Raw genomic sequence first — 144,179 nt, 5'->3', positions numbered from 1 at the left:
TTTGGGGCAGGGGGTTGTGGTGGAGGAGGGAGTGAGGGGCACAGGCTCTGGGAGGGAGTTAGGGCACAAGATGGGGTTCCAACCTGCTGCAGGAGTGGGTTTGAGCACTGCCCAGAGCCTGCACCCCACCTCAGGCGGCTCCCAGAAGCAGCTGATGTGTCCAGCTCCTAGGCGGAGGTGCTTCCAGGCAGCTCCTGTCCACTGCTCCTGTCCACAGGATTAGGGAGGAAGGTGGTGGCATTCTTCACAGCTCCCCCGTGAGGAAGATACTTGTTAAACTTTTGACAAGTAAGGAACATGAGGCACAGAAGTTAAGGCTCCCCCCCTCCCAGCCCCCACCAAAACTTGAGCCCCTGAAATTAGACAAAAGCTTGCTTTTTTTTTTCCAGAGGGGCTGAACACCCCCACCTCTCATTTGTTTCCTTTATTTAATTATATTACCATAGCAACTAGGAGCCCTAGTCATGGACCAGGACCTCCTTGTATTAGGTGATATACAAGCAGAAAACTAAAACAGTCCTGGACCAAGGAGATTACAATCAAAGTATCTGACAGGAGATAAGTAATTGACACACATGGGGGGCGGGGAGGAGGGAATACAAGACCTACAGGTGCCATGGATCTATGAAAATTGAGCCACTGGTATTTAGTGCTGTGGAAATGTAAGCTTCCATGTGAAGAGCTGCTCATCATGGACAAATGTAAGCTTCAAAACTAGACACCTTTTTAATGGACTCATTTCTAATACCTCGTTCTTGTTAGGGTATGGGGAAAGTATATTTACACAGGCTTGTGCATGCACGTTGAGTACTCTTATGAAGAAATGGCCATTTAGTCCTACGGGTAAGTGAGACTTGTGTTCCTCGTACGGGATTTCAATAGTGCCCTTCTGGGCATTTGTGCACCCACATGTAGAGTACAGATGGACCTTTTCACTTGCACCTTGAGAACCCTGTCTCAAACACTTTTTTTTTTTTTTTTTTTTTAAATAGCACTGTTGGTACTGCATCCTGTGTCAGAGTACAGTTAAACACCGAGTGATCTCTGCTGATGAAACTTCACTATGTCAATGGAGTTAAGCAGCAGAGATCTGGTCCCCAAGCCTCCCTGTGAGTATTGAATTCATAGGGCTCTTCTGACTCAGAGCTCTCTAGGTGACCCACACAGACAGCCAGATTATTATTATACTCTCACCTTTCAGAGCTAAATCAGCATATTTTGGTTATAGCAGTAATTGCAATAACACATAAAGGAACTCTTAAATGACTAATAAAATATTAAACTGTTGAGATGTCCATTAGTGTTAATAGCTAATCTTTAGCACTTCTTGTAGCTGTCATTTTCAAACAGACTAATGCAGTGCAGGAGCCTAGGCTACAAAAGGCAAATACTTTTACATTATACTACATCCATCTGTTGTATTATTAATGTCATTACGGCAGCAAGTTGATTTATTAACATGATACTTAGAGGCATTGAAGGGAAATGCTCTTGTGACATATTGCACTTACAATTACAGTAATATTAATCGCTACGTGTCCTAATGTTGTTGTGCTGTTGCACAGAAGTATAAAAGTATAACCTCGGAAGACTAAATCTCACCTTGCTTACAGATTTCCCCCCCCCCCCCAAGAGTTCAGCAGCACCCAGTGAGAAGAATAGGAGCTAAGTACTGATTTCTTCTAGAAATTTTTGTCCCATTGGTGGGTGCTGAGCATTGAAAATCTGGTCCTGAATCAGCAGTAGTTCCACTCAGGAATGGATGTCTTGGTCTTCTCAAGATGAGTGCTCAAATCAAGTGCTGTGTAATTGGAATGAGAGGGGTTGGGGAGGTGAAATACCCCTTTCCAACCCCCCCACACAGCAGGGTCAATGCCCAGGGCCGCTGGAAAGATCATTTGTAGTGGCTATCGGCCCAAGATATGGGGCATTCCAGTTTAGTAGGTGTGAAAGAAACTGACCCTGTTTAAATGTGGATCCCATGCTCCCTGTTTCCCTTTGGTTCACCTCTCCATGGCCTTTCCATGGCACATAAGGAATATACATAGCCATTCCACCTGCAGTTCTCCACACATGAGCAAGGCTGTAGGGTTACAGAGTTGCTTTATGCGGGTCCTCCACACCAGAAATGAATGCTGCACATTATTACCCATTTATTTAAGATAAATGGAGTCATTCAACATCTAACCATTGCTTGAGGAAGAGAGAAGATTTTGGAGGGACCAACAGGAAAGGGAAACACTAGTACAGAAAGAGGAACTGAGGAATGGAGATGTTGTTATGGTTCTGGAGAAGGCAGAGAAGGGGCAATAGACACTTATCACTCAGTCAATTTAAAAAGTCTGGTCAGCTGCTGAATATTTTCTTCCTGCTGAAGAGAACACTTTAGTGTCAAGTCTTTTCCTGAAGCTCCTCAAACACCCAATGAGAGCATTCACCAAAGTTCAAAATGGACATTGTTAGCACAAAATAGATCCTAGCAAACTAACACATTATGGGAAACAAAAGCCTGGGGGAGAAGAGAGCACATTGAGATTCAGATTGTGGAAGTTCCTTAGTTTGCTTCCCTGGAAGTAGAAGGGATTAGAAACAGGGAATGAGGCCTAGATACCATGTGAAGCCTGAAACCAGCTTCCATGTTTAAGGGAGCCTAGAACCCTCCAGACTCTTGACAGTGCTCATACAGCTGCTCCTCTTATAGAAAGCATGCTCCTAACTGGGACTTGAATACTCGTGACTGACTTTGCACTAATCCTGCTCAATTGGTGTCAAATTGTGAGCAAAGAGGAATAATACAAAGGCGCTTTGGGCTGATCCAAACCCCACTGATGGGAGTCTTTCCGTTGACTACAGTGCAATTTGTCTGAGGCCCAATGGGAGATTAAAAGCTTGAGCAAAAATGACACAATGAGATCACCTTGGGAAAAGGTAAGTTAATACATCTCAGCTGGGGTTGGTGTGAATAATGTGAAAGATACCAAATCATGAATCTGCAGTGAGGTAAAGCAGCAAAAAAGACAATGCAAGTGTTGGCTGTATGTAACAAATAAAAACAGGCAAGTGATGATAGTCCTGCTCTATTTGCCACTGGTCTGAGCATGTCTGGAATATGGAGTTCATTTCTCAGCATCTCATTATCTGAGAGATACTGACAAACTAGAGGGAGCTCAGAGAAGATTGAAGTAAGAAAAATAATGAAATATGTACAGCTTGGCAAGAGACCACTAAATAGGAACACAAGCCTGTAACTATTGGAAGGGTGGAAACACTATACAAAGATTTAGTATGGTATATGGTGTGAAATTAGGAAGAGAGATTTTGGCATTATTGAAACTTCCTGATGGCTTGATCTCTTAGGCGGCAAAATCTCCAAAAGACAGAGGTAGAGACCTCTGGCTCTAGACACTTAAAACGATACTGGAGCAAATCCTAGTGTACATTTACTAGGAACTTACTGTGAATGTACACAATCCTGCAATAGCAAGGAGATGGCTCAGACTCACAGTACAACTTTTCTACAAATATTTATGGTTCTGCCAATGTCCTCTCTGTATTAAGAGGATCTGTACAAACTCCATAGGTAAGATTTGCATTCAAAACACAATAAACTCTATCATTAATGAGTTTTTTTCTCCAAATTTGTCAGTTACTCCTGAGAGCCATTGAATTTTTTAAAGAAAAATATTTTCAACTTTTTTTATTATAAATAACATGTTGGAAAATTTTACCAGTACGTGTATGTCTACAACCCCAGTCAAAGTAAAATAAATATAATGGAGTTCAGATTTGTTTCCTTACTCATTCATTAGAATCCTACTCCCTAAATAGTCCCTGTCATAAATTATAAAGGGAAGGGTGCTGAGGTGGGGGTGGGGGGGGGGGGGGACAAAGGGTCTGTCTGTGGGATGCTTTTGCTGGGAACAGATCAGGAGTGCTCTTCAAAACTTCTGTTGAATTAGTAAGTAATCTAGCTAGAAATGTGTTAGATTTCCTTTTGTTAAATGGCTGGTAAAATAGGTTGTGCTGACTGGAATGTATATTTTTGTAACTTAAGGTTTTGCCTAAAGGGAGTTTCTGTGTTTAGAATCTGATTACCCTGTAAGGTTTTTACCATCCTGATTTTACAGGGGGGATGCTTTTACTTTTTCTTTTAATTACAATTCTTCTTTTTAGGTCCTGATTGCTTTTTCATTGTTAAGATACAAGGGTTTGGGTCTGTTCTCACCTATGCAAATTGGTGAGGATTTTTATCAAGCCTTCCCCAGGAAGGGGGTGTAGGGCTTGGGGGGGGGGGGGGGGGGAATATTTGGGGGGAAGACGTCTCCAAGTAGGCTCTTTCCCTGTTCTTAGTTTAACACGCTTGGTGGTGGCAGCATAGGGTTCAAGGAGAAGGCGAAATTTGTACCTTGAAATTTTTAACCTAAACTGGTAAGAATAAGCTTGGGGGCAGGGGGTCTTTCATGCAGGTCCCCCCCATCTGTACCCTAGAGTTCAGAGTGGGGAAGGAACCTTGACAGTTCCATTGACTTTTTTTTTTTTTTTTGGACTGGTTAAATGTAGTGATGAGCAGGAGAGCCTGTGGCTCAGATTCTTAGCTGCTGAGGCCTTGTGTACACTACCATGTAAGTCAACATAAATTACATTGCCTGGGGTTTTAAACAAAAAAGCACTCCCCTGAGCAATGTAACTTACATGGACTTAATGCAGTGTCTACACCGTGGTATGTTGGTGGGAGATGCTCTTCCATTGACATAGCGTCCGCCATTACATTGAGGGGAGAGTGTTCTCTCATTGATTTCACTAGACCCGCTAAATCAACACCACTGCATCAATTGCAGCCATAGTGAAGACAAGCCCTATGATGAGCTGCTGCTGGGTGAAGTTCAGATGCAAGAGAACCACTAGCCCCAGCTCTAGCATACATTAGAGCAGCTCTTGTCCTCTAGCCAGGGAATGCTGGAGTATAGCGTTCTCCAGATACAGCCTTGCCCCACCACAGATACTTCCCTTAAGATGGGGTTGCAGCAGTGATGGAATAGGAATGGGATGTCCAGCTAAGGATCTCTTGACGACTACATATTTCATTTGTGCCACCGGTGCACTGAGAGTTGAGCACTGATTAGAGAAATAGTTGAACAATGTTAACTCTAAGTTGTGGATGTCTTCTATAGGAATAGAAACTGGAAGAGTCCAAAAAGACAGAACCTTCTCTCAGTAACCAATCTGAACTGCTGCAATTGTTGAATCTACTATTTTTAAGTTAGTAGAACTACATTTGACTACAACATGAGGCAATTTTAAAACGAATTGTGGCTGGAAAGGGAGAAGACATCATGTGTCCCAACAGAAGGGAGAATTTATCCATGTAAGTTACAGCTGTGAAAATAACCCATTTTTTTTTTTCCATCACTGAGAGGTCCCGGGAGTAGTACAAATATACAACACCAGAAGGAATAGAAAATTACATTTAAACTATTATCTATGCTTATTATGACTGTTTAAACAACTTGCTGTGTATGCTGTTTTGAAATTTTAAAATCCGGGGTGGGGGAAACACAGATCCAGTCACTTTCTCAGATGATAATACTACGTCAGAGGGAATAAGTTAAATACCATGCAATGTGGCCTTGTGTATGTTCATATAAACTTGTGTCTGTACAGATCTTGAACAATTACTTAACCAATGTAAGTGTTTCTTTTGGAAAGTCATGGGAGAGAATGTGATCTCATAAGTAGGGGATGTCCATGTATTGCTGAATTGTTATGTGCACTAGGTTCTGTCTTGACTGGTAACTTAGACGTGTGTATTAATAATAAACAAAACACAGATGAAAACATTTGATCAAGAGCCCGATGAACTCCTACCTACTTACTGGGGATGCCAGGGGTCTTCACTAGCAAACACACATTTCCCCAGAGAAGACTGCATCCACTAAAAGACTTTGCTTAGCAGCATGGACACTTCCTTTATCAACAACTCTTCCTGGTTTGTAGCTGTTCAGGGCTGAGTTGAAAGTCCACGATCCCTCTATATTCTAAAGCTTTAAACAGACCTTTGGAATGGAGTGAAATTCCATTTCACTCCAACCACTTGTTCGTTATTTAGTTACAGAACAATGGTGAGAGAAATCTCCTCCTGAAAGGGTGGGACATCCCTGCTCAAATAATTCCTAGAGCAGAACTCTTAGGAAAAACATTGTCTTGATCTTAAAACTCCTCCGTGATGGAGAATCCCAAGCTCTTGGTAAATTGCTCCAATGATTAATTTATTCTTCCTGTTAAAAATGTATGTGTGCCTTAGTTCCAGTCTGAATTTGTCTAGCTTCAACTTCCAGCCATTGGATCATATTAGACCTTTCTGTGCTAGATTGAAGAGCTGCCCATTATTAAATATTTGTTCCCCATGTAGGTACTTTATAGACTGTAATCAAGTCTCCCCTTAATTTTCTCTTTGTTAAGCTAAAGAGACTCCAGGAGAGAGACTAAAGAGACTCCTATCATTATGAGGCAGGTTTTGTATCCTTTAATCATTCTCCTGGCTTTTCTCTGGAGCCCCTTCAGTTTAACTGGACACAGGCTTCCAGCAGTGGCCACACCAGTGCCCAGTACGGACATAAAATAACCTCTCTACTCCTACTCCAGAGTTTCCCCTGTTTATGCATCCCAGGACCACATTTGTTCTTTTGGCCACAGCATCACACTGAGCTCACATTCAGCGGATTATCCACCATGACCCCCAAATCAGAGTCACTGCTTCCCAAGATAGAGTTCCCCATCTTCTAAGTATGGCCTACATTCTCTGTGCCTAGATGAATAAATTTACATTGAACCATGTTAGAACATATCATTTATTTGGTTGTACCAAGCTTACCAAATGAGCTAGATCCTTCTGTTAATGACAAAAATTGGGGCAGTGGTAAATAATGAAGAGGACAAGTCATCTGCAGACTTTATCAATTATTTGTTTTATTCCCAAGTAATTGGTAAGTATGTTAAATAGCATAGGGCTTCAAACCAATCCCCGCAGGACCCCACTAATAACACATCTACTTGATGATGATTCCCTGTTTACAGTTACACTTTGAGACCTGTCAGTGAGCTGGCTTTGAATCCATTTAATGTGTGCTATGTTCATCAAAATGTCATGCTGTACTAACTCAAATGTCTGTCTGTCCTTAATTTCTGTATGTTACATCAACATTATTAGCTTCATCAACCAAGCTTGTAATCTCATCCAAAAAAATATTGTTTGTCAGAATCTATTTTCCATAAACCCATGTTGACTGGCATTAATTGTTACCCTCCTTTAATTATTTATTAATCAAATCCTGCCCAGGATTGGTTTAAGACTGACAGGCCCATAATTACCTCAGTTGTTCCATTTACACTTTAAAAAAAAAATTGGCACATTAGCTTTCTTTCAGTCTCCTGGAACATCCAGTGTCCCAAGACTTACTGAAAATCAAAATTAATGGTTCAGCAAGTGAGCCAGCTCTTTTAAGACTCTTGGGTGCAAATTATCTGGACCTGCTGATTTAAAAACATCTAACTTGAAAAGCTCTGTGGAAGCCTGAAAGCATGTCTCTCTCACCAATGGAAATTGATCCCAATAAAAGATTATATCAGCCACCTTGTCTCTAATAGCAACTGTTCACTTGTCTCCTGAGGATACTAGTGGAATAGAAAGTGTTGTTCTATTATGATATTACCTCCTGTCTTTCCCAAATACATAAATATTTGTGGAGCTCTTGTAGGGTGGCTTCTACTATTTCCATCTAGTAATGGACCAATACCATTGTGAAGATGAATAAAATCTGAATCTGGTCCTTAATCCAGTGCATCTCGGAACTTTCCTGAACTAGGGCCTCTGCAACCCAGTTTACCAACAAACATATTGTACACAAGAAATTATTAACTGGGCCTCCTATCTAAAAGTTAGGCATGTGCTGAAAAGTCTTCCAAAATAGTTGTCTCATTTCATAAAACCTGGAGTAACCGTATCACCTAGGAAAGCTAAATTTATTTTAAGCACGGAAAAACCTATACTCCGTTTAACTTATTTAAATAACTCCACAGTTACTCTTTTTCATGATGAGCTCAACACTTTAATTGCAGACCTTTACAGGTTTTTTTTTTTAGACTTGAATGGGGCATCAGCTGCTGTGTACAATAGTTTAGAAATAATACTTAAAAAGAAATTGTCCCAAGAGAAGCATCTTGGTCTTGTAAAGATGTCTGCAGTCGGCTCAGATTTCTAGCATGGCAGCTCATTAAATATAAAATATAGGCATAGGAGTACACACTTTATTTGCAACACTTAAAAAACAAAATTAGCAATCTGTTCTGGAAAACCACCAGGGTCAGCAAAATTTGGATCCTGTACACTTTTTTTAAAGCTAGATTACAACAAGTAACACATCTCAATATAAAATAGTTTTCCAGCAGCATGTCCTATATTCTTAAATCATTACCTGCATATATTACATGTGTATATATTGATAGCAGCATATCAAGTCTTGGTGAAGTCTGAAATTAAGTTAAGAACGTCTATCTCATTCTCTTCTCTCTTTCACCAATTTTACACCATATTAATTCTATGTAGAGCAGTGTGAATAACAGATGCTTTCTGGTTTGCTGGGAATTCTGAATGATCAAACTATTTTGGGTCAAACTGAAGAAAACAATGTTTCAAAAATTTTGGTGAATCAAAAGGTTAAGTGCATTGGTGTGATGGGGTATACAAACTCCCATAATGGGCATCAAGGGCTACAGGAGCTTCTCTGGGCTCACCCAGCCCTTCCCTGATCCACCTGCAAGAGATGCACAAACTGGCAGAGGAGTTAAAAGGGAGCAGAACAGCTCACTTGTGGGCAAGCCAGGGAAGAGAGAGGACTTTGATGTTGCATCTTCTGAAGAAAGGCAGGATCTCCCCAATTAACGGTCTGAAAGTCCCTCCTTGAGAGAAGGGAGGACCTTCTGATAGACTGACTTTCCCTTTTTGAATGTAGGCCTAGCCAAAGTGATCTGTGCTCTTGTCACCTCCAGAATAGATCAATGATATGCTCTACTTGAGGTTAACTGTGAAGAGCACACCAAAGGTATCGCTGTTTCAACTGTCAATTGGCGTACCTACTAGGCAAGGCAGACTAATGAGTAAGCACAGTACATATGGGTTGTAAGCTCTATAGTAGCTGCCTGTCCCATTGTGGATCTATATCCAGGTCCTAACTCCAGTACGTACAGCTCCCAGTGGGCTGGTGTCTAGTTAACTCGGAGGCTGTCACTTTCTTTTAAGTCCCCACCAGCAATGTTGCATTCCCCTAACAAATACCCAGGGCCAGGGTATTCTGAGAAGAACCTGGGCTGTGGAATTCCTGCTGCAGATAAATATAAACCAACTTTGGGGGATAATACAAGGCTCATTGGCTTGCTTCAACTGTCTGTCATTCGTGGTAGCCCCAAGATGACTGACCAACATTTCTTCTGGAGGAAAAACAAGAATTATTCTACTTAAGATAGCTAAGTAAAAAGAGGGATGATGGAAAGGATGTGCATGGTACTGAGAAACAGTACTCTGACAGAGCTATGGAAATACATTAAATCACTTGATCTGGGGAGAAGAGAATGTATGTTCAGTGTGTATTTGTTTTGCTTTGAGCGTCCGTTTGCAGCAGTCAGCTTGCTACAATGCCTTCTGTGCACAAACCCAGTGGCACACTTTTTCCTGCTTTTAAAAGAATGCTTGTGTAACCTTTCCTGTCTGCTTTTGACTATGAAAATGTTACCTTTCTGTCTCCCTGGCAGAAAAACAGTGGATGCTAATATTTGCTAGCAACAGGTGTCACATCAATCAAGGAAGAATATCTGCCCATAACCCTCAAGTATGCATGAACCTGGCAAGTTCTCAGCTCTCATAGGATGACTGTGATCTTGAAAGATAATTGCTGGGGAAGGAGCCACTCTTGAATTGGTGAAGGATAGGATCCGGTTGTCCTTTCTTCAAAAGTGTTTGTTTTTCTATGCAGATTGGTAATATTTCAATGTACTATGACATTCATTCAGCTTGTGCCACATCTTGGTGTACAAGGATTCTCATTAAAATGTTATACAATAGGAAACATGGCAAATAGAAATATAGGTGCTAAATATAATTACAATTATCAATCACCAGAAACTTTTAAATTCTATTTGACTCATAGCCTTCCTTACTCTCATGATCTTGACTAAAGAAGGTTAACAAATACTCTTTACTAGCCTGGTTAGTAATGTGAAGACAGGAAGTGAGTTAAGTTCACTGTAGATGTGCTAAAAATGATTAGTTTGGGGCTGTTTAAGATGCTACTTCTGCTCCCATTAAAGTAAATACCAAAACTCCCACTCGCTTTGGAGCCAATGAACTATAAGTGAATTTAGTGTGTGATCAGTGCTAGACTCTAGAGACTGATGGCCATTATCCACAGAATAGATATTGCCACATACAGCAGAAGACAAGCTTCTCTAGTCTATGACTCAGCTTTGTCAGTAAAGCTTATAGCTCTAAGTGGGTACTTGAGTTTGAATGCTGATGAAATGCAGGGTCTTTGTGCTAAGACTTCCAAAAAAGTGCCAATGAGCCTGGTAACTTCTGTGAATGAGCTAGAATGAGAAACCACACTAGACCATTCACATGAGAGAGAGCACAAAACTCCACTCTCCCCCAACAAATGTAATGCCCTACCCCTAGGTGGGTGTTCAGCAGCAGGGATCTAACTTCAGACCTATGGAATCTCTGTTGCTTAAGATAAAAGACCTACCTCTGTGTAGCTCAAAGCCACTTGTAGACTCTCAACTCCAGGTGGCCTAGCCACTTTGGAGAGTGGGCAATGGACAAAGACCCACACTGTAAGTGTGGGTTATGTAAACATTATTGCACGTGGGAGGAATATTTACGATGGAAGGATTTTTGACCGAATATGCCGGTTTTCACATACAACATAAAAATGGAACAAGAAATAAAATTTTGAATGTTACTGCAATTAAATTTCTATTTGTATTTAAATGTTTTGGTTTTGATTGGTCACATAAGCCACAGGTCTAGGTTCAGACCTGTGGCTTATGTGGTTTGTGAGTTTCTTGTTGGCTAATTGTTGGCTTGTTGCGTGGTGTGTTTTTTTTTTTTTTTTTTTTGGCTCAGCTTCTGGCAAGGGTGGGTAAAGGTGGGAAGAGAGTCAGGGGTGCACAGCGGGCGTACCACAGTCCCAGACTGCACACCTGTGTGATCTAGTCACAGAGTGTTGGGGGTTCTTAGGGATTGGCTTCGTTTGGCCTTGTGTTTGAAACGGGATTAGCTTGATTTTTCGTTTACTGTGAAAGTCAGGGTGCTTATTTACGACATGAAAGTTGGAAACTGTGTCTAGGTTCTGTTTCTCTGACTGGTAGAATCTATCCCACAGGTCAGCCACTGGAGGTACTCCTTTTCTCGTAGGAGGTGGCTATATTGTATATGAGCACCCTCATATTCTCTCTCTCTCTCTCTCTCTCTCTCTCTCTCTCTCTCTCTCTCTCTGGTCCAGTCAGAGGAAACTGAAGGAGAGCAGTTGTATACTCGTCCAGGAGTTGGGGGAAGGGTGTGCATCTGTGTTTTGTTTTGGTTTTTTTAGGGGCAGCTTTAGTTTTTTTGTTTTTTTTTTTGTTTGTTTTTTTTGTCAAGCCTGTGACACCAATCCACCATCCTTTCACCCCTGCCCAGGATATACAGTCGTACGTACATATGTACAAATTTGTTTCCTCCCATGTACCCAGAACTGAGTCTTTTCTACCACATTCTCATAGTACCATACATTAATATACATAAAGAACACAAACACAATTTTTATACATTGTTTTTGTTTAAATAAGCATTTTCTCAGACTACTACATTAAAGACTACTGTAAATGTATTCAGAAACCAACTTTCATTTTTTTCAATACAAAATCACCATCATGCACTTGTATTTGAGACTTTTTGACTAGTCATGTTGTAGTGACATCACCACAAGTCCCGAGGGTCTCTTGAGTCATTGGAGATGTCAAGTAGGACTTGATCTGTTGGAAAACACTAGGTTCTGCAAAAAACATAGGTTACATAATCAAGAAGTATCTGTTCCAGCACAGGTGGGTGGGTAAATCTGCAGTGAAGACATTGTCTGTGTCATCTGAGCAAGATTTTGTGGCAGGTTTGTCAGGCTGCGCTCCTCAAAGCCAGCATGATTATTTGTGAGGTTTAAGGTTTGAATGCTCAATTACTCTACACAGTTAACCACAATCACTATGATAGGGAATCTTATGGTTTACTTTAAAATTATGGGCCAGATTCTCAGGGAGTAAATTGGCATACCTCCATTAAATGCATTCCACCAAATTGCAGTAGTTTTGCTTTAGACATAGGCTCACTGAGAAGGTAAGTTGGTGGGAGGGATCTGGGCAGATAATTCTCTATAATAGAGGAGTCGCATTTTCTTCTATTACATAATCTGCCTCCTTTGGAGCTGCTATGCAATTGCTTCAGTCAAAGGGAAGCCAAAGTTGGGGCACGGAGAAGAACATGGTAGTCATTAGAGGTATGTTGAAACAGACTCATTTCTGATGTGTATAAGAGTGGTTTCTGCCAATGGAATTAGAGGAAGTCTTTAGTGTTTAAGAAGAGGAAAAGAACTTGCAATATACCTCTGGCAGAGCCAGGATAGAGAGGACAGATCTTGGTTCCCAAAGGGTAATGCTATACTGCAGCAAAACACCTGCAGCTGGCCCACGCCTGCTGACTTAAGCTCAGGCTGCAGGACTACAAAATTGCAGTGTAGATGTTCCAGCTTTGGGAGGAGAGCGTCTCAGAGCTTGGGCTCCAGCCCAAGTCTCAGACCTTGAGCTCCAACCCTAGCCCAAACAAGTAATTTTGCAATTTTATAGCCCCACAAGACCAAGTCAGCTGACATGGGCCAGCCAGGAGTGTTTTATTGCAATGTAGCTGTACTGTAAGGGGCTCAGCTCCATACCACCTTACTGCTCTTCCTCCATGAAGCAGCTTGTGTATTACCTAAGGTGCAAGAGCACAAGCAGTAAAGGTGACAGTAGCATTGATAGGGCTCCCCAGGATCTGGGGGCCTGACAGTGTGGAAATCTGGCAGCACTGTCTGAACTAGCCCTAAACATTTTGTAAATAAAAGAGTAAAGGATGAGAATTGGAAGTGGTTTTTTGTTGATGTTGGCAAATCAAAGGTATTGTTCATGTGACCATCTGATCAATGCCCTTTACACATTATTACCCTGGGATGATTCATAGATACTAAGGTCAGAAGGGACCATTATTATCATCTAGTCTGACCTCCTGCACAACACAGGCCACATAATCTCACCCATCCACTCCTGTGAAAAACCTCACCTATGTCTGAGCTATTGAAGTCCTCAGATCATGGTTTAAAGACTTGCTGGAGCAGAGAATTCTCCAGCAAGTGACCCGTGCCCCATCCTACAGAGGAAGGTGAAAAACCTCCAGGGCCTCTTCCAATCTGCCCTGGAGGAAAATTCCTTCCCCCCCCAAATATGGTGATCAGCTAAACCCTGAGCATATAGGCAAGATTCACCAGCCAGATATTCCAGGAAAGAATTTTCTGGGTAATTCTCAGATCCCACCCCATCTAACATCCCATCACAGGCCATTAGGCCTATTTACCATGAATATTTAAAGATCAATTAATTACCAAAACCATGTTATCCCATCATACCATCTCCTCCATAAACTTATCGAGTTTAATCTTAAAGCCAGATAGATCTTTAGCCCCCACTGCTTCCCTTGGAAGGCTGTTCCAGAACTTCACTCCTCTGATGGTTAGAAATCTTCATCTAATTTCAAGTCTAAACTTCCCGATGGCCAGTTTATATCCATTTGTTCTTTTGTCCACATTGGTACTGCTTAAATTCCTCTCCCTCTCCGGTATTTATCCCTCTGATATATTTATAGAAAGCAATCATATCTCCCCTCAACCTTCTTTTAGTTAGGCTAAACAAGCCAAGCTCCTTGAGTCTTCTTTCTTAAGACAAGTTTTCCATTCCTCGGATCATCTTAGTAGCCCTTCTCTGTACCTGTTCCAGTTTGAATTCATCCTTCTTAAACATGGGAGACCAGAACTGCACACAGTATTCCAGGTGAGGTCTCACCAGTGCCTTGTATAACTGTACTAAAACCTCCTTATCCCTACTGGAAATATCTCTCCTGATGCATCTCAAGACCACATTAGCTTTTTTCACAGCCATATCCCATTGGCAGCTCAGTCATCCTATGATCAACCAATACTGTAAGGTCCTTCTCTTCTGTTACTTCTAATTGATGCATCCCAAGCTTATAACTAAAATTCTTGTTAATCCCTAAATGCATAACCTTACACTTCTCACTATTAAATTTCATCCTATTATTATTACTCCAGTTTACAAGGTCATCCAGATCCTCCTGTATGATATCTCGGTCCTTCTCTAAATTGGCAATACCCCCCAGCTTTGTATCCTCCGCAAACTTTATTAGCGCACACCCACTTTTTGTGCCGAGGTCAGTAATAAAAAGATTGGTCCCAAAACTGATCCTTGAGGAACTCCACTGGTAACTTCCCTCCAGCCTGACAGGTCACCTTTCAGTAGGACCCATTGTGGTCTCCCCTTTAACCAATTCCTTATCCACCTTTCAATGTTCATATTGATCCCCGTCTTTTCCAATTTAACTAATAAATTCTCATGTGGCACGGTACCAAACACCTTACTGAAATCTAAGTAAATTAGATCCACTGCGTTTTTCCTTTGTCTAAAAAATCTGTTTCCTTCTCAAAGGTGGAGATCAGGTTGGTTTGGCACGATCTACCTTTTGTAAAACCATGTTGTATTTTGTCCCATTTACCATTGACTTCAATGTCCTTAACTACTTTCTCCTTCAAAATTTTTTTCCAAGACCTTGCATACTACAGATGTCAAACTGACAGGCCTGTAGTTACCTGGATCACTTTTTTCCCTTTCTTAAAAATAGGAACTATGTTAGCAATTCTCAAATCATACAGAACAACTCCTGAGTTTACAGATTCATTAAAAATTCTTGCTAATGGGCTTGCAATTTCGGGTGCCAATTCCTTTAATACTCTTGGATGAAGATTATCTGGGCCCCCAGATTTAGTCCCATTCAGCTGTTTGAGTTTCGCTTCTACCTCAAATATGGTAATGTCTACCTCCATATCCTCATTCCCATTTGTCATGCTACCATTATCCCTAAGATCCTCATTAGCCTTATTAAAGATTGACTCAACTTTGAACATTCCCAGCCACTGAAAAGCAGTACACATTTTTTCCAAAACTGACTCTTGTTTTTAAGAGCTTGCTTCATATTTAATTAAGATTATTAAAATCATTCTAAAATTTGTCCTGGATGGGGATGCCAAACTGGAGATCTGGATTCACCTTGGAGCAGAATCATTCACAAGCAGAAAACAGAGCAGCCAATGAAGCATAACATATAGGAAGTCTGGTTTATTTGTATCTTTTTAGGCCTACGATTTTAAACATTACAAGTAATTTGATGTAAGATACGTTGAAGGCTCTCCAAGTTCAATCTCCCTTTTTACCTTTCCCCAAACCACTGGCAGCTTTAAAAAGTATGTCTCAGAAAACCACTTCTTTGAACCTAGTATTTTGGTATATGCTTAATTTAATAAGGAAAGTGGTAAGTACAGCATGCTCAACACATCGTCTTAAAATGTTTACTGCTTTGTTTCAAAACCAGATTCCTTCTTTAAAAAAAAGAAAAGAAAAGAGAACCTCCAAGCTCACCTTTCTGCATCAATATATTTTTAGCTCTCTAAGGGGAGGGGAAAAGTACTTGAATAATATTCTTAATGGCTGAAAACTCATTCATGCTCCAACAAACTACGTAAAACCAAAAAATGATCTCTGAGCATGGATAAATTGGGCCAGATCCTCCACTTCTGTAAACTGGCAGAACCAGAGGAGCTATGTCAATTTGTCAGGCACTTTCAAAAAGTTTTAACTTGCAAGACAGTGTTTTGATAAAATAATATGTAATTTTAGATTTTTTAAAAATGGAACTGCTGCCTTATGGGTACAGAGTTGCAGTTATACACTGTAATGCTGTTACAGTTCTCATTCTGTCTATCAATCAACTACAATTTTGTATCCAATTAAATATTTGAGAAAGCTACTAGTTTTCTTGTCTGTGTGCATATGGTAATTTAGTATTGATTTTGGTAATGGAGAGTATGCATACCAGTTAATTAGTGGCTCTCAAAAGTATTGTTATTTATGAAGTCTGATTTTGGTCAACAATGTAACTGCTGTCATTTTGGTGACCCAAAGATCCATATAATTGGATAATGATGGATATCACAGCACTATATGAAGGGTAGAAGATTCTTTTGAGGCTGGCTGCTAGTTTGTTTCGTGTTTTGGTTTTGTTTCCCCCCTCCCCCACTCCTCTTCCACTGTGACAGTGTCAACTGGCCCATCCACATTGCCTGGGAGACACCTGCTACTAAAAAGAGAAGATGATCATGTTTGTCCTCTGTCAGTTTTTGGTAGACTTCAGAGACTGTCTATTCAATGAGATCCTTTTTTCCCTGTGCGCTTTCCATTATGAAGTGGGATTCAGTTTACAATAGGTCATATGTGAGTTGCCACATGCAAATTATTTTCAGTCTGCTGTGAATATAAAGTCATTATGTGATGGGGCTGTTCAGTCTGGAAGGGGTTATGGTGGCAGAGAAGGGGCCAATTAAACTTATAGGCCGCAAGAGGGGGGATGAAGCCCAGCTGCACAGGAGCAGGCTGGGCTAGCTTAAAGCCAGGAAATGGAGAGCACAGAGAAGTGGGTAGGAGGAAACCCAGAGGAGGAGTAAGTTCTGGGAGCCAAGCCTAGCCCTGCAGGAAGGCTTTACCCAGAGGAGTGGGAAGGAAGGTTGTGGAAGACTGAATAGGAAGAAACCCAGGGGAAGAGTGATGGGGATTGAAAGTGTCGACCTTAGATGCTGATGATAGGGTCCTTGAGCTGGAACCCAGAATAGTAGGTGGGCAAGCCTGCGTTCCCCTACTAGCCACTGGGAAAATGGCACTGAAGTAGACCCGAAGACTGCCTGATACGACATGTCAACAGCTTGTGGAGGGGGACTTTGATACCCTGGAAGGGGAAGACTATAAAGTAACCTAGCTGGAGGACTGAGTCATGAAGAGAGCACCCTCAGTCCTGGAGAGCAAGAGGGGCTGTGGGGTGAGTGACTCACTGGAAGGGGATGCTAGACTTTGGATGAGATCTAATCCCCCCAGCCCAGAGGGGTACCATTACAGTCCCAGTCCCTAGGATGAAAAAGTAAATACACTCTAATTTTACCTGTTTCTTCATGGATCCTATTCATTTCCAAATTACCCAGACTGAATTTGGTGCTGCAACTTTGATCTAACACTCCCCTGGTTTCTCGGAAGCAAAAACGTTACAATTTTTATCGTTTTTATCATACAAATTTTATCACTTTAATATGAAAATGGGTCATTCTCCACTAAACCACTGCCAAAGCATGACATTTTTACTATCCCCATTACTTCTGCAGTACACTTAAATTTGATTTATGAGAACATTTTATGGTATGTTTGTCCTTAGGAGGCTCTGAGCAATGAGATAAAGAATATTAATGTGATTTGCTTCAGAAAAGGAGAATGTGTTGCATGTTGATTGGCTGCAGCTGTAACTTAACAACAACAAAAGAATCAAACTTCAACTGTAGGGGGGGAAACCACCCAGAATTCTTTATTCTGAGGCATCCCTGCAATAGTTAGAAGAAATAACAGGAGGGAGGAAGAGGGTGGGGAGTGAAAGGATCTCCCCGTAACCATTTCAGTACTAGAAATCCAAGAAGGTGGCATTGGATAATGCACAAAACACCAAGAACACTTGCTTAAAACCAATTTTTGGATTGAGCCCTGCAGTGTCAGCCTTCACCCAAAGATGGCCAAGCCTATCATTTGATTATTGGCTTTTTTTTCAAATGAGGTGACCGTAACTGAAGAACATGCAGTGTATATTCTGTAAGACTACGTTTTCAGAAGTAACTGAGACACCCAAAATTATTAATCTGAGTGCTCAACCTGAGACCTCTTAAGGGGACATGACTTTCTGAAAGAGTTGAACACCGACTCCTTAAAAAATCAGGCTTCTTTAAAGGTGTCTGAAGTTGGGTATGCAAAATTGAGCCCCTCGGAGTCGCTTGTCACTCCTTAAAATATGGGCCACGATGTGTCTGCTGATTCTCTGAACTTACATTATGGAGTATGTCTGCAATACAGTCTGTGTGGAAGCAAATGTGGAGCTTTTGTTTAATTTTACCTTTCTGTCTCTAGGGGTCACTGGTCACTGAAATGTTTGTTGTTATTGACTGACTTAATTGTTCCTGGCTCCTTAAAAAGAGGACTTTTTGAAGCTGGTTGGGAGATGGTGGGGAAACAACTAGATTTTTAGTGGAAAACTGAAAGTAAAGAGTTAGTATTTGGTCATGAGCTTTTATAAAACCAAAAGCATAAGTGTGTCTTTAGGGTTCATGGAAAATGCCAGACAGAGTGCTTGAGGCCATCATATATGTAAAGGGGTTTTTTTTCCTCTAAGAATGAATTAGATCCGTGCTTCACTTGGAGTGTTTATAGTAGTTAGAATTTACATCATGTGTCCTTCACAAATTCTATGAATAAACAAAATGAGCATGATCTTAAAACAAAAGTACATGGCAAATCTGTGTCGGGTTCAGAATGCTGTGCATTGTTGGCCAAACAATAGCTTTCCACTGCAAAACTGATTTATTTATTTTGGCATCATTTGGCATAGACAACCTTCCATACAGTGCCTTATGTTTTATTCGATTAAGAATTAAAGTTGAATTTGTTTGAAAAAAAAAACAAAATATTGTAATATCAGTGGCCACCTAGGACAATATGGTTATTCCTATGCTGCATACACATTCTGTCCATTTGTAACTTAATGCTGGCAGTAGAGAGAGAATCAGCATCATCTTGATCTAAAAAGTATCCTTACCACTTGAGTTAATGGAGAATCTCCTTTTAACTGTGAGAAATATAAGCCCTATGATGCATAGCAAAGCAGCTGTGATGCTCTCCATTAGTTGGCAGTGGTATAGACATTACACTATATGTGGGCTTCTGTTATGTAGGCAGTTCTTATTCCTGTGAGTAGTCGGAATGAAATCCACAATCCTACTTGTGAGCTAGGACTACTCATGGGAATAAGGGTTTGCAGAGTCAAGCCTGTAGTTTCTCAAGAGACTGATATGGAATTCTAGAAATGGAAGGGAACTCAAGAGGTCATCAATTCCAGCCTGCTGTGCTGAGGCAGGGCCAAGTGTACCAAGACCATCCCTGACAGGTTTGTCTAACCTGTTCTTAAAAATCTCCAGTGATGGGGATTCCACAGCACCCTATGGAAGCCTATTCCAGTGCTTAACTACCTTATTGTTAAAAGCTTTTCTTAATATCTAACCTAAATCTTCCTTGCTGCAGATTAACTCTATTACTACTTGTGCTACTTTCAGAGGACACTGAACACTATTTGCCCAGTCCTCTTCACAGCAGCCCTTAACACACATCTGAAAATTATCAGGTCTCCTCTGTCTTTTCTCAAGAATAAACATGCGCTCTCTGTGTGTGTGTGTGTGTGGTTTTTTTTTTTTATAAAACCTTCCCTCATGTGTCAGGTTTGCTGAAACGTATCCTTTTTGTTGCTGTCCTCGGGACTCTCACACTTCCTGAAGTGTGCTTCGTTTGATTTATCCTTTTATTGATGCAAACATAAGCAAGTAGTAAGATTGCCTTGTAGGCATACTGGTGCATTCTGTGGGGCAGGGAGTGTCATTTACTAAATATCTGTACAATGAGGCTTTGACTTGGCTGGCTCTATACACTAACTCAGTACGAATGTTAAATGATCATAAATGCAGAGATGTGCTCAATAAAATGAGAAGGCTTTGTTCTCATTATTGCTTCTGGAGGGCTCAGACTTGCCCATCCGGACCTTACCAGTTGCTTTCTTCCCTAGATGTTCCAATTCTTCTCCGGCAACAAAAGCACTCGCAGAGACACACAAAGGTTGAATGCCTCGAAACCCCCCACGAATCAAGATCCCAGTATGTAGCAAATGTTAAACAGTGACTATTATGAGCCTTTCTTTCTAGTATATTAAATGCAGAAGGTCAGGACTCATCTTTATTTGTTATATCAAGCATGTAATTATTTCAGTGGAGGTTGAGATCTGATTAGTGAATATGCTGCAAAGATGTAGGGGTTTTTATTAAGTGCAATTACACTAATCAGTACAATGTTCATGCTAACATAGAAAGAAGGAGCCTATTTTGATCATGCAATATTGCATTGTTCCAAGTCTGTTAAATCTACTTACTTTACCAAGAGGAAAACCATGTTCCCAGGTGATGCTAAAATTCTTCATATTGGCTCTGATTCTGAAATAAGTTCTGTGGATTCGGACTCCTGTTAAAGGGGTGTCTATGGGGGGGGGGCGTCAGAGTAATACAAAGAGGGCTTTGTGAACATTGGTTCTAATAAAAGCTACAAATGTTCTCATTTGTCAGGTCTATTCATGGGAAAGTGTTGTAAATCTTTGTATTTGTGAGAGTATCTGTCAGAAATGCTCACCAAGAGGTCAGCTTGAAAGGCGCTGTAAATAGCATTTTCTTGCTATTCATCCATCAATGAGTGCTGCATACATGGACATTGGTTTGGTCCTAAGGATTTTGCTGTGAATTAAAACGGGCACCTTATAATTCTTCTGAACAAGCCATATCATCCCGCCAAGGGGCCTGGAAACTGAGGTTCTTGTCTGATCTTCCTCTCAAGTCTCCCAGGAGGGGAAGAATTGTTGTTTTTCCTTTCTGTGGGCTGTAGCCGGAATTTCTTTGACGTCCTCATACCTCAATCCTTGAATACGCTGGTGGAAGTCATTATGGGGAAAAGTCCTATAGACTTGTTAATAGGATTATAGAGACAGTAAGAGGTTTCTATAGAAACCTTTCTAAACATCTATAGGATTCAATAGAACACAAGATCTTTGAACCATCTTATAGAATCCCATAGCAGTGATGCAGTTAAATTCTGTAGGATGGCTTGAGGGAAGTAAAATTAAAAATATTACTCCTGATGCCCATAGAATTTTTCCATAGGGGAAATCCATCCATGGAGAGGCCCTGGGCCTCTGCAGTCACTTTTCAGATCTCTTCAGAGACCTAGGACAGAGCTGCAAGTGTAGCTCAGTTGGACCTGCCATATCAGCCATTTCTCTGCCAGTGCTTGGACCTCTTAAGAGGGATCCCCAGTATAGAAAAGGCTCTGCAATATTAACTTTACTCAGTTGTGGGGCTGGTTGCAGCGTGGAATAATGCATGTTGTCTCAGCCCAACCTTCACTGCCACTTCCCCTCTCCTAGATCCTCAGACTTAGGGAGAAACGGCTCTGAGCTCCAGGGAAAGGGGTGGGTGGATGATGCTCTGGAGGTAGTTGATCTCAGTTTATGTGGGGTTGTAGGTGATTACATGTGAAGGGTTCCATCTGCATGCAGTTCTAAGGGTACCATCTGGGCCTGATCCAAATCCCACTGCCATTAATGGCAGTCTCTTTAGTTACTTTATACAAAGACTACCTGGACCACAGCTTGCTAAAGATTTGAATTCCACAGGGCCTGGAATTGTATTGTCTTTATTTGGAATATCTAGATATACCTAGAATATCGTGTGGGTGGTAATATAATCTTCTCTTACTGTGTGCGGAGCAAATATCTCTGTCTCCCTCCCTCCTGTAGGAAGTGCAGCATGCGTACACCCACTAATTAAAGATGGAAAACTGAAAACATATTTTGTGGAACTGCCTTCCTAGTACTAATTTGGAAGTTCTGCTGCAGGGGATCCTGAAAGAGTGAGCTTGGCAGCACCTTGATGACTTCTTTAGTCAATCTGTTGACCAATCAGCTTTTTAAATAGTTCCTTGTGGAGTTGGATTCTCCTTAGGTAAAGGACCCACTGCATCTGAAAATGAAGTGTTGTTTACCCTATGAAGTAACATTAATATAGCAGTTTCTGTATTATTGATGAAAACAATTGGTTCCTGTACCAATGATTTGACCATGTGTTTAAAAACAAGCAAAAATTCCTAATTGTGACTCAAATACTAGATGTATTTCAAGTGACACGGTCAATCTAAAATTAGTCAGTTTCACAAAAATGAACTGAGCTTCGTACACAGCATTTTTTTGAAAGTTGAACTAGCCAAGGGGCTGTGTCTGCCATCGGTACTGCTTGCTCTGACGTGCTATATTAGGTTGTGGTGTCTTTTTTTGCAGCAGGCATAGAAGCAGGATCTGCCTCCGGAAAGCGATGAGATCATGAGGCTTGATTTCCCCCTGCTGCTAAGACAGACCCCACTGCCAGCTCTCTGCTCTTCAGTAGTCAGTGATATTAGTTGGATGCAACTCAGTGGCTAGCTTTAGCAACAGCAAACTCAAATAGAGCATTAAGGTTCTTCTCTACCCCTTCCATCTGCTTTTTATTGTTTCCCTTTTCTAGGCAATGCCTTCAATTCCAGGGATGATATTCCCTCTTCACCCTTGCGTTTGTCAGGAGTAGATCTTGAATCTCTCTCATAGATCTGAGAGTTGTTTTAAGTCAATTTGCTTTTACATTTTTTAGTTCAACGTAAATAAAATTACTTTTAGTCTGAAAATATCAAAATGAAAGTTTTGACAAGCTTTTAGTTTTTCGGCTGAAAAAAACTGGAATTGAAACAAATTTGAACAGTTTCGATGTCAGTGGAGCTGCATCTTTCACACAAGATTAGTGCAGGAGTTTTCACCCAGCTCTGCCCAACATCAGCAATTGCTTATATGTAATGTTTTGTTCACATTTTGTCCCAAATAATTATCTACATTTCTTCCCCCCCCCCCCCCCCCATAAACCTACAAAACGATTTCTTGCAGCATGCATGTGCAAACGCCTCTGGCTCAAAGCCTTGTGCAAGCAAAAATTAGACAACCATTTTCTATCAACATTTGTGTCAATGAAGCTCACTTGTTCCAATGTTTGTGGAAAGCAAAATGTAACTACTGATCTCTTGGTGGTCAACAGGATTGAACTCCAATGCCATTGTCAAAAGCGGGCGCATCTACAGCATTGGATAAATATTGACCTTGCATCACTGGTAGCTGAAGCAGACTCAATCTTCATAGATCAGACCCGGATGGGAGATTGGGTGTGTGTGTGAGGGAAATGTAAGGGTACATCTATATTACAAAAACAAACCCTGCAGCACTGAATCTTAGAGCCTGTGTCCGTTGGCTCTGGCTTCTGGGCTAAAAAGAGCAGTGTAGATATTCAGGCTAGGTCTGGAACTCAGGCTCTGAGACCCACCTCTTGCAGTGTTTCATAGCCCAGGATGCAGCCTGAGCCTAAATGTGTCTACACTGTTTGTTTTTTGTACCCTTGCAGCCCAAGCCCTGAAAGTCAGCTGACCAAGGCCAGACATGGCATGCCATGGATTTCTATTGCAGTGTAGGCATATCGTAAGATGAACTGAACAGTCAGTTAAATAAACAAGGACGTATGAAGCCAGTTCCCTTGTAAATTCAAATGATGTTCAAAGACACTACTTTTAGCATGTATCCAGGTCTAGTGCTAGGCATAGATCATGTAGGGCAGGATCCAAAGCCCATTTAAATCAATATGAATCTTTCCATTGACTTTAGGAGAGGCCTGTAGAGAGTTTTCAAACTCGTAGAGAGGCAAAAAACCCAGTGAGCTTGCAACACTTCTGGCCAGATTATCTGCCCCTAAGATGAGTTAGTGAGGAGTCAGCCACACATTCTGAAAAGATGCCCAGTAAAGGAACAAATCACGGCCGAGACAAACTGCACCTGCTGTAAAACAAAACAAAACACACAAGACAGACCCAGAAATGTAGTCCCTGTAGGGGCTTTTCGTGTCCTGACAACCAGGATTGCTGGTTTGAGTGTAGGAAAGAGCACAGGTGCAAAACATATATTGTAAAATTGGTTCTGAAATTATATATACACTGTGTGATAGTGCTCTGGGTGCTATAACCAGGCAGAGCTTTTCCCCCAGCTCCCAAACACACTGCCACATGCACAGTCTCTCTCTCAGGCTATTTTACTGTCTCAAACTTAAGCAAAACAAAAGAATTCTTCAGTTCACCCTGGGCTATTACTCCCAGGGGATTTTTTCAGGAGTCAACGTCTTTGTTTTAAAATATATAAAATGTTGAACCCTTTATCTGTCCTCATTGGCCTCTGCTATGCATAATCTCTTCTTAAATGCTAAAGAGTTTCTTTGCTTGAATTTTATTGCTACAATATCTGTTGCTGCCCCTTTGTAAGCTAATGTGCTTTAAAGCGATGAAAGGAAACAATAAAACTGAATACAAGGTTATTATATTCAATCCTTTTCTCACTTGGCTCCTTTTATTATCTTGATGGTATCTACTCATGCATGACTCATCATGCAACTCAGTCACCAAAATGCTCTTGTGTGTCCCGCAGCAGCCAGAATACTACTTAATCCTTTAGCAATAGAAATGTGTCTCTGCATCACACAGAAACATTTGAACTCTTAGAACTGTCTCTCCCTGTTTTCTTTCCCTGTCATTGGAAGTGCACTACTCCCATGTACAGGTGGCTCACCATTGCCTTATCAGCATTTCAATCCTTTCTCTAACAGGGAGGTAAGACATGTGGGGCTGATTCCCTGGAAGGAAGTGGGATATGGTATTGGCACGAAATATGAATTAGAACTGGTAAATAGTTGGAAAAGTTGTTTGGATGAATTAGAAATTTCCAGGGTTAGGACACTAGCCTGGACAGGGGATAACTGGATTCAAGTCCCATCTCCACCACAGATTTCCTGTGTTACCTTGTCCATGTTACTTAGCTGTCTGTACCTCAGTTCCTCATATGTAAAATGGGGATAACCCCAACCACACAGGGGTGTTGGGAAGATAAAGCATTAAAAGACTCAAGTGCTCAGATACTATGGTAATAGGGGCCATATAAATACCATAGATAGAAACTACACTTTGATTTGCCATTTTCACATGCCATTTTTACAAGCTTCACACAAACATTTGTCTATTGTAAAAAGGAAAGAAAAATACTAGATGTTAAGGGGCTTATTCCTTCACCTACTTACTTCCCTGGACCTTCTCGCATGAACAGAGAGCAACAATACCCAAAGTCCAAAGGTGCAAACAATTTGATGTTTATTAGGGTGAACTTCCAGCAAACATGATTCCAGTTTCCTTCCTTAGTGTTCCCCTTCCCAGCTCTGACGCCCCAGAGCCTTACTTATGTCCCTGTTCCCATATTCCCCCCGCCCCTTAGCAAAACATGATTCCAATTTCCCCACCCCCATTCCCTGTTCCCATTCTCCCCACCATTACTTCCTGATTGACTGCAGACTATATAGTAAAACTTGAGTTCTGCTTAGCTATACCTTAACCAATCATTTTCCTGAAATTTAACTAACCAATCCTAACAGATTGTAACATGATTATGTAACCAATTATATCCCATCACCTTAATTTGTTTGTCTGCTGTATAATTAATTTTGCTGGGTGTAAACTATCACAGAACCAGACAGAGATTATACAGACAAACAATAGGAATGGGGACTACAATGATAGAACAACACAGAAATGAGGATTTCACATCCCAGCTATTGATAAGTGAGTTCTTGCCAGACAGGATGCTATCAAACTAAGTTTCCTTTTACATCTTCTAGGCACTTCCCTTTCTCTGGAGGCGATAGGCATTATCAGGACAGGATTGTATTCCTAACAGCCCAATAGCAACTTATTTCAATGTGACTAGGTTGGAATGTAAGGATGTGACCGGTCGCTTCCCAGCTTATGGCTGCCTCTGCTGCTTAGCCAAAGGCCTTAGCCTAAGAACAGGGCCTCAGACTGTCACGGTAAGAGAAGGCCCTTACACCGACAGACAGTGATTTTGATTCTTTCTTTTATACCTCTGTAACTAGCTGAGTGATAAGAATACACCTAAATTCTTAGAGTATAGGCCTTTACAGACAGGCCTGAATATCTATATCCTAACACTAGAGCGAACGTTCTTTTCCAATCAATTTGTCCCAAAACAACACTTCCACATTGCAGATCAACATGGTCTTTAACGAGCAGAAGTGTCAAGTTTGAGACAATGAAACATGTTCTCCCTCTACCACCACGAGCACCTCTTGCTCTTTATGCGAGATGACTGATAAAAAAGCAACGACATATAAAACAATGCTTCATCAGCACCTCATAAATAGTTCCCCTGGGACCTGACACGAAGAATACAAACCCACCCTTCTCATGTAAGACTACATACATATATGCATACCATAATTATTTATTGACCAAAAACTGAATCCTAGTAAATTAATAAAATTCCTTTTTATAGGAAATGTGTTTGGGTCCTGAGAGAGAGCGTAATGACCAGACAACACGCAGCCTTCTAGCCAGAGCTGTGGTGAGCAAAGAGGCTGTTTTGGGGGATTTGACCACATACTTCTCAACTAGAGTCATGAACACACAGATGAACAGCATCACTAATTTGTTCTATTGACTAATTGAATGGACATTAGTGAGAAATTGGTAGCGCCCATCCACTTGATATCCACGGACCATGTTTGCGGATTGGGTGCAGATACAAATTATGTATCTGCTCAGGGCTCTAAAAATTGGAGACCAATTTCAATACAGTACCTTTATTGCTAAACGTAGGCTGGGACATAATGCTAAAAACAATATTAACAAGGTTGGTCGGCATCCACCTATACCAGACTCCAGTCCTCAAATTAACCATTGAAATGAGATGGACAATACTCTGACTACATCATTTTCATCTAGGACCTCAGAACTCCTCTGGCCAAAGATCTGTCACAAAGACAACTAAATAATCTAGAGAAGTATTTCTCTGTGACCTTTACAGCTGGAATTGTGCACAAGTGGAGCACGCACAATTATTTTGTGTTAATCTGATCAGAGAAAGCTGATTTTATGTGTTGACAACCTCTAAGATTACAATACCATGATTCTTTTTGTTTTAGACAAAGTGCTGTTTTAGGCAAGAATGGCTAGAAGTAGTCCAGAAATTCCTTAATTGTGCAAGGGAGAAGGAATAGTTTGTAAAGTTAGCAGGTGGTTTTTCTTAACTCTTAAATAACTTCCCCCTGAAAGAATCAAAGGCCCACTGATTTGCTCAGACCACCACCCAGGACAGCTTCAACATCCAGTCAGAGAACATAAATAATACTATGTGACTAAGGATCACCTAGAGATCCGGCCGATGGCTATATATGATGCAAACAAGCCATAGAAATTCATTTGGATGTAATAATGGAAATAATTAAAATAACTCATTGATATAGCTTACACTGTGAATTTCAAAGGGAGTGAGGTTCTCATCTCTCATTGAAAGTCAGTAGAAACTGGCCATCTAACTCCTTTTGGTTCCATTGACAATCACAGCACGTCTGTTCAAAAACAATTCATGCACAGAAATAAGGTAGAATCCAACCAATTAATTTTTCGCTACAAACGGTTTGCCCAGCTCTAGTGGAAACGCTGTGGGAACGTTCCTTTATCTAGCTACGGTGCAACGCCAAAGGAACCCTAACTGCTCCTGCCTTGTTCTTTTTAATAATCATAATCTCATTTTAATTGACATCATTGTGTATTAAATAACAGGTGTTTCTAGTATACTTAGTTCTGGTTCCCTAATGAATCATACCATTTACGCATTTTGGTATTACAACAAGATTTTTGTTTTCATGTGAAAATGTATTCTTTAGCTGTAAAATCTGTTTTAAAAAAAAAAAGTGAAATCTTTAGCTGAATCTCAAGTGATATGCTGCCAACAGCTCTTTCTGCAAAATTGAAGTATTCAGAGCTAACCTGTCAAAGTGCTACTTACAACACCTGCATGCAGAGAGAAGGAAATGACTGCCCATATGTATCCACAGACAACTATGCAAAGAATTAGATACCTACGGCCTGATTTCTGTTGCCCCGCCACTCCTGCCCAAGAAGTGCTGTGCACTCACTACTCCAGCAGAAATCAAAGACAGTTGCTTCAATTTTTCAGCAGTTCTGAAAATCACACCTGTACTACCGTATGGACTCCCTTTTGCAGAGTTGTACAATGGTACAGCTATGCAGATCAAGGGAGGGTGCATATTTGGTGCCGTTTGCACTATCAATTGCTTTAATGGCAATTGCGGTGGCATAAATAAGTGTTTAGGTGCCAGACCTAAATTCTGCATGGTAGAAACGTGGAGGAAATGAAAGGAAAATTGCCACAGAGAGCTTTGAAGTGGAGTGCAGAGTGAAAAGGCACTTGGTAAAGATGGAAGGGGTATGTGTGTCCTGTGGGTAAACATTTATATTCCAAAGATAAATGTATGGGAAGGAGTTGGTAATTAGGAAATGATGAGGACAACCTTAATCATGAGACAGTGGTGCAGAAACTGTACTAGGTGTATACAAAAAAACCTGAATGTTTGAGCTGCTGATGTAAATAGATGGGATGTTAGGCAATGTAGGACAGTGCAGGGGAGGAATATAAGAACCAATATACAGAAGGAAAGGGGCAAACCCTTAGACTCTCTTGCCCACAGACTTGGCATTCATTTATTATTTACAAAGGAGAGTCAGATCAGATATTTGCCTACCAACTTATTTCACTGCTCCTAAGGAATAATTTTGGCAGAGATTAAGACAGAAAAGGAAAAGAGATCTAAAGATTAAAATAGAAAAGGAAAGGCAATTTAAATAATATAAACAGGCTGATGAAGCAGGCTCCTTGGCTTAAAATGTGACTTAAAACTGGCTTGACTGTCTCCAGTGTAAATTAAGCAAGTTGAGATAGAAATTATAATGGCCTTCAGCATTCATACCAGTAACCTGTGGCTTTCCCCACTAGGTAGGGGGAAGTTAGGGTTCCTCATTGCTATGAGGGTAGTTTGGGTTCTAACATAAGAACATCAGCCAGTTTTTAATGCTAAAATCATCATCACTGGAGTAGTTAACAATGCTGATATTTAAAGGGCCATACTTAATATCCCATTGAGATGGATGGAACAATTCACACTTCTCAGAGCAATAACTTCTAGCTATATACAGAGTCAGGGGCATAATTGTGCATTAGTTGACTTTTTTTTTTTTTTTTTCACATTCACTGTTATCTGCCTAAACATAATGGCTAGAAATGTTTGGTTTGGGGTTGTTTTTTTGGGGGTGGGGGGCAGTTAAATGAGGCGCATTTCTGTTGCAGGTGCTGAAATCATACAATGCATAAGGCACTGATAATGCCATATGAAGGCATAATGCCTTCTGAAACCCCACTTTGGCCTGTGCACCTTTTCTGAGCATAACTGTGTCTTGTAAAATACATCTTTACCTCTGTGAAATGCAGCCATCTGAATACAAAGACCACAATTTATCGAGCACAGTATTTCATCAGATGTTTATGCATGCCACCATTCATTCCAGAACCTGAGTACCGAACAAGGGTTCAAAATGTGACATATGTGACACTGAGAAATAATGTATAAATGTTGTGGCTTTTGCTGTATATTGGCTGTGGGAAACAGCTTGGGAGGGTCAAAAGTTTACTTTCATTTTCTGTTGCTGCTGCTTGCCTCTAGGCAGAATACGGTGAGCTATTTGAAGCAGTACAATGTTCCAGCTTTAAAAATAAAAGGAAATCAAAGCTCTCGGAAAAGCTTGCAGTTTACTGCCATGGTTCTCCAACTATGTCACGTGCATCACCAGTGGCCCATAGAGTGTTTCTGCAGGTCTGCAAAATGAAACATTTGGACACTTAAGTAGAAGGGAAGGGGAAGTTGGGAAGGGAGATGGTTGGCAGTTGCAGCTTGCTCATAAGTGGTCTGTAAATGGGAAAAGTTGGCCTACTGGATCTGTAATTTATTAAATAATGTATACCGTATATTCTGTACAAGAACTGCCTTGTGTTCCTCGTGCTAAAATACTTCATATTCTGAAAATAAACTACTCTGTTTCATAAAGAGGTACTTCAAACTGAGGAAAAAAATCAAATACGATGTAAGATGTACAAGAGATCATCTTTAATAAGAAACCTCCTGTCTTAAGAGGCTGCTACAACATTTTATAAATGCTATCAAGTACTATATTCTCCCCAGTACTAGGAAACTGCTTCTGTTAAACAGCACATTTTGTCTGTGTGGTTGTTTTAACACAAGTTTCACGACACACAGGGTTTAAACGTGAATTCATTTACATTTAATTTGTGTTCATGATTTTTACTTTTATTAGCAAACTACAGACTTATTTCTGATTTAAACAAGTTCCCCTCACCACTATCCTCTCTTACCATATTTCAACTTACAGGAAATGTGCTGTTTCCATATGTGCACTGCCACAGTACCAGACTGTGATGTTCCAGATGTCAGATTCTGTTGTTACATAAACACTAAATTAGATTTTGTTTCAGGATCAAGAAGAAAAAGCTGAGGGATGGAAATTAAGGGTATGTCTACACTTCGAAATTAGATCAAATTTATAGAAGTCAGTTTTTTAGAAATCGTTTTTATATAGTCGATTGTGTGTGTCCCCACACAAAATGCTCTAAGTGCATTAAGTCGGCGGAGTGCTTCCACAGTACTGAGGCTAGCGTCGACTTTCGGAGTGTTGCACTGTGGATAGCTATCCCACAGTTCCCGCAGTCTCCACTGCCCATTGGAATTCTGGGTTGAGATCCCAATGCCTGATGGGGCAAAAAACATTGTTGCGGGTGGTTCTGGGTACATGTCATCAGGCCCGCCCTCCCTCCCTCTGAAATCAACGACCAACAATTGTTTTGGTGAGGTCTGTCAAGGGCACCTTGAAAACTTTAATGGAGATTCAGTCCTGCCTGAAATACCAGAGGGAGGGCTAGCTTTAGTGGGTTGAGCATTGGCCTGCTAACCCCAGGGTTTTGAGTTCAATCGTTGAGGGGGCCATTCTGTGTGACAGTTGTTTTTTGTTTCTCCTTGATGTAAAGCCACCCTCTTTGTTGATTTTAATTCCTGTAAGCCATATCATCCGTCACCCCTCCTTCTGTCAGAGCAACGGCAGACAATCGTTCTGCTCCTTTTTTCTCTGCAGACGTCATACCACGGCAAGCATGGAGCCTGCTCAGATCACTTTGGCAATTAGGAGAACATTAAACACCACGCACATTATCCAGCAGTATATGCAGCACCAGAACCTGGCAAAGCGAAACCGGGCGAGTAGGCTACATCAGCGCAGTGACAAGAGTGATGAGGACATGGACACAGACTTTTCTCAAAGCACGGGCCCTGGTAATGAGGGCATGATGGTGCTAATGGGGCAGGTTCATGAGGTGGAACGCCGATTCTGGGCCCAGGAAACAAGAACAGACTGGTGGGACCTCATAGTGTTGCAGGTCTGGGACGATTCCCAGTGCCTGCAAAACTTTTGCATGCGTAAGGGCACTTTCATGGAACTTTGTGACTTGCTTTCCCCTGCCCTGAAGTGTATGAATACCAAGATGAGAGCAGCCCTCACAGTTGAGAAGCGAGTGGCAATAGCCCTGTGGAAGCTTGCAACGCCAGAGAGCTACCGGTCAGTCGGGAATCAATTTGGAGTGGGCAAATCTATTGTGGGGGCTGCTGTGATGCAAGTAGCCAGCACAATCAAAGATCTGCTGATATCAAGGGTAGTGACCCTGGGAAATGTGCAGGTCATAGTGGATGGTTTCGCTGAAATGGGATTCCCTAACTGTGGTGGGGCCATAGATGGAACCCATATCCTTATCTTGGCACCGGAGCACAAAGCCGGTGAGTACATAAACCACAGGGGGTACTTTTCAATTGTGCTGCAAGCACTGGTGGATCACAAGGGACATTTCACCAACATCAACGTGGGATTGCCGGGAAAGGTACATGACGCTCGCATCTTTAGGAACTCTGATCTGTTTCAAAAGCTGCAGGAAGGGAATTTCTTCCCAGACCAGAAAATAACCACTGGGGATGTTGAAATGCCTATAGTTATCCTTGGGGACCCAGCCTAATCCTTAATGTCATGGCTCATGAAGCCATACACAGGCAGCCTGGACAGTAGTCAGGAGCTGTTCAACTACAGGCTGAGCAAGTGCAGAATGGTGGTAGAATGTGCATTTGGGTGTTTAAAAGCACGCTGGTGCAGTTTACTGACTCGGTTAGACCACAGTGAAACCAATATTCCCACTGTTGTTACTGTTTGCTGTGCGCTCCACAATATCTGTGAGAGTAAGGGGGAGATGTTTATGGAGGGGTGGGAGGTTGAGGCAAATCGCCTGGCCGCTGGTTACGTGCAGCCAGACACCAGGGCGGTTAGAAGAGCACAGGAGGGCACGGTGAGCATCAGAGAAGCTTTGAAAACCAGTTTCATGACTGGCCAGGCTACGGTGTGAAAGTTCTGTTTTGTTTCTCCTTGATGAAACCCCCCGCCCCTTGGTTCACTCTACTTCCCTGTAAGCTAACCACCCTCCCCTTCTCCCTTCGATCACCACTTGCAGAGAAAATAAAGTCATTGTTGCTTCACGTTCATGCATTCTTTATTAATTCATCACACAAATAGGGGGATAACTGCCAAGGTAGCCCGGGAGGGGTGGTGGAGGAGAGAAGGACAAGGCCACACAGCACTTTAAAAGTTTAAAACTTTAAAACTTACTGAATGCCAGCCTTCTGTTGCTTGGGCAATCCTCTGGGGTGGAGTGGCTGGGTGGCCGGAGGCCCCCCCACCGTGTTCTTGGGCATCTGGGTGAGGAGTCTATGGAACTTGGGGAAGAGGGTGGTTGGTTACGCAGGGGCTGTTGCGGCGGTCTGTGCTCCAGCTGCCTTTCCTGCAGCTCAACCATACGCTGGAGTATATTGGTTTGATCCTCCAGCAGCCTCAGCATTGAATCCTGCCTCTTCTCATCACGCTGCTGTCACCTTTCAGCTTCAGCCCTCTCTTCAGCCTGCCACCTCTCCTCCTGGTCATTTTGTGCTTTCCTGCACTCTGACATTGTCTGCCTCCATGCATTCATCTGTGCTCTGTCAGTGTGGGAGGACAGCATGAGCTCAGAGAACATTTCATCGCGAGTGCGTTTTTTTTTCCACTTTCACTAGCCTCTGGGAAGGAGAATATCCTGTGATCCTTGAAACACGTGCAGCTGGTGGAGAAAAGAAAAGGGACAGTGAAATTTAAAAAGACACATTTTATAGAACAATGGCTACACTCTTTCACAGTAAACCTTGCTGTTAACATTACATACATAGCACACGTGCTTTCGTTCCAAGGTTGCATTTTGCCTCCCCCCATCACGTGGCTAGTCCCTCACCGCTCCCCGTGGCTAACAGCAGGGAACATTTCTTTTCAGCCACAGGCAAACAGCCCAGCAGGAACGGGCACCTCTGACTGTCCCCTTAAGAAAAGCACCCTATTTCAACCATGGTAACCATGAATGCTATCGCTCTCCTGAGGATAACACAGAGAGATAAAGAACGGATGTTGTTTGAATGCCAGCAAACATATACATTGCAATGCTTTGTTCTACAATGATTCCTGAGTACGTGCTATTGGCCTGGAGTGGTAAAGTGTCCTACCATGGTGGACGGAATAAGCTGCCATCCCCAGAAACCTTTTGCAAACGCTTTGGGAGTATATCCAGGAGAGCTGCGAATGCCAGGGCAAATTAATTATTAAACATGCTTGCTTTTAAACCATGTATACTATTTTAAAAGGTACACTCACCAGAGGTCCTTTCTCCACCTGGCGGGTCCAGGAGGCAGCCTTGTGTGGGTTCTGGGGGTACTGGCTCCAGGTCCAGGGTGAGAAAGAGTTTCTGGCTGTTGGGAAAACTGGTTTATCCGCTTGCTTGCTGTGAGCGATCTACAACCTCATCTTCCTCGTCCCCAAAACCTGCTTCTGTGTTGCTTCCATCTCCATTGAAGGAGTCAAACAACACGGCTGGGGTAGTGGTGGCTGAACCCCCTAAAATGGCATGCAGCTCATCATAGAAGCGGCAAGTTTGGGGCTCTGACCCAGAGCGGCCGTTTGCCTCTCTGGTTTTCTGGTAGGCTTGCCTCAGCTCCTTCAGTTTCACGCGGCACTGCTTCGGGTCCCTGTTATGGCCTCTGTCCTTCATGCCCTGGGAGATTTTTGACAAATGTTTTGGCATTTCAAAAACTGCAATGGAGTTCTGATAGCACGGATTCCTCTCTCCATACTGCGATCAGTTCCCGTACATCCCATTCTGTCCATGCTGGAGCTCTTCGGCGATTCTGGGACTACATGGTCACCTCTGCTGATGAGCTCTTCACTCACCTGCAGCTTGCCACGCTGGCCAAACAGGAAATTGAAATTCAAAAGTTCGTGGGCCTTTTCCTGTCTACCTGGCCAGTGCATCTGAGTTGAGAGTGCTGTGCAGAGCGGTCACAATGGAGCACTCTGGGATAGCTCCCAGAGGCCAATATCGTCGAATTGCATCAACAGTACCCCAAATTCGACCCAGCAAGGCCGATTTCAGCACTAATCCCCTTGTCAGGGGTGGAGTAAGGAAATCAATTTTAAGAGCACTTTAAGTCGGAAAAAAGGGCTTTGTTGTTTGGACGGGTGCAGAGTTAAATCAATTTAACGCTGCTAAATTCGACCTCAACTCTTAGTGTAGACCAGGGCTGAAACAGAAAGATGTTCAGAACCTGCTCCTTCACCACTGAAATTAATGCGAGTTTGGTCACTGGTTTCAAAGATAGCAGGATTGGGCCCCATTCCTGTCCCATGGAAGTCAATAGCAGCAGGATATGATTTTAATATCAAACTGTCACATTCTGTTACCTTGAATGATGATGATCTTTATCCCCCTCCACAAAAATTCAGTGAGCCTTCTTGTGGCAGAATTGGGTCCAAAGGTAAAAGAGAAATACTGACCAAATCCATTTTACTTTGTATATATTCTCACTGGATCCAACATACATTTCTCTCTTGAAGTCTTCAGTCTTCTATCCAAAATTCCTATTGAACTCAAAAGGGATTTGGTTAGACTGGAATAAAAGGTGGTTTTTTTTTTTCAACACACACACACACACACACACACACACCCACACACCCACCCCTATTAGCTAACACATTTTAACAGCACAGTTTCAAAGAATATCTTTTCTCCAAGTCCAGGCAGACCCTAGGAGGTTGATGTGTACATGGAGCAAAGGGCTGGACAATAAAACTGTGATTATGGGCCCAATATTTGATTGATTTTTTTTATGGACTTGACATCAGTGGGATTACACAGATCCTTTGTTGGACATGTACTTAAGTACCATGCTCAGCTGAGACTTAAGTGAATCTGCCCAGTTCACAGACTCATCAGGGAGATCAGTTTAGTCTAATATTCAAAGAAGGGAGGAACAAGAGGGGCAAGCAACTCCCCCTTGTGATAACTACCAGGACTTCCTGCCCTAGGCTGGAGTGCTTGTGATGTTCTGTAACCCTTCTGCCAGGTGCCTAATTGCAGCGATACAGGCTGGGTGCCTCTTATTAACAATTAAACCCATTTTTGCCGCGTCCAGAAACCAGGGAAAACTAACTTCACCCTCACTGGGTGTCCTGAAGAGGCAGAATTTCCCCAAGTCCCTTCCATCTGCCTGTGAGACTTCAGCTAACGCTTACTGTACCTGAAGCTTTATAATGTGATGAGTGGCACTGGACTCATGCTTGTCTATCTTCATGCATCAGTTTTAAAAAAAGCTTAGTAAAAACATTCAAACAAGTTCTCCAGTTACTCTCCGCTTCTGGGATACACACAAAAAAAATGCAACCTTTCAAGATGTGCAAGTGTTCACACTCTTTGTTTAACATCACACTGCAAATCTCAAATTTGAATGCATTTTTTTGATTTAGTACTAAAGCATCATGTAGATTCTGCCCCACCCAAGAGAATTAATAGCTGCAAATTCCTGATTTATCTTGAAGGCTCAACTCATAAACGTGTATTTGTTCATTTCTTGGAACGATTTAGAGTGGACCATAGAATACAGCCTGTTTCAGTTCATGCAAATAGAGCTGTTTGAAACTTGGCAATTTAATTCAGAGGGTTTATGTGAATTATTGAATTTAGGTTTTGGTTCATCCACGTGTGCAGACTCTATTATTTATGCATTTGGGACAAGCCCAGAAGTCCTAAGTGACACTCAGCCCTTCTTAACAAGTCCCTTGATTTCAGGCAAAGCTACTGACTGCTGAATGTCTTGTCAGTGATGTAAATAAACATACAGTAGAACCTCAGAATTACGAACACCTCGGGAATGGCCATTGTTCATAATTCTGAAATGTTCATACCTGAACAAAATGTTATAGTTCTTTCAAAAGTTTACAACTGCACATTGACTTAATACAGCTTTGAAACTTTACTATGCAGAAGAAGAATGCTGCTTTCCCTTTATTTTTTTTAATTCGTTCACATTTAATGCAGTACTGTACTGCATTTGCTTTTTTGTCTCTTCTGCTTTGCTTGATTGCATACTTTCAGTTCCAAATGAGATGTCTGGCTGATCAGTCAGTTTGTAACTCTGGTGTTTGTAACTCTGAGGTTCTACTGTACTGCAGATGAAGTGTTATGTAATAATATGAACATATTTATTAGGCATAGCACACCCTGAGAAGGCAACTTGCTCTCTAGCTCATGGCTGCATAGAGAGGACTGGCTGTGCTGTAGAGCACTGGTTCTCAAGCAGTGGTGGGAGAATGGACTTTCTTTTCTGCTGGAAATTCCAAAGTTTGTCTGTTCCAAATTGGAACAAAACGTTGATTTTATTTTTATTTATTATTTTTTTAGCAGAAATTTGGTAAAACTTAGATATTGCAAACATCAAAATATCATGTTTGATGATGAAACATTAATATAAAATGTTAAATTATAACATAATAGAATAACATTGATATTTTATATACAAGCCAAAATGGTAGTAAGGGGAGGAAGTTCTAAAATTTCTCTTGCTGGCTGTTGTGACTACAAATATGATACATCTGTTTGTTTTATCTGTAGCTGGTGCCGTTGTCTTGAGGGGCCCCCCCCTCACAGCTGCAGAATACCTGACACTAATGTTTCATTGCTTTTTGCAACTACATATTCACTCCTGGTGAATACGTGCAGTGCCAACGCAAACAGCCAAGCATGCATGCGCGCAAACACAATATACTAACAGCAGCAGCTTTGCGCCAACATTATGTGCGTTGACCAGAGCTGCTGCTATAGATGTGGCCTTAACTGCTCTTAATGCTTGTTTTTTATTGTTAAAGCATCTCAGAGTGTATATGACGTAATATAACAGCCTACAATGTTTTTTTAAAATTCTGGTCAAAATGAATTAGACAAATTGAGAGGCCTGGACAGAAAAAATGAGGTGGGAAAACTGACAAATATGTTGTCAATAGTGGTAATTGTGAAAGCATCTGTTTTTGAGGGGGGCTATATGAAGTCCTTTGTTTTTGTTTACAAATTGTGGTAAGATATAATTGAGTTGAATTCCTGGAGGTTGGGTGAATTTGCCTACCACAAAACATGATCCAAGATACAATAGTGGGATCTCTCTTAAAAGGTGTGCGTGTGGGGGGGTACGATCGTAGCTGCCCATCCAGATGAGGTTTAAGCAGGAGGTTTCAGAAAGTGCCAGGGCCTAAAGCTATTTAAGGCTTTGATTTTAAATTGGCATTTCTTTTTAATCAGCTTGCCATTTTGTATGCAGCCCAGTATAAAGAACGTCAGGTATGTGTAATATGATCATTGCTGAACTAGCTGCAAGACATGGAAAAGCCCTGCTGAGAACCCTATTGAAGGGGGGCTTACAATTGAGCTTTATGGACATGGGAGGGGGTTGCTGTTGTGTGATAAATAAGAGCACAACCTGATGAAACTGCACAATTGATAGAGCACTTTTTGTACCACATCTGAGCGGTGGCTGCCTATGGAAAGGTCTGGTTGGAAGTGATGTCAGCCTTTTCCAAGCAAGGCCCACCAGTGCCTTATCAGTAAACTCTAATTTGCCCAGTTAATTAGGCTTAGAAGAGGGCACCTGGGCCTTTAGAGGAACAGACTCCCAGTGAGATGGACGCCCAGTGACTCAGAGTAGATGGGTTCAGTTAGGAAGGGCAGGTGAGATTTGCTAGAGGGCAGGGGACTTGGAGGAGTCCTGGAAGGAAGCAGAAGGTAGTTCCTAGCAGGAGAGCAACAGAAGGGGTTTGCTGGCTGACACTCCTGAGCCAGGGAGCAGCACAGGGAGTTGCCTGCTGGCTCTAAGCCAGAGTCGATGGCTGAAGGCTGGGGAGCAGTGAAGGAGTCTGCCCAGTAACATCCCTAGGGCTGGAGAGCTGGACTCAGAGGAACCATGAGAAGGCCATAGGGAGTGAGGGATGCTCCAATTAGGGGGGCTGTTGGGGTTTGCACTGGGAACAGAAGTGCTGAGAGAGCTGTTCTGGCACATGGGAGGACTGGCTGCGTCCGGTCATGGCCGAAGGCACCAGTGTGTGGTATGTGGGGCATTGAGGGACAATGTCTTGAGTTTTAATGACTACTTGCACTGGGTGTGGGACATGGACTATGTTTTGGACTTTTGTTGGGGATTCAATGAACCGTGACTAGGTAATAAACTGGCCCCAAGGAGGGGTGGTATTTCAACAAAAGAGCCTGAAGTAGATTTACAGGGGACTCTGAAAGGGTAAATTGAGGCAGCACTGCCTGTTATGTCACGACCTGCTGAAGCAGGAGCTCCAGTCAGAGCTTCCAGATGACAAGCACCATGACTCTGTTGCAGTTCTGACCCCAGGAAGATCTCATCCATCCCCAACAATGCACCTTCATTTTTGAGGCGCACTACAGGGTCCTCCCTTGGGCTGCAGTTGCCTCATGGCTCCCACTTAGCTGGATCTTGCTTAGGATAAACTGGCAGTGGGACTAGACACCAAATTGAGAGTCCTTGGGTGCATACTGTAGGAAGCAATTCTATTAATTCCAGATTCTAAACAATACAATTTCACCTTATAATTATAATAGGGCCTTGATCACTTGCTGAACATCTTAAACTTATTTGCAATGCTATTTTATTTTACCTTATAGAAGGAGGAATTATAAAGAGTATGTAAAGTAATTGTGCTGAGGCTTATCTAAAATTTGCACTGATGAAAGTTAGATTTAAAAGCTCCTTCTACTTAGTGCTTTGCTTTGCATTTAAAAAAAAAGTTCATTGTAGCTTAATTATAGCAATGATGAACAAACCTCAAAAGGTTTGCAGTTCAGGTTCCTTTCAGAGAAGCAGCTTAACCGTTCAGCTGCGTACCCAGAACTTATTCCATCTCACCAGGAATCTGATCCAACTTCCACTGAAATCAAAGGGAGTCTTTCCATGGACTTCAAGGGATATTAGGACTGGCATCTAATCTCTTGAGTCTACTAAATGAAGCTTCAAATTTCAATAGAACAGACTCCCTCATACCATTTCTAAAATTAACAATATTTTTCTGAATATTTCAGAACCTCAAAATTGGTTCAGTTTGTAGAGGTTCTTATTTTATCCAGACCAGTTTGTTCCTCCCTAAATACCGGAAGGATGGCTCCATGGTTTAAGTATCTGCTTTAAAACACGGAGACATCCTGGAACTTAATGTTCAGTGGTTAGGGCAGTTGCCTAGGACTCGGAAAACCTAGATGAAACTCCTTGTTTTGTTACAGACATCCTGGATGATCTTGGGCAATTCACTTAGCCCACCCCCCGCCCCGTTCCTCCTCTGTAAAATGGGGATAATGACACTACCTCTACCTCACAGGGATGCATGAGGATAAATGCATTAAAGATTGTGAGATGCTGAGATTTTTGTAATTGGGGCCAGATGAGAACAGTAAATAGACCCATAACTTAAAACCCAGAAGCACTGGTTTCATCCTTCAGTCTTTGAAGGCAGTTATTGTTTTCTATCCCATTTAGTCTCTCTCTCTCTCCTTTGGATGAGACCACATGATTCAGGGCCCTGTATGCTCCATATGGACATTGAAAATTCCATGCTACTTTTTGTGAGAGAGAGGGTTTGATCTGGCATCTTTAGCCAGTTATTTCCTTTCCCCATTGTCATTCAATGTGATGGGGTCTGCCCTCCATCCCAGTGGCAACTTTTCAATGGAATCCCAACATCTTGGGCAGTAGAATCGTACAAGGTATGCTGTTGGCAGGGCCCTAAGCAGTAGCTGGGAAGGGCAGGATTTTCCCCTCAGTAAGGGGGGGAAAAGTGCTGACCGTATGATTTTCTTTTTTTCCAAAATAAAGACAAGAATTAACTGGATTTTGCAAAAGGATAGTTCTTAGCAATCCTGACAGCACCTGACAAGTTCAGAAACGGACTTCTTGAGTTGTAAGGGCTCCCAGTGCAGCTCTGCTCCCATCAAGAAGCTACCACTCAATGACAAAGATGGCAAGGGAGACGCCAAGACACATTGACCGGGGGCGGGGGGGGGAGGGGCCGCGGCGCAGGAGAGTTCAGAAAAGAAGCAGGAGGTGTGGAAAGTTTCTACAGTTCCATCTGCATTTTACAGTTGTAAAGCTGAAGTGTGCATTCTCTGAGAGAACCAAAATCTAGTAAAACAGCCTTAAAGGCTTATATTTAAAAACAAACAAAAACCTACCAACCACAGCCTAATCCGTCTTTTCTCTCTGATTTCTGAAAGCTGTGGAACTGCTGTAAGTGCATGAAGGCATGTGATCAAGTACTGCTCCAAATCTTTGACGACATATCTTGTTGTGATGACCCTGAGTCTGACAAGTGTCACAGTGACAGAAGGGAAAGACAGGGGTGGTGGGAATGTGGGTGAAGATTTTGCCCCTGAATTGTCTTCAGATGAGAAAGTAAAGGATGTTGTTTTTATAGCAAAATCAAAGCTGCTTCTTCACAGCAGGACTCTGAAAGCTGTATCAAGCTTCAAAGGAGCAATACAAAACCCATCAAAGGATAAATTCAGAGGTATGCTGGCTATAATATTTTATAAATTATGATTAAAATGAATAATTTTGTGGATACATTCTAGCACTTAAAATTTAGTCTACATTGCATTTCAACTCCTCATGGAAAAATCCACAGTAGGGCAGCAACCTGCTTGGGAATGCCATGTGATTCAGTGAATGGAATTCCTGAGGTGACATCTCATTGGAAAAGACATGTTTTGGGGGCTTGCGTAGGGGAGTCAGGCTCCAATCCCACAACTATCTTGATCTGTTGGGAAAGGACCTTGAGTTTCCCATGCAGAGGTCTTATCTCTCTGAAGATTTTCCTCTTCTCCCAGCCAGACCCTACCTGGGAAAAGTGGCTCCTTCATGTGATATTCTGCCACTGATTGGCTGCCTGCATCTGTGCTCTACTTCCCTGTCAGAAGGAAACTAAAAGGTGCAGAACAGGAGTTTAATGGTGAAAAGAGCAGCATCAACTTTAACTTTCACAGGAAAATCTGCAGGGGATGAAGTCACATTTAGTACTTGAACCCTGATTCCCATGCTCCAGGTCACTTGCCCTCCAAAACCATTGAAGCTTCAAGAACATGGCATTGTCACAGAGAGGCATCAGACAGGGAGGATGGGGATTGGGGGGGCGGAGGGGGAGGGGAAGGGGAAGGTGCATCATACGCAGTGCCATCCCATTCCATGGCCATCTTTGGTGGGTATATGCAGTCTGTATCTCTCCTCTGCCCCTCTCTGCTCTTGGCAGTCAAGCCGTCCTGTGCTACTTGATTTGTTCGCCCTAGCATGACTAAAATGCCATGCATCTAAACACAACTCCCTTAACTGTGTCTCAGTCATGCTACAGTTCATGCTTGGTAACACAGGCTTTGGTATCGTCAACTGAGCCTCAGTGAGGGGGTTTTAAATGACATTACTGCCAAGGTAGACAAGAAGTCAGTGCAGTGTGAGGATGATTTGGCCTGCTGTCCTTAGAAGCTAGTTGTGAATAACATTAGTAGGGTGAGGAAACACATAAGGAAAAGAGAAGGAAACCCCTCCTGAGTATGCATTAGTGATAGTGGCATCAGCATAACACATTATAAAAGCTGTATCCCAGCCGGTATGCCTTGGGAGAAGCTAGTATGATGGCCACTGGTGATGGGGAGGAGCAGACTTATCAATATCACTTGACTCTGGTCACCATTGAGCCTTTGCAAATAGTGTTGCTTTAACTATAGCTTTCCTTAAAATGATTATGGCTGTGCTCCTTGGCAGTCAAAACATCTTGCAAACGTCTCCCTAGCCTCGAGAACCCTTCCAGAATGATGTTATCATCCCTGGATGTCTGATTTGTTTCCCATCTACCCACTGAAGCATTTACAAGAACGGTTTTATTAAATTTGCTCCAGCATGTGTTCAGTTAGATGAAAACTTCTTAAATATTTCAGTAAATGTGATTTGGGGAAATGTAAGATTGTCGCTACAGTTGTTCAGGGTATTCTCAGAGGTAGATGGCACTGTACAATATCACAGCATCCAAGAAATAATCTAAATATGGAGAGAAAAGCCTCTCAAGTTTTGTTGTTTTTATATTTAAAAAAAATCCTTGTTCTAAATAGAACAGATTTCATTCAATAAACAGAATGGAAATTGGAAGCACTGTGTATCTTGCTTTTTGTCTAGCAAATTTCTCTATGCAGCAATGTTTTGTGAAAAGCATGATATATGTTATACGGTACACAAGAGGCAAAAGTAAGAGTTGAGCTAGATTAGTTCATTAACTTTCCGAAGCAGAATTTGCAATGAAAGTTGAACAGATATTCTTAAAATGGAGCAATATTCATAGATCCCATTTGGTACGTGCAAATAGCTAACCCATTTTACCATCTCTCTTCCATTCTTCACAAGTTCTCTAAGGGTATGTCTTCACTATCCGCCGGATCGGCAGGCAGTGATCGATCCAGCGGGGATTGATTTATCGCATCTAGTCTAGATGCGATAAATTGACCCCCGAGCACTCTCCCGTCTACTCCTGTACTCCACCGCCGTGAGAGGCACAGGCAGAGTCGACGGGGGAGCGGCAGCAGTCGACTCACCACGGTGAAGACACCACGGTAAGTCGATCTAAGTACATCGACTTCAGCTTCGTTATTCACGTAGCTGAAGTTGTGTAACTTAGATCGATCCCCCCTGTAGTGTAGACCAGGGCTGAGAAAGCTCAGATGATCAGTGGTTTTATGTTAGCAATATGTACTTTGGGTCAAACCAATCTGATTCATCTCAACATGAAACTTTTGTTTTCCTATACGGTATCATTAGGTGAATGTGCTCACATAAGACTGGCAAAACATTTGGGAAACAAAAAAAATCTATTGTGCCAATTACATTGCATTAGATCTTCAGAATCATAATTAGTTTAGCGGCCAACAGAAAATGACAATAATAGCTTCCTTGCATCAGCTTTTATATCAGCATTAATATTTCATTCCCAGGAGATGAGGCTGGGGGAACTTCGTTGACCCGGAGTGAAGACGTAACAGTAACATTTTTGAGACATGCCTCAGAAAAGCAATGGAGAGAGTGTTTTTTGTGTGTTAATTCAATTTTGGAAAGCCTGGAAATCTACACATAAGGATCCACTTAAAATAAATATTGGAAAGTTTGGATCTACCTGCTAAATTCATCCAAATAATTTGGATTCTACACTTTTGGTTCCGAGTCATATTCGACCCTTGAAGAAAACTTACTTTCTGGTTATATTTTGCATGCAGTGGAATCTCCTAAGAATAACTGTCCTCACAAGAGTCACTCTCGCCGGGGAGGTTGATCCCATCAGATGTCTGACAAGTCAAAATGATATATCATAAGCCCATAAGAATTTACTATCCTAGAATGGGAATGCTAGTCTAGGTCAGCCTCAGATCTGAATCCCAGATTTAAATGTAAACTGGATGCCTAATGGACCATCTTGAATTACTATTATACTTCAGAACAGGGCTTTACTTTGAAAAATAATAAAAAGGTGTTGCTCTCCTTAGCTTTGCCGAACTGGAGATCTCATAATGTGACACCACTTGCAGCAGATGTATTCCAATATGTCAACTCTACTGGTGCAGGCTTGGCTGAGCCCGTTGGGAGTTTTCCAACACCATGTTTTTCACCCCAAAATGCTGATTTGTCAAAACTGAAACTCACAGTAAGAAAGCTTGGTTTTGATTAATTTCTCATCTCAACCTTTTTTCAAAAAGCTTTTTAATTGTTGAAACATCCCATTTTGATATTTTCCAAATGAAAATTCTGGTTTTCCCATTCAAAATAACTTTACACTAAAATAATCCAAAGCTAATTAGTATATTTAAAAAAAAATCAAAATGAAATATGGTGTTTGACCCTAAGCAAAAAATACCTTTTGGTTCATGAAAAGTTTGACTTTCACCCAATTCAGGACAGGGAACCTTTTAGAAATCTCAAATTTTTGTGGGAAGGAAAAACTGTTTATCACCCAGCTGTACTGCTGTACAGCCTTTCTTCTCCTTCAGTGGGTTTCGGATATGCACATGGACAGGAACAGATTAAGGCCTAGGCATAACAGGCATGGATGTAGAAACCCAACTCTGAGTTGTGTGAGAGCATCAGAATCTCAGCTTTCATTACAAGAAAGTTTCTAAGCTATCACATATTTTGTGAAGAAAATATTGGCTTTGTGGCATGAGTAGAAGTGACATCAACCTGAGTCTGCAACCAGCCTTTAGTAGAGGCAGGAGCAGCAGCTTCTAGAGCCAGGGAAGAACCTACTTGAGCTCACACCAATTAACAGAGCAGACCTGGCCACCATTGCTCAGCTGTTTGGGAGACTGTGCTTTAAGCCTATGGCTTCCCTTGATGGGCCTTAGATTGACCCTAAAGCTTGCCTCTGGCCTTCAGAGTGCAGCAAAACTGTGGTGGTATCTCCTAAACACGATTCCCACATGGTACCAAACTGAGGTACCACTCGGAGTGAACTGCTTGAATCCATGATCCTTTATTTCACGGTTTTGATCTGGGGTGAGCAAGGAGGAAGAGGATGACAGGGCCTGGGGGAATGGGGAGGGTGTTAAGAGCTAATGTAAAAACCAGCTCAAAGGAAGTCATTTACTGTAGCACAGAAGATTTGTGGCATTGGATGCAGCTGGCTCAGGCAGACCAGTGGGGGTGAGGGAGCCTGGAACTGGTATTGTTACCTTGCGGTGGTGCAGCTCCTCTTCCTCCGCCTCTTCCTCCCATGCTAGTGCCACCACCTGACAACTTGTTTGGGGCCATGGCAGGGACTGGAGCGAGAGAGAGAGCGTGCACATGGCTGTCTGCTCAGCAAGTGCCACAGTGGTTAAAAGACAAAACTGCAGGCAGAATGCATGCAGCCTACCTGCAGCTCAGCAGGACCTTGACCATCTAGGTGAGATGTGAGAATGCACAAAGGGCCTGCCAGATTGTGCAAGATACCTGAGCCCTGTATCACCACCTAATGAGTTGATACAGAAATGCCTGAAACAATGGGAAAAGAAATGTTTAGAACCCAAGTCAGGAGGTGTGGCGGTTCAATGACAAGACAGAACACAGCTTTTAGCAAGCAAGCGGCTGGTCTCTGCTAACAGGCTTCTGCCTGTCAGCTTTCCACCTTCCCCTTTATTCTCTCTCTCCCCCCACGCATTACATTCTCCAACAGATAAAAGGAATACACTGGCTTTGTTTAACATTCTTATTTACCAATTTCTATCTACCGCATTCCTTGCTCTCGGGCCTTGAGCCCAGTCCTGAGAGGCTTCCCACGGTTCATGTCATCTTGGCGAGATTCCAAGGTTGATGCCCTTGGATGGAGCAGTGTGTGCACTGCTCCTACACAACACTCCGGGTGTGCCCTGAATGTTGCCAAGCGCATAAACCTTTATGAATCCTACAAGGAGGGCTAAGGAAGTGGACCTTAGTGCATGCAAAGGGCTGGATGGGAGCTACTGAGCCTGGAAAGGGGTTGGAAGACTGTTCGACTGGACTTTTGTTTTATCCCCAGAAAGAGAGGACTTCAGCTTTTGAACAGGTCAAAAGCGCCACAGTGGCCTAGTTGCATTAGAAATTGAGGCAATGGATGTTTCCTGTTGCTGGATCACGTGAGGCATTGTTACAGTGGTGCGATACATCTTGTAAGAGTACAGAAGTGTGTGTACGTTAATATTAATCCTAATTGTCGCACTTTGCTATTAAGTAAGGCTACGATTTAGTCACAGGTATTTTTAGTAAAAGTCATGGGCAATAACAAAAATTCACAGCCCGTGATCTGTCCATGACTTTTACTAAAAATACCCGTGACTATATCTTGAGGGGCGGGTACTACTGTGGGGGGGCAGGCCAGGGGATGCTGCTGGGGCCAGAGGCTGCTGTGGCTACTCTTGGAACCACTGCTCGGGCAGTCTGGGGGGGCTAGCCGCATTGGCCGCTGCTCAGGTGGTCCCCGGGGCTGCCAGTGCAGCAGCCGGTGTGGATGGCTCCGGAGATGCTCCATCAGCAACCAGTGTGGCCGGCTGCAGGGCCGCCTCAGCAGCTCACTGCTATGGCTGTCCCCGGGGCCACCTGAGCAGCTGCTGGGTCAGTCTGGGGTCAGCCACACCAGCCACTACAGAAGTCACAGATGTCATGGAAAGTCACAGATTCTATGACTTTCTGCGACCTACATGACTCACATGTAGTTTGTTTGTTTGTCAGCATATGCGCTGATGTGACCATGCCATTGGATTGATTTAATTTGTTGAGAATTACAGTGTTTTAGCATAATGAAGGAAATTGTCTCCCAAAGCAGGGTTGCCAACCCTCCAGGATTGTCCTGGACTCTCCTGGAATTAAAGATCCATTGTTAATTCAAGATTGTCATGTGACGAAACCTCCAGCAATATGTTCAACCAACAATGGCACCTCTACCCAAGGTGGCGGGGGGGAAACATTCCAGACTGAAAATTAACTGTGCTTCAAAAGGAGCAACGAAAACCTAATCAATTGTCATCCTGTATTCATTTGAACAAGTGTCAAAAAAGCTTTTGTTTGCATAGCAATAATGTAGGGAAAAATAATGTATATTTATAATCTCTAATGGTCAGCTGGCAGACAAATAAAGTAAAAGAAAAGGAATTCAATAATAAGGCACTTATGTTCTGTCGGAGGAAGCCAAGCTAAGAAAAATACCACCTTTCAAAGGGAAAAAAAATGACTGTTGAAACTAGACTTTGCCCTGGTCTATACTGGTGGTGGTGGGGGGATCGATCTAAGTTGTGCAGCTTCAGCTACATGAATAATATAGCTGAAGCCAACATACTTAGATCAACTTACCATGGTGTCTTCACCACGGTGAGTCGACTGCTGCCACTCCCCTGTCGACTCTGCATGCGCCTCTCGCGGCGGTGGAGTACAGGAGTCGATGGGAGAGCTCTCGGGGGTCGATTTATCGTGTCTAGACTAGACATGATAAATTGACCTCCGCTGGATCGATCGCTGCCCGCCAATCCGGAGGATAGTGTCGAGATACCCTTCGAAAATAATTGAGTGTGTGAAAAGAACAAAACTATATTCCAAGCTGTTGTTGTGGAGCTATTCTAACTCTTTCATGGCCCTTCCGAACGGAAGTTCAATCCCTATTTCATATTTTTTTCCCACCTTCATAATGTGAGCAAAATAAATCTTAATGCAGTTTGATTATTACATGCCTATGGCCCAATCTAACTTACACAGAAGGTTTTTTTTATATTGACTACAATGTACTTGAATTGTGTTTTGGGTTATGTATGAAAGGCGATTCCCACACTGACAGCATAAGAATGACTTGATAAATGTGCAAAGCCTAGCATAAGGGATGGCTGTCTCAGAATTTAATTGACAAATACATTTAAAGCCAAACACGGACGCTCTTACCTGCCTGCAACTTCATTTATTTTTTCCTTTTATCACTTTGAAGTACTCCAGCTTCTGCTTTACAATCAAGATCCCACAGGCCTGGCTGAATTGCATTTTTTTTTTAAGATATAACTTTAAAAAAGTGAGTGCGTATTATAGTGAGGCTTATTGTAATGCCACTTAGAATGTCAGTACCAATCGGCATCTTCAAAATAAAAATGTTACCACTGTCATTGTGACAAATAATAGGTCAGCAAGCAGGACACGTTTCCCCTATAGACTTCCTCTCGCTCACTGCAATGTATGGTGGGAGTAGAATCTATCCGACCCAGAAATAAAATACTAATTTCTCTTCACCGATCCACAAAACAGCCACCATCCAAAACAGAAATCAATCCATGATGAATGGAGACACTACCTCTAAAAAAGTATTGCAGTGAAGAACATGGTCTTATTCCCATAGCTATATATGTAGTGATGACTAGTAGCAGAACCCTTGTCCTACCTGTAGGTGAGCATATCTATTGTACGTCTTAAGACAATCACACCCTTCACAAGAGTAATTGCAACTACAGTATTCTATAGTGCTGGTTTTTTTTTTTTGGTATGTTTAATGTGTTCTTCATGAGATGTGCATCTGTGGCACTGTTTGCAAACAGGGGAGAAGGCACTCAAACTGGAATCCTGTAGGGAATGAGCTGTTAGCAGAACATTGTTCATGAAGGCCCCTTCCTTTGGAACTTGCTCCTTCCTTTGGTCCACAATCGGCCTAGTCCTCAATCCTGCAAACAATTAGCCATGCATATAGCTTTACTTATATCAGTAGTACAATTGCAGTCTAATCACGAGTAAAGATACACAAATGCCTGAATGTTTGCAGGATCGGGCCCCAGATTGACCTATAAGTAAGGCGAAGATTTTGTCACAGATATTTTTAGTCAAAGTCATGGACAGGTCATGGGCAATAGTGAAAAATTCATGGAAGCTGTGACCTGTCCCTGACTTTGACTAAAAATATCCATGATAAAATAAGGACCCTGGGCAGCTGCGGATGGGCTGGGAGCTCCAGGGTCCCCCTCCACTGGGGTCTCCAAATGCCGGGGGTACCCCCTGCTGCCCGCGGTGGCGGAGAGCTCCGGAGCTCCTCCCCCTGCAACCCATGATGGTGGGGAGCAGCGAGAGGTCTGCCTGCTGCCGTCTGTAGTAGGGGACGCTACAGCTCCCAGCTGGGGCTAGCTGAAGTCACGGAGGTCTTTGGAAATCACAATCTGTGACTTCTGTGACCTCCGCGACTAAATTGCAACCTTACCTATAAGACACCAAAACGCGTATTTTATTTGTGCTGTCATTTTGGAAGTGTTGACGTTTGTGGGGTTTTGGTAAAGATGTTCTTCCACTTTATTTAAGTGGATCAGTGTTTTGCAGGAGATGAAGTGGACAAGTTTTAGGTTTGTGAACTGGCTTCTTTTGTGTGGAGGAAAGTTACAGGCTTGCTACTGGTCTTTTTTGTCTTAATTATATGTGATGGATACCTAAAATCCAGCATAGACGGTGTTTATATGTTAAAAGGTGAATAAATATATACTCATTGCTATTTGTCCAAAGAGCACACACAATTTCAGCCTCTTATTTCTAATATCTCAGGTCAGTAAAACAATATATGGAGGAGACACATTCAGAAAAATGTTGTACAGTTTAAAAAGCGATCGTCCTTCTGAAATATGTCGTCTCTGAGAAATGTTAAAATATTGGCATTTTTAAGCCTAATTTTTCCCTGTGCTGTTTCACAGCCAACTCCTTGTTTCTTATATAAAATATCAGCAAAACACTAATCACCTGGTTATATTTTGCTTCTTTATTGGGCTTTTTTCCATATACATGTAAGATCAAGGGGAGGAACCATTGCAGAGCAAATGCACATTTTCAGAATTTTGTCTTTACTTAGCCATTTTAGCTGATTTCTGACAACATATAAAATAATAAGTGCCTTGGAATAATTTAGAAACTGCATTACTTAAGATTTAAAAACTGGTGTGAAAATCTATCACAGGTATTGACTGCAAACCTAATTATTTTGACATAATCATTTTGGTACTCCTTGATATTTGCTGTTGGCTTCTATATCCTGTAAAGCAGCAGGAGTGGGGAGGAAGACTTCCAAATGAGAAGCAGAAAGATCTTTAGGTTTTTTTAAAAAAAATTAAATAACTAACTAAAGGTGAGAAGATTCCATGATACATGGGGTCATCTGAGCATGTATGTTTTTTGAGGTACTATATTCTGTTTATGCCAATTTGGTGTAAGCAGGTCCTCTATATATTCTTTTTCTATGGCAAACATGTTATAATATAGATTTTTAAAATGTTTCTATTTAAGTGTATTATAGGTAGGATCTGCTCAGCAACTATTTAAACATATATGTATGTCCCATTGAAGTCAAAGCTACTTTAGCTTGTGCTAAAATACTTTTTTGAACTGGAACTGTAAGCAACACAGTGCTTTTGAACACATGATGTGATTCTGATTTCTAGCAGCCCCGTATGTCTGGCCTTCAAGTGAGGACATTTACCTGAACAGGTGTAAAGTCAGGTGCTCAGAAGTAGCATGGACTTGGGGACTTGAACCTCTCCAGTCTTGAAAATATTAGATTTTTTAACATATATTTGAAAGGATAACATGAGGTGGCTTCAGCAAAATATAAATTCTGAAAAAAAATTAATGGCCTGGAGCACATCTTAATATAGAGATTGTATTATGGACACTCACTCACACTTGTGGTCAGATAACCCTGTGATGATGATGATGTGCTTTCCTGGAGACTAATGTTAGGGAAGTATTTTATGTAGCTTTACCTTTTTCTGACATAATTTAGGTGCTGGAAACTGTGAGGATAGTTTGCACAATCTAACCAGCTAGCTCTCCAGGGACCATCAGCAAGTGCTCTGTGGTCTACTGGTGGTCCCTAGACCATGGCATGAGAACCAATGCTTTAAGACAATATAGATGAAAGGAATTTTCAAATGCACCTAGATGACTTAGGAGCACAACTCTCCCTTGAAAGTCAATGGGAGTTGTGCTCATAAATCACTTAGGCACTTTTGGAATTCTCACCAGCAGACCCCCATGAGCAAGGGAACGGACAAGATGACCAATATGTCTCCCTCATCACTAATTGTTTGAAGTGACCTCAGCAATGATATAGATAAGGGTCCAAACTTCAGTAACTAATACAGTGGAATTACACTGAGGATAAATGTCTCAATTTTGTGTGATCTAGTATACGGAACATATGCATTATGTCTCATATTCTGAGCGGGGAGGTGATCAGTGGGGTCTCTCTAGGATGGCTTCAACCATTCATCTTGGGGACTATCCAGAGGGTCATGGAGAGGTCCAGAGATGTAAGAGCATAAGTGTATGATATTCTCATTTCTAGCAGACCTCAAGTGAGGACTTAAGTGTGGAGTCCCACTGTCTCCCCTGTCCTGTTCAACATGTCTATGAAACCACTAGAGGGACCTGTTGGACCAGCATGGTCTGAAATGTCACAGAACACAAATGACACTCAGCTGTATATCACCATCACCTTGGACTAGAAAATAAACAGTAGTCAAAAGAGGCATGACAAGTGTATAAGGAAACCAAACCCTATTAAGTTTTCCCCCAACATTTCTCTGAAATGTTATAATATATTTTGGAGTCCTGTACATCATCAAATTTTCTTGCTCTTGGTAAAAGAAGAGAGTGATGTACTTCACTGGCCAGTCTCTCTTTATAGGTGTGGTTAGTGGGGACTGGTCAATTTTCTGTCTCCCATTAAAAGCCCTCTGTTGAGGGAGCTTTGTGATATTTTTCAGCTGAAAATTCCAGTACATTCTGTACAAATAAACATTGAAAATGAGGGCCAGAAAAGTAGCTTGAATATTATAATGTTTAGAGGTTTTAAAAAATGACAGTGAGATAACGAAACAATTGAGAGTTAATGGAAACTAAGTGCTATAAAAGGCTCTAATGATCCAGAATATTTTCTGTATGCTGCATTGTAATTTACAGGCTCTATTTTTGTAATTTTGGGACCCATGTTGCCCTATTCTCCTATTTCTGTGTAGGAGAGAGAAACTCCACCAGTTTAACTCATGGAGTTTTATCTAAATTTACCTTGGGGGCTGGGAGAGAGGGGAATGGGAGTGGTTTGCTCCTTACACAAGCCAGGTGTTTTTCCCCTTTTAATACTTGCAACTCCTGAAACCTGCAGCATGCAAGGGACTTCCTCGGAGATGGCTCTTTTCTCTGCTCTGCTGCCATGCGCTGCCAATTCTTGACACCCCTTCCAAGCATCGCTCCTGCAAAAACCTTACTTCAACCTCAGCTGACTGCTTAAAAAAAAAAGACCCTGAAGGGAGAATTCTGTAGCATGGAGAAGGTGACACACAGTAAATACTGTCTGAAGCTGCCATAACTTCTGCTGTGTTTTCCTAAAGGTGAAGAAGGAAGGACCCAGAGGAGCTAAGCTGGTGTCCCATCTCCCACTCTCCTGTCCCCAGCTCTCCTTTTAATTTGCACAAAGCTGGAACCTATGGCATCTCTGTGAAGGGACTTCCCCAAGGACACAGGAGATGCTGTGGGGACAGCAAACAACAGGCAGAACTCCTCTGTGTACACAGAAGGGAACACGGTATCCATAGTGATTGATGAATGTAATATGTATTAACATTTAAGGATGTACTACTTTAGTCCTCCTGTGACATTGATTGATTAATACAAAATAACAAAGCTCATCCACTGCTAGGGCTGGAAATGGAGTGTTCAAAATAAGCAAAAGTTGCTTGAGAGAAACTCTCAGATCTGAGTGTGACAATGGATAATAGTGAGCCAGCTACGACCAGAGTCTAAATTACAAGTGAACAGTAGTAATAACTCTCAGCACAGCACAAAGCAGGATGCTTACTTTGACCCTGTTGTAATGGCATTGTCTAGCATACCTTATGGAATGTGTGCCAGAGAATCGGGAGTTTGTACGGCTGTCCATTATTCACTGGTAAGAGCCTAAAAAACCTAATCCATTCTAGCCAGGTGGAGGCGAGTTCATGTATTTAAGAAGACAGTACTCTTTTATAAAATGACACTAGGGACTAGATTGTACAACCCTTGCTCGTTCTGATGAGCTCTTACTCATGTGCGTAGTTCCATGCTTCCAGAGCTAAGGCTCCGGTTTAGCAAAGCGCTTAAGTGCATGTCCAACTTGAAGCTCATGGACTTCAGAAGAGCTACTCACGGGTTTTAAAATTAAGTATGTGCCAAAGTGCTTCATTGAACTGGGGCCTAGAGTGGTGAGTCTGATCAGAGGAAAGCCACCCTTTCCATTATCCCTCTCCCCACTGACCTGTGGACATATGGGGGGACATGAGGGGGTACAGTCTGCCCTAGCTAAGGGGGCGGGGGATGGAACATCTATGAAAGATCATGGTCCAGGAAAAAACTCTTTCTGGGGGAAGGCCCTGGGAGCAGCACAGGGAAGCGGATTGCAGGGGAAATGGTTGAGGAACCCTGGGGCAAGCCACACAGGGGAACAGGCATTGCAACCAGATTCGGGTCTCTGCCAAACTTGTGGGGAAGCACTAGAGACTAGGCTCTGCACCCAGAGGGCTGAAGAAAGAAGGGTGTGAAAGACTCTCATAACACAGAACCAGGGGATAACTAAGTTCTTAAAGCAACTTTTTGCGGGCAGGAGAGGCAGACAGCCCCTACTCAGCCAGGGCCATCTCTTACCTGCATTGGGCAGTTGCAGGTCCCAGCCCTGCAGGCAAGTCCCTCCTGACCCATGCAGGGAGAGGGGGGGAAAGAGGAGCAAATGGAGGGGCGGTGACTCAGGGAAGGGGCAGGGCAGGAGTGTGGCCTTGGGGGAAAGGCCAGAGGTGGTTCCTCAGGGAGAGGGGTGGGGATGGGGGGAGGGGGTTCTGGCAGTCCTGCTGGAGTGTCTGGTTTTTAAATATTACAAAGTTGGCAACCCTACAGCCACCCGAAGAAGGCTATAGCAGACAAAGTGCCCTAGACCTTTGGGGACTAAGCCGTGAAGCAGGCCGGAGCAAGGGAACAATGCAGAGGGGCCCTCACGGAGACACACCATGCCCAGGAAAACAGCGAGTGACCACCTCAGGCAATAGCTAAAGGGGACTAGGCCCTGAGATTGAACTAGGAATCATTATGCCTTAGCTAGAATTGTTACTGATTAACTAGAGTATTTGCAACAGGCAGCTTTCCTGCCAGTCCTAAATTAAAAAAAAAAAAATTCAGGCATATGCCTAAACTGAAGGAATATCAGGACCCCTCCATCCTAGCACCTATAGGTCTTGGCAAATGAAGCATATTCAGTGCTTTAACTCCAAGGCATACTACACCTGGCTCTGCATGGAATACCTTCAAAGCCTTGGTGTACCACAACACTGAGTAGCCATGACACTTACACTAAAATAGTGGTGTGGCAGCAGGCCCATCAATTGTAAACACCGCAATAATATTGCACACATTCTCAAGGGTTATTCCTATTTCCAGAACACACATCCCCACCCAATGAATTAGATTGGATTTGAACTAGAACTGGGCAAGTGGCGATAAGGTTTGTGGAAAACTGTTTAAAAAAAAAAATTGTGCCATTTTGTGTTCACTTTAGCTGCTAATTCAGCAAGGCACTTATACATTTGCTGAGTTGGAGGCTTTCTGAAGATGTCCAGGGGAAAAAAATCTAATGTTTAGTGCAAATACTTGACTATTAATTCAAAATTTGTTTAAAATTGATTAATAGTACATTGAGAGAGTTCCATGTGATCTTGTTGTCCAATTGGAACTACCTGATAAACTCAAATGTCAATTAGCAAAGGCTCACAATGAACTAATAGAAAGTAACCTACAGATCCAGAAGTAGTAGCAGAAATTATTTGTAAAATAACTTTGCAGCTTTCTGAAATTTACTCGTTATTCAATCTGCTGGCAGACAATTCTTTAAAAGAGAGATGAAATTTTGTAATATAAATGATTCATTCCAAGTTATTTGCCTATATCTGATTGCAAGGACTCTTTATCATTTAAACATAAAATCTAGGTATAACTCAAAGTACATTATTTTAGACAGTAGCAAAATCAGTAATGGTAGGGTGAGCAAATGTCACTATAACCTATAAAATATCCATCAGATAAAAAGATTACATCTACTCTATCATTTGATACCACAGAAATAAAATCCATATTATAGGTCATTGTCAAAGGATCAGTACTTTATCTCAATAATTGGAGTGAAATTGTACCATTAAGGTATAGTCCAGCCTAAGTAGAGGTTGATACAGAGTTGCAGTGCCCTAGAGAAAACTCCATGAAGCTTCCCTCCAGAGTTTCTGATAAGTGTGTGACATAAACGGCAATTTCCTGCAATATCCTTGAAAGACCTGATGCTGTTAAGTGGTTTTTATGTATTGTGGGACAGGACTATATGTAACCTCTCTAGTGGGGGAGATGTGACAGATATAACAACACCATGCAGTATCTTTGGGTTCCATTATTTTAAATGAATGGTTATGTATAGGGCCATATCAAATCTATGGCTGTGAAAAAACCATTACGGACTGTGAAATCAGACCTCCCCCATGAAATCTAGATATTGGAGGGGAAAAGGGCAGGGTTGGGGGCACCCCAGCCAGGGGCTCCTACCATTCACCAGGCTTCAGCTGCTAGTGGCTAGGCTGGGGAGGGATAGGACTTGCTCTTCCACTGTATGGCTGCTCTCGGGGAGATCAGACCCACTTCCACCTCCAGAAACCTCCCCCCACTGCAGGAAGCTCTGTGGCTGCTGCCTTGAGAGCCCAGCTCTGAAGAGTTGGAAGGATTTAACCACAAGGCTGATGGGTTAACTCTGGTAAGCTGTTACCATGATTATAGGAGGTTAATTGTTTTAATGTTTTCTCTGTAGTGCTTTTACCGTACGAATAAAGGTGCTTGCTTATAAGTTACCACATGGCTCCTTCTAACAGTGGGTAATACATTGCTCATACATGGCCTTTGGAGAGAAAGCAAAGTGCAGGCACTGGCCTATTTAGGCAATTTGGCTTGCTGACAATATGACAATATAATCCAGGGAGCCTTAACACTAGTCAGGAGGAAGTGAGATGCTTCACGCAAGAGAGGGAACAGCTGGGAGCCTTAAGTATGTGCCCCTGAAGGGGTAATACAGGTGCAGTTGCCCTGAAACTGTGACAAAATGCAATGGATGTGGTACTATTTAAGAGGAGGGTCTGAGCATTATCTGATCACCAGTGTGTGGAAGGGGCAATGGCTTGGCTACCTTCTGGAGACTGAAGTACCAATGAGGAAAGGTTCCTTCCATCCTTCTGCCCTCCCGGCCCCAACCGCTTTTGTCTCCACACTGGGACCACCCACAGCATGGTCCTTAGTTTCCACTCTGATGCCTTTGAGCATCACCCCCACCACACACATCTTAGATGCTTGGCCTTGAGGAAGCTTCCTGTTTCTCTGAGGACTGAGAAGCAGCTTTTACGAAGTGGTCCATTGCAGTGTGTCTTTGTGGCATGAGGATGACTTTGTTGTGAGGGGAAGACCACCTGATGGTGCAAGGGAACAGCATCCATATATGGAATATAAACAGATATTGAATTAGCAAACTCCGGTTTTGGTGTGGCAGTAAAAATATACTTATTTCAGTCTCTCCCAGGCCGTTGCTCCTTTCCTTTCATGAGTAACTTTCCTGAGCACTTAATTGACACACAGCTTTTAAATGCAAAGTCATTTACCATGTTTTGTATGTAACTGCTGGAGACTATTATGCTGTGACAAGCTGCCACCCTATTGATATTCCTCCTTAATTAGAATTCGAATTATAAACTGTGGAGTTGTTCCCTTTTATCACAAGACATGATTGGTAATTCCTCTTTTTATTAAGAAGTGAAACAGGAAGAATGACAAAAGGGCCAAACCTTGCAGAACTTAAACCCTTCATCAAGCAAACCTTTTGATGATTTAAGGATGTTAGATAGATGTAGGTGAGCATATGTGAAAACTCTGTTATGTGCACATGTGAGTGTATTCTTCAGTACATTGTTATTCTTTTTTTATGTTCCGTCCTCACCTCAATTTCCTCATAAGCCTCTCCACACTTCTTAAAAGAAACCAACACTTTCAAAAGAACCTTGCAATATTCTTTTCTCACACACTTGTCCTATGTCAGTTGTTTCTGGGCTTGGAGCACTTCATAGTTTATACAAGCTAAGGAATATGATAGGGTGGTGATTCCCTCCACCCCCCGTCACCCCCAGTTGCTCCTCATTTTAGATCTAACTGGGACATGATACTTTTTTAAGGTTGATGATACCATGTGGGTGTATTAGGGAAAGCCAATGGAAAGTTCGGAGGGCTTTGGTTGGAAAAGTTTGTATCTCTGGAAAGTAATTCTGCTATATTAAAAAGTCTGTGACGCATCATTGAGAACGTCCTTGTTTTAGTGTTTAGCGTTTATTGTATTGACCAGTTGTTGTGGGCTAGAGGCACCCAAACTGGTATTGCTTCAGAGGAAAATCACCGTCAGGCAAGACAAATGGTGGTGCTACCACCATTCATTCTTGCATACTACAGTGACTGCTGTGATATAAAATTAATTGTTTGTATTACAGTAGTACCTAGAGGCTCTGACTGAGGACCCTCCTGTGTTGGGTGCTGGACAGATGCACAGAAAGAGGAGTCCTGCTCCAAACACATCAGAATCTACATAGGAAAGACAGACAAAAACAGGAGAATAAGGCACACTGTTATCTCATTGTAGACATTAGGAACTGAGGCACAGAGAGTTTGTGACTGTGCTAAGGTGACACAAGAAGTCTATGGCAAAGCCAGTGTAATGGGTTCCCCCGGTGTGCCACCTAGAATTGGGGTACCACTGAGCCCTCTGACCCACCAGGCTGGGCTCCCTCTCACACTGTGCTGCTGTGACAAGCTGAAAGCCTTCCAAGCTTGCAGTTTCCCCAGCATTCACACAGGTAGGGACATACCCTGCTGCAGTTACATGCAGGCTCTCTAACCACCAGCCTAGGACCTCAAAGTAGTACCATCCTGCCCTGGTCAAATCTGGCCAGTATACAGGTTTAACCCCCGGTCCGCCTCTCCCTCAATGTGAAGAGGACCATGCACAGTTGTGTGAACCAAGCTGAGATTTTCCCCAGACACCTTAGTCAAACACACACAGATTTGCATTAAAACATAAAATAAGTTTATTAACTACAAAAAGTTAGATTTTAAAGTGATTATAAGTGATAGCAAACAGATCAAAGCAGATTACCTACTAAATAAACAAAAATGCAAACTGACCTTAACATACTAGATAGGTAGGATATGAATTCGCAAATTCTCACCCTGAGCGATAAACAGGCTGGCAGATTCTTAAGGCACAAGCTGCCTTCGCTTTGCAGGTTGGGTTTCCCAGTTTCATACACAGACTAGAAATCCCTCTAGCCTGGGACCATCACTTCCCACAATTCACTCTTTATTCCTCAAGGGTTTTCAGGTGTGTTGTAGTTAGGAGGGTGAGGTACCATCATGATGTCCTTTCCCCCTTTTATATCTCCTTCCCACTTGCTGGAAAGCTCTTTTTCTGTGACCTGGGACAAACATTTCCCATTGTGTGGTGCTATCTCTGAGAGGTTTCTGTTGTACCCAGTTCCTGGGGTAATCCTTGTGCTTGTGTGCATGTCCTCAGTAAGCCATTGACATTGTTTGGCCTTTTTATTGTTGTACCTGAAAGGCTGCTTGTGGGTGTTTTCAACCTCAGAACATGTTTCAGTCACACATACATCATAGCCAAACTTCATAACTTCACATACAATGGTAGCACATACAATCTAACAAGATATTAATGTCTAGAAGACCAAGACTTCTAGAGTGATACTTTATAAGGCATACTTTATGCAAACATATCCTAATTACATGACAGTGGTGAATATTGGGGTGCCAAGGAGTCACAGCTGGAAACTGAATTCACAGGCCCTGAATTTCACTCCAGTGCTTTAATCTAAAAACATCCTGTCTCCATAATCCTAAAAAAAAATGGGGGTTTCTTCTGGGGAAAGCCAAGTTTATTAGGAGCCCTGGTGGCAGAAGATGCTGTGAAGTCTAGCTAAATCACCATGCCTTGTTCACATGCTCCTCACAGCCAGCATACTTGCTTCTCATGGAGCTCTGGCTCTCTGCAGCACTCCTGGTGAACAGAAGGCTATGTCTGCTTTCCACCACCATTGCAACCTTCCTCCTGGGTAGACCTTCCAACACAGAAGGCCCCTGCCACTGTCTTCACTTCCTACCTGCCTTAGGGTGTTACACTGCCGTCCATCATCCTAGCATCTGTGTTTCTGTTGTGTCAAATCATAACAATAATGATGTCCCTAGTGGGACTTTATGGATTCTATGGCACTTTTCTCTTTTGGGGGTAAAAACTGCTTGGTTGGTGTGTTTGAGCAGAGGGAGGCGTCAGTGTTGGGAGTGCCATGTTTACGGTGGAAAGGTCTTTTTGAAGAGGAGGGTGCAGCTAGCAGAAATCCTGGCTTGAACCTGGATCACAATGACTCCAGTTTGTCTGGTGATGCTTGAGTTTAGTGGTGATCCTCATTGCTATGGTTCATCCAGTTTTTTTTGCCCTCCTTTCTCATACTTTTGTTACTCAGGGCTTGTGTTCACTATGGGGAGATCGACACTGTTGCAATCGATGCAGCAGGGGTCGATTTAGCGGATCTAGTGAAGACCGCAGAGCGCTCTCCGGTCAAGCACGGTATTCCAGCTCCCCAAAAAGAGTAAGGGAAGTCGACTGGAGAGCGTCTCCCATCAACGTGGCGCAGCGAAGGCACGGTGCTAAGTCGACCGAAGCTACGTCGACTACGCTATATGAAAAACGTAGCTGGAGTAGCGTAACTCTGGTGAACTTACACCAGTAGCGAAGACAAGCCCTCAGGTTTGGTTCTATAGACCTTGATTATGCTTAATGCCCACTGCTGTTTGTCTTTTTTATGATATTTCTCTGGCTATCTCTGTTATCCTCTTTCTATTCTTACCATCTCCTTTATACTTCTCACTCCTTATCTTTGTATTTTCTTCTCTTTCTCATTTTGTTATATCCGTTATCTTGGTCTAAATCTTTACAGTTCTTCCTTGTCCTTCAACAGCTTCCCTCTCTGCTTCTCCCCTTATGCTCCCTCATGGATGTTCATTTTGGCTGGCTACCCTCTAACATCCTATAGAACTAAAGCGTGCATTCCAACTAGCATAGGAGCAGGTAAGATGGGTTTTTCCAAGCAGTCTTGCGGATTTACAAACAAGTCTTCCATTTAAAATTGCATGTCTGACTCCCCTGTTTGGAATTCTCAACCTCATAGTTTCAGCAACGCGGTTTCTCACTCTCACACTTGAGGTACGTAAATGGTGTATTATAGTTGGAAAAAAGTGGAGGAATTTGATGTAGATGATTTAGACATCGAATAGTGTTTAATTTTTGTTTGTATTCAGTGATCTTTACATTTTGCCCCTTAGACCACGGGTCTGGCCCACCAGCCATTTTCATTTGGCCCTCAAGCTCCTGCTGGAGAGCCGGGTCGGGGGATGCTCCACATTGTTCCCGGAAGCAGTGGTATGGCCCCCTTCCAGCTCCTATGCATAGGGGCACCTGAGGACTCCACTCTGCATGCTACCCCCACCCCAAGTGCTGCCCCTGCAGCTCCCATTGGCTGGGAACCGCAGCCAATGGGAGCTTCAGGGGCAGTGCCTGCAGATGGGACAGCATGCAGAGCTGCCTGGCCACGCCTCCACATAGGAGCCAGAGAAGGGACATATCACTGCTTCCGGGAGCTGCTTGAGGTAAGCACCCTCCGGAGCCTGCATATCTGAGCCTCCCCCTGTGCTCCAACCCCCTGCCCCAGCCCTGATCTGCCTTTGTCCCAGCCCAGAGCCCCCTCCCGCACCCTGAACTCCTCATTTCTGTCCCCAGTCCGGAGCCCGCAGCCCCAACCAGAGCCCTCACCCCCTCCCACACCCCAAACCCAATTCTGTGAGCATTCATGGCCCGCCATACAATTTCTATTCCCAGATGTTGCCCTCAGGCCAAAAAGTTTGTCCACCCCTGCCTTAGACTGTTTCTAAATCAAATCCCTTGCCACCTTCTTATTTCAAAAAATAAGAATTTTTCCAGTGTTTTTTTTTTTTAAAGAAAAATCTGGGGTTGATTTGGTAATGTATAGACCAAATTTTCAGCCGTAATTGGAGAGCAACATTATTACAAGGTTTGAAGGAAAGAGGTTTGTAATGGAAAAAATCAACCAAACCTTAACTCTGATAATACCAATACCAGGGCTTCTGTAATGGACCACTTTTCCTTTTATGTTTCAGATTAATCTGTACTTCCTCCAATTCCTACTCAGACACAGACACACACACACACCCATCCTTCTAGTCTAACCGGACCCTTTCTGCAGTCAGTCCAAGAGGACAGACAAGGCTTAGCCAAAGGAAGAGAAAGGCAGGATGTTACTTTGGTTAGGATGCTACTCTGAGATTCTGGAGACCCAGGTTCAATTTGCTATCTTGCCGCATATATTCTGTGTGATCTTTTGGCAATTCACTTACTCTCTCTGTGTCTCAGATCTTCATGGGGATAATTCTTCCCTACCTCACAAGGTTATTGTGAAGATAAATACATTTAAGCTTGTGAGGTGCTTAAATACTATGGTAATAGGGGCCATATAAATGTATTGCTGAAATAGTCAAGTGGAAATAAAACACTTTGCATGCTCTCCCATGGGTCTGCTGTCTCTAACGTCAAATAAATATGTTAATGTTAGAGATAATAGAATTTAAACTGAGACAAGGTCTGATTTCACTTCGCGCTGCCTTTACATTGTAGATGAGGAAAATGTTGAAGCTGGCCCCTCATTGACCTCTTGTTACAACACAAGGAAAAACTCTTCATCTTACTGCTGATTTTCTTTCTTGCTAATGAGATTGGCCTTGGAACTGAAGTTGCCCTTTTGCAGCTAATATTTGAAGAGCACATGTTTATGATTATCTTTTAAATTTCTGAGCTTTTGTATGTAATATCCACGTAACCTTTACAATTTTTAAAAAGTGTAAATTATCTCTGATGATTTTTCACCATTGCCATATGCAGCAAGAGTAACTTTCAGTACATCCTTTGACTTGATATTCTCTAGACTGTCTACAAATAGGGAAGTTAACAGTTGAAAATAAAATTGTGGAAGAATTTGGAGGGTTATAGTTTAAAGGAAAAATAATGGTGGTGTATTCTTGGAGATATTATTGGCAATGTGTCTCAGAGGCTGCTGCTACTTCCAATACTGAAGTATTAAAATTCCTTTGATCCTGTAGGGAGAATTTCATTGAATAGCAATGAGTTCCTGTTTTTATATCTATAGCTATCTCTCTGTCTCTGTCTCCATACACACATACAAATATTTCCAGGAAGAATGCAAAGGTACCAAGACAGTAGATAAAACAATCAAGTGGTGATATTACTTGTCAATAGAAGAAATCAATCAGAAGTGTATTTCCAGAGTGGCTTTCTCTTTTCAACCCTGAGGCCCTGGTTCTGCAAAAGACATAAGCATGTGCTTAGGTCCTATTAAAGTCAATGTAATTTAAGCACATGCTTAAAGTTAAGCCTATGCATAAGTAATTTGCTGAACAGGAATGGTTTGCTGAATCTAGGCATTAAAGAGCTAGCTGTAATAATCAGGAGAACTGATGCACCATAACTGCAACAGTATGGCTTGAGCAAAGAGGTGCTCAATCAGGTAACCAGGTCTCAAACTATTTCAGGCTATATAGATTGAAACCAATACGTAGAATTACACCCAGAAATCACTGATAGCCTGTGCTTTTCCCTGAGAACTGGTGTTAGTTCCTCTTGGTGTGAAACTCCAGTAGGCCACCACATTCTCTACTGGCTTGTTACTGAATTGTCTCAATATGTAGCTCCTACAGCATTCCAGTAATGAAATCTTGGAAAGGCCTGGGTAATTCTGCCAAAGTCCACGTTGGTGAGGAAAGGTCACACTCTTGTCACCAGGCCTGCATGAAAAACAACTACTATCTCCTGACATCCAAGGGCAGTCCAAGATCTAGTGTCACACCCAAGTTGTGCACCTGTATAACAAATGGTGGCTTATTGAAAGTACAATTCCATTTACCCTAAAAGGGGTTGGTGGAGTAAGGGAGATCTAGGGCTGTGTAAAGCTTGATCTGCAGTTTCTAGTGCTAATGAATAGTATGATTAAACTCAAATCTTAACCCCTCCTCCTCCTCAGAGGTGCAGTCACATAATTATTTGGTGGGAAGAACTGGTGGAGTGCACCCCTGCTTCCAGGAGTTCCTCCTGGGACAAACTTAATCTACAAAATTAACCTGGATTTCTTAACCAGTCAATTCTCTGTGTGTCTGCTCCCTTGGCACGTCATGATCCAGTAATAAGTATTTAGGACCTGACCCAAAGTCCATTGTAGTCAATGGAAGTCTTTCCATTGACTTCAATGGGTTTTGGATTATGGGTAGGCCATCAGTAAACAATCCCTCCTTTCCTTTGTTTATGACAATGTTTGTCTTGTAACAGGGTACCACAGCATTGGTACTCTGCAATTCAGACACTGAAGATGGTAACCCATTGTATGCTGAACCAAACTCATAATGCTTGGTTTACCATGCTTGACTATAACTACTGCAGGCAAAGTTGTCATTCTGCAGAAATTGTTTTCCCAGGCAGCTTATGTGGACCTAACTATGTCAGTGTCTACACTACAGCCTTGCTCCTGCTGATATACGTGCCCTACTACACCGACACGAGAGGTGTAGAGCTTATATCAGTGTACTTAGGGTGACACAGCGTCTGTATAGACACTGCCTTACTTACATCAGCTGTTGGCTGTCTTGGAAGAAAGCCAGCTCCTGGCTCCCCAGCCAGGCTGCTGCGGGTCTCTGCTCCAGGCCGGGCTGCAGATGGGGATCAATATGAAAATTGAAAGGTGGATAAGGAATTGGTTAAAAGGGAGACTACAGCGGGTCATACTGAAAGGTGAACTGTCAGGTTGGAAGGAGGTTACCAGTGGAGTTCCTCAAGGATCGGTTTTGGGATCAATCTTATTTAATCTTTTTATTACTGACCTAGGCACAAAAAGTGGGAGTGTGCTAATAAAGTTTGTGGATGATACAAAGCTGGGAGATATTGCCAATTTAGAGAAGGACCGAGATATCATACAGGAGGATCTGGATGGCCTTGTAAACTAGAGTAATAATAATAGGATGAAATTTAATAGTGAGAAGTGTAAGGTCATGAACTTAGGGATTAATAACCAGTATTTTAGTTGATGATCCAAGGAATGGAAAACCTGTCTTAAGAAAGAAGACTCAAGGAGCTTGGTTTGTTTAGCCTAACCAAAAGAAGGTTGAGGGGAGATATGATTGCTCTCTATAAATATATCAGAGGGATAAATACTGGAGAGGGAAAGGAATTATTTAAGTGCAGTACCAATGTGGACAAAAGAACAAATGGATATAAACTGGCCATCGGGAAGTTTAGACTTGAAACTAGACGAAGGTTTCTAACCATCAGAGGAGAGAAGTTCTGGAATAGCCTTCCAAGGGAAGCAGTGGGGGCAAAGATCTATCTGGCTTCAAGATTAAACTCGTTAAGTTTATGGAGGAGATGGTATGATGGGATAACATGGTTTTGGCAATTGATTGATCTTTAAATATTCATGGTAAATAGGCCCAATGGCCTGTGATGGGATGTTAGATGGGGTGGGATCTGAGTTACTACAGAGAATTCTTTCCTGGGTATCTAGCTGGTGAATCTTGCCCATATGCTCAGGGTTCAGCTGATCTCCATATTTGGGGTTGGGAAGGAATTTTCCTCCAGGGCAGATTGGAAGAGGCCCTGGGGGTTTTTCGCCTTCCTCTGTAGCATGGGGCATGGGTCACTTGATGGAGGATTCTCGGCACCGTGAAGTCTTTAAACCATGATTTGAGGACTTCAGTAGCTCAGACATAGGTGAGAGTTTATTGCAGGAGTGGGTGAGTGAGATTCTGTGGCCTGCATTGTGCAGGAGGTCAGACTAGATGATCATAATGGTCTCTTCTGACCTTAATATCTACGAGTTCTAACAGGTTCCTGGCACCATGATCCTTCCAGCATCCTACAGGAAGCCTACAGCCCTCTTGCCCTTAGAAGAGATTCCTGTAACATCAAGGCTCTTTCTGAAATCCCACCAACCTCCTTAATGGGCATCCAGCACTTTGCATCTATAAATTATTGATTCATGACTGGACTGTGGGTTTATCATGAGCGCTAATAAATGCCGGATGTGCTGCCACAGAAGCAGAGCAGGTGTTACCCGGGGTTATCTGAACCCAGCACTAAGGTAACTAATCTGTTTTCCAGGCAGTGTCAGGAAATATATAATCTGCTAAGTGATTGGCACACCCAAGAGTGCTTCCACTCTATTCCTTATATTTTTTTTTAGTACAAAGCGCACACATAAAATAGCAATAGTCTAGAGCACCCCAGAATATAGTTACCCAGACTCTGAGGTGGTGTCAAGTGGCAGTAGAAGGTTTCCAGTGGCCAGCCTTCCTCTTAGCTGCTGGGGAGATTGTCAGTGTCTTCTTACTCATAGAAAATCCAAACTTCTCCAAAGTATGTTTTTAAACTAATCTTTTCATAGGTAACTCAAAACAAAGCATAACTCAAAGTAATCCCTAATGGGCTGACCATTTCTCTAGCAAAGAACGCATAATTTCTACTGATCTGCAAAGCAGCTCGAACAAGAAACTGACAGACACAGGCACCCAGATCAAGGTCAGCTATCCTTGTTAGCAACATTGCAGCTGTGCAGATGTTTGTGTCTGCCTAAGAAAGGCCAAATTCTTTCTCGCTGTGTGGTGTCCACGCTTCCAGTTTATGGTGGCTAACTGCACAAGATAGCTGCGGGTTATGTGAAGTCCAGTTTTCTCATAACACAGGGACCAAATTGTGACAATTTGGACTCTACGATCCCCCACCCCTGCTCTTGGAGTGGGTAATCTGTGCCTGACCATTGTTTGGTGCAGTTCTGGGGTCCTTAAAAATGAAGTGCTGGAATGCAGGGTAGAGGGAGGCCCTGGAAGGGAGTAGTGGGAAATGGGACACTGAGGAGGGGAGCTGGGAGGAAGAGAAGGATAATAAAGGAGCAGGGGGAGACTCAAGGAAGTAGGGATCTCTTGATGCAGAGCTCCTGCTCCTCACAGAGGACTCCGCTATCTGTGTGGCTCTGCTGTATGGCTCCAGTGATTGTCCAGCTTCAGCTCCACCCTGGGCTCCTGGCAGCTCCACATTCCCTTGCTTAGTCCTGGCAGCCACATCCCTGGCTCCTTCTATGCTGACCTACCACTGAGCATCCCCCGGATGGGCCTGGAACTGGCATCTTTGGCTCAGGATGCTTTAGCAGCTGGGAAGGAAAAGGCCTGGGACAGCAGAAGTGCTGAAATGCCATTCTGGCTCCTAAAAAGAGCTGAAATAGTATTCTGGCATGACTCAAGCACTGGTCTGATTGTAATTTACTTTCCCCTCCTCCTGGGCTCAGCTGCACTGGCTGGTGCATTGAGGGGGCAGAGTCAAGGCTAGAGCCATTCCCTGAATGGGTTGGCAAATAACAGCCCTGTATTAATGACACTTCACTCTTGAATAGTGCTTTTCATCCACAAATTTATTTTTTTTCCAAAGGAGTCCATTATCCCCATTTTATAGATGTGGAAACTGAGGCACAGAGAGACTAAGTGACCTGCCCAAGGTCACTCAGCAGGCCAGTGGCAGAGTCAGAAATAGAGCTCCGGTCTGCCAATTGCCAGTCTGGTCATCTGTCCAATAGGCAACCCTGACTCTATAATAGTCTATAGATAGAGGCTGGTCTCTCTGCACTATAACCACAATACAGATTGCCCTCATAGAGAAGTCTTATGAATGTCTTATGACCCCTTATTTCTTTGCAAGGACCTGTTGGGTGGGTGACACTCTTGTCCTAAACATGTGAGGAGTGATTATATTGCTTCACACTATTACTTGGATTGTGTTTGAGTATTTTCTTGCAGCTAATACTTCACTTGTGCCCTCTATTTGTGGCTCTTTGTTTTCAGGTGTACATGCAGTGTTCCTGAATGTCCAATAAGTTTAATTTGTTCTTCAGACTTTGTTTATCAACACACACATTCTTTTCCTTGAGCCGACCCTTCTGAACTATTACTTAGAGTACAAGAGAATACATAAAGGAGAACAAATCTGATCTGTCCTCAAACCCATGTTCCATTTCAACTATAAGAGGGATCAGGGAGTAGCCATTCTGCCAGAACAGCAACAAACAGGAAGAGTGGATAGCTGCAGCATAAATTATTGACACTCTTAAAAGCCTCTTGCTGCAGATGGATTCTGCTCTCCTGGTGATAACTGTGACAAAATGACTGTTGTAAATCATACCGCATCATACTAATAGAATATATTTACAGATCTGCCTTTCATGAAGTATCTAGTTGGTAGAGGAGAGTTTGCAAAAAGTTATTTAGAGGAAAAATGACAACCCATAATATGCATAGTGGGCGAAGTAGAGGGGCTCAGAACAATAGAAATATCACCCAGGTCCTGTCTATAGTGTGACAATTAGGGCCTGATCTCTTCGCCATTAGCTCAGGTGGCAACCATTTGTGACTATTGCAACTGTTGTTGTGACTAATGTATTCAATCACAGCTGTCTCTACCGTTATCTTGACTTCCTGCCAGTCATTTCATTTGCCTGTTTATTCATCTACTGCTTATTGTCTAAATCCTAGACTGGGAGTTGTTTGGGGCAGAAGCTTTCTTTTGTACAGCATCGAGCATAACAGGTTACAAGTGGTCACTGTTTGGAGTCCCTATGCACTAGCATAATAATAGTTATTATAGTCCTTAGACAAGAAAAAGTCCTTCTGGTAATAGAAGGACTTCCTGAACTCAATGGGAACTTAGTCTGAAGGACTGTAGAATGAGACCCTAGAGCAAAATGTGGTTTCTATACGAGTTTTCCAAAGACTATAACAAGCAATCAAGAAAGAAAACACCTCTTTACCAATCATTTTTCTCATTAGTTTTCCTTATTTTAATCATCCAATTCTATTATCATATTTAGACCCACAGGATTGTAATGATGATCTCTCTATCCTATTTCTGACTTCTGTGTTGATCTTCCTTTGTGGCTGCTTTAAAGCAGGTTTTTTTCTCTGCATCATCAATAAAGAAAATAAATGTTTCCTTTCCCCTAAAATGGCTTGAAGTTTAAACAAGATGTAACAAAATCTTCATTAGGTTTAATCCACAGAAATTCTGACCTCCGAGAAGGTGCCTGATATGACTACCTGTACTAAATTTAGAAAAATGGAACTCCGCCTAGACCCATAGGGCAGGACATTTTCCTATTTGACAAATTCTGCTTCTGAGTCAGAAATATAATAACATTAAGAACAAAAATGTCTCCAGAGTATATTGGAGCAAAAGCCTGAGGGGGGAGAAAATGATTTAGACTCACTTTGTGTTAAGGCTGAGCAAACTGTTTGGGAGACAGTTTTGAGCCTTCTCAAATACTGTAAGGAGAGGATATTTGAACTGAATAGGATCTTTATTGGCTTTGAGGGAAGTAGAATGCCATTTGTTTACCAGAATTTTTTTTTTATTGCTTCTTTTCTTACATGCTGTGTCTGGCATTTTGGGGACCTGCGGCTTGTTTAATGCACCATGTGCTGGGAAAAACACAAAAGGACTTTATGCTTGTAAACGAAGCTGGTTATTTATAAGGAGAACCGTGTACAGAGAACTGCAGCTAGCATTCTAGCCATGAGCACACAGACTGACTTCCTGGTGCATCCTGTAAATTCTTCTCTCCTGCAAACTGAGCTCCTACCTCCCAAATTCCATGTAAGTTGTTACAATGATGCAGGGTACTAAGCATCACACCATAGATATGTCAGAGTCAGTAACGATGCAAGTTGACTTGAAAAGAGGCAGAAGGAACTTGGTATTTGCAGAATCAAACTATTATATTCCACAATCTGATGATAAAGAAGTGTTGTCTAGTGAACAGGATACTGGATGGGGAGTCAGGAGACCTGAGTTTTATTCAGGGGTCAGCACCACCATGTTGCACAACTGACACTTGAAAAAATTACCGGACTTAGTGATGGACATTGGTGGCAGGGGGGGGGGTCTCTGAGCTGAGTCAGGGGGTTGGGGTGTGGGAGGGGGTGTGGGCTCTGGGCTGGGGCTGCAGGTTCTTGGGTGTGGCCAGAAATGAGGGGTTCAGGATGCGGGGGGAGGGGAAGGAGGGCTCCTGCTGGGGGTGCAGACTCTGGTGTGGGGCTGGGGATGAGGGATTTGGGCTGAAGGAGGGGGCTCGAGGCTGGGGCTGAAGGGTTCAGAGTGCAGGAGCGGAACTCCAGGCTGGGTTCAGAGGGTGGGAGGGGGATTAGGGCTGGGGCAGGGGGTGGAGTGCAGGGGCATGGGGTGGGCAGGCTCCATGCAGTGCTTACTTCAAGCAGCTCCAGGAAGTAGAGGCGTGTCCCCCATCCAGCTCCTATGCGGAGGCACGGCAAGATGGTTCTGCATGCTGCCTCATCCTCAGGTGTGGCTCCCAAAGCTCCCATTGGACACAGTCCTCAGCCAATGGGCTGGGAACCGCAAAGTCTGCGCTCAGGGAGCGGGGATGGAGGCAGCATGCAGAGGCGCCTGGCCGCGCCTCCGCCAGCCAGCAACAGCAGGGACGGGGGAGATGCTTGTGGGGAGGCTCACCTCTGGTGGCTCCCTGTGAGTGGCTCCCCATCCCTGCTGTTGCTGGTGGAAGTGCAGCCAGGCAGCTCTGCAGGCACGCTGCCTCTGTCTACAAGCGCTGCCCCCTGCAGCTCCCATTGGCCATGATTCCTGGCCAATGGCCTGGGAGCCGCGGAGTCAGCGTGGACAGAAGCAGTGGGCAGAGCTGCCTGGCCACGCCTCCACCAGCAACAGCAGGGATGGGGAGCCACTTGCAGGGGAGCTGTCCGTGAGCACCCCTCACGGACCTCAAAATTTTTACCATGGGCACTTGTGTCTGTGTACATACATGTTGCCGACCCCTGGTTCTCTTCGTGATGCTGACCTTGAGCAAGTCACTTTATCTTTGTCTGTTTTATGTATTTAAATTTATAAACTCTTGGGGCAGGTATTAGGTTCTGTACATCCATATTAAGAAATAACGCAGTGGGGTGATCCCATTTTAATTGGGCTTTTAAGTGCTATCATAATATAAATAATAATCTGGTGCAGAAATGGTGCCTATATTATACGGGAAAGGAACCCCGCAAGAGGCTAGGGTTTAGGAGGGTTTCTGTACTAAAAACAGATATCCAGAGTTGAAGGAATTTTGGCAGGGATAGTCAGACACTAAGGCCTGGCATAACCACAGGGTTTTTCATTAGCATAACTTTGTTGGTTATGGGGCTGAAGTGTAGGGTAACAGAAAATACAACATGGGTGACTTTTCAATTTCTTATGAAGTAGAAGCAGGGCAGGAGATGGGATTTAATGACCAATGTTCTGATCCAGGCACACATACCCTGTGTTCTATAGAACCTCTCTTTGCTGAATTAACCAACAAAAACATTATTAAAGTGGCCCACTAAAAAAGTGACTGTACAGAAATGACACTGAACATGACGCCCATGGGTGGGTCATCCACAGCAGGACCAGTGGATTAGTTAAACCTCATTAAAAGTCTGTGTGGATGCTGTTGTTCAGAAATAAAGTGGCCTTATTGCAGTTTAGCTTAATTTGCTTTGGAAGCAAATTAAACTAAATCTAGTTCAGGCCACTTTCTGAATGAGGGTGTTCACAAAGAGGTTTAAATGCTACTTCCAATTCACACTTTAGTTAATTTGGATTAATTTTCCTGAATGTCCTTCATAGGCAAGCCCTGTGTAAGCATGGGTTACTAGACAATGGTGTCACACATTTATTCCCCCATCTACCAAATGTAATTAGTTTTTAATATTATTTATGGCTGCTAGCAATGCAGGTGCACCTACTATCTGACAACCGAGTTGTGTTCGTTCTGCTTCATAAATCATTGCCAATTATCACAATTCCACAATCAGAATTTGGCTGGTAGTTTTGCTAATGCATGAGGCAGAATAGAAAACTGTACCTTCCCTTTTAGTAGTTCTATTGACAGTGGATTTCTAAAAGAGGTAAAAACATTTTTTCTTAGTAAACTGTAAACCAGCATGACTGAAAAGAGAAGGAATGCAGCAGTAGAGAGGTGCCACATTAAAAGGAGAGACACATCTGAATTGTGAAGTCAGGATCTAGATCCCAATTTATCCCAAGTTTGGGGGTTCTAGTTTTAATGCCTGAGACAAAATAGAACCAAACTCCCTTTTCTTGAGCTCTAATAGCTGGGATTCTGAAAACTGTTCCCTTGTTATCTACTGATGTCAAAAGGAGCAGCAATGCAGGATTGGGCCTAAACGGGGAAAGGTTTGGGCTTGTGTTCCCTTTCAGTCCTCCATACACAATGGAAGCAATAACAAGGTGCTTTGTGGCCCGAGGGAGCAGGGGAGCTAAGTCACTCCAGTTGTCAGTAGATTGTCTCCTTTTTGGTCCTGCTCTGACATTTCTGCTAGATCTGGCAGTCTGAACGTTTATGTGCATGTCTGAGAGAGAATGATTGACAGTGCCAATATAACACTCTTTCCTGCTGCAAAGGTATCAGTAGACATGGCCGGATTGCAGATGCTGAAATGGCATCAATTGTTGCATAACCAAGGCTTCTCATTCTTCAAGTGAAGGATCTACTATGGATACCCTTTAATCCAACAGTTTGACATAGTTTAGGGAATATCATTGTTTCTTAACGCCTGAGTCTCTTCAACTCAGCTCCTGGGCTGAGCTGCTTTGATATTGCCGAAATTTTGAAATTTGTTTCCAAAACAGAAGTAAAAATGGGATGAACCAAAATTGCCCCAGGCTATGGTGACAGCTAAAATTTCTCTTCTAGCAGATTGTTCTCTTAACCTGTTTTGCTACTGTATGGTTCATTAATTGCAATTAGGTTGTTTGTAAAATCTGGAGGAAAAAGGGCAAAGAAACCTAAAAATGTACGGAGTCATAAAATAACAGAGTCTCACCTTTGATAAGAAAACATTATTTGTTGTTGTTTCAGTTTATAACTACAAGGGAGTAGGTGAAAATGGTCCAACTTCTTGTCTGAGTTTATTTTATGAGGTCCATTGAACAATACCTGCACAAGTGCTTCCATTCACTTCAATAGGACTATTTGAAGAGATAAGTACTAATCACTCTGGGTAAAAGTGGCATGATTTAAGCTTATGTTTGATTTTTGTTGTTGTTAAAATGAATTTATTAGTTGGAGACACTGAAGTGGTGAGAGATAATTTGACACTTTCCGTTTGTTTTGCTCTGTTGTCTCTTGGGGGGGGGGGTCATATGATGAGCTCAAGGCATCATTAGAGGTGACACAGCAAATAGTAGAAGGCTTCACATTTAAAAAGTTAAAATGTTGAAAAAGTTGGTAGCTTGGTGAAGGCAAAGTTGTCATACAGTTTCAGTCATGATGGGCCTGGCTCCTGCTGTTAATTCTACTTGACTATGATGACCCTAGTTCAATGAAGGCCTTTAGCAGGTTTCTAACATTAAGCATCTAAGTGGTCCCAGTGGCATGAGCGAGACTACAACGTCCATGGGGCTTGTCTACATAGGGGTGCTCAGGAAAATTAATCCAAATTAATTTTAATGCAGATTAGTTAAACTGCATTAAACGCCTGTGAGGACACTTTTATTCAAAATTCAAGTGACCTCAATTTGGTGTAGTTTAATTCAGTTTGAAGATAACCCTAGGGTTTACCTCCACCATCTAACACACATTAACTACAACTGCCTTCTCTACACTAGGATTTAACATGTTAAGAACACATCTCTTTTACTAGGGTAGACATGATCTTTGTATCACGAAACAAACCTTTGTGGAGTATCTAAACTAACGTTAATTCACTTTGAATTAAATTAAACTGACTTAAGGCCATTTGATTTCTGAGTAAGAGTGTCCACACAGGGGTTCAATGTAGTTCAATTAATCCACTTTAAATTCAGACCTTTAGCTGATCCGGATGAACTTTTACTGCGTGTTCTTATATAGATACCCTTTAGTTAGTGCTGAATCAGGGCTTAAAATTACTGTAGTTATCAACTGAACTGGTGGAGGACACTGGGAAAAAGAGATCCAAATATGTTTGTGGAATTGTCAGCCACAGAGGCTGTGCAACATCTCTCCCATACTCAGGGAAAGCCAAGAACATTATTTGTAGTTTTACGTTCAGTTTAGATTTGCGGGGCAAATCTAAATAGCTTTTCAGTTTAACTCTTACTTCTTGAGGCAAACAGGCTGTGGGTCAGGAAACTGCATATAAAGGGCCTGGTGCTTAGGGACAGACTCTCTAGTCCCAGCATGCGTTAGCTGACCGTGGTCGTTGGATACTGCATGATGTAGAGGAAGTCCATTGCTCCCATGCTACATATGGGGGTTTTGTACTACACACAGACCCACTCACTATTCTCCCATCAGTCCTGCCTCCCTCTCCCACTGTTCCAGTATAGAGAGCCAGTGTGATGTGCTGTCTTCTCATAGGACCTCTTTAGTGCCTTGTTCCTATGCAATGGACATGCATAATCTCTGCTGCGTACTGAATCTTGGGAGGCAACAAAAGGCCAGATAGGATTTCCCCCCATCTGTGTTACATCATTTGTTTTATAATTGAGACCGTGCGCACATATAGTGCATCAGGGTGCAAGCGTGATCTGCATTTCTGCTTACCACTATCAGCAAAAGGAATTTTTTTTTCTCTACCCTGCACTCAGTCCTACCCCAGGCTATATATTGTACTCTGGAAACCAGCAGTCATAAGCAGTGAAATCACCTGAGAATCCCTATAAATTACAAACAGAGATGTGTCTGAACTGAGAGACCTGATGGAAACAACCCTGAAATTTGGGGTATTCAATTTATGTTTAATTATTCGTGTTACTCTCTGGTTTGATTTGTTGATCCCAATTAAAAGACCTGGCTGTGTTCCATCTCCAAAAGGAGTCTTTGGCTTGGAAAAAGTCACAGGCATCAGGGCTTAGACACTACCTCCCCTTCTGCACTGATCAGGAGAGAGCGTTTGTAATTCAGGATGTGAGAGCTGAGCATTCAAAGGGGCTAACTCCATGCCCGCTCGTAGATTTGTGTCAGGCTGGACTGATGTCTTTGTGACAAACTCCTCTTTATCTTTGGCTATAAACCTCTAACAGCCAGATGTGCAATATGCGATCTGGCACCTTTCCAGTGTACATCTGTTCACTGTGTCGTGTGCAATCTCAAGACTGGCTGGACTGCAGGCTGTGTATTGCTAAATAGCTTACAGTCCCAATAGCAAAAAAACCACTGTGTGTCATAAAAACATCACATAGCACAAAATAAAGAGGAAACCCTATGCTGTTTTTTAGGTAGTCCAAAATATACGCAGCTCATCTGCCCCCTCAACCTCACCCTAACTGTCTGAAGTGTCCATTTATGGCTGCTGGACATGTAGAGGTGCCCCATATCATGCCCTAGCTATGCCCCATCTGATTTGATGGAGGAAGTGGTGGGCATAGGAGGTGCTATGTCTGCTCTTCACCACTGGTTATGTCCTATGCAGGGATCATTTTCTTGTAGCTGCCATTTTTTGTTGTTGTTGTTGATACGGAGGCACAAAAGTGACTGCAATATAGCCTAAGACCGTGGCCAATGTATAACTGAGTCTACATTTATCAGAAGGTGGGATTGGGCCTGGTGGAATCAAACCTTCATTGTGCTTTGTGGCTGTCCACTAAATGGTCATGTCCAAATTTAAAGGAACATTGCTCTTTTTTGCCCAAAATGCAATATTATTTTCTTTAATAAATAAAATAAAAATGAGTGTAGTCCTCCTCACACCACTGACTCTTTTCAGCCAATAAAATTGCAGTATGCAGATTAGATAGTGAGGAAGACAGATGACTGGCTGAATTATCTCAAAATGGCTCCATTTAAGAGTAAGCAGAGCTATTGATCTGTAGTAGTAAATATTTGTTATGGTAGAAACCCAAGGGCCAAATGATGATCATAGTGCCATTGTAAGCAGCAGCCATTATTTTTGCTCTGTGTTCATACAGCACCTAACACATGTCTGGGGATCTTCGACACTACTGCAGTACAAATAATTATAATATTGCATTCAGCACAAACAGATGACAATACAGATAATCTGTAATAGTAAAAATTAATTACAATTGTTATTAATAACTTATCTTAATGGCAGCTTATCCAAGTGTAGCCTACGCACAAGACTTATGTGTAACTGTGTGAAGGATCAGTGTTCTATTAAGTTTCAGAGTAGCAGCCGTGTTAGTCTGTATTCGCAAAAATAAAAGGAGTACTTGAGACACCTTAGAGACTAACAAATTTATTTGAGCATAAGCTTTCGTGAGCTACTTCACTGAATGCATCCGATGAAGTGAGCTGTAGCTCACGAAAGATTATGCTCAAATAAATTTGTTAGTCTCTAAGGTGCCCACAAGTACTCCTTTTCTTGTTCTGTTAAGGTTTTTCAAGGCAAAGAAAGTCAGAAAAGGAGTGGTGGGTTTCTTAAAGTGACCATTTTAACCTGATCTCAATTCATAAACTAATTAACCAATTTACTTGTATATTCTCAGCACATTTATACAGTACTCAGAGCAAATCCTGTCAATTTGGGGTAGTTACTCTGCATCTTTCATATATAAAGCAGAGATTCAATCTCCTAATGATGAGTTGAGTTTTTCATTTAAACTGCGGAGTTGTGATCAGAACTACCATAATTATTACCAGAAACATTTATAACCCTGACAGTCCTCTGAGATAAAAATAACAGAGGACAAGGTAGAAAGTGTGGCAGTGATATTAAAACCCCATATAAAAGAATGGAAAACAATAGGGAAAAGAATCATATTAACACATTTAATGAACTCAACCAAACCATAAATAACTTTTGTGTTTCCCCTTAAATTTGAATATCTCATTGCACTGACCTCTCTTCTACTTACCTTACTGGCATCCAATTTAGGATTGGTTAGTTTGCACCATTTTTTACATATGATATTGTGAAATTCAATCTTTAGGAATTGCCGAGATGCCATTTGAATTTAGCTGGACTGGGGGTGAAAATAGTTAAGCTGACCTATTCAGTCACCACCTATGAAGCGTTAAGTTTGATGGGTCAAATTCAGCAGTGATGTAAGCAGATGTAACTCCCACTGAAATTAGTGGAGTTGCACTTACTTACAAAAACAGTGAATCTGTCCTAATGCTTCTTAATCCTTCATGCACAAAACACTGGCATTTTAAGGGAGTGATCCAAATACCATTCATTGACTTCAGTGGACTTTGGATCAGGCCCTAAGGAAATAAATCTGTAGTGGTATTTATCCTAAATTGATTTTCATTTTATACTACTCTAAGAATTTTTTTCCCCATAAGAATGATTAATGTAGCCAAAGGAACCATGAGACAAGCATGAAGCAGCAATGATTTATATTTAAAATACTCATGTCTTGTTCCTGGTACTTTATGGAGGGAGAACAACTTGATTGTTACTTCTTAGCAAAATTAACTTCATACAGTTGTTTTAGACTAACTCTGGCTTTAATTGCTATTGTGAAGTGTAGCTATTTCTTTCAGAGTTCATTCATCTCACAGAAGAGTATCTAAAAGAACTCCACCCACTATGCTACATAAAAATAGCTTCTAAATTTTTTGTTTACTTAGCTTTCAGAGAAAACTCAACGTCTTGTACATCTAGTGAGAGACGAGAGGCAGCTGAGAGCAAAAAAGCAATAGGAAGCCTAATTCTAGATAATGGAGAGGCAAGCAAATATGAAACAAGCTTTTTTAAGTGTGTGGGTACTCACCATGTGGGGAACACCGAGAAACAATCTCATGCTATTTATGGATCTATAAAAGTGTGGTTGAATGATCACTTTAATATTTATTAACAAATTTATTTGAGCATAAGCTTATGCTCAAATACATTTGTTAGTCTCTAAGGTGCCACAAGTCCTCCTTTTCTTTTTGCGGATACAGACTAACACAGCTGCTACTCTGAAGCCTTTAATATTTATATCATTTTTCTCCTTTCCAAAAAGTAACAACCAATTAAAAGTGTCATCTGTGTCTTACTCAAAGGCCTTGTTAAGGTGGCAACTATTAACACAGTTGTCAGTATAGCTTACCTTGAAATGAACCACTTTTTCTTGTCACACGGAGTTCAAAAATCTGAGGAAAAGCCCAGTGATGTCAGGGTGAAAAATCCTGTTGATGTCTTAGCACTTTGGATCGGGCATAGCACTCTGCTGTTTTCGCTCCCATGTATTTCCATGAATAACACAATATGGCAGCTAACCAGCTGGGAAATGTGGTCCAGTGGTTAGAGTGCTTGACTGGCAATTGGGAGATCTGGGTCCAATTCCAGGCTCTACGCCACACTCCCTGTGTGACCTTAGCCAAGTCACTTAATCTTTCTGTACTTCTGGTGTCCATCTGTGAAATGGGCATAAGCACTTCCCTACCTCACAGAGGTACTGTGAATACATCCATGAAATATTGTGAGCTGTTCTGATGGTTGGGGGCCATATAAATACCTAACAGAGAGAATTTTGGAAAATCTCATACTTGTATGAAAACAGCAGGTAATTAAATAATGGTCAATGGAGCTATGCTGGTTTATACCAGCTGAGGATCTGGACCAATTGGGGTTGGATTATTTTCTTCAATTATTTGGCAGTTAGTATTTGAGGATTATCTGAATCTTTAAAAAAAGCTCCTCCCAGGTACAGAAATATTTTTGGAGATCAAATCAAGTCCAGGTCCATAATACATATATTCCCTCTTTGATCACAGCTCTAAATTGCTTGATAAGACGAAATGTCTAGCATAGATTTTTAAAAAACCAACAACCCACTATCACCACACAGTTTTCATCGTCAGCTCCACATGCTAGAATTTATATCATGTCATTTGTCAGGTATCTTGCTCATCTAATACATGAGTTTGATTTGAGTCTTCTCAAATGAATCTCGGAGATTGTGTGCAGCTCGATAAATAGGTGAGGAAGGATGATTTAGTGGTTAAGCCATTGGACTGGGACTAAGGAGTCAGAGGTTAAAGTTGAGGGCTCATTGGGCTGACCTAGTTAAGGCATACAATGTAGTTATAGACATGGCGGTCCCAGGATATTAGAGGATATATACTGGATATTATTAGACCAACTTCTGTAAAAAGAGTTCTGTGTGGCCCTAAAGCTTGTCTCTCTCACCAAAAGATGTTGGCCCAATAAAAGACATTACATCACCCACCTTGTCTCCCGGTTAAGGATGTCAGTTTCCCATGCAATGGCACACAAGGGAGCGATGTGGCCAGCATCACCTCTAGCTGTCTTTGAGAGCCCTGACCCAATGGATCGGGTACCCATCTTGTAACTGGCTGAACTAGAGGTGGCTTTTCAATGTGAGATCAAGTGAAATGCAAACCCACAACCTTCAGGACTGTGGCCGAGTACCTTAACCACTCGGCCACTGGGCTAGGGAAACCTGGGTTCAAGTCCTAGCTCGGCCACAGATTTTTGTGTGACATTGTTTCAGTCACTTAATCCAACCCTGTTTTTCAGTTCTATGTCTGTAAAATGAGGATAATATTTCCCTGTCCCACAGGGGTATTTAAGGATAAAATCCATTTCATGATTGTGAAGTGCTTAGATACTACAGTGATGAGGGTGGTGGAAGTATTTAAACACCTAATATAATGCCATACTTTTTCATTTAATTCAAACTGTAGATTCTTTTTCCATGACTGAATCTGTTTCTGACTTAATTTACTATAGAGAGTAATGAGACTGTCCATTTGGGCCATCCAATCTGTCTCTTCTAGTCTCTCAAGAATAATCTTTTCCATTTCTTTTACAGGCCTACTAAATTTACTTTCCTGAATATTTTTTTCTTAAGAAAGTATCTGAATTACCTATACTGACAATCAAGGAAGCTCTCTTCTGTAATATTAGACAGCTTACATTGGGATCACTATTTCCCATCCACAAACTGTGACATTAAAATAATGTTGTTCATCCTTTGGGTTCAAAGATGACCTTCACATCACTGGTTGGCTTGGTTTCTTTGGCCATGCAAGTGACCAATCAGGACAATTTGAGCTTTGAATTGTCTGTGGCACACTGAACAAGAATGACATTAAAGTGATATTCTTGTTAGCAATGCATTGAATCAGTTGTTTGGCACAGTCTGGCTGTGGCAGTAGACAAGTGTTGAAAATTTACTTCAGGGAATGTTTTATCCCCATTTGGAGCCATGTGGACAGAGACCATACTGCTTGGAGTGTCAGTTGCCTCCCGGCTTTCATACTACCAATGGAGATTGCTTTTTGGTGTTGTATTAGAATCACAGGATTAGAAGGGACCGCAAGAGTCATCTAGCGTAACCCCCTGCCAAGATGCAGGATTATTGCTTTATAACTTTTAAGGTATAATAGAATTGGAGCCACTGGCCAATCTAATGCTTTTGTCCCTTTCTTGCCATCTGTCATATGCAATTATAAATAATACGCCAGTGGGGAAATGTAACCTGAAATATATAGGTTCCCAATGCACTGGGTGGCCCACATATACCTAGTAGGCAGTGTTTTCAAACATAGGTGCTTAAGTTGTCACCTAAGGCTGTGATCCTGTAGTTAGCTCCATGCAGAGGTCTGCTGTACAAAAGTATTCATGTTCAAAGAGGCAATTATACATGCAGACCACACGTGTGCAAAACATGCAGTTGTGCATGCACACTGGCCCTCAGATACATAAGTGCCCCCATTTTACACACAATTATCCATCTTAGAAATACAAAATAAATACACCCCCTCGATATGAAAAATGTGCCCCAAAGCTGTTAAAGTGCTATTTGGGAGGGGCAATTAATATAAAATATAGTATTGAAATAACAGTAAAATTTAGAACAGTTGCTGTTTGACACTGTTTACAGTAAATAGCTTTCCCCTGTAGGGAACATTGTGCTTCAGTGCCGTAAAGCTCTAGCAATAAGGGGATATTAATTATACATCAGGAGTGAATAATTAGATCTTTGATTTAGATGTATCACTAGTAGGTTAATGCACAGTGTAGTGTGTCAGCTGTCACACAGTCAACTGTACCACGAGAATAACCAGGCAAGAAACTGCTCTTTAAAAAAAAAATGTTTCAGAGGCTAAATTTATGCTGATAAAAAGTAAAGAGGATGCTGGAGATAGGAAGCTAATAGATACAGTATGTGTTTCTAGCCTGTGTACAGGACTAAAATCTAAAAAGATGCATTGCAGTTGCCTATTTATTGAATTGCATAGGGGCAATTTCTTCACCAAACTGAGCCAAATGATCAGTTCATAAGGCACTTACTTACCTGAGGTTTATTATACAAATATGTGGAGGGATAATTTATACATAGCACTGTATTTTTAAATAAGTATCTGGATTCCAGAATCCAGAAAAAAGGGGAAAGAGGAGAATATTAGAGCTAGGATAATAAATGCCAGGCTTAAATGAGTAGAGATAAATAATGTAGCATGGGACAGAAGATACCAGTAGGATGAAAAGGGAAAGTCCAAAAAATGGTTGTCCATCCATTTTTATGTATGGCGCTGGGTGCTGGGCAACAAAGAAGAAACACGAACAAATGATTTGTTCCACAGAAATGCAAACATTGAGATGGATCAGTGGTATGAGCAAGAAAGACCAAGTGAGGGGAGAGAGAGAGAGAATGTGTATTGACCACAGGTATTAAACCCAGGCCTGCAAGGTTCGTGAGAGCAGCCATACTCCGACTCTCCACCTGCTAGTCTGAAACCTATGAAGTCCAGCCCCAGTGTAAAGCTCCACCTCTAAGATCCAATTGGTAGACTCCCAGAGTGGCTGATTGGCCCACTGGCCCCACTTAAGTCAGCAGCAGCAACGGGAAGCTGTCTGAACACCTGTGTGCCTTGTGTTTCCTGCTCCAGCTACCCCACTTCGCTCTTCTGGCATTCTGACCCAGCTTGACTCCTGGCATTTGACTTGTCATTCCTGTTCTCCAGTTTGTCGTCTGCTTCTGACCTGGCCTGACATTGGTTCCCTTCTAATGGTTCTAATCTCCAGTTTGTCTTCTGCCTCTGACCTCCTGGTATTCTGACCCCACCAACTCTTGACTCCTATCTGTTGACTGCAGACTGGCTCTGACTGCTAGGTCTGGCCGCACATGTCTCGCTGAGAACAGTATGTTAGAGACATACTCAAAATACCACCCATACATGAAAAAAATGAGAGCATACAGGCTCAGATAGTTTGGTCATATAAAGCACAGTCCTGACTGCGATGTGGGCAACAGAGTCCAACAGACCAAGATTGAAGCAAAAAGACATAGGCTGACCCAAGAAGAAGTAGTGGGGATGTCATAAAGGAAGACATGTAAGCATGTGGTGTGATAGAGGATATGGTATTAAACAGAGCACTTTGGAGGGTGAGAACTCATACAGAAGACTCTTTTGATGGGATCAACACAGGAAGAAGACTTTGGTTTTTAAACAAGAATGATCAAAATGAGTGAAAAGCATTGAAACTCCCTATTGGGTAGTAATACTAATGTTGAGTTAGTATTGCTTGTGGAGAACAACTGAAAGGAAGTTGCTTAAGCCTGGATATTAGTCATGCTAACGAAGTGTAGGCTACTGAGAGATGGGCTAGAAAATAGAGTAACCGACAACCCCAATAATAACAATAAAGAAGCTGAAGTAGGTAATAAGATTTTTTGCAAAGTATCACAGTTAAATGAACAGTAATAATTATAATTAACATAATACTTATTCTAATAATTTATTTGACAAAGTTCAGGCTTTATTGGAATTATTTGCAAAGAAACTTTGAATTTCTCTGTTTGACAAACACTTTATGGGCCAAATTTTCAAAAAACCTCAGCTCCCATTTAAGCATTAAAATAGGTCACATTTTCCAATAAAGTTCTCTGGCCATAAATATGTATCCTAGAATCTGGCCAACATAGCCTCATAGGAACTGCTGGAGGCTGACAAGCTGTGAAAACATGGCCCTTATTTAAGTGCCTAAGTAGGTGCTGAGTTCTTCTAAAAATCTAGCCACATGTGAGCAAATTGCAAGCCATAGATTCATTGTGTGTAGATTTGCTATTCATTAATAACATTATGTGATATTAGTCACATGATATTCTTTCTGTTCCCTGATTGGAGGAATAACTCTAGTAAGGGGAAGGGTTTGAACAAGTTACTGAGTATCTAATTCTTTCAGGGGGAGGGTGAGATGCTTGGGGAGGTTAGAGCTGCTATACCAGTAGTGTTAGAGGGTTTTTAGAATGGATTTTAAGGTTCTTTTTTTCCAGGCCATTTATCAGGCACTGTCTGAGATAGCAATGCTGGGGGTGGTATTATAGGCTGAAGTCAGATTTTATACTTCCCTCTTGTCACATTCACACTAAGTGATTACATGTGTTACACACGCGCATTATAGTAGACTGAGCCTTCTTTGGCCTATTAAAGCGCTTCTACGCCAGGGCTCTGCCAAAGGGGTTTGTCTGGTCCTAGCTCCAAAAGACGCTAATTCATTTAACAGCACTAGCGCCAGGGTTCTGACTGGAGGTTTTGGAAAAACAATCCCACCCTATGATGCTGTTGTGTTGTTAAATACTGCACCCTATCCCATACATTTCTGTTACTGCATCGGGATTGGGCCGTGTTGTGCACAATGCTGCACAAACACAGATCAAATGACTTCCTACAGGGCAAAGATCAAGTGAGTGGCAGTATTGGGACTAGACTCCTGGTCTGTAGAGTCCAGCTATCCTGCTTAACCCAGTAAAATGCATTGCTTCTCCAAAATGTCAGTTTCCCTCCAGTTACTGCGTATCCCATAACTGCCCCCAGAGGAATCTTTTGAAATCATATATTTTAAAGCATTAATAAACCCTATCTATCTATGCCATACCTAAACACAGGTTTGGTTTTTCATGGATTACTTCTTATTTTTCGTTATAATCTTGGGGTTTGACTTTTAGAAAGGGATTTTGAGTGGCAATGCTTTTTCTGTAGTTATATTTGTATTCTTTTGATTCATCACCGTTAAAGATCTGAATCCTAACAGGACCCAAAGTGTAACGCCTACTGCTTCATAAATTATTAAGTGGCACTTAGCAGAATATAAAGAGAATTAAGAAGATAAATAAATAAAAAATTGAGCTCAGTGTTTGGAAAAAAATATTGATAAGTTTGCAATGCAGGCTTCTACCTAGATACTATTGGCCTCATTCTGCAATGTTATGAAATATGTAGCTGTCATAAATATAAAGGGAAGGGTCACTACCTTTCTGTATACAGTGCTATAAAATCCCTCCTGGCCAGAGACAAAACCCTTTCACCCGTAGAGGGTTAAGAAGCTAAGGTAACCTCGCTGGCACCTGACCCAAAATGATCAATGAGGGGACAAGATACTTTCAAATCTGGAGGGGGGACAAAGGGTTCTGTCTGTGTGTGTGTGATGCTTTTGCCGGGAACAGATCAGGAATGCAGCCTTAGAACTCCTCTTACGCTACTAAGTAATCTAGCTAGAAATGCGTTAGATTTCCTTTTGTTAAATGGCTGGTAAAATAAGCTGTGCTGGATGGAATGTATATTCCTGATTTTGTGTCTTTTTGTAACTTAAAGTTTTACCTAGAGGGATTCTCTATGTTTGGAATCTGATTACCCTGTAAGGTATTTATCATCCTGATTTTACAGAGGTGATTCTTTTACTTTTTCTTTAATTAAAATTCTTCTTTTAAGAACTTGATTGATTTTTCATTGTTCTTAAGATCCAAGGGTTTGGGTCTGTGTTCACCTGTACAAATTGGTGAGGATTCTTCTCAAGCCTTCCACAGGAAATGGGGTGTAGGGCTTGGGTGGGATATTTTGGGGGAAGACTTCTCCAAGCTTGCTCTGCAGCTAGCAAGAGATGTCAAGAGTAACAAGAAGGGTTTCTTCAGGTATGTTGGCAACAAGAAGAAAGCCAAGGAAAGTGTGGGCCCCTTACTGAATGAGGGAGGCAACAGTGACAGAGGATGTGGAAAAAGCTAATGTACTCAATGCTTTTTTTGCCTCTGTTTTCACTAACAAGGTCAGCTCCCAGACTGCTGCGCTGGGCATCACAGAATGGGGAAGAGATGGCCAGCCCTCTGTGGAGATAGAGGTGGTTAGGGACTATTTAGAAAAGCTGGACGTGCACAAGTCCATGGGGCTGGACGAGTTACATCCGAGAGTGCTGAAGGAATTGGCGGCTGTGATTGCAGAGCCCTTGGCCATTATCTTTGAAAACTCGTGGCGAACGGGGGAAGTCCCGGATGACTGGAAAAAGGCTAATGTAGTGCCAATCTTTAAAAAAGGGAAGAAGGAGGATCCTGGGAACTACAGGCCAGTCAGCCTCACCTCAGTCCCTGGAAAAATCATGGAGCAGGTCCTCAAAGAATCAATCCTGAAGCACTTACATGAGAGGAAAGTGATCAGGAACAGTCAGCATGGATTCACCAAGGGAAGGTCATGCCTGACTAATCTAATCGCCTTTTATGATGAGATTACTGGTTCTGTGGATGAAGGGAAAGCAGTGGATGTATTGTTTCTTGACTTTAGCAAAGCTTTTGACACGGTCTCCCACAGTATTCTTGTCAGCAAGTTAAGGAAGTATGGGCTAGATGAATGCACTATAAGGTGGGTAGAAAGCTGGCTAGATTGTCGGGCTCAACGGGTAGTGATCAATGGCTCCATGTCTAGTTGGCAGCCGGTGTCAAGTGGAGTGCCCCAGGGGTCGGTCCTGGGGCCGGTTTTGTTCAATATCTTCATAAATGATCTGGAGGATGGTGTGGATTGCACTCTCAGCAAATTTGCAGATGATACTAAACTGGGAGGAGTGGTAGATACGCTGGAGGGGAGGGATAGGATACAGAAGGACCTAGACAAATTGGAGGATTGGGCCAAAAGAAATCTGATGAGGTTCAATAAGGATAAGTGCAGGGTCCTGCACTTAGGATGGAAGAATCCAATGCACCGCTACAGACTAGGGACCGAATGGCTAGGCAGCAGTTCTGCGGAAAAGGACCTAGGGGTGACAGTGGACGAGAAGCTGGATATGAGTCAACAGTGTGCCCTTGTTGCCAAGAAGGCCAATGGCATTTTGGGATGTATAAGTAGGGGCATAGCGAGCAGATCGAGGGATGTGATCGTTCCCCTCTATTCGACACTGGTGAGGCCTCATCTGGAGTACTGTGTCCAGTTTTGGGCCCCCCACTACAAGAAGGATGTGGATAAATTGGAGAGAGTCCAGCGAAGGGCAACAAAAATGATTAGGGGTCTAGAGCACATGACTTATGAAGAGAGGCTGAGGGAGCTGGGATTGTTTAGTCTGCAGAAGAGAAGAATGAGGGGGGATTTGATAGCTGCTTTCAACTACCTGAAAGGGGGTTCCAAAGAGGATGGCTCTAGACTGTTCTCAATGGTAGCAGATGACAGAACGAGGAGTAATGGTCTCAAGTTGCAATGGGGGAGGTTTAGATTGGATATTAGGAAAAACTTTTTCACTAAGAGGGTGGTGAAACACTGGAATGCGTTACCTAGGGAGGTGGTAGAATCTCCTTCCTTAGAGGTTTTTAAGGTCAGGCTTGACAAAGCCCTGGCTGGGATGATTTAACTGGGAATTGGTCCTGCTTTGAGCAGGGGGTTGGACTAGATGACCTTCTGGGGTCCCTTCCAACCCTGATATTCTATGATTCTATGATTCTATGGTCTCTTTCCCTGTTCTTTGTTTAACATGCTTGGTGGTGGCAGCATACGGTTCAAGGTCAAGGCAAAGTTTGTACCTTGGGGAAGTTTTTAACCTAAGCTGGTAAGAATAAGCTTAGGGGGTCTTTCATGCAGGTCCCCACATCTGTACTCTAGAATTCAGAGTGAGGAAGGAACCTTGACAGTAGCCGTAGAGTTGGACATATTGGTGATCATTTAGATTATGCATGGTCATTGTGATGGCTACTCGTATTACCATAGACTGTAAGGTGGGAGGGTGATGTCTTAGTCTTGGAAATAGGAAAAAATATACAAGTATGAAATGACATCCCTAGTGAATGACTGAATCTGAAACCTCTCTCACTAAAATCTTGAGCCTCTACTGCTTGAGTGAAAGGACTAAGGCAGATTTTTTTGTAAAGGTATTTAGGTGCCTAAGATTTTCAAACTCTAGCTATATGCCTAACTTTATGTTTCAGGAAATATAGTGTATGAAATTCACGCCACCAGCCTTGAGGGTTAGTGATCAAGTTGTGTATGGGAGCATTGTATAGGGTTTCAGGTGGTGAAATCCATCCCTCCAATTTGGGGCCTGCGCACATCATTGCCACACCAAAACTAATTGCCTAGGGCATTGGGTCAACTGAATCTCATCATCCTCCCTCACTTTTTGGGTGGACCTCTGTGTGGACCTAGAGTATGCGGAGCAGGTACATAGATCCTTTCTGCAATGAACATGGCTCTGTGAGGATCTCCTATGAGGTCACTCCACGCACATTCTTCCCAGAAAACCCTTATCTGTGGTCAAGTGATGTGGAGAATTTGTGCAGTTGCTCCATACTAGAGAAGGTGAAAGGCCATTGTTGAGGCTCCCTATCTGATTAACAAAATGCTGCACAGCTTCCAGATAGCATGTAAACCAGTGATTCACCTTGCTTGGCAATTATTTAAAAGAAGAGAGAAACATGGTGTTTGTAATGTACCTACAGATGTACACCCATCATTATTATTGCTACAGATTGCACATGCCATAGTTCAGGTTGAGAGCCATCTTCTCTTCTAACCATGCCATTTCAGTTGCTCATGGCTTTCTGAGAAAAGGCCTTCATGGGTGAAATTTTCCATTACTTGTTTCAGCCCAAAGGTTACTTTTCTTCATTTTGTACATGTAGAACCTTTTGAGAGAAATAGATTCAGCCATTTTTGAGTACTGCAAAGATAAAGTAAATGCATCTTGTCAATACAGTGTGTTCTAATTACATCTTGCATGTTTGGATGATTCAACATGGCCAAAGCAAGAACCTTCAAATTTGGCTTGTTTTGCTCATTAATACTTGTAGATCACATTTTGTTTTAGGTATTAATAAAAAATGTAAGACACCAAGCCTGTTACTGATGAGCATAAGCCTTTGCAGGAACAGCTCAGGCCTGCATGCTGCTGAGCACCAGCACCACTTGCTGAATTAAAAGAGAGTGGAGGGTGTTCTGCACCTTGCAGGATCAAGCCTCAAGTTTGTACTTTGTACTTTGTAAATAACTTGCCCAATCCATCCCTCCTTTCCCTTCTGCACAGGGAAACTGCACCAATTCTGCCGTCCGTGGAGTCTGCACCCAGGACATAACCCTCAAATGGAGGGATGCAACTCATTTTAGTACCACACTAATCTATGCCCCAAACAAATATGGCATTTCCTCACTTTTACTATTGAAAATTATTTAGGTCCTATGCTTATCAGAAATAAGGTGTCACAAAATGGATGCCCTAGGAATCTAGGGTTAAATGTAAATTGCACCTGAACCTTTTAGACTGAAGAAAATAGAAAATCATCTAAGAAAACAGAAAATCAAAAAAACCTTCTCAAAGACTCCTTGAACCTTGCAAAAAGATCCTTATATAACCTACTTATTTCAGACGATAGCTCTACTCTGCTTCTTCTGAAACAATGTTCTTTTGCTCTGCTATTAAAATAATGATGAAAGGAATTCAGAAGATACTCTCTTATGGTTTGTAATCAGCACTCGCTTGATTTTCATGATAGCAGCTGAAAAATTGTTTTCTTGACCCTTGTGGGAACCATACGAAGGCCTTAGAAAGATATAATGGGACATGAGATTCTTTTTTGTTCCACTGAAGAGCCAGCAAAAACACAAAATAAAATTCTGTGAAACTAAAAGGTAATGCAGTGAATGAAAAACTTCCACCCACCAAGTACTGTAAGTTTGTTACTGTTGCATTACAATGAAATCTGACACTTTGCTTGAAGTAGTCTCCTGAAAGCATGTGCCTTGAAATCTCACTGTTTCATGTGGAATAGTTAATGATTTGGGTAAGACTTTGCATTAAAATCCATCAACCACTTTGTAAATAACTATTAAAAAGTACGTCATTCATGACCAGGAATGTTTATCTTGTTTTACTACTTCTTGTTCATTTGTGCCCCCCCCCTTTCTTTCTGTTAATAACTAAATGCACAAACGTATCAGAAAATACAGCAGAAATTAAAGATAGCTATTAAAAGCAAATCTTGCATATCTTACACGAGCAGTCCCGTTGACTTTAATGAGATTCCTAATGTGAGTATGTTAAGCAGGATTTGGGCCAAAGAATGTACTAATTGTCCCTTCTTGAAAGTAGTATTTGTGTAAACAAAGGATTTTCTGTGGGAGTATATTTGAATGCAATGGTCTAACATCTAAAATGGCTTAATTTCTTTCAACAAGCCTTCCTCTGTGAACCATCACTGCTACTCTCATTCTTCATCTCAAAGTTGCACAACTTCACTCACATTGCAACATAAAGATATTGGGCCAGATCCTCAGCTGGTGTAAAAGGGTGTTCTACCATTAGCTTCACCAGGCCAATTTACAGCTGAAGATCTGGGCCATAATGTAAAAAGCAAATGGCAAACTGTAATATACATACCTATAAAAAAGTCAAGAAATAGGCCTGTTAAATTTAAACAAAACCACGAGTTGAACAGTAGATAATTCCCACCATCAACATCCTTCTCTGTCAGCTGAACTCTGTCTCATTTAGGATTTGACTCTGGACAGTGCTAAGCACTTTGAGTGTTGTCTGGTTTTAATTGGGGATTGCAAGAATGAAAGGCTTGCAGGATTAAGCCCTTACTCTGTAATTATAGAAAAATTGTTCTGTATGCAATTGGTGTTACTGCCTTGTAATCTTGAGAATAGTTGTGTTGCATAGTTTTCAGTTTGGAGGACTGCACGGCTTTGGGAATGGCTTTGGGACATGGATTCTCTTTCATTTCTAGGCTCCTGGTTCAAATCCAATTTAGATCAGTTGTGACCAAATGTTTTTACCACCAAAAGGCTGACTAATGGATAAAGTTTTCATACTGTTGGCCAGTTCTTAGTGGACAGGTATCTACCTCGCCAAAGGAAAATCACTGCCACTAATTAGCAGCTTTTCTGGCAGAGGTTAGGGACTGAATAGACACTTATCCCTCAAATGATGAGTATACAATACAGATTTCATGGGGGGAGACCCGTGTTTCTGAAATTGGGCTTCCTGACCCAAAAGGGAGTTGTGGGGGGCATCACAAGGTTATTTTTTGGGGGAGGTCACAATATTGCCACCCTCACTTCTGCACTGCCTTCAGAGCCGGACAGTCAGAGAGCAGCGGCTGCTGGCTAGGCACCCAGCCCTGAAGGCAACGACCCTCAGCAGCAGTGCAGAAGTAAGGGTGGCAATACCGTACCATTCCATCCTTGCTACTGCACTGCTTCATTCAGAGCTGGGCGGCCGGACAGTGGCAGCTGCTGACTGATGGCCCAGCTCTGCCGGCAGCAGCGCAGATATAAGGGTGGCAAATACCATACCAGGCCATCCTTACTTCTGCACTGCTGCGGGCGGCGGCTCTGCCTTCAGCCAGCAGCTGCTCTCTAGCCAACCAGCTCTGAAGGCATTGCCATTGCCAACAGCAGCACAGAAGTAAAGGTAACAGTACCACGCTCCCCCCCCCCCACCTTACAATAACCTCGTCACACCTCCCTTCCCGCCCCTGCCCCCCACAACTCCTTTTTGGGTCAGGACCCCTACAACACTGAAATTTCAGATTTAAATAGCTGAAATGATGACATTTATTATTTAAAAATCCTATGACCGTGAAATTGACCAAAAAATGGATGGTGAATTTGGTAAGGCCCTAGTTATAGCAGAGGTCCTTTACATATAGATTCATAGATATTTAGGTCAGAAGGGACCATTATGATCATCTAGTCTGACCTCCTGCACAACGCAGGCCACAGAATTTCACCCACCACTCCTGCAAAAAACCTCACACCTATGTCTGTGCTATTGAAGTCCTCAAATCTTAGTTTAAAGACTTCAAGGAGCAGAGAATCCTCCGGCAAGTGACCCGTGCCCCATGCTACAGAGGAAGGCGAAAAACCTCCAGGCCCTCTTCCAATCTGCCCTGGAGGAAAATTCCTTCCTTACCCCAAATATGGCAATCCGCTAAACCCTGAGCATATGGGCAAGATTCATCAGCCAGATACTACAGAAAATTCTTTCCTGGGTAGTGGGTTCCTCATCCTCTGTGTGGGTCAACCAGTAGGAGACACAGACACCCCAGTGCATTATAGCAAGAATGCCCAAAAATAGATGCCGAAAGCTAGGTCAAAGTCAATGGGAGCTGCTGCATGCTCAGCACTTTTGAAAACTGGAACGCTTTAATTCTAAGTGTCAATTTAAAGGGCTAATTTACAGACCTATTTTTGAAAATCTTTGCCTACAATAGTAGCTTCTGTCGTTCTGAGAATTTGGGTAACAAATGTTACTATGCTACTGTATGTGCATAGGAACTTAAGGCACTTACTTCTCAAAAACAAATATAGTTTCATTTGTGGTGTCTTTTTCCATTCACAAATATATTCCTACCGAGCTACAAGAGAGGATATTCCTTTAAATTAAGCTTGAAATGCAGAGTTAAGCAAAGATGTCCATTTTTATTTTGAATCAACTTGGCTAAAAATTAAGCTGGCCTTCTGGGGGACAGAATGCTATGTAATTTGATTGCTGTGAGGAGGTATTGTAAGGGTAATATAAAGAAATCAAAGCTTAATAGAATCCGGGAGAGGTTAAAAGCAGAATCCACTTTGATGTCCTTTTTGGATTATGCCACACAAATCTAAACTTCTGTATTGAGCACTTTTAAGATACTATGGTAATTGGTGCTGTAGATAGTATATGGGTACTATTGCTTGATATGAATCAAGTGGAGGTTGGTGTGCACTGCTCATGCAAGTGTGTAGCAGGAAGCCGAGCAGGAATATAGAGGACTGGCTAGGGAAGCTGTGCAGAGAAGCAGTTCTGGGGGGAGGAACCCAGCTGTGCCATAGGTGCAGCTCCTAGTAACAGTAACCCTCCTTGTTGCTTCTGAGGAGAGCAACTCTGTGTTCTTCCCTGCCAATGATATATGACAGCTCTGTGTGGGGCTGACCTCATCATAAGAAACGTTGGCAGAGGGCCCAGCAGTAGAAGGAAGCGGGGTAGGGGGGAAATCGCCTCATCCACAAGTAGCTGCTTCTGGCCCTTTCAGCAACCCTACTCCATGTTCTTGGTGCCCCACACGACTTCCCAGTAGGATTATGTAGAGAGCAACTATTATTACAGCCTTTAACTTCCCTTGTGCAGCTCCAGTGCAGAGGCAAGTGAGGAGATGAAAAAGATTAAACTAAACTAAAACCATACCTGTGGTAAGTGGTAGGAAAGTATCCCCATTATTGTTTAAAAGAGCATCTGTGAAGCTCCTGTTCCTTACTAATGATGTATGCCCCCTGCACTCAAATGTTGGTGGAGGGGCTTGCCTTATACAAAGGCACCTTTCATACCCGCAGCTGCTGGAGAGGGTGTTTGCTTTAGCTTTTGTGTGGGGAGTAGATCAGTATTATCTCCATTTTGCAGATAGGGAAACTGAGGCACAGAGTTGGTGACGTAGAGACCTAGGGTGTCTGGCAGAGCTGGGAGCAGAGCCCAGATCTCCTGACTTTTGGTCTTGTGGTTTAAACAAAGCTATCTTTCCTCCTGCTACTAAAAGAATGATAGTTATTGCATACAGGCTTCCCTGAAATGTGAATGTGAAAAAGCAGTGATTTGTAATAGTGCATGATTTTTTGTCGACAGATTTTATGCCATGCTCTTCCCATCTCTCTGTTTCATTCTCTCTCTCTCTCGCTTACTGCCACAGGAGCTGGCATCCAAATGACCGGCTGAGAACAAGGGCACCATTTACCTTTTGTAATGAGTTTTGAGCAGACCTACAATCAAGTTCTGGAAAATCCAAAGTGCTTCAGTACGAACGAACACTTTTCACTTCGGGGCGTTGAAGGTAGGAAACAATGTATTGTTCATTCCCATTTCCTCTGTATTTGGAGACTATGTCCTTTTGCTAAAGCAACGGATAAAATAAGGTCCTCACACACTTAGGAGGGAAGACATGCTCAAAGAGCAATTGCTACAGAAGCAGCAACAGGGGATAAAGGTGAGTGTGTGGTTCTCCTACCTCATACTAAGCAGATGCTGCAAATTAAGGACACTCGGACCTTACTATTCTCTGTCAGACAGCACCACCATAGGGGCAGAATCTCTCAACAGTAGCCTAGAAAGGTCTCCTGTGGAAGGACTCTACCTGTGGTGGTTGCAGGAGCAGGAACCATGATTATGGCCTTGGCAGCCCTTCTGACAACATACTGGGCACTGTGGTTCAGTGAGCAATTATTTTTGGCATAGGGATGGGACATGGAGTATTGGGAGGGAGGTGGGTTTGAGGGTTATTGCCTGAGAGTAGATGGGACGGGGGACAAGGGATGTGACTGGGTGGAGGTGATTCACCAAGTAACACGTAATGCAGAGCATTAGTTAGACAATAGGGACTGAATATAGTGTGGCCTGATTCGTTGATTGAATATTGGTATACTGATTACCATGGTTTGCTTAACATTTGCCAATGAGCTCCTCAGTTGATAAAACAGTTACGCTTCTGAGGTTTGTCAGGTTCCCCTCCCCAGAATCGGGCCCAACCTCAAATTCAGTTTCTGGTTGGGAACCCTGATGTGTGCGCTGGTGACACTCTCGCGCTGGTGACACTCTCACACTGGGGCAGAGCTGGGACTTTAATAATTTATATTTGTACAATGAGTAAAAACACCAATGTTCCAAACCAAATGAGAATGAAACTATAGTGTTGTAATGGATTGCCCCCTTTCAAGGTACCACCTGATGTGCTGGGATACCACTGATCCTGCTGTTTGGCCAGCCTGGGCCCCCTTTAATCTGTCTTGCAGAGCCAGGCTCTTAAGCTTCCTCTAGTGCCCACACAGACAGGGCCACACCCAGCTGCAGAAAGACACAGACATTGAGATCATCTCTGGGAAGACTCAGCTTAAGGGACTTGCCTCAGCTCTCAGGTGCTCGCCTCCCTTGGAGTGCAGACCCAAAGGTATATTGTCTTGTGCTGTATAGAAGAATCTGCACAGCTCAAGCTCATAAAAAAATTGCCCTCTTCCTCAATGTGAAGAGAGATATGCACCCCTTCTGGCTCCCTCTGCCCCAGTTAGAAATTGCACAAATTGGGTTTAATAATAAACTAAATGTATTAACTTTAAAAGGCAGATTTTAAGCGGTTATAAGGGATAGCAACCAGAACAAAGTGGATTACTAAGCAAATAAAAGAAAACACGCAAACTAAGTTTGATTCACTAAAGAAATTGGCTACAAATAATAATTTCTCATCCTAAAAGGTGTTTCAGGCAGATTACAGAGATTCTTGAAAGCCCGCTGCACAGACCTGCAGCTTGAAACTTCAGGTATTATTATTCACAGGCTAGACACCCTTCCGGCCTGGCCTCAACTCTTCTCCCCCCAGTTCAGTTCTTGTTTTCAGATGTTTACTCTGTCTCTTTGGGAGGGGAGGCAGAGGAGATCCCTGATGAGGTCACGCCCCTGCCTAATATAGATTTTGTGTATGGCAGGAACCCTTTGTCTTCCAGTGGAAAAACACTGGCATTCCAAGGCTGGGGAGGGGTCCAGTACCAGATGACTCAGTCACATGTCTCGGCAGGGTCATAGCAGCCATTACTCACAGGCTGTCTAGAGCATCCACAGAAAGACTAAGCTCTTTCACAGTCCATTGTCTTTGTTGATGGGCCATCAGCCCTGTCTGGCTTTTTCATTGTTGTATCTGAAGGGCTAGTTGTGGGTGTCACCCAAAGTAGCACGCTTGAAATACAGATACATGGTCAATATTCCTAACTTCAGATACAGAAATGATACATGCATACAAATTTGATAATCACTTTCAGTAAATAATAACCTTTCCAATGATATCTTACATGAGCTACCTTGCATAAAGTATATCTCAGTTTTGCCATATCCATATCATAAGCATATTTCCATAAAGGATATAGAGTGTAACCACATATTCCACTTGTGATGTTAACTTCCCACATTATTCCCCACTCATATTCACACAAATGTTACCGAGACCTAGAGGTGGGGAAGCAGGTAGTGATCCACAAGGGTCCTATCCTGTCTCTGGAATGCCAAGGGAGTCTGAAGATCACTGTCTCGAGTGCTTCCGCTTACATGGTGGTTGGGCCTACTACAGGGCCTGCCATAATTATTTATATAATTGATTTGCCACCTCTTTTCAAAACTAATTTCTTCACCCTGATAATATTGGGGTGGCCTTATCCTATAAGTTAACATGTTAATTATTCCAAGTCTATTATATATCAATTAGTAAACATAACAATCCTGTAGTTACATATTTGCGTCTGTTCTTATCCCAAAATTATTAAGCTCATATTCCTGGTCACTACCTGTTAGTCATTTCATACATTATTTGAAAAATTACAATTCTAAACCAAACATCTTATCTTACATTCCTTATAAATTAGGGTTGCTACCTGTTAACTTATTTATACTAAGGCATGTAGGCCTAAAGCCATATGATAACTGCTCAAGCTGAATATTACAGGGTTGGGCCTGTAGGTTTTTTGCACTATTGCTGGATATGATATTTGCATTCTGTAAATTACAATAGGAATGTGAATGGGTATGTGATGGAGTGAGCAAGTGAGAAAATTGGCATGGGATGGGATAAGAAGGGTGTTAAGCCATTGCAAATACTCCTAATTTAAATTTATATGGTACATCATGTCAGGGCAGATAGCATAGATTAAGTAGCTATACTTAGGCTGGAACTCAAGGATTAATTCAAAGGAGAAACACGTGTTGTTAATTTACACCCTAATTTTGCACTGTAATCTGCTCGTGCTGACGCTTGCAACCAGTCCCGTTAACTTTGGTAGGGTTCAGCATAGCAGGATCTGTGCTGGTGGACCTTAGTGCATGATTGGAGCCATAGGGACAGATCCAAAGCCTGGTGAAGTCCAAGGGAGTCTTCCCACTGACTCTGTTGGGGTTGGCATCAGGCCCTTAGACAGTAAGCACCTTGAGACTTAATATCTAGACTGTAAGGTCTTTGGGGCAGGGATGCTCTTTTTGCTCCCTCTATGAAGAATGCCCCTAGCACAATAAGGTCCTGATCCAGGACTAGGTCTCCCAGGTATTGTATTAGTATAACCACAAATAATAGTAATTAATAATGGGACAGAGTCCAGTCGAATTTTAAGTCACTGAAGTATTGAGTATTCTGTACGTATTAGCTAAAGAACAACATGACAGAGGAAGGAGATGAATAAGCGTACACAGTTCACTAAAATAATCACTTCTTCATCAGTTTCACCATGACATCGATTTTTAATGGCTGTGGAAATAACTTTACCGATAAGGAAATAGCCTTTCCAAGAGCTTTGTGGTTAATGACCAGCAATACTGTACCTTTATTTGTACCTAATCTTGTTATTCTGGGCATGCATTTTTAAGGTTGTGTAGAAGTCAGAATAGTAGCAAAGAGCTCCAAAACTTCAGGTATATAATCTCCTATAAATCCTCTGGAAAATGCATTCCTGTAGTTTATTGATCTATGCAATTCTCCACTTTTTTTCCCCCAATGCTCTGTATATTTTGCCCCATTTTGAGCAAAGTCAGACTGAATTTCAAGGCCCAAGTCACCTCTTGTTTAATGTGGCTTTTCAGGCAGAGTGATGTGAGGTGAATGTTATAAAGTGCACAATAGATAGCTCCCATGTATGTTAAGTGGATTTCATTGCACATACGCACGTTTAGCTTTATTTTCCAATAAAGGATTTAAATGGTTGCATTAGATTTTTGCCCTCTGCAGTATTGCTTTATGAATAATAATTAACTGATCTTCTGTCTTCTTAGTAGCTTATTCCTCTAACCCATTGTGCCACACCTCCTTTTACTGAATTTAACAGGTTGTGTTTGAGTATGAGTTTCTTCATTTGCCTTGAAGATTGATATTATTGACAGATTGAGCGGGGCCGTGTGTGCGCACACAAAAGCGAGTGAGTTAGAGTAAAGGCCAGCACAAAGCATTTGCACCACTTACGTTAAGACATGTTTTGAAGGCATATCTTGCATGGGATTTAAGTACTGCATGAGCCTCATGCTGGTCCTCTGCAAAGGGTTCTTTTAATGCATAAAGTGGGCTTTCCTAGAGCTCTAATAATAATAGCATCTAGCTCTTATACATCATTTCTCATGAGTAAGGCTATGAATCTGTCACAGAGGACACTGATTTTATGAGACCTCCATGACTTCTTGAAAATACCAATAATTCCGCCCTGGGCAGTGGGACTTGGGCTTGGCATCGGCATCAATAAATCCATGATTGATTGATTGTTTATTGCCCACATGTCCTGTCCGCGTATCCTGTGCCAAAATTGTAGCCTTACTCGGCAGTGGATCTCAAAGATCTTTACCAAAGGATGGAGGTGCCATTATCCCCATTTTACAGATGGGGAAACTGAGGTACAGAGAAATTATGTGACATGCCCAAGGCTGGCCAGCAAACTAGTGGCAGAGCCAGAAACAGAACCCAGGCTTCCTGAGTGTCAGTCCGGTGCACGCTGCAATTCATTATTTAAAAAGCTTTTGAATAATTACCATTAAGCCCATGTCAGAACTAAGACCCTCCCAACTCAGCAAATAACGATGCGAGCTATTCAACTGTTTCGTAAAGATATAAGCTCTGATGGAAAACAAACACAGGCTCCATAAAACGGGGCATCTGACAATATTCCAGGATGGCACTAAATCCACAGTTGAAGTCCCTCCAGTGAGGACACTTGTCCCCAGACATAAAATATCTACAGTAAAGTGTGTCACCTGGAGAGCCTCAATTGACCTCAAACTGCCATGGGTAAGGCACAGAGAGAGAGGCAATCTCAAGCTGCCAGAACCCAAGCCATGAAAGGCTTTATAAATCAAAATCAACATCTTTAAATGAATTGGAAGTCACTGCCAAGTCTGAGCTCTCAAAGAGATATCGCTGAGGAAGCAGGTAGCCGTGTTCCCCATTATCTAACACTTCAGAGCGGTTTTTAGCTTTTTAGCTTTTTAGAAGCAATGCAGTTTTCACATGACAAATGCATAAGAAATTGTTTCAAGGACCACATCTGTCAAGAAAGAATTCATCTTCCTTATAATAATATCTACTGTGACTTCTTGATGTTACAGGTGGGGGGGGGGTAATGTGTGTGTGCAAGGGAGAGATTTCTCATCTTTTTTCTCTGACCAGAAAACAAGCATGTTGGCTGTGACGTTCTGCCAAAAGGAAATCCAATATATAGAGTTCCACAAGTATTTGGCAAGGATTGGTTGATCTGGATATGAAATGTGGGAACACACACATTAAATATGGCCCTACTGGGTTTCCCTTTTTAACCATGTAATGCAAGTCTTGGACGCAATAAATTAGAATAGAGGGTGGTGATGAAATAAAATATGCTGGATCTTTGGCCGGAATTATAAACTAGAAGTGGAGGAGGGAATTTTAAAACAATTGAAATCTATTTAGCACAGCCATCCATGTACCTGAATGCATGCACACATTTAAAAAAGAAGTAACAAAACAATTTCTCTCCCTCTCTTCCTTTCTTCCCTACCAAAGGGTAAGCTTGAGTAACTAGTAAGTTTGTACAACACTCTCACAATTTTAAGGGTGGGTGAGTGTGTGTGTGAAAATAATTTATAATGGGAAAGCTACCTTGAAGAGAGGAGATTTTCCTTTAGTTCTGAATGCAGTGAGGTTAGTGGCTGTTACAGCTGTGGGGAAACAGTGAATCTTTGTTCATGTTCCCTACCGTTTTGCTGAATGGTCACTTTTGGATTAAAGCCTGGAACATTTTTAAATGTTGCATGTTTCTGTGAAAAATCTAATAGTTGTCAGAACAAAATTTCAAAGCTTAAGGCACAGCTTTATTTATCTGATTTGTTTTTATACTTTTCTTTGTCATACTCATTATAATAGTAATTATATTTAAGAAACCCAAAGAAATAAAACTGTGCATACACAGATTTCTTCTACATACAAATTTTCATTTGCTCCTCTAGTTTTATACAGATTTAGAAATTGAGGACACGATCATTAGCTGGTGTAAATTGGCATAAGTTGCATCCATTTGAATATCTGCTGTGGGCCTTCCATGGGCTTCAGTAGAGCTGCACCTGATTATGCTAGTTCAGAATTTTATTTATGAATATTAAAGAAGTAGCTTCCCTCTATGGATTAGTACCAATGCTTAGTTTCAAGTCTACAAAAGACTTGAAACTAACACAATTGGCTCAGGTCAGTATTCCTAATAATGCCACTTTTTAATCCTGACCATCCGATGTCTCCATATCATCTACTGCTGGTATCAATGAATAATTTTTGGCCAGTGAAGTAAGTGGACTTTCATATGCTAAACTAAAAAAAAAAAAAAATCACCTGTGTCCCAATCACAAAGAAAGATACACGCATAGGGACAGATCCTCACCTGGTGTAAATGGTCATAGCTTCACTGAAGTCAGTGGAGCATTGGCTATTGACACCAGCTGAGGATCTGTCCCATCTGCCCTTGCGCACACAACCTCTGCTGCCGTCTCTTCCAGATACTCCCCTTAGCCCTGATTTTAAAACAAAAACAAGTCAGGTTTATTCTCTCTAAAGTGTCTTCTGATCTCTCTACATGTCGGGGTAATGTGCTTGATGGGGGTGTGATTGCCAAAGCACAGAAACATGTTGCACATTAATTAGTCTGTGTAGACCCTGCTGGTGTGTACTAAAGGTTCCCTAGTGCACTTTAACATAGTACTGTTTCAGACAGCACTACACTAAAGTGCACCAGCAGTCTAAATGGACCAATTAATGTGCAACCCATTAATGCACTTGAGAAATTACACCCCTGTGGAGCACCTTACCCCTGCATGCAGATAAGCCCTAAGAAATCCCAGAGTCTGGGAACGCTCCAGGTTCTTTTGCAATATAAAATGTTTCTTAGGATGGGAACATCAGCTGGAAGAAAACCTCCAAAAAAAATTAAGGCAAAGAATGTTGGAAGAAAAGGTTTACTTCAGGGGTGGGCAAACTTTTTGGCCCAAGGGCCACATCTGGCTATGGAAATTGTATGGCAGACCATGAATACTCACAAAATTGGGGGTTGGGATGCGGGAGGGCTCCGGCTGGGGGTGTGGGCTCTGTTGTGTGTCCAGAAATGAGGAGTTCAGCGTGCGGGAAGGGGCTCTGTGCTAGGACAGGGTGTTGGGGTGCGGGGGGGAGGGTGCAGGGTCTGGGGTTGGGCTGGGGATGAGGGTTTGGGGTGTAGGAGGGCGCTCCAGGCTGGCATCAAGTGGTTTGGAGGGCAGGAGAGGGATCAGGGCTGGGGCAGGGAGTTGGAGTGTGGGAGGAGGTCAGGGGTGCAGGCTCCTATGCAGCAGTGTGGCCAGGCAGCTCTGCACGCTGCCCTGTCCACAGGTGCCGCCCCTGCAGCTCCCATTGGCCATGGTTCCTGGCCAATGGGAGCTGCGGGGGAGGCACTTGGGGCAGGGGCAGTATGTGGAGCCCCTTAGCTGCCCCTACATGTTGCAGCCGGAGGAGGGACATGCTGCTGCTTCCAATAGCCACGCGAAGCAGGGCAGGCCCCTGACCCTGCTCCCTGACTGGAGCGCCGGAGCAGGGCAAGCCCCAGATCCTGCTCCCTGGTGGGAGCTCAAGGATCAGATTAAAATGTCTGAAAGGCCGGATGCGGCCCCTGGGCCATAGTTTGTCCACTCCTGGTTTACCTGATAAGAAAGCTTTTAGAGTGACTCTTACCTGACGTGGCGTATTTTGTGTTGGTTACATTTGTTACTGATCTTTTGGGATTCAGGATGAAAAATAGTACACATTATTCCATGGCAGTCTATTGTCTAATTTGGATTCTACTGAAAAAAAAAATTACAGAAGAGTGAAATGTGATGCTGCCCTCCTATCAATCTTGGGATGCCATAGGGAAAAAAAATACAGGAGAACTCAGACAAAATTGAAGTTTGAGCTTCCTCTGGCCACATTCAATATGTTTGTTTATCAAGACATGAGGTGAAACAGGATGACATGAATTCCTGATGTAATGGAAGGAAAGGCTGTACGCTAGGGAAATTATTTCCTCAGACAAGACTACGTTAACGCAAACAGGGTACCTTTTAGATCATGCCAGCAGGGTCTACATGGATCAGTTAGAGCATAACCTGTTAGAGAGCTTTACAAATTGCATCTTTTCCATGCGCTTTGCAGCATGGCGTAGACAAGCCCAAAGTGATTGTGGCCTGTCTCTGGGTTAGCTTGCACATCAGTTTCTGATCGCAAGACCTGTTACGGGTAAAAATGTACGCAAAGGTGCTCATGCTTAGGCAAGGGCTTAGGAACTATTTGCTCATAGGATTCCGCCATCCCCTCCAACACTTGTATTTTGTGCAGTTCAACATTAGCAACAGCCAAGAAACTCTTCAACAGTTTTATCAGTATCATTAGAGTGAAGCAACACCTCCGCTGTAGTTACGGTTCAGATTATAGGATGACTATTCTGAGTGCTCTAATATCCACGTGGTGGCCTGGGTTGTCTTGAGATTTGCTGTGTGGCCTGAGTTGCAGGTTAGGGTTAATGGACCAAATTTGGAGTTATTTGAGCAATGGTTCCTGAAACACAGTCTCTACATGTAGCTTCTCTCCCCCCTCCTCCCTAACACACAACCCCGCAATTTACAAAATCCCCCATTCTAACATTTTGGAGCACACCAGGGGCTCAAACTATGGCTTTGATGTACCCGAAAGTAATCTCAGCTGTTCTGCATTAATCTCAGCTAATGCATGGCACCCGCTGCCCCCTTTTTCGGTTGGGAGGTTACATTGATGAGGTTATTACGGGGAAAATTTGTAACTCCAGGTCAGCACATGCCAAAGTGACATTCCTAAAAGAGTGAAATGGGCATGTGCTCTATTGAAACAACAATAGAGGTTTCTGGGCAGTCTGTTGTCCTGGTTACTGGGTAGCTCAAGGTGACATGTTTGGTCATTACATCTGAGTATCACCCATGCACTGTAAATTCAGTGCTCTGCCTTTGGCAGTTTTCAGACACCACATCTTGTGCATTGTCCTTACATTCTGCTGAGGCTCCTTTTTAGGAGATTTTGTCCCTTGAAACTAAAATTTCTGGTTTACGAGCAGTATGTTAAAGTGCTCTAAAATCCACATACACCATAATGATACCTTAGTATTGCCAAGGAAATTAGTGTTGCTTAATAAGGGAGAAGATGAAGGCCTCTAGTAAGCAATTTAGATGGTGTAATCCTATTTCCTAAGCAATGGAACTGAGTTGCTGGGAAGGAAGGAAGGAAAGGAAGTTGCTGCATCATTTGGTCAAGCAATTCCCCGTACACAGTCTCCCGCACATAAACTGCTCCGAACAATTTCAGAGTCTTAAACAGATTTCTTTGGTGTAGACCTAGGGAAAATGGGGGGAGGGGTTGGAGCTCTGAAAGGGGATGTAGAGGGAGAATGGGGCAATGCTGGGGCTATGGGGGTTGAAACAGTTCGGGTAGGGGGATTGGGACTGATGTGAAGCGGCAGCGAGGGGAAGAGGTTGGGGGAGGGGGTAAATGGAGATAAAGGAAGGAAGAGAGGCTGAAGGGGTTCCAGGGAAAAGGTCTGAGGGGGGATATGGGGGTGGGTGGCAGGAGGCATGGAAAAGGATTAGAGACGAGGGATCTGTACGATCCCCATTCTCCCTTCCTGTTTAAAGCAGCTCCCCCTTCCTGTCTCCTGCTCCCCTTGTCCTGGCTGGGCCTCCCACTCACAGCCCCGTCTGTTGGCAGCTGCCAGCTGCTGGAGAGAGATGCATCTCACAAAAGGGAGAAATGGGGCAGCAGTGACCCCCCTCCACCCGCCTCCCCCACCTTAGGGAGTGAGGCAGGTGTGTACCTTAACATTGTACTGCCTGGCTTTCTGAGTTTTAAGTTTAGCCACACTTCATATTATGGTGGAGCATGAGACACCACTGGACAACCTGAACTTTGTATCAATGAAATGTGGGGGCATTTAATATATCAGAAGCTAAAGTAATGAGGACAGACATGCTGCTTACATTTTCTTGCAATTAAAGAAGGAGAAATGCTGTATTAGAGAAAAGTAATCAAGTCTCATTAGTGCCTTGGGATTAAAATGAATCCTGATATAATTAATGGGGGAATAAAAGAGAGAGAGAACAGGATGCTACCAAATCAGGCACTGCTAGGCATACATGGATTGGTGTAATAACCCACCCATTTCAGAATCCTTAAAGGAAAAGTAACGATAAATTAGCAGAGATTTGTTTCTTATTGTCAGCTAGCTTTCTTAGCTGGTAGCTTAACCCCCAGGCAGTCTACCGAGCACAGCTGTGCCCTAAATAAGCTGCCTGATTGGCGAAACTGCCCGACTGGCTGAGGGGATCGGCAGACCTACTATTACACCCAGCAGTAGCAGTAGGTGCTGATTGCTCAAAGCATTTGCCAATGGCTGTAATAGTTCTTGTGTCTGCCTGTTCCTAGCCTTGTTCCAGTTCTTCACCTGCCTTTTCCCCGTTCCAGGTGACCCTCTGCTCTGATTTGTAACTTTGCCTCAGAGCTGTGGCTCTGGTATCTGGCCTCTGACTCCAGTTCTGACCCTCATTGCCAATTCTTGCTCCAGCCACTAGGCGTGACTGCCTATGTCCATGTCTCTGACACTTATCAGTCCTTTAACTATCATTTCTCTTTGGTTAGTTCAAATTCCTGATGCACTACAGGCTTCCTCTCCATCCTGCAAACGGCTTGCCTGCTACGAGGAAGAAGGTAATCGAAGGACTCCACCTCCTGAGAAAGGATGTAACTATGTCACAATGGGGTGAGTGCAGATCATCCAGGGCTTGTATCAAACAATGCGTAACATTGACAATTGCTTAGCTCAGCAGCAAATATATCAATAAAACAACTGCCCTGCAGATGTTGTGGAACTGGAGATTTTTATTGAGGGTCAGATGAGCCTCAGTGGCAGCATCTGGCCCTAAGGGCTTGTCTAACTTAAAATGCTACAGCTGCAGGTGTCTTGCTTAGGGCTTCAGTGTAGACACTCACTACAACAATGGGAGGGGTGAAATTAATCCACCTCCCCGAGAGGTCATAGCTAAGTCGACAGAAGAGTTCTTCCATCCACCTAGTGCTGCCTAAACTGGGGATTAAGTTGGCTTTACTGTGTTGCTCAAGAGGTGGATGTGTTGCATCAGCCTGAACGATGAAGCTGGTCCATCGTAATTTTTGAGTGTAGGCCTGGCCTAAATCATTACTAATAATCTTTGACTTGTCTTTCCTCCCCACGCCTAGCACCCTGCCTCAACATTGACACTTCTTCTCTCTGCAGTATCACCATTAACAATTAGCTCCTCTTCATTCCCATTACCAAACCTGTTTTGTCCAGGCCCTGATCGTGTCTCTCAAACTACTGCATCCTTTCTCTTCGGGTTCAGATTGTTCCCTCATTCTTAAATGGGCTCCGAAGGGTGCTGCAAAAATTGGCTTTTTTTCCTGGTAATCTATGTCTGGCCCTTTCTACTCATCCAAAGGCTCTTTGGGGCAGGGAGGGGTTGTTCTGTATTTGTACAGCACACTGAGGTCCTGGTGCATGCCAAGGGCTCCTAGGTGCTACTGTAATACCAATAATAATGGAAATACTCCTACTGTCTTCAGTGGAAGTTAGATCAGGCCCTACATCCATTCACTGGTTTTCTCCTGCTTTTTATACCATATTCAATTTCTTTGTCATTGCCTTCAGAGGACTGGAGTAGGAACTTTGTGTCCTTTTGTTATCTGTAAATTACCTAGCAGTTTAAATTTTATAGTAAGTAGAGAATTCTTAATACAGTAGAAATCCAAATGTTAAAGTCACAGTTTCATACTGAGAAATCTTTAAGAACACTGTGAAGATCTCCTGTTTGAAAACAACAAGTTGGAACAGAGTGAAAATTCTTCACTGAATGCTAGGGTGGGTCTTTTGGATATCTCTCTTGAAAGTGATTCTGCTGCTTCTCTTGAGGAGGAATTTCTTCATAGTCTTTTTCTTGGGCTATGTTATGAATCATAAGGAAAAGGAAATCAGAAGACCCCTAATGGTACATGCATGGATTTGGTGTATAGACTTAAAAAAAAAATATCAAGACTTAAAAAAAAAAATCCATCACTAGGTACAATGGCACAGAATAGAGATTTCCTTTCCTTATACTCTTTGGGCCAGAGCCTCAACAGCTGTAAATCAGCATACCTCTGTTGACTGGAGTGGAGCCATGCTGATATTTACACTAGCTGAGGATATGGACCTGTATGTGTGGCGTTCAAACCTACAAAGTGGGCTATTATAAGGACTATGCACCACTCAGTTCTTACACCCTCAAACCAGGCCCGGACGTTTTTACATGAACTGCAGTGGACAGTGTGTCATGCCCCAACACTTTTCGACTGTTGCACTTTTGATCTCTAAGCATCTGATCCAGCTCCCAGTGAAATCAATTGAAAGGCTATCTTTGACTTTATTGGAAACTCGATCAGGCTTTAAAGCCCAGAGGTGGAATCCCGGCCCACTTGAATTCAATGAGAGTCTAGCCATTGACTGTAGCAGGGCCAGGATTTCACCCCAGTATATCCAGTAAGAGAGAGTTATTATAGCAGTGGTTTTATGAGGCGTTCCTGCCTTTGTACATACTCCACTGAGTCTGCAAAAATGCTTCTCTGGATTCCACTGGGGATTACTTTAAAGTACTTTCTGTTCAACATTTTTTCATAACAATCTGAAAGCAATTCTGGTCCTTTTAGCCATTAACATCAGAACCTATGGGATCAGGAGGTTTCCACTCCTCAGCTTGGCCACACGCTAGCTATGGTTCATATTTACTTCTGTTGGCGTACGTCTGAAAATTCTGCTCAAGAAGTCAACGAAAGAAAATGACAAAGTAATGACAACAGTGAGAAGAGAAAACCATACCATGCTCATTCTCACTGAATCCAGCTATCAGTGACTTGCTGCTTGCTTCTGCTTATCCACAGCCATGTAACTACAATGCCTATCCTGCAAATACATGCTGCTGTAGCGTAGACCCCGTGGGGACACAGGTCTCCATGTTAGCATACCTATTTGCAGGATTGGGCCTTTTGTAATTATCTAATTAACCTTGTACCCTGAGAAACCAGGAAAGTCAATAGACATAACATAAATGAACAGTTTATTTTAGTTGCAATTGCTAATAAAAACTGATGCCTTTCCATTTGTAATTAGTGTAAAATATCTATACCATCAGCTCATCCAAGAAACAGCCCTTACTAACTGGAGGAGCACTGGTGAATCTAGAAAGAGTGCAAACATGCCTTGAAACCTAATCTTCTCTCATGTTAGACAAACATTATTCCTTAGAGGGATTCTACCCTTAAAAGTTTTATACGTAATAAAAGCAAGGAGCAAAATCGAGACGTTCCAGTTTTCTGCCAATGCCCGTATTCACTGATAACCACTGAAACTAGAGCTGGTTTTAAAATCAGGGTGGGAGGGGGAAGAATTGCAACACTGGAGATGGAGATATTTAATTCTGAAACTTTGTCAAACGGTTTTGTGAAATGCTGAGCACCTCCGAAGAGGGTTGACGTTGTGTTTGGATATTTTCCCCTGTCTTTTCATGTTCATTTTGAAAATTCAAAATGTCAAATTTTGCAAAGTTTTCAAAAATGGAAACGTTTCCTTCTGCTGTAATTGAAATCTTTTGTAATAGTGCTTTTCGAGCAGAAAGCAAGAGTGCTCACGTAGCAGGGTGAGGGATGTAGCTACAGACAGAGCATCACTGTAGTACTGGAGTCTGGTTCCATTAATTACTTGCAGAGGTACCTGAGAACGAAATGTCAACATAGACAATAATCTACATTACAAGTATGTTACTTGGTAGGAAAAAAAAACAGTCATCTGTAGGTGAAATTTAGCTGGTATGGAAATCCCATACTGCAGCATAGGAGGTGGGGCTGGGAACAGTGGTGGCAGTAGCATGTATTATGAACTTTCTTGGCATTGCTGCTCCCCAGAAGGGAGTCTGGGGAAGCTGCTGTAATTTAGGACAGCCATTGGGACTTCTTAAGTTATGCAAGGGGCTGCCTCATCATCCCCCAGAACACCATAATAAGGAAGGTGCAAAGGTAAAGCGGCTCCTAGTCGTGCAGCACAGAATCTCAGCCGAAGTAATTCCCCTGGGTAGGCCATGGGAACAAAGGGAGGGATCCTGTAAGCTCAGAAGGAGTCAGATGTCCCTCTGCACTGCTACTTAAACCAAAAATCCATTGACTTCAATGCAACTATTCATACAATTGCTTGATAGTAGAGGTAAGATTTCCACAACCTAGTTCTTTGTGACTCCCTACTCCTAAAACATCCCCACGATAGGGTTGGCTTTTTTCCCATCATGCCTTTCAAGGAGCTGGCCCTTTAAATTTGGCAGAGACCAGCAGCTGCAGGCCTAAAGCTGTTATTTTGCAGCTGTCTGATGCTTGCTCCCTCTGGCTCTCTTCCAAGTGCTTAAGTGTTAACTGCTATTTTAGGCTTGCCCCATAACCTCAGCCATGCAGAACACAATGCCATCCACAGCCTCAGAAACAACTCTGACATCATAATCGAAAAGGCTGACAAAGGAGGTGCTGTCGTCATCATGAATAGGTCAGAATATGAACAAGAGGCGGCTAGGCAGCTCTCCAACACCACTTTCTACAAGCCATTACCCTCTGATCCCACTGAGGGTTACCAAAAGAAATACACCATCTGCTCAAGAAACTCCCTGAAAACACACAAGAACAAATCCGCACAGACACCCCCCTGGAACCCCGACCCGGGGTATTCTATCTGCTACCCAAGATCCATAAACCTGGAAATCCTGGACGCCCCATCATCTCAGGCATTGGCACCCTGACAGCAGGATTGTCTGGCTATTTAGACTCCCTCCTCAGGCCCTATGCTACCAGCACTCCCAGCTACCTTCGAGACACCACTGACTTCCTGAGGAAACTACAATCCGTCGGTGATCTTCCTGAAAACACCATCCTGGCCGCTATGGATGTAGAAGCCCTCTACACCAACATTCCACACAAAGATGGACTACAAGCCATCAGGAACAGCATCCCCGATAATGTCACGGCAAACCTGGTGGCTGAACTTTGTGACTTTGTCCTCATCCATAACTATTTCACATTTGGGGACAATTTATACCTTCAAATCAGAGGCACTGCTATGGGTACCCGCATGGCCCCACAGTATGCCAACATTTTTACGGCTGACTTAGAACAACGCTTCCTCAGCTCTCGTCCCCTAATGCCCCTACTCTACTTGCGCTACATTGATGACATCTTCATCATCTGGACCCATGGCAAAGAAGCCCTTGAGGAACTCCACCATGATTTCAACAATTTCCATCCCACCATCAACCTCAGCCTGGACTAGTCCACACAAGAGATCCTGGACACTATGGTGCTAATAAGCGATGGTCACATGAACACCACCCTATACCGGAAACCTACTGACCGCTATTCCTACATACATGCCTCCAGCTTTCACCCAGACCACACCACATGATCCGTTATCTACAGCCAAGCTCTACGATACAACCGCATTTGCTCCAACCCCTCGGACAGAGACAAACACCTACAAGATCTCTATCAAGCATTCTTACAACTACAATACCCACCTGCTGAAGTGAAAAAAGAGATTGACAGAGCCAGAAGAGTACCCAGAAGTCACCTGTTACAGGACAGGCCCAACAAAGAAAATAACAGAACGTCACTAGCCATCACCTTCAACCCCCAACTAAAACCTCTCCAATGCATCCTCAAGGATCTACAACCTATCCTGAAGGACGACCCATCACTCTTACAGATCTTGGGAGACAGGCCAGTCCTTGCTTACAGACAGCCCCCCAACCTGAAACAAATACTCACCAGCAACCCACACCACACAACAGAACCACTAACCCAGGAACCTATCCTTGCAACAAAGCCCGTTGCCAACTGTGTCCACATATCTATTCAGTGGACACCATCATAGGACCTAATCACATCAGCCACACTATCAGAGGCTCGTTCACCTGCACATCTACCAATGTGATATATGCCATCATGTGCCAGCAATGACAGTCTCTATGTAAAAGAATAAATGGACACAAATCAGACATCAAGAATTATAACATTCAAAAACCAGTCAGAGAACACTTCAATCTCTTTGGTCACTCGATTACAGACTTAAAAGTTGCAATTCTTCAACAAAAAAACTTCAAAAACAGACTCCAAAGAGAGACTGCTGAATTGGAATTAATTTGCAAACTGGACACAATTAACTTAGGCTTGACTAGAGACTGGGAGTGGATGGGTCATTACCCAAAGTAAAACTATTTCCCCATGTTTATTCCCCTGCCCACCCCCCACTGTTCCTCAGACGTTCTTGTCAACTGCTGGAAATGGCCCACCTTGATTATCACGACAAAAGGTCCCCCCCCCCCATCTCTCCCGCTGGTAATAGCTCATCTTAAGTGATCGCTCTCCTTGCACTGTGTACGGTAACACCCATTGTTTCATGTTCTCTGTGTATATAAATCTCCCCACTGTGTTTTCCACTGAATGCATCCGATGAAGTGAGCTGTAGCTCACGAAAGGTTATGCTCAAATAAATTTGTTAGTCTCTAAGGTGCCACAAGTACTCCTTTTCTTTTTGCGAATACAGACTAACACGGCTGCTACTCTGAAACCTATTTTAGGCTTGGCTCTCATGGTAACTTTTTTCAAGTGTTTGATGCTTTCCCTCCTACCTGCCTTACACAGTCTTTGAGATCTGTCTCTTACCTCCTTGTGTTAGTTAATCTCTATCATTTGACTGAGGGAGAATCTTGGTGTGCTTCCTTATTTGTCATTTGAAACCATTACAGAATGTTGTTCTGTTGTTTAGAACCTTTTCGCTTTGCAAACTCTGCTGCTGAAGGCCTGTCTATTGACATGCCATCCAGTCCTTCAAGGTGCTGCTAAGAATTCAATTCCAATGAAGTTAGTGAAGCTGGAGGGTGTTCAGTCCCTCAAAGGTGCAGCTATCCAGGGACATCTCATTGTAAACAATAAGCAGATTGAATCCGCTATGTTTAACAATATGGAAAGGAGTTGTCTGCTGCACACAGCCAATGTATTCAGTCATGGTGAAGTAATTGTTTGGTGTGGGAGAACTGGTTGGAAATGTATTGTAGACTGACAGAGCTTATATACTGCTATTCTCCTACAGTGTGAAACCGTGGTGCAAGTGGAATCCATTTCTTTCTGGTATGGGGATGGAGGGAGCATGGGAGGCATGTGACCTCCTCACGTGACCCTCCACATGACTCCTCCCCGCCCCCAGCGCAGGGGGCAGGGTTGGGGGTTCTGCTCCTTTCCCCGCTGCAGTTCCTGGGAGAGCCCTGAACCACAAGGCTCTCCTGGGAACCTCAGCAGCAAAAGGAGCAGAATGTGGGGCCACCGGCACAGCTGCTGTACTGTCCCCAGCCCTGCCCCCCACAGCCCAGTTCTCTGGCGGGGCTGCTGTACGGATAGCGGAGAGGAGACCCTGCGTGGAAGGGCTGGGGGTGGTACAACTGCACCAGGGGAGCTGCCAGCATGGAGCCCAGCGGCCCCACATTCCGCTGCTCCTCTTTCCGATATGCCATGCCAGCTATACATATCTTGCTGGTACGGTGGACCGGACTGCCCTCCTCGCACTGCTGGTGTGAAAAGGTGTTCCACCGCTCTGCTATGGGTCAATATTTTCTTAACATATTTTGAAGCTAGAGACTTTAAAAGAGAGGCCTAGGTATTTCATTTTGAGTGTGTTGCTATAGAAAAACTTAAAAACAAACAAAAAATGGTACACAGGATTGATTCAAATCCAATTTAAAAAAAAAATCTTAAACCGGAAAGACATTGTTCACATCTCATTGAGTTGGATGCCATTATAAATGATAGTGTTCTATGATACTTTCTACACTATGTTAATATTCTTTCATTTTATGGGCTTCCATTCTGTTTTGCCTCTATGAATATGAACTGTCATAAAGTAAGAAAGCAAAGCTCCGTGGAAAAGAGGCAGTTTGGCGGGGGGGGGGGGGGAGTTGTTGTCTTCTTCCTTGTATTGATCCCATAAGGAAGAGTCTGCTCTATGAGTCCTCTCCCTCCAAAGACTTCTATTCAATGCCATATCCTCTATCATATCGCATGCTAATACATCTTCCTTTATGACCTCCCACCACTTCTACTTGTGTCAGCCTCTGTCTTTCCTTGAATTTTGATCTGTTGGGACTTTATTTCACCCACCATTGTCAGGACTACGCTTTACATGGCCAGACCATCTGAGCCTGCGCACTGTCATTTTGTATCTTTATGGGTGATACTTTGAGCACACCCCAACATACACATTCCTCACCTGGTCTTTCCTGCTTACACCTTTCAGACATCTCAACGTTTGTGTTTCTGTGGAGCAGATCATTTGCACATGTTTCTTCTTTGCTGCCCAAAATTCAGTGCCAGACATTAAAACCAGACAAAACACCATTTTATCGACCTTTCCTTTTAATCTTACTGGTGCCTTCCTGTCACGCACTACACCACTTAACTCTCTCCATTTGAGCCAGGCATTTATTATCCTAGACCTAATTTCATCCTCCATTTCCCCATATTCTGGAACTCGGATATTTGAAACTTTGTGTTTTTTGGTATTTTCTGCCCATCTCTTTTCAAAGGTAACTCTTCACTGTTCACATTATTGAAATTACATATCATATAGTCTGTTTTTCACTGGCTAATTTTGAGCCCATCCCTCCAACGCATTTCCCCATTTATCAAGGTCTTCTTGCAGACTATTATCCGCAAACAGTCTGAGCCGAGCTGCTGCCTCCTGTGTGTTCCTTTCAAAGCTATCCAGGGTGAGGATAAATGAGAAATGGCTCCATGCTGATCCATGATGCACTCTCACCTTCACCAACAATTCATCTGTTCCACCACTAGATTTTCTGACTATTGACGTTCCACCTACATATGTGGCTTAAACAAGCCTCACATAAAATTCTGGTACCATTTTCTCCCTCATCTACCAGATGATTTCTGTTGGAACTGGGTCAAAGACCTTTTACAGATCAGTGAATACCGTGTGTGTGTGTGTGTGTGTGTGTGTGTATACACATATATAAAATTTTCTTTTCTCTCTAAATTTTTCCATGAGCTGCCTTAGCAAAGGTGGCAGGGGGGATGTGGGGAGAAATTAAAGCTTAAATAGAAAAGTCTGCTGAAAGATCCCCTTCTCCACATTTTAAAATGTTGTGGGTTTCTTTAATGAGGCTTTCGTGCAATGAAAATGCTACATTGGGATTGTTATTGACCGTGTTATTCATGTACATCTGCAAAACACCACATGATAATCCATTCTGCCTTGTGGACATGATAAAATATACCCCATGCTTCCAAGCCTTTGAACATCTCGGGTATTGTTGTGGTATCTGGTTTGGGATCCTGTAGTTGTCATTTCAATAGAGGTTTTTAATGTATAAATTATTGTAGCACCTTCAGTGGTGATGCAAGTCAGAAGAAATTATGGACTTAAATATTTTGTATGGTTCAAGTGATTGAAAAAATATTCTCACAGGAAATGCCACCCTTGATTAAAGCTGCAAAAGAAATATACTTGGTACATCACTTCAAAGCATCTTACAGATGTTAATTAGCTAAGGCCCACATCAACTCTGTGAGGTAGGTAAATATTATTTCCCTCTAACATTGTAGGGAGACTGAGGCAGAGATACGAATATAAAAAGTTTGCCTGCTAAAAGGTGGTGGTGGTCTGGGAGAAGGGAAAGAATTGCAATTGTGGTATCCATTACTAGAGGCACATTATGCCTTTAATATCTCCACGTGGGCGAGGGGAACACACTGAAAGTCAGATCTTGCTATGTTTTTGAAAAGGTGTAGCTATTTACACCGGATAGCTTTACGGGCACAAAGGTGAGAGGGGCTATGGCTCCCATCTGCCCAGATACACCACACTCTGGGGCTGCTAGAAGCTTTAGCTGGTCCCACCACCCTGAATTCCTCAGCACTCTGTAGTCAAATGATGGTGGCATGAATGGATGGGGACTCATACTTTTTTCTTCCTGTAATATACTTGCTCAGGGCGTCCATAACTGATGCTAAGTGATTTATCCAAAGCCCGAAGCTAGCATCAGAGCCATGATTAGAGCACAGGAATTCCTGGCTCTCACTGTTTAGCCCTGTGCTCAAACTACTCCAGTGCATTCTGTATCATGAAACCTTAACAAGAACAATCTGTAATTGAATGTGAATCCACACTGGAACTCTAGTCTTGATTTGGATTTGAACCTGAATCACAAACTCCTGTTTTTGAGCTGATCTTCAGTTTTTGTGGATGATCAGAATTGTTCCCACAGGCTTTGGAAGAACCACTTGTGATCTTTCCTCCACACAGTCTGGTCTTTTTCCTGTTCTTCCCAGTCCCATATAGAATGCTAAGCTTCAGTACAGCTACCTCAAACCTCTCCTCTGAAGAGTGGAGTCAGACTGAAGTTTCTCACTTTTGAAAAGTAGCTCCTCAAGCAGTTCTTAACAGATTTATATAGATCATCTCTGGAAATTGTTTTGTTGCCTGTCCGGTATTCAGCGTAAGAATATGGAGGCAGTGTTGTGGTTTCTAATAGCAACATGAAGAACTCAATCATCTCAATTATATGATCTGCTTCTGGTACTTTTAGATTTCAAAAACAAAAATAAGCAAACAAAAATACCCCCACGCAATAATAAACTCCCTGGCCGCTTCCCCACATGCTAAAAAACCAAAAGGAAACTTCTCCCATGCTAACCTATCTGTATTTCTCCCCGTGCAGGGACACTCCAGGTGTAGATTTCTCATCCCACATAGAAGGGGTTCAGCCACCTCTGTGGCAGCCTGGCCTGAGCCCCTCACTAAGGGCTTCTAGGCCAAGACTGTAACAGGGTTCAAAAAAGAACTAGTTAAGTTCATCAGTGGGTATTAGCCAAGCTGGGCAGGGATGGTGTCCCTAGCGTCTGTTTGCCAGAAGCTGGGAATGAATGAGAGGGGATGGATCACTTGGTGATTACCTGTTGTGTTCATTCCCTCTGGGGCACCTGGCACTGGCCACTGTGGGAAGACAGGATACGGGGGTAGATGGACCTTTGGTCTGACCCAGTCTGGCTGTTATTATATTCATGTGGACCAGGTTAGCGGAGAGTGGGCACTGGGGGAATGAAGCGGCCCTGCAGAGCTAAGGGGAGAAAATGAAACAGAGCCAGAGGCTGTATTCTACCTTATCGGTAGTATGCCCCTTTAAAGATGGTTTCAGGGGCTGCTGCAGCCAGCTAGAGAATCTTTGGCACCGTGGGTCCATTTAAGCTGTGCTGTGAGGGTGCAGGGTGGATGGAGGAGCTCCACAAGGAGCACAGAGCCAGCACAAGGCCTGTACGGGATGGTTCTAGTCTCCCATTGACCCTCCCCATGATAAGAAATGGAGAAGAAATTCAGCAAGAGGAGCCTTGCAGTGTTTCCTTTCATTAAACAATTGATGCACTGGTTACCTGATGATGTCAGATGCTACCGGTGTGGTGCTCTGCTCGTGTTCAGTGATGATAACAGTCGGCTGCGTGCGTGTTCCCGCTGTGTGCTGTCCCAGCTCTGCGCAGATAGCTAACGCAGCAGACCCCGAGAGAACCCCCAATGACCACAGACTCTAGTAAGGTACGAAGGCACGTCGGCCAGGTTTATTGCTCAAACGAAGCACAGTGATAGTTCCCCATAGTCTCTACAGGGCATACTATGAATTTGTGCTCCCTGGCAATGGACTCAACTCAGTCAGTGGTGGGACTTTCCATGGCCCCCTAGGCCAGACAATGACACCACCCCAGGGATGCATTCTTATACACAGGTACAAACAAGTTACATAACGCTCCTGACATATTGAGGTGCAACCCCTTTACGTAACTATGCACCACCCTTCTAGGCAGTGAGGTGCCGCCTCTCACCTTGTACGTGTTGGTTCGAACAAAACAACTCTATCCATCATACTGGCCTTTTGCCCCTGTCCTTGTTATCTATGTGGACGGTAAAAGAATGTTCTTGTACTATTTGTGTATAATTCTGGTATCCAAGACACTTTAGATATATGTTTGTGCAACAGCATATGTTTATGCAACATCAGCCTTTTCCTTGCCAGCTTCTGTGAATAGGGCCTGCCTCTGGCTCACAGCTTAACTTTGCTTTATGTTAGCAAAGTCTTGACCATTACTTTAGCTCAGGCCTTAGGTCTCATACTGGGCCTCTGTTACCAGAATTTATGTTTCAGGGCCTCATCTTACTACACCTGATAGCCATCAGAGCTGATCTATACAATACTGCCGACCAGACTGCTCTGGTAAGTTCTGCCATCTCGAAAGATGGTCTTTTGGCAATTCTCACTGTGTAAAAGTCACACTTGTGCAGAGGGTCATCAGAAGGCCTACACGCTACTTAAGTCCTCTAGAGGGTAGGCAGTATGGTCTACTGGCTTGGGAGCTGGGCTGGAGGTCTGAGTTCTATTCCCAGCTCTATCTCTCTGCTGTGTGACCTTGGGCAAGTCACTTCATCTCTCTTGGTTTTATTTCCCCTGCCCGTCTTGCCTATTTATTTTATAAATTCTTTGGGGAAGGTCATAGTCTCTTACTAAGTGTTTATACAGTGTCTAACACAATAGGGTCCCATTCTTGGTTGAGGCCTCTGAGGAAATACTTTAGAAAAAATAATTAGTAGATAGGCCTTGTTCTGGCCATCTGGATGGGATGAATTTCACCCATTGTTACTCTTTATTTAAATTAGAAAGTAGGTAACTATGAAAACTTCCCTCTCATCATTCACATCTGAGAAGCTTCCCTTGATTTGCCAGTTGATTAATCTGGCTCACTGTTCTTATTAAAAAGAAAAGGCCACTGTATTTGACAGACCACTTGCCCTGTCCATTTACCTCTGGGTTTCTGAGCTTGCACATGAGATCCCAATTAGAGTCCACATTTAACTTTACTAGTATTCCATTTTCTACAAAGTCCCCAACACACATACCAGTATCACAAGCTGATGCACAAATCTTCATCACAGTTTCTAATGTAAACATCTTCCCAGAAATACTGCATCAGCTCCATGCCATTGTCTTACCAAGGTGGGTGATTTATATGGCGATTGAGCATTGTGATATACATTACATGCTCTGCCTTAACCTTAGATCTTGATCCTGCAAAACACTAAACCCCCCTGAGAGGTTCTGAGTGTCTTAAACTCCCAGTGAAGTCCACAGCAGGTGAGGTTGTTCAGCACCTCCCATGTTCAAGCTGTTATTCAGCGAAGCATTACGCCAGTAATGTCTAATGTCACGGTATGTCTTTTCTCAATAGCTGCGAAAGAAAGGAGGCAGTGGCCTTAATCCTACAAGGTGCTGAGTGCCTTCTGCAATGTTCTGATAACCCTTCTTTCTATTGGTATTTAATGAGAGCAGAGGGTTTTCGGCACTTGACAGGGTAAGACCTGACATGTACAATAAGTGACATTTTGGAAAAAAGCACTCCGTATTTGGCATAAAATGATTTATTTTATTTGAAATTAAATTCATTCACTTGTTCTACACAGAAAATGTCTGGAAATTTTGTTCCATTATCTGACTAAATCTCTGAAAATATTTTTCTTGAAGCTCATGGCAGTTTGCATATATATTTGCATACGTTTATGTAAAATGTGGTGGCTTTTTTATTCCTGATTTATGGTTTCAAATTGCTGCTGAAAATGCAGTTCATGACACCTTTTATACACTGCCACAGAACCTCAATATACCCATTGATCTGTTTCTATCAGAACGACCAAGAAATGAATGCTTCAGAAATTGTATTAAACAAAAATGCCACACCGTATAGCAATCAATTCTGTGTTTTTATAGTTGCTGAAAGACTTGCATTTTCCTCTCTAAATGATCTGTCTTCTGCACACAGAGATGTCCATGAATCTTTTAAGTTTGCCATTTATTGCAGTCATATTTTATATCAAAAACATGTATAACTAGCCAAATAGCTGATGTATTGCTATTTTACACCAATTTTTCAGACAGCAGAAAGGAATATTCCTTTTACCAAACACTCTGTGTGTGTGTGTGTGTGTGTGTGTGTGTGTGTATACTGAAAACATACTGATTTAATGACATTTTCAATCCATCCTGGCTTCCTATTGCATTCAAAAAGTACTTAGAGGAGGTAGTATATGAGATTAAGCATGTGCAACAGTCCCTTCCTATTCATACTAAACAATATAAATGATGGCATTTTCCCTTTGGCACATATCGATTTTCCCCTGGCTACTGAGTTAAGATTCATACTGCTGTCGTTCTCTTAATTCACTCTGTTCTGACCCCAGCCAGGGTAGAGAGAAAGATCTGAATCCTGGCAAAATATCCAAAACGTTGTTCAGTTTAACATGATGGTATTTATTCTGCACTGTGAAGTCCAAACATCAAATGAAGAACTATTATTTTATGCTTAACCGAACATTTTTGTATCTGTGAGAAAGGAATCTGCAATTTCTGTTCCCTAACTACCGGTATGGCCCTCAGCATCTCCCAATCATTAATGTGGTTTATCCTCACAAACCCTCTGGGAGGTAGGAAAGTATTACTTTATGGCACAAGTAGGGGGGACTGAAGAACAGTATACATTTAAGTAACGTGCTCAAAGTCAGAGAGAAAGTTTGTGGCCAAGCAAGGGACTGCGTCGAGCGCTTCTTGAGACCCAGTCCAACACTCTGTCCATGAGACCATCCTTCCTTCTGTGATTCTGCAATGAGAGTTGGATCTCAAAAGTTAGGAAATGCCAGGTTTACGGTTGCTCAGGCAACCTTAATTTTGGCCTTCTTGGGTACATGTATTATGATCAAGTGTTTCATTATATCTGCACATAGTACTTCTTCCACAGGACCACTGTATCAGTCAATGCTCAGGAAGAATGCAAAAAGGAGACAGAGTTAAGGTTACGTAGGCAACTGTAAATCTTGTATTTCTAACTTTTCAGTGTTTGACTTTCCAAACTAAATAACTTTCTTTTAAGGTGGCGGGGAAGAGGGGTTGCGTGTGTAACTATCTAGAGTCAGTGAAGTTAAGGGGGCAAAGAATCAGCTACCAGGCCTACCCCAAATTTAAGACCCTTTTTTTTGCATAGAGGTGTGATCACAAATGGACAGAGGTTAGTTAAGTTTGGGCTGAAAGGCTGGTTTGCAGGCCAACTCAAAATGATACGACTGAACTCGAGAGTTTCTGACTTTTCTAAAGGCAACATTTGCTTTGCTGCTGGCAGGATTTTTGTTCTTTATCTGGCCTTTCATTAACAGATTTTGCAGCCTCATGAACCAGTAGCATGGGGGCAAGAACTCTCAAAATAATGGCAGCATGGTCTGCTGCAGCACAGCTGTTAATGTACTGCTAGATCTCTCTCTAACTCCCATTTGTATGATGCCGTGCCTACCTTGGGAGATTAGGGGGATACTGTGGGAAAGTGAAATGAATCAGCCATACATTTACATTTGAGGGTTCCATCCCTAGATACATTGAGTGTGTTTAGAGATCTTTGTCAGGGTAAATTGCAGCCCCCCTCCAGCCAGACACTGTTTGTTAGGATGCAATGGGACCTCCCTTAAATGAAATAGGAATGGGGGTAATTCCATAAGGGACATATGAACTTCAAAACAAAGGTGAAAGATGAATTCATCTTCAAATCTGTAAGGGAATATCACAAAACATGCTACACTTTCAATGGAACAGTGGTAGAGGCTACGTATATTTTTTTTTTATATTTGTGCCCCATATTTTTCCCCCCTTTGGCTCAAGCTATCTGCCAATCATTGGAGCCTTGCAGGGTGCAAGCTTGATTCCATTAGGATGAACAATTGATGAGAGTTTGGTATTTTTTTTTATTCTGTTTAGTTACCCCGTGCCCAAAAAAAGTATGCAAAGTCCTGTTTCCCTGATCAAGGTAGAAACACACAATAGCAGATAGCTTCCTTGCTCAGAAAATCCCATGTCTGCCACTCCAGCAGAAACTTTCTCTCTCTGTACCTTCTGGGTCATGTTCATAACTCCTGATGCTGGCTTTCTGCCTCTAACTACCCACCACCTTCAACCACTACCGTAGCATGTGCAACCAAACCCCTCAGCCAAGTCAGAACTAAGTCTCATTGGCCAGCCCTGTTCTGAGTTCTGGCCCAGAGCATTAATATATTCTGAGACATGTGGTTCCCAGGTGTCAGGGAACTATTGATGAAGGAATGCTAGGAAAGGGGGCAGGATATATAAGAAGCAGCTTTCCCTTCAGTGGGGAAAAGAACAGGGAAGAGATATCACCTGGTCTCTGTGGTGAGACGAGAACAGTTTGGAACAATAGTGGCTATCGTGGTCTCTCCAAGCAAAGGTCATGGGATGCTGCCCCAGGAAGTCTGCAAAGGACTAGGGAGAAGGTCTGGAGGTGGACTGTATGAAGGATGTGGGTCTGTATGGTGCAGGGCTGCTTGGAATCCTAAACCCAGATAGGGAGCTTCCATTTTTAGTGGGTGAAGTTTATTGATTTTTTTGTTTGGCTGTATTTTTGTTTATCCCAAAAGGGAAGGATATTTGTTGGTTTGGCCAAATTGTGTTGTCTTTTGTTTTAAGTTCTCCAGCTGTTGAATGGAAACTAAGGCAATGGATGCTCTAAGCCAGGCATGCCAGAGTTGCACCCTCATTTTTAGGTAGGTTCTGAACTTAGCAAAATGAGTTATCCGTTACCCACAACTTACACGTCAGTCAACTTGTCTTAAATACCAATTCTTCATTTTCCTTATTGGCTAGTTAATAACTGTCACTCACCATCTGGCCTTTAAGAGCCACTCGATATCCATAGGCCTACTGGCCTGTCGACATGACAAACTTAAATTAATTATCTGATTGGAAGGATTTTGAAGAATGACTCATGACATTTTCTTAACATTTTGAAAAATATAGCAAAGCAGGGGAATGTTTTATTGGGGTCACTTGACTGCAAACATAAGTTATTCTTTGACCTTTATCTCCTACTTCCCACTTTGAAGAGTTAATAAAACATGCTTTCTAAGGAAAGATCTGCAACTACATTCTGTAGGTGAGAGTAGAACTATTTCACCCTGTTCCAAAACAAATTAAAACTCTAAATTTGCCTGTTCTTCCCTACTCCCATGAGAAAATCCATGCACTGGCCAATGCCATATCCATACTCTCATACCCAAAGATTTCAAAAGTTGGGTTGATCTCTCAACAGGTGGTCATTGAGAGAACAGTGGTTCCTGCTGGAGTCATCCAGTGCGGTCTTCCCATTTCTATCTAATCAGGGAACCTCTTATGTGTTGTTGTTCTGACCATACCTCACACCTTATGCATGGGGGTTTCAATCTTCCTTTCCTTATTTGTATTTCTATGGCCCCAATTGTCATAGGTTGTTTTCTTAGTTCCCCTTATTCTCATTAGCATCGATGAACAGCATGTGTCCACAGTAACCTGCACTCAGAACAGGACATCCCATAGTATTATAATCAGGTGGCTTGCAACCTAGATGGGTACATTACAACATATTTCCTGTAACATCATCTATTGGCACATCTTTTACAGTAATCTTGTAATTTTACTGGCAGAGGATTATTCCTAGGTCACCCACTCATGTCAAGCATTCTAAAGCACATGTCAAGCATGGCTAAGCTAACATCTTACAGGCCTCAGCCTGTAGACCTTGCATTCCAACCATGCTTTACTTACATACCTAATACACACTGATCACTCGGCTGCTACTCTGAAACCTGTCATTATGCAAGGCACTGAATTTAGCTGTATGGAGCGGAAAATAATCAAATGTGTTAGTCTCTAAGGTGCCACAAGTACTCCTTTTCTTTTTGCGAATACAGACTAACACGGCTGTTACTCTGAATCCTAACTACTTATCAATCTTGTACTTCTATAACCCTACAGTTTAAATCTATTTAGCACACACTGATTATGTATGAACACTTTTTTTGGTTCATTGAACATAAACTTTCACAGAAAGTGTCTGTTCTCCTTGAAAATTTTTGTTTTTTTTTCCCAGAAGGCCAAAAACTGGCAAAACCTGAATGTCTCAGTTGCTGAAAACTGAAATTTTTTTGGTTTCCATTATTTGACAAAAGTTGACTTTTTTTTCTGGGCAGAAAAATCCAGCCAACTCTAGCCAATATGCTTGTTAGACTAAGAATCAAGTAAGTATTGTAGACCTATGATGTCTTGTGATATAATAGCACTCCGAGCTGGTGGTAGTAAAGTTGTGATCAGGAGCTGACAATGGAGTTTTATTAAGACACAACCCATTATATAAGAAATGAACCATCTTTTTGAAGGGAATGATGGGTTTGATTTTTCCACTGTCAATTATATAAAAGAACAAACCTTCCCAGAGTTTCATTGTCCCTTTTACTCACTGTCATGGCCTCTCTTCTCAGAGGTGTTAGATCCTGGAAGATAAAAATCTTTTTCCAGCAAATCATATTCTCCCTGTCATCTTGCCATCTCTTTATAGATAACAACTAAGCTGCAACTCTGAACTTAGGGGGAAAAAAAGCCTCTTTAATGATAGCAAGCTGTACTTAACCTTATAAAAGAATCTTGCAATGTCTGGGTCGTAAAACATTTTCTGCTCTGTGGTGACTGATGTAATTTTACTATGTTTCATCTCTTAAATAACCTTAAGAAATGCCAAAATACCTGTACTTGCACCATTTCTTATAACCTGCTTGGTGTACAAAAGAAATCCTTTATTACCTTAATCTCTTACTACTTAAGAGTGTTATGGTACTGGTAGGCAGAAAAAGGGGGCAAGAGGAATTGATGACCCTCCCACCCCCCCAAATCCATCACTTGAAAATAAAGCTTGAAGGAATTTGTGGGCTGACAAACACTTGTAAACAATTACTATGGCTTATTTTTGGGGCATCCTTACTTCTAGGGAAATTGCTGAACAGAGAATTTCCAAATCATTTCATGGTGTTTTTTCCTATGCACCAAAACAAAAGGTTCCCGAGGATAGCTTTGGAAGAGGTTTGTCCACTAGGAAGAAAGTTGAGAGACTGACAAAGAGAAGAAGCTAACTTTTCAGGCAGCTCATAATGGGCAAGCTAAAATATTTTGCTAATTAAAGTTAATTTATACGCAGTATTTGGAGGAACAGTGGATGGAACTTCAAAGGAGAACCTTCTGTACGCCATGCTTTCACATATTTAGGCCCCAGTTTACCAACGCACTTAAGCATGTGCTTTGCTGAAGAGGGGCCCTTTTTAATGAAGTTTTCTTTCCCCCTCTGTTTTTTTAAAAAACAATCCGTATATGTTGTGATGCCATAGTAGAATTAGATACACACATTTCCCTTGGTCAGTTCTATTTAGGATTTGGGTAGAGGTAGCAAAGGGGCTGGTCTGTGTTTGATCTGTTGCCTGGGTTTTGTAATAGGTTGTGTACACTGCTGTAAAGGCATGGAGTACCCTTCTTACAGTGTACACCAACTCCACACAAGCCCAACTGATCCCAGAGAGAGTGAGACCAAATGCATGAATGGAGATGGCACAATGGTTCTATGCCTGTTCCAGGTCCAGACCCATATACATCACTGGGAGAGTAAGAAATTTATGCAAATGAGTTCTCCACCTCCTTCCCTTGCGTGCTGCTCTACGGATCATGGTCCCCCTGCACTGAGCAGAGGCTACAAGAGAAGTTTTGCAGTATGAACTTCCTGTGAATTACCTCAGGATATAAAAATGAGGTGCAGGCTGAATCTTTTGCAATGAAAAACCAAAAAAGGATCTTTTAGTGGAAGTGAGGTTGCTGTGTCTTCGGCTCACTTTCCATCTCCATCTCTTGTTGGTAATGGAGGGCGGTAGTCTATGAACTAATGGCCATCAGCTAAAGTTTCCACCCAAGACTACACAGAGGCACTGGGTGTGCACACTGATTCCCTAATGTCACCATCTTTGTTCTTGCGTAAGAGGAATGAATAGAACTGAGTGAAAATTAGAATTTCCATCCTGTAGGAAATTCCAATATTTCGAGAGGGGTTTTTTTGTGTTTTCCCAGATTGGGATGAAAAGTTTCAGGTCTGTCCAACAAACTAAAATATTCTCATTTGGGTCTATTTTCCCCAGTGGAAAACTGGAAAAACTTCAGGAAGAATGTGAATAAAATGCGTTTTCCACCAAAATTATTCCAACAGAAAATTCCAGACCAGCTGTATTACAGAGATCATACAGCTGGGATTTGTGTCTTAGACTGTAGGATAAAATAATCACTGATAGTTTGCAGATGACAGAAATTGGAGTGGTAAATAATGAAGAGGATAGGTCACTGATGCAGAGTGATCTGGATGACTTGGTAAACTGAGTACAAGAAAACAATTTGTGTTTTAATATGGCTAAATGTAAATGTATACATCTAGGAACAAAAAATGTATGCCATACATGCAGGACAAGGGACTCTATCTGAAGAAGTAATAACTCTGAAAAAGATTTGGGGGTCATGAAGGCCAATCAGCTGAACATGAGGTCCTAGTGTAATTCTGTGGCCAAAAGGGCTAATGTGATCCTTGGATGCATAAACAGGGGAATCTCAAATAGGAGTAGAGACATTATTTTACCTCTATATTGGGCACTGGTGTGACTGCTGCTGGAATACTGTTTCCAGTTCTGGTGTCCTTATTTCAAGAAGAATGATGATAAATTGAAAGGGTTTCAATGAAGAACCACAAGAGTGATTTAAAGGATTGGAAAACCTGCCTTATAAAGATAGACTCAGGGAGCTTGATCTTTTCAGTTTAACACAGAGAAAGTTAACGGGGTGACTTGATTGGTCTATACGTACCTACATGGGGAACATATTTGATAATGGACTCCTCAATCTAGCAGAAAAAGGTATAACACAACTGACTGGCTGGAAGTTGAAGGTAGACAAATTCAGACGGGAAATAAAGTGTAAATTTTGAACAGTGAGAGTAACTAATCATTGGAACAATTTTCCAAGGGTAATGGTGGATTCGAAGTCACTGGCAATTTTTAAATCAATATTTGATGGGGGGGGTCCTTAAAAAAATCTGGGCTAGGAATTATTTGTGGGGGGTTCTCTGGTCTATGTTATGCAGGAAGTCAGACTAGATTATCTCAATGATCTCTTCTGGCCTTGGAATCTGTGAATAGTACAGGATTTATCAGATGACAAAGTTCCTACCACTGTAGGGCAAACCTGTAAATCATATTCTGGCTGATTCCTACTGGGGTCACCTAGAGTTTGTATGCAGTGTTGTTGCAGCTGTGTTGGTCCCAGGATATTAGAGATATTGTGTGCTTCCCAATACACACAACTATGCACAAAATACACAAGGGAACCCAGGCAGACCCAATCTGGCCACAGCATTTATTGAAGGAATATCAGGATTCCTAGGAACCATCCTCAAACCACTCACTACACAAAGAGCTAGCTTCCTCCAGGACACAACTGACTTCCTCCCCATATTCTGCAACATTAACAACCTCCCTCAGAATACCATCCTTACTATCATGGGGGTCACTTCCCTATACATAGCTGCCTGCCTCAAATATTATAAGACAATGGGCAACCCTCAGATATCCACCCCAAACACATCACCAAACTCATCCATTTCATCTTCACCTAAAGCTATTTTACATTCAACAACAAATACTTTGGCCAAACCATGAAAACTACCATGGGTACTAGGATGGCTCCCCAATATGCCAACCTTCTCATGGGTCATCTTACAGAAGAATTTCTTGACAAATGCACCACAAAACTAATGATATACCTGAGATATGTCAATGATATTTTCATCCTCTGGACAGACAACTTAAACTCCCTCATAGATTTTTATCACAAGTGCAACACTAACCATCTGTCTATTAAACTCTCTCTGGAACACTCCCACACTGGCATCAACTTCTTGAACACCATGATCAGATTCAATAATGGAAACCTACAGACAACTATATACAAGAAACCCATGGATCACCACACCTACCTTTATAGAGTCACTAACCACCCTAAACACACCAAGAAATCTGTTTATCTATAGCCAGGCACTCAGATACCACAGAATATGTTCCGAGGAGAATATCCAGGATATGCACTTTAACACACCCAAAGCCACCTTCACCAAACAAGGACCACTCCACCAGAGAAGCAGATCGCATCGTGGAACAAGCCATCCAAAAACCCCAAGAGAACCTGATTCAATACAGAAATAAACCCCCCTCTGACCACACACCTCTACTTTTCACCTACCACCCCACACAAGGTGGCATCAAACAAGTACAACTCATACTTGATGGGTACCCCATCCTGAAAGAAACCTTTCCTGAAGGCCCTTTTCTGGCATTCAAACAACCCAACAACCTCTCCAAGTTCATCATCAGAAGCAAGCTCCCACAGACCAGGACACACCAACTCAAAGCAGCACCAAACAGTGCCAGAACAATAGATGCAAACATCTCTTCATGACAGACATATATCCACTCAGTACTACGGTAAGCAACACCTCCACAACATAATCAACACGTCTTTCAAGATCCAATGGATCCTACACATGCCTATCATAACGTAGTGTACTTTATCCAGTGCAGTAAATGACACAATAACAACTGTGTGGGTGAAACCAGACAGTCATTACACACTTGAATGAACTCACACAGGAAGATAAAAGACAAAATCACCTCATCATCTGTGGGTGAACACTTTTCACAAAGCGATCACGCTATATCTCTCTTATCAGTCCTTATCCTCAAAGGAAACCTGCACAACACTAATAAAAAAAAAACGAGCTTGGGAGCTTAAATTCGTAACTTTGCTATATACTAAAAATCAGTCTTGTATTTAGGTATGACACTCATCATACCTTTCCCATACCTGAAGAAAAGCTCTATGTAGACTTGAAAGTTTGTCTCTCTCATCAAGAGAAGCTGATCCAATAAAATATATTCCCTCACATGCCATGTCTCTAAATTAGGGTTTGGCAATCACAGTTCAGGAATGATCTAAAGATCCAAGACATTGACCGCATCTATTTACAATAGTCCCGATTCAAAAAAGTCAGCATTTACCAGTAATTACTACAGTTATCTGGTGTTCTATGCTTAGGGATATACTGAAGTATCTCTGATGTTACTTCCATATAATGGATGTCCTTACCTATTTACTGAAAGAAAAAGTATTGCAAGTATTAATGATATGGCCCATTATACATAGCGTGGTTACTTGTTTGTTCTGGCATACCTTATTCAATGGTGAAAGTAAACTTTTTAAGGCGGTGTAGTGCTACTGTGGCAAATGCTGGCTTTTCATTGGAAGACATTATGATTTGAATATCAATACAGTGTTGTGTTTGGAAAAATGAATTCAGTCCTATGTATCTTACCTATATTATTATTATTACATTAAAAAGAGAATCTGATACCATTTCTCTTTCATTGTGTAACAGCTCATTCATAGACAGTGTAAACAGGAAAAGATCTGGGCAGATTTTTCATTCAGAGCTTGTTTCTGTATTGTACACAGAGTGTCTTGTTAAAGATTTAAAAGTGACAAAACAACAATAAAGCAAAAAAACAATTGAGTATTCTATATAAGTACTTATACTACCCTCATCACTGTAGGATCAAAATACCTACCAGTAGTGAATAAAGGGATGTTACTAACATCTGTCTTCTCAGGGGGAGAACTGTGTAGTGTAATGTAGTATCTTGGTTTTGGTTGGTTGGTTAGTTTCTTAAATGTCCATTCTGCTATATTTGTTAGAGAAGGAAAGGTCGAAAAAAAGTGCACCTTTCACTTGGAGAAGGTAGAGAGGTTTGTGATGGTCCGAAGAAGTTGTTATAAAACATACCAAAAATGCCCCAAATTTAACTGCTGTCTTGAGAATTGTGGAGAGCGCCAGAAGAATGGAAAGATAATTTGTTCATTTGCATCTCATCCTCAGGGGCTTCAAGGAAGACAATATTTGAAAAACTGATTTTTACTCCCCCTCCCCTCAAAATTAACTGTATTTAGCCGACACTTGACATCAGAAAATATAAACACACTTAAAACAGGAAATTTAGATTACAAAACTACTACAGGACAGGCCCAACAAAGAAAATAACAGAACGCCACTAGCCATCACCTTCGTCCCCCAACTAAAACCTCTCCAACGCATCCTCAAGGATCTACAACCTATCCTGAAGGACGACCCATCACTCTCACAGATCTTGGGAGACAGGCCAGTCCTTGCTTACAGACAGCCCCCCAACCTGAAGCAAATACTCACCAGCAACCACACACCACGCAACAAAAACACTAACTCAGGAACCTATCCTTGCAACAGAGTCCATTGCCAACTGTGTCTACATATCTATCACAGCAGCCAAACTATCAGAGGCTTGTTCACCTGCACATCTACCAATGTGATATATGCCATCATGTGGCAGCAATGCCCCTCTGTCATGTACATTGGTCAAACTGGACAGTCTCTATGTAAAAGAATAAATGGACACAAATCAAGAATTAGAACATTCAAAAACCAGTCGGAGAACACTTCAATCTCTTTGGTCACTAAATTACAGACCTAAAAGTGGCAATTCTTCAACAACAAAAACGTCAAAAACAGACTCCAACGAGAGACTGCTGAATTGGAATTAATTTGCAAACTGGATACAATTAACTTAGGCTTGAATAGAGACTGGGAGTGGATGGGTCATTACACAAAGTAAAACTATTTCCCCAAGTTTATTCCCCCCCACGCACCCACCCACTGTTCCTCAGAAGTTCTTGTCAACTGCTGGAAACGGCCCACCTTGATTATCACTACAAAAGGTTCCCCCCACCCCCAAGCTCTCCTGCTGGTAATAGCTCACCTTAAGTGATCACTCTTGTTACAGTGTGTATGGTAACACCCATTGTTTCATGTTCTCTGTGTATATAAAGTCTCCCCACTGTATGTATTTTCCACTAAATGCATCTGAGGAAGTCAGCTGTAGCTCAGAAAAGTTTATGCTCAAATAAATTTGTTACTCTCTAAGGTGCCACAAGTACTCCTTTTCTTTTTGCAGATACAGATGAACACGGCTGCTACTCTGAAAACTAAGCATGCACATCAAATACATTTTTGCACAATATCTCTGATAAATTATTAAGTAAAAGGATCTGGTTGTTAACAGTGTGCATTATATGGTTTAAATTACACTCCTGTGGCATTACAAGACAGAAGACATGGGTAAATTTTTATCTTCTTATTCCCTGAAGTTCCTTTATTTTTAGGTGTGATGTCTTTATCATTGCAAACTCGCTGAGAGAGTTGGAACTACTATTCTGTGAGTCTTCATAATTATCCTTGCCCTGTGAATGCTGAATGGCCAATCACAATGCTCCTCTAGTATAAGCTGGTTTTTTTTTTGGAGCTGTGTAATGTGGTTAATGTTACTAAGGGAACAGGGAGCAGGTGGAAGCACCATCTGTCATCTCTACCTCAACTGGTAATGTACATAAAAGTTTTAAGAACAGCAGCTTAGCCCAGAAGCAATCAAAGTAGCAGAGTAAACTGAACATAAAATCACTGAAATAATTACTGATACCTAATACTTTTCTCCCTGCTGGTTTCTCCTTGTTTTACATGGCTTCCAAATAAGCATGGAGTTGGAAGGAGGATGCCAGATGGACATGGAAAAGGAGGCATAAAAAAGCATGTGGATTCTTTCTCTATTTCCTCAGCATTTAGGGGACAGTTATGACAAATTTACACATAGCAATGTTGCTAGCTAGCTGCAATTTGCCCAACTAACAGAAATACCAACTTCTTTGTTTACCTTCCTTAGTTCCAACTTTTTAAACTTTGGGCCAGATTCTCAGCTGGTGTAAATCAGCATTGCTCAATTCAAGTGAATGGAGCAATTTACACTAGCTGAGAATCTGGCCCTGTGTTTCACTTTTCTTCATCTCATTTCTCTCGTCTTTAAATGTAGATCTTAGCATAATTTTAATGTCAATGTCATACTTCTAGTTAGTGCTATTAGCTGACTGCTTAAAATTTTGGAGCAGTAAGAAAAATTCAAGTACATTTCAAACCTTTTAGAACAACTCATCTCCCTCTTTTTTCAATGATTAAAGTAAAAGAGCATTCTGTATTTTATGCTTGTATCAGTCATCTGTTCCAGACATGGTGATTTATGGAGTTGAGCAAAAAAAGAGGAAAATATTTTTCAAAAAATATTTGTTCAGATTCCAAACGGAATGTATGCTCATGACCTTTTCGGGTTAGTTCTGCCCTAACCTTTGAAATTTTATTTAAACTTTACTAATATGAATACTGATGAAAAGTGAATTAAGCACAAATACTCTCTTACTTGCTAAAAGCAAATATTGAATTGCATATTCAATATGTGTGTTATTTTATAGACATCAAGGTCGAGTGAGTAGATCCTGGACTAGGAGTCAGGAGACCTGTGATCTAGTCTTGTTTCTGCCACTGACCTTTTCTGCAACGATGGGCAAGTCACTGTACCTCTGAATGCTTCTCTTTCCATTCCCATCCTTTATCATGTCTATATAAATTGCAAGCTCTCTGGAAGAGGAACCCATTGTTAACACAAAGGGGCTTCTCTCTGAATTATGGCCTCTAGATGCTACTGTAATACAAATAAGTATCAAGGAAAAGAAACAATAGCATGATTTATCAACACAGCATGCGTTTTGAAATTCAAATATTCCCCACAGCCCATTTGTAAATTATTCACATAGGGAAATACGTTCCATTATGGCTTTCGTGACAAACATTCAGACAATGAATTTGAGAATTTCTTTGTTTTCAAACAATTCATTAAAAGACATTGTTTTATCACTGATTAATTACACTATCTTCTGTAACTCTTCTTTCTTTGCTCTTCATCATCTTACATAGATGAAGGTTGTTTGGCTTAGAGTCATGATAAACTCATGATAGAGGTGATGATGACTGATCAGGGGAAGGATAGGGAGGAGCTAGTGAACTCTTTGGCCATCTACTTTATCAAGGTTGTCCATCATTCCTTGTCAGAGGAGTCCACAATCTCTGCATCCTTCTAGATTAATTTGTGCTCCTGGATTCCCTGATAGCAACAGTGGGGAGTGACAATGTCTTTCATCCTTGACAGGTCATAAGGCAATGCTTCATTCCTCTGTGTTGCATATCTTGCCATGACTGAGTATATCTTGAGTTACGGCTAATGAAACTCGGACTAACTACAAAAGAACCAGATGAGAGTATATTGCAGCTGTGCTATGCATTGTCTGCCAACTGGGTGACATCCATCTACTGCTCACTTTTCACATACCCTGAAGAGTCCTTACATCCTAATCAACTGTCTCTGTCAGATTTCCTGTAGAAATGTATTCATCTAGAATGCCTACATTAGTCCTCCAAATGGTGAGGCTTAAGAAACAGCAGGGCAAGACATTGCTTATAGCAGGCCCTTGTCTCGGGAATTTACTATCACTAAATATAATCACTGTGACAGAGTTCCTGCGCTACCTTGGTGGGTCTTGCGCTTATTGGCGGATTTGTTCACCTTGGAGCTTCACAGCAGCCCTCAGCTTGGCCGTTTTTCTGAATTCACAGTCCAGGTCGACGACTCCTGTGTCTGACCAGGAGTTGGGAGGATTTGGGGGGAACCCGGGCCTGCCCTCTACTCCAGGTTCCAGCCCAGGGCCCTGTGGAATGCAGCTGTCTAGAGTGCCTCCTGGAACAGCTGTGCAACAGCTACAACTCCCTGGGCTACTTCCCCATGGCCTCCTCCCAACACCTTTTTTATCCTCACCATAGGACCTTCCTCCTGGTGTCTGATAATGCTTGTACTCCTCAGTCCTTCAACAGTCCGCGTTCTCACTCTCAGCTCCTAGTGCCTCTTGCTCCCAGCTCCTCACACGCATACCACAAACTGAAGTGAGTGCCTTTTTAAAACCCAGGTGCCCTGATTAGCCTGCCTTAATTGATTCTAGCAGCTTCTTGATCGGCTGCAGGTGTTCTAATCAGCCTGTCTTAATTGTCTCCAGAAGGTTCCTGATTGTTCTGGAACCTTCCCTGTTACCTTACCCAGGGAAAAGGGACCTATTTAGTCTGGGGCTAATATATCTGCCTTCTATTACTCTTCTGTAGTCATCTGGCCCGACCCTGTCACATAATCTAATCCCCTAGCCTGAATACATTTAGAAAGCAGGGTAAGATTTTTTTCTAGGCTCTATGGTAACACTTCTCTCCATTTCTCTATTATTTCATTCACTGGCCAGTTCTTCCTCCTCTGAGTCGTGGGTTATTAGCTTCTGAAATGTTAGTGCCTTACTATAAGTGACACAGTGTGTGTCCACATACTACACTTGTGTGTGTCATATATGAACACTTGTAATAATGAGCCTATAACTTGTGGATAATTGGGCAGTTTCAATAATCATAAAACACTTGCCAAATCATTATTTTAGGATTTCAGAGGAGGTAAGTGGTCATTTGGTGCAATCTTACCATCTAAAAGACTTTTGTAGTAGCAGCTGCTGAAGATTTGGGGAAAGAAGTGAGAAGGGGTGTTAAGTCAATAGATCTCAGAAGATGTTCAAAATAAGATTATGTGTTATAGTCCAATACTAATCCCCCTCTGGTTCATTTTTTTCACTACTGGTACAACATGTTTATCAGCAAAAGACAATTAGAAACTGTGTAGTGCACAGAATTTTGTGCTATCATTTGAAAACTAAGCAAGATTTCTCTACCTGCTGGGTTTAATTTCAGAATCAAGTACTATCATTATGAACATAGACACCTGTTTGTTCTTTCGTTTTTGAATCACATCATACCAATTTTATCAAAAATTACAAACACCTCCTGGAGGAACAATCCCTTCATTTACCCCTTCCTCTGTGTAAATTGATGTGTCTGACATATGACCCATGCACAGGACATGTCTGGACTTTTTTGTTTTTGTTTGTTTTTTAAGACCCATTGGGAATGCCTGTCCTCATCACTCCAGAAAGTTAGGTTATGTTGCTGAGCAAGGATAAATAGCCATGAAGAGAGTAAATACTGGAAAAAATATACTTCATAGCAAACCTTTTTATTTATTCATTTGCTTTTCAGTGGAAATCTGGAGGAGCAATAGTCTGCACAGGAAATACTTGCTTACAAATGGTCAGACTTCTCTGGAGCGTTTAATATACTTAGTCTGTCGGAGTATAAAAATACATATGGGGCAAATTCTGGTGAGGCTGTGTGTAGATGTATGCTCTAAAATCCATGAGTAGGAGGGGATGCAATGGGTGAGATTTGTCTGCTATGGCTACCTTCCACCTCAGTGGGTCTATATCATTATGGGTCCTCCATCACCTGTGCAATAGAGGGTTACTCTGGTAGGACTTGGTAGGCAGCCCATATGGAAAATGTATTCATAGCCATATTTCACTGTTGGAACCCATTCTCCTTTCTTAGCTAAGATTTGTTGTGCTGAAGGTCTGATTGAACTGGGGGAGGAGGATTGAGCGTGGCCCAAGACACAGCCCTGTTTTGGGCTGACATTAGTGATACAAAGACACTTATTAATAATAGAATTGTAGGACTGGAAGGGACCTTGAGAGGTCATCTAGTCCAGTCCCCTGCACTCATGGCAGGACTAAGTATTATCCAGACCATCCCTGACAGGTGTTTGTCTAACGTGCTCTTAAAAACCTCTAGTGACAGAGATTCATAGAATCATAGAATCATAGAATATCAGGGTTGGAAGGGACCCCAGAAGGTCATCTAGTCCAACCCCCTGCTCGAAGCAGGACCAATTCCCAGTTAAATCATCCCAGCCAGGGCTTTGTCAAGCCTGACCTTAAAAACCTCTAAGGAAGGAGATTCTACCACCTCCCTAGGTAACGCATTCCAGTGTTTCACCACCCTCTTAGTGAAAAAGTTTTTCCTAATATCCAATCTAAACCTCCCCCATTGCAACTTGAGACCATTACTCCTCGTTCTGTCATCTGCTACCATTGAGAACAGTCTAGAGCCATCCTCTTTGGAACCCCCTTTCAGGTAGTTGAAAGCAGCTATCAAATCCCCCCTCATTCTTCTCTTCTGCAGACTAAACAATCCCAGCTCCCTCAGCCTCTCTTCATAAGTCATGTGCTCTAGACCCCTAATCATTTTTGTTGCCCTTCGCTGGACTCTCTCCAATTTATCCACATCCTTCTTGTAGTGTGGGGCCCAAAACTGGACACAGTACTCCAGATGAGGCCTCACCAGTGTCGAATAGAGGGGAACGATCACATCCCTCGATCTGCTCGCTATGCCCCTACTTATACATCCCAAAATGCCATTGGCCTTCTTGGCAACAAGGGCACACTGTTGACTCATATCCAGCTTCTCGTCCACTGTCACCCCTAGGTCCTTTTCCGCAGAACTGCTGCCTAGCCATTCGGTCCCTAGTCTGTAGCGGTGCATTGGATTCTTCCATCCTAAGTGCAGGACCCTGCACTTATCCTTATTGAACCTCATCAGATTTCTTTTGGCCCAATCCTCCAATTTGTCTAGGTCCTTCTGTATCCTATCCCTCCCCTCCAGCGTATCTACCACTCCTCCCAGTTTAGTATCATCTGCAAATTTGCTGAGAGTGCAATCCACACCATCCTCCAGATCATTTATGAAGATATTGAACAAAACCGGCCCCAGGACCGACCCCTGGGGCACTCCACTTGACACCGGCTGCCAACTAGACATGGAGCCATTGATCACTACCCGTTGAGCCCGACAATCTAGCCAGCTTTCTACCCACCTTATAGTGCATTCATCTAGCCCATACTTCCTTAACTTGCTGACAAGAATACTGTGGGAGACCGTGTCAAAAGCTTTGCTAAAGTCAAGAAACAATACATCCACTGCTTTCCCTTCATCCACAGAACCAGTAATCTCATCATAAAAGGCGATTAGATTAGTCAGGCATGACCTTCCCTTGGTGAATCCATGCTGACTGTTCCTGATCACTTTCCTCTCATGTAAGTGCTTCAGGATTGATTCTTTGAGGACCTGCTCCATGATTTTTCCAGGGACTGAGGTGAGGCTGACTGGCCTGTAGTTCCCAGGATCCTCCTTCTTCCCTTTTTTAAAGATTGGCACTACATTAGCCTTTTTCCAGTCATCCGGGACTTCCCCCGTTCGCCACGAGTTTTCAAAGATAATGGCCAAGGGCTCTGCAATCACAGCCGCCAATTCCTTCAGCACTCTCGGATGTAACTCGTCGGGCCCCATGGACTTGTGCACGTCCAGCTTTTCTAAATAGTCCCTAACCACTTCTATCTCCACAGAGGGCTGGCCATCTCTTCCCCATTCTGTGATGCCCAGCGCAGCAGTCTGGGAGCTGACCTTGTTAGTGAAAACAGAGGCAAAAAAAGCATTGAGTACATTAGCTTTTTCCACATCCTCTGTCACTAGGTTGCCTCCCTCATTCAGTAAGGGACCCACACTTTCCTTGGCTTTCTTCTTGTTGCCAACATACCTGAAGAAACCCTTCTTGTTACTCTTGACATCTCTTGCTAGCTGCAGCTCCAGGTGCGATTTGGCCCTCCTTATATCTTTCCTACATGCCCGAGCAATATTTTTATACTCTTCCCTGGTCATATGTCCAACCTTCCACTTCTTGTAAGCTTCTTTTTTATGTTTAAGATCCGCTAGGATTTCACCATTAAGCCAAGCTGGTCGCTTGCCATGTTTACTATTCTTTCGACTCATCGGGATGGTTTGTCCCTGTAACCTCAACAGGGATTCCTTGAAATACAGCCAGCTCTCCTGGACTCCCTTCCCCAACTTCCACAACTTCCACAAATTCCTAGGCAATTTATTCCAGTGCTTAACCACCCTGACAGTTAGGAAGTTTTTCCTGGTGTCCAACCTAACACGCCCTTCCTGCAATTTAAGTCCATTGCTTCTTGTTCTATCCTCAGAGATTAAGAAGAACAATTTTTCTCCCTCCTCCTTATAACAACCTTTTATGTACTTAAAAACTGTTATCATGTCCCCTCTCAGTCTTCTCTTCTACAGCCAATTTTTAAGTCTTCCCTCATAGGTCATGTTCTCCAGACCTTTGATCAGTTTTGTTGCTTTTCTCTGGATTTTCTCCAATTTGTCCTCCTCTTTCCTGAAATGCAGCACCCAGAACTAGACACAATACTCTAGTTAAGGCCTAATCAGCGTGGAAAAACTACTTCTCGTGTCTTGCTTAAAACATTCCTGCTAATGCATTCCAGAATGATGTTTGCCTTTTTTTTTTCCAGTAGTGTTACATTGTTGACTCATAGTTAGCTTGTGATCCACTTTGACCCTCAGATCCTTTTCTGCGGTACTTCTTCCTAGGCAGTCATTTTCAATTTTGTATGTGTGCAACTGATTGTTCCTTCCGAAGTGGAGTACTTTGTATTTGTCCTCATTGAATTTCATCTTATATACTTCAGTCTATTTCTCCAGTTTGTCCAGATCATTTTGAATTTTAATCCTATCCTCCAAACCATTTGCAACCCCTCCCAGCTTGGTATCATCTGCAAATTTTATAAGTGTACCCCCTTTGTTTTTTCCATTATGTAAATCGTTGATGAAGATATTGAACGGAACCAGACCCAGAACTGATCCCTGTGGGACCCCACTTGATATGCCCTTCAAGTTTAACTGTGAACCACTGATAACTACTCTCTGGGAATGGTTTTCCAACCGGTTATGCATCCACGTTACAGTAGCTCCATCTAGGTTGTATTTCCCTAGCTTGTTTATGAGAGAGTCATGCGAGATAGAATAAAAATCCTTACTAAAGTCAAGATATACCACATCTACTGCTTTCCCACCCCCCATTCCCCATCTACAAGGCTTGTTACCCTGTCAAAGAAAGTTGCTAGGTTGGTTTGACATGATTTTTTCTTAACAAACACATGCTGACTGTTACTTATCACCTTCTTATTCTCCTAAGTCTTTGCAAATTGATTGCTTAATTATTTACTCCATTGTCTTTCTGGGTACTGAAGTTAAGATGGCTGGTCTATAATTTCCCAGGTTGTCCTAATTTTCCTTTTTATAGATTGGCACTATCTTTGCACTTTTCCAGTCCTGTGGAATCTCTCCCATCTTCCATGACTTTTCAAAGATAATAGCTAATGGCTCAGATATCTCCTCAGTCACCTCCTTTCGTATTTTAGGATGCATTTCATCAGGCCCTGGCAACTTGAAGACATCTAACTTGTCTAAGTTAGTGTATATCTGCTTCTTGGAAGGATTTCAATGATTTGTGTCATGCAGCCAGAATTTGGTAATAGAGTTGGATTATGACTTGAATTTGCAGCTGGTGCCAGGGTGATGAAAGCCTAGTGCTGTAGCAGGAGCCAAAAGACAATCTTGGCTGACTTGGTGGGAAATCTGCAAACTTTGTGCAGAGTGCACTCACCCCAAATCCCTCCATTTCAGCAGTTCTGCAGTGAATGATGGCTTTTCCCTTATTCCACAGCACCCAGTTTAGAAAAGTAATTAAACTGCCTTTATTCACTTAGTCCAAACCCTGAGTTCTGCAGTCACATTGTGGCTGGCCTCCAGTCCTGTGCACCAGTGGGGATGGAGGCTCCTTGTCCCTTCTCTTCCCCACTGTCTTGTGCACCAATGGTGCCAGACACACTACCCTTAATGTTTAAACTATGAACTTGTGATACATCTTTTTTTAAAGTCTAGAACTGTTAAGGCTCCCAAACAATTACCAGATGTCCTATATCACCCAATTTACTCATCTAACTGCTGTGACTCTCCAGACTACATGCACAGTGTGAGTCTGATCCAAAGCCCATTGAAGTCCCTGGTAGTGTTTTTAATGATGTCAGTGAAGTTTGGATCTAGCCGTAAATGTCTATGCATAAAACTCTGTTGCAGTTAAATTGGAATGACATATTCATCAGGAGAACAAGAGACTAAGATCATTGAGCAAATTATTTGCTGTGAATTATTTATCCTGCTGTGTTCTTTATCCAGTGATTGACAGAAAATACCTGACCCAGAGTTGCTGTTATAAACTATGAATATGAAAATATAATTAAGTAATTACTTTTGTGTTTCGTTATAATGGGCAGGAATATGGTGTTCTGTTCACAATGGTGGTCTTTTCTTAGCAAAGACTGCTAAAGAAACCTAAAGGGAAGCATCAATGCATTTAAAATTATTACTTTTTTTGGATTTTGTGTTTGTTTAGTATAATACTAACATATAAATTAAAATCATACACGGAATACCTTATAGCTGCTATTGGGCAGATGACCCCAAATAAAGTTGGAATAGGTTCTTCCATGCCTATGGAAACATTGTACTATCTTAATATATTCACAAAAGTTGTTGATCTGTTTCTTATTTCTGAATCTATTCCAGATTTTCCAGTCAGTAATCATATGAAGTGTCATTGTAGTAATACAAACAACCCTATGCCATCACATTTTCACTATATGGTTCCCTAACACAAATTCCTCTGTGATTCTGTAAGGCGATTTCTCCTCCTACTGTGAAATTGGACATCAGGACTACTTCTACATTTGATGCTTAAAAACCAGTGCAGAAATCTTTGACACCGTGAACTGTCTGCATGTAGGTACATACGCCCCTCTCAAACCAGACATGTAAGAAAACATCTCGTTAGCATGTTAATTTCTTCTTAACCCTAAATGGCCTCATTATTTTAGCAGAATACTGTTGTATCCAATAATAAACTCACTAAAATAAACACAATTTACAGTGACTAATCAAGGCTGTGGCACTAGGTTATCAGGGTGGTCAAGCCTATCTGCTCCTAATGAATAGATCAATGAGAAATACTGATGTTTTGCGACAGCCCTACCAAGAAAAAACAGCTGCTCACCCACACGACTTCCAAGAACCTACAGGTTCTAACTAGGTTTTGTTATAATGAAAACCCAAAAGTCCTGGAACTGCAAATCCATCAGCCATTGGAAGGCTTATGGTGTATTTTTCACTTTGATGGGGAAATTGTGTTGGGTGCTTTCAACCCAAAAGTACATGGTCATATTGACTTAAGTCTCTGTCTAGGCAATCATATTCATCTTCAAGCTCCTATATGTTGATGATAGTTTGTATCTATAGACTAGAAGATGATAAAGAAGTATGATCTAAACTAACCTAGAACAACTTAAAGCTAAAGATAAGTAGCATTCTGACATCACAGTGCTGTAAAGACATATGTCTTGACTTTATACATATAACATCTTATATATATGTAGAAATAAATTGAAGTCTGTCCTGTCCTATTTGTCTATCGCTATTTGTCTATAGCTCTTGCAAATGTCTGTGGATTATAAAAACAAATGGGAAATACAGCTCTTTATAAAGACAGAAGAAATACTTAGTTTTGTAATATTCTCTTACTGTTATCTGTCCACCAAGCATTTTCAATTCAGCACCTTGCAAACGGTGGGGGGAATAAGTATCACTTTTGCTGTGACCTGCATGTATTGAATAAAGCATCATATTATTCGTAACACATTTTACTTACTCATAGCTCTGCACTAATTCAGAAATCATTTACAGCTCATATTTCATCTTATTGTTTCCATAAGTATTTCTCACAGCAACTCACAAATCTAGATTTATCCTATAAACTCATACTTCTGCACAACAAGCTCAGCATATCTATTCATTTTTTTGCATTCAGAAAGTGGTGAATAATAGAGCAATGAGTGACAAAATACTCATGTGAAAATGCAATTATATTAAAAACATATTCTCCCCCCCTCCTCCAGCAATTCTAATCATTCTTGTCATAAAATTACTGGGAAACTGTGGGGACAATACAAGCCAGTTTGTACAGACCTTTGAATTTGGGAAGGAGGTGCATTAAAATTAGATCCAGACTGAACAAGAACAGGTCATCGGAGTTAGCATTTTGATGCAAATAGAAAACGAAAGATTTCCTGCAATAATGAAAGAGGCTCAAAGGAGTTCAGAATGACTGTCTATGAGAATTCCATTCCACTCTGTACAGTACACACCAACTATCTCTTCTCAGGCTCTGTCCAAACTCATTAGAAAGGTAATTGCAACTGTCTGCTCAAATACTACATAGCAGCAATTGCATTTTTTCCTCCTGTCTTTCCTTTCCCATTTGCAGGTAATCTCTGCACTGTGTCTGCAGATGATAAGAGGCAAAGTATGCAAACGCTGTATTCCATCTAGCCACCAGTCTATTCAGTTCTGAGCCTAGAGACTGGCAAGTAATGTATTTAAAACAGACTGTAAAGAAGTATTGGTGTTCTTAGTGGGAGTTTAGTCACGTGAACTCCAAAATCCAGTAAAGCCAGGGTTGCTTTCCACTGTGAAAGGGGGACAGCTGTAAAAATGTCTAGACACTGTAAGCATTTAATAAGCCACTTATGCTTCACTGTGAGAAGAACCCATAGAGACAAAAATATATTTCCAATATGGAATATTTTGATTAAATATTCTTCACTGTACACATGCACAGAATTGAGCTAATTCAATACCACTCAACACATTGTATCAAATTGGCAGAATTTAAAAATACATTAAACATAGTGGGCCAAATTCATCCCTTCTGTAATGCCATTAAAATTAATGGGGGTATGGTAAAGATGAGCTTAGTCTATTACATTAATGTTTTAAGTGCTATATTGTTTTAAATATGCATCTACACATTCATTGTAATGTATTCTACAATGGGCCCTTTTGGGGCATATGCAAAAATAAGTCATAGAGCAAAGAGATAAAGATCAATGTCTGAAACATTCAATCCTCTCAGCCCTCCCACACTACTTCTATGCCTTCATCCAGTACATCTCAGTCCAAAAAATAATCCTGAGAGAAAAGATCAGCTTTGTAGCATGACCTGCAGGTCAACAATGGTGAGTCAAGATCATCAGTTCCTGTAAATCAGTGAAGCAAATTTGACATCAATGCTTATTTACATCAGTGGAGGATCTATCTTCTCCTCATGGTTTAGTGGAGCACAAGGGCTGAAGTCCCTTCCATGGAAGCCCTGACTCCAGACCCTGCCTGGTTAAAGCAGCAAACAGTTAGGTCGAGTGCCTCAGCTGATTGCCTCTGGGGGGAGGCAGTCTGACATACCCAGAACCTGAACCATGTTTAGAGCTTCCGAGGCTGAACACAACACCTTAAACTGTACCTGCAAATGAATTGGAAGCCAATGAAGCTCATGGTGCATATATTTAATGCTCCCTAAGAGAAGTACCAAGAAGCAAGAGAGCCGCTGCATGTCGTATTAACCGTATTTTTCAGGTGACCCCGTGTGGAGGACGCTGCAACAATCCATTCTGGTGGCAAAAGCAAAAATAGCTGGGGGTGAAGTCTTACATCCAAAATAAAAGCTCCCAATATGGAGGTCATTCAAAAATGTTTGAAGTGATTTAGGGATCCAAAAGCAAGCCCACTAGCTTGTGAACCTGAATAACCGAAGGTGGGAATACACCCTATTGATAAAACCAATGTCATCTGCATTATTCCTTCTTATCCCCCAGCCAAGTTACGTTATCTTGGACTTCTCTGGGTTTTGTCTCAGCCATCTTGCTGTCATCCAAGTCATGCTCCTGGATGGGCAATCTGACCTGAGTGCTGTGCAATGGAGAAACACAGCAAGGAAAGTGAAACTCAGCATCTGGTTTTTTTATTAGAATTTTATGGGCTATGAAGGAGACCGCAACTATTGAAAGAGTGTGGTTCAAAAGCACAGTTGTGCCTAGGTTTACTTGAAATTCTGAAACAGAAAACTTTCATGTGGTTTTCTGGCTTTGTTGCAAACATTTTTGCAGTTCTGTGCATCAGTTTTCCTTGGCAGAGAGCCTGTGGTCTCCTGCCCCAAAATCCCAATCCTTATGAGACAGCATCTACCATTCTGCAATATTCAGGTTATAAACCGTTTGTCAAAATAATCATTTGAGCAACTGCAGAAGTTATTAATACTTAAATACAGAAGTGGATTTATCCTAAAGGATAGAGTTCATGGGGGCAGGGGGGAGTTATGCATTCAGAAAGTGGTGAATAATAGAGCAATGAGTGACAAAATACTCATGTGAAAATGCAATTATATTCGAAACATATTCTCCCCCCCTCCTCCAGCAATTCTAATCATTCTTGTCATAAAATTACTGGGAAACTGTGGGGACAATACAAGCCAGTTTGTACAGACCTTTGAATTTGGGAAGGAGGTGCATTAAAATTAGATCCAGACTGAACAAGAACAGGTCATCGGAGTTAGCATTTTGATGCAAATAGAAAACCTTGGTTGTATCTAAAACCAGACTTGCATGATGAAGAATTTGGGTGTCAACTCAATCTAGACAATGACTAGAATTTCATGGAAGGCTAGTGTTCTAGTGTGTGCCACAAGATATGAAGGATGGTTTTAATGCAGTTTAAACACCACAGAACTAACAGCCCAGGAACAGTGTTCCTTTATTCTCAAGCCTTATCAGACAGCACCTTGTTAGAAATGATTTGCACTTACATTATGTCTATCACTAACCGTGCCAAGGAAGTTATCAGTGAAACTGCATCATTAAATTATTTAATGCAAATGACAATGTCCTGAAAACATTTTTGTGATGTGCATGATTTTTGGAGCTAATCTAAACTGGTAATGATTCTTAATTCATTTATCTCACTATTGTATTTCTCATTTTCTCATAAAGTATATAAAAACCAAAGTCTGTAAAAAGCAAATTTTAAGTGCAAAACTGTGATAGATGGATATTTATTATTTTAAGTGTGTACTTGGTTTTTTCTTTCTTCTTTCGAGATGTGGTTTATAATTGCACTGAAAAGCAAAGAAAGATGTCGGCATGGGGTTGCATGCTTTTTGTCTCACTGTCTCTTACATCAGATTTATTCAATATGACAAACAAAAAGACTCTTTCCCCTCCCCCAACTACCAACACTGTGAAGTCAGCCTGAGATTAGAAAGGGAAGATGGGTTCTCTGCAACTTGCATCCTCACTGATGAGGGAATATTACTTATCTGTAGTTCTATTTCTCTGAAGATCTCATCACATGTCAGTCTCACTCTGGGGTCTTCTCATTCATCCCTAAGACAGGGCTAAAGTCTTCTAGCTCTAATATTTTAACCCTCCCAGATATCAGTGGGATTGGAGGAATGCTACCTGAGTTGATGTATTTCCCTAGGATTCAATTATCACAAACCTTGGTGTTAATTTATCAAATATTTACATGTATTGGCTTTTGTTGACATCGCTTGCTTGTTCTCATAGGCTTCAGGAGCTAACTGGGAGGTTCTGGGCACCATGGGTAGAGACGGTTAGTGAGGAGCAGTGTCTGCAAAGAGAGGAGAGATCTTGCACACTAGCAGCCATTATGGCTGCATTGGCCTCAATTCAGGAAAGCAATTCAGGATGGTCCTTAAGTGTGTGATTAAGTGCAGTCCTGAAATGGTGACCTAGATGGATACAGATCTTATAGCTAGGGGATTCCCATCTTGTTTCGCCCTTGGAATCTGAGACTCAAGAATAAGAACATTGTCCTCACAGTGTCCTTAAAGTAAAAAAAAGCTTCTGCTAAGGAAATATAGCTAACAACTCAGTTGATGCATAACCCAGTACAGAATCCAGCTCCCTCTCTCTTAGCTGTGTTTGGTTCTTAAGGACTATCGGGTATAAATTAGTAAACACTCAGATCTGTCACTCAGGTCAGCAGCAAGTCTGAACACAACCAGGGAGAGGATCTTTTGAAGATAGTGCTGCTTTTTCAGAGCCAGCTTTGTAATCACAGTCTCACTTTATGCATGTTTCACTATACCATGGTTGATAAAACATTTTCTTGGTTTTGTGTTCTAAACAGAATTTAAACATTTGATTCCACGTATCTTAAAGTTCATGGGCATTTGGATCCAGAATTTGGTTCACAGCCATTTTCTCTAGTTCATAGTATTGTTATGGCAAAAGGTGCTAATGGTATGACCACTGTATGTTATCCATGTATAACCACCCAGGATGAAACGGCCAAAGAGTTAAAGATGCCATGCAGTAGAATCATAGAATATTAGGGTTGGAAGAGACCTCAGGAGGTCATCTAGTCCAACCCCCTGCTCAAAGCAGGACCAATACCAACTAAATCATCAGTTACTGCAATCGGTAATTGCACCCAGATTTATTATGCATACAGTGTGAATTAAAGCACTTTCCTTTGTCTTGCACTTGACTCACTGAGGCTTCTTTTGTGTTGCAGAGTACATGCCCAGGCCATGTGATCTTGGGGTGCTGACTTGGACTCAGGATTTCTGTGGACTGGGTCAGGAAAAGGGCACTGTGAAGCAGGGAGACTAGTTAGAGTGGGACTGAGGTACAAGACAGTTGTTTCTGGGGATATCAGAGGTGCCTTACTTGAATTTTTGCAAAAGGAGTGCCTGTATGCTGTTTGTTAAGGAAGCTATATGTGTGAACCCTTTGTAAGTAAACAAAGTACACTAAGTGCATGGCTCCACGTCACCAATGTCTGCTCCAAACACAAAAGTGGCCTGCAAGGCCGCAAGTTCTGCTCCTGCTTGGCAACGTGATAACAGGATACCCTGGGTCACAATGGTTCTTTGGGATACAGGCTATTTGTTCCTATGATGTTTGTTAACTCCTCAGGTGACTCCTGCAGCATTCCCACAAAAGCTGCGGCACAGAGTCAACTCTAGATTTATATGAAGAAATAAGAATATACTCAGCTCCTCGGATTGAAGGAGATTATTTCATAATGCAAGACTGACAGAAAGAAATATAAACTGGAGATGGTAATATGGGATGGAAGAAAATGCATCCAAACAAGATTAGATAGTTTTACATTTATTACATTAAAAAGTTAGAAATCTCATTAGTTTCTGTATTGTAAACAGTGCTAAATATGATACCCAAAGATTTAACCTGAAAAAACAGATTCCGGTGAACACTTTAGTACAATGTTAATATAAACTATTTTTAAATAGTGCTAAACCTGGTGCATATTTCAATCATATTATGAATTTACAAAGATCTCAGCTTATCCTTTAGCTAAAGGTCACATCTGTTGTAGAGCAACAAACCTAGGGCCAGATCCATTTACTTCAATGGGTTTTGGATAAAGCCCTAAAGTCTGTTGTATTAATTTAGATGGAATATGGGGGCTCAAAGATGTTAACATAACCCAGTCACTGTCCAATATTAAACGGTGTTAAACAAGCTCTGGGATTCAGTATACAGAGACCTCAGTCTGTCAAACACCAGAAATCCTTTTACCCTTTTATTAAACATAAAGAAAAACAGTTAAAGGATTTGAAATGTATTGATATAAGCTTTCATTTTAATAGCATCCTTTGTTCTATTTCCCTTTAGCTGGAAATAGTTTTTAGATGGAAACACCCTCTTGTTTGACAGTGTGTTAGATGGTATCAAAGATGGTAATAACTGTTCTTCGAGTGATGTTCCCCATATATATTCCAAACACGGGTG

The sequence above is a fragment of the Natator depressus genome, chromosome 5, assembly GCF_965152275.1.
Source record: "Natator depressus isolate rNatDep1 chromosome 5, rNatDep2.hap1, whole genome shotgun sequence".
Taxonomy (NCBI): domain Eukaryota; kingdom Metazoa; phylum Chordata; order Testudines; family Cheloniidae; genus Natator; species Natator depressus.
Note: the sequence above shows the minus strand (reverse complement) of the source record.